The sequence below is a fragment of the Rhinopithecus roxellana genome, chromosome 8 (genome assembly GCF_007565055.1).
Source record: "Rhinopithecus roxellana isolate Shanxi Qingling chromosome 8, ASM756505v1, whole genome shotgun sequence".
NCBI classification, from domain to species: Eukaryota; Metazoa; Chordata; class Mammalia; order Primates; family Cercopithecidae; genus Rhinopithecus; species Rhinopithecus roxellana.
The window spans coordinates 86,290,102-86,406,133 of NC_044556.1; the positions used below are offsets into that span (position 1 = coordinate 86,290,102).

General features: G+C 46.5%; 1 protein-coding gene across 2 annotated transcripts; it reads right to left on the reverse strand.

The window, feature by feature from the left end:
- Positions 1-43,045: 43,045 nt before the first annotated feature.
- Positions 43,046-93,656, reverse strand: TLR5 (toll like receptor 5). Of its 2 annotated transcripts, XM_030937013.1 has the most exons (4): positions 93,623-93,656; positions 81,345-81,510; positions 55,466-56,807; positions 43,046-43,137 (listed from the first exon to the last, which is right to left on the reverse strand). In XM_030937013.1, exons 3-4 carry the CDS (start codon positions 56,801-56,803, stop codon positions 43,063-43,065), a joined length of 1,413 nt encoding a protein of 470 aa, XP_030792873.1. In that variant the 5' UTR covers positions 56,804-56,807; positions 81,345-81,510; positions 93,623-93,656; the 3' UTR covers positions 43,046-43,062. The 2 variants fall into 2 exon arrangements, with proteins under 2 accessions (XP_030792873.1, XP_030792872.1); XM_030937012.1 differs by lacking the exon at positions 43,046-43,137 and having other exon boundaries at positions 54,076-56,807.
- Between the last annotated feature and the right edge of the window lie 22,376 nt (positions 93,657-116,032).

Consider the following 116,032-nt stretch of genomic DNA (forward strand, 5'->3'; position numbering starts at 1 on the left):
ACGTGTGATTGTAACCCTCCTAGGGTTGTTGTTGTGAGGTGTGTATGATACTGGAAAGGCCCTAGCAAACCCCAAGGTGCTGTCCTGAGGTCTGAGGACCATCTGTCCCTACGCCTGGCTCATATGCCAGGAATCTGGCTCTGTCTCCATGTAGAATTAGAACAACTGGAGGCTCACCTTACAGTTGGGCCATTTTATTCCTGTTTTCACAAGGGGTTTCCAAGAACTAACGTGCTCCCCCCCTTTTTTTTTTTAGCTCCTCAGCTGCTCACTAGAGACGGCTGCTCCCCCTTTCACAAAGTGGGGAGCAACTGAGTGTGTGGCCTGGAGCCTCTCCCATCCCCACTCCAGCCATTTCCAGGTATGTAGGTTTCTCCCATGAAGGTAAATGACGATTCTGTAACTTTCAGTTGGATCATAAATGAGCCATCCCTTGGCAGTTTGAGGGCCTGGAGACAAGGTGAAGCTCTCCTTGTCATGCTATTTTAATGCTGTATCCAGATATTTCTCAGAGCAGGGGAATGATTGTTTTCATAAATTTTCAGACTCTCCCCTCAAAAGACACATTCGCTCTAACTTTCCCTGTTACTTCCCTAGACAGCCTGGTTCTTTATCCCTTTGCTCAGAGTTGGAGATAAGATTCCTTTGTGGAGTAAGCCCTGATTTTAATGTCACATATATTTGGTTTAAAAAGCCAAGGTCTGCCACTTTCCACTGGGAGGACCCAGGCAAGTTGCTTATCCTCTTTGACCCTTAATTTTCTTGTCTTTGTAATGGAGCCGTTGATTCTCACAGACTATGATTGTCCATAGAAGTAAATGTGATCATTAATGCAAACACCCAGCAAAGTGCCTGACACTTGGGGAGTTGTCATCTCTTTTTTGTTAATGTGATTATTATTGCACAGCAAAGGTTTATTGAGTAGTTGATGTGAAGATGAATAAAACATGTCCTCTGCTGTTCAGAGGCTCATGATCTTGTTGGAGAAGAAACACCAGCATTGACAATTTGAATATGAACACACGAGAAACAGGTTCTTTCTGGTTTTCCAGGTAGCAGGGCAGCTGTGGTAAAAGATCCTCATCCAGGCTGCTGCTGTGTCTTGTGTCCTAACAGGCCCAGCTGCAGGGCAACTTCTGGCAGGGGCAGTAGAACAGTAGGACCAGCTTCAGTGCCCATCCTGCTCATCTGCCCATAAAGTACCCATAAAGGGCCCGGAGGTCCCCCTAGACTTCCAGTCCCTCTCCTGATGTGCCTCTAACTCATCCTCCTGAGCTGACTGGCTGGGTTAAGACTCCATGCTGGATTGGGTGTTTTACCCCTCTGCTAGATCCTTCAAAGCTGAAACTAGATCTCTGGTTGGTTCTCAGGTCCTCCACCATAAGCTTCTGCCCCAGCTCCCTGAGTCATACCAAAGGTTAGCCTGGCCCCATCTGAACCTTGATTCAGGTAGGAACAGCAGCCCCGCTTGCCTGGGAAGGGAGTCTACAGATGATTGGCCAAATGCTGGAGCACAGTGCTGCACTCATGGTGCACAGAAGCATCTCCTAGGTTTCCATGCCATCTCCTAGGAGGCATAAGAGATCGTGGCAGGTTGTAGGTGGATGAATTCCTTAGCTTTATCTTTGTTATGTAGACACGGGTTGTTCAGTCTTGCCACTATACAACATACCATTATGAAAATAAGTGGGCCAGGAGCAGTAGCTCATGCCTATAATTCCAGCACTTTGGGAGGTCAGGCAATCGCTTGTGCCCAGAAATTTGAGACCAGCCTGGGCAACGTGGCAAAATTCCAGATCTACAAAAAATACAAAAATTAGCTGGGCAAGGTGGTGTTTGCCTGTAGTCCCAGCTACTTGGGAGACTGAGGTGGGAGGATTGCTTGACCTGGGGAGGTTGAGGCTTCTGTGAGCTGTGATCACACCACTGTACTCCCAGCCTGGGTGACAGAGAAAGATCTTGTCTTTTTTTTTTTTTTTTTTTTTAAAGAAAAAGATAAAGAAAAATAGAAAATAAGCAGCATTTTCAAGTGACCAGATGGTTCCAGGATTCAGTCTCGCCTCCTCTCTGGCATCATTTACCTCTTGAGAGAGGAGAATCTGTGATGTGGGCTTAAGTTGGACCTGGGCTGAGAGGAGAGGCAGTGGGAGGGTGGAGCTCCAAGGAAATGGGGAAGGCCTTAGAAGAAGCACTGATTTTGTATAAGAAATGGAATTTCCATAAAAGGGTGATTTTAAAAAATCACTTAAACCTAGATTCTGGCTAAGGTCCAAGCACTGGCTAAGATCAACATTAGCCCATTAATGAGTAGACTCGGAGAAACAGACAGAACATTGTGATGATCTTGAGACTGAATTAGCATCACTGGATCTCAGCACATTGTGTGTGGATGAGCCATCTCTAAGCATGGCTGCATGGAAACTCCGTACCTTCTCCTGTACCTCCTCACACTGTTTTTTTTTTTTTTTTGGCTCAGTATTTGTCTGATATTTTATTTTTTAGAATAGGTTAATTATTGTAAAACTCTCTTTCTATTGAGATAATAGAGAAGTAGAAGTAATTGAATTAAAACACTTTGTTGAGTACAAAAACAGTGAGGCTGATTAATTTAATTGTCTTGCACTCACTGTTTTCAAGTCATTGAAAGGATATTCTCCTTTTAATTAACCTTCTGGGTTTTTTTTAAAGCTCTAAATCAGGCATTTATCAGTGCTTTACTCATGAACAAACATCTATTGAGCACCTTCAGGGTTGAGGCCAGGGCCAAGCAGGTCCAATCCATCAGCGTGTGAAGGCTCTGAGGTCTGTCCATGCATATTAATGAGCATGCCCCACATGACCGTGTGTTTCCTCAGTCGTGAGACCACTGTGATCAGTTTGTGGAGGTACAAAGTGAAGAGGAGGGATGAGCTCAGGAAAGGTCCACAGGGGCCTCTTCTCAATGAATTTGATAATCCCACTTTGTACCTCTCAGCCTCATATACCAAAAAACTTGCTGTTAGCACACCAAGAATATCTCTGTCTCTTGAGGCAGACTCACATTAACCAAGCTCACAGAGGTTGATGTATAGACCAGAATGAAACCCTTAAGGATTGAAGAGTCTGAAGAGTTCTCTCTCTGTAGTCATGACAGAGGCACTCGAATGAGAGCAACTCCATCTTGAATAGGGACTGGGTAAAATAAGGCTAAGACCTGCTGTGCTGCATTCCTAGCCACTTAGGCCTTCTAAGTCACAGGATGAGATAGGAGGTCGGCACAAGATACAGGCCATAAAGACCTTGCTGATAACACAGGTTGCAGTAAAAAAGCCAGATAAATCCCACCAAAACCAAGATGGCAAGAGAGTGACCTCTGGTCATCCTCACTGCTACACTCCCACCAGCACCATGACAGTTTACAAATGTCAAGGCAATGTCAGGAAGTTACCCTATATGGTCTAAAAGGGGGAAGCATGAATACTCCACCCCTTATTTAGCATGTAATCAAGAAATAACCATAAAAATGGGCAACCAGCAGTTCTTGGGTCTGCTCTGTCTATGGAGTAGCCATTCTATATTCCTTTACTTTTCAAATAAATTTGCTTTCACTTTATGGACTTGCCCTTAATTCTTTCTTGTGTGAGATCCAAGAACCCTCTCTTAGGGTCTGGATTGGGACCCCTTTCTGGTAACAGTCAGGCTGCTTAGGAATCTGAGTGATCACTAGAAGACAGTCATTAAGCCTGGAAGCAGAGCCAGAGGGTGAACATGTGATGGCTTAATGGCATCAAGCTAGAGCTGAAAGAGGGAAAAAGCTTTGATTATTAAAGTAATGCTCAGCAGGTCTCCAGAAAGGTAAAGCCATTTTATTTATTTATTCTTCATTTCCATGGCTTTGTATATAGTAGGTGCTCAGTGAATGTTTGTTAAATCAATGAATATGTGCCAAGAAGGTGATCCTAAGGGCTAAGAAGGGAATAACCAGGCAGTCTGGGAGTGGTTAAAGTATGGAAGACAGGTTACCCCATACCCTCGTATGGTACCAGTGGTCATTGGTTTGAAATGAGGTGGTGTGACTGAGGGAAGAGGATATGAGCTCAGTTCTGAGCGACAAACATTGAATCAGCAGACACTCATTGAGAACCAGGCAATGGGAGCATTGAGGGGACAAAATCTCTGTTTATGGCAACCCATAGTCTCACTAGGTATTGTTCCGTCTGCATTGAGAAAAATCTCCCACATCTGCTGATGCCAGGCCATGTGGCACTCAATAGACCAGAAACCAAGACTGCTTATTTTGCCAACCCTGGGCTGCCCAGACTTCATTCAGCAGAAGTCTAGTTTTTATGTGTGCAATTTGATATAGAAGTTTTCTGACTGGCAAAAACAAATGTGTCTTTCTTGATTATGAAAATATTTTCTTTATCAAGTAACTAGGCACTCTGAGATTGAGCCTCAATATTTCTGTATGCTTGAAAGCAGAAAGAAAAAGGTTATTCTAAAAGTAATCCAGGCCGGGCGCGGTGGCTTATGCCTTTAATCCCAGCACTTTGAGAGGCCGAAGCAGGCAGATTATTTGAGGTCAGGAGTCCGAGACCATCCTGGCCACATGGTGAAACCCCGTCTCTATAAAAAATACAAAAATTAGCTGTGGTGGCACATGCCGGTAATCTCAGCTACTCCAAAGGCTGAGGCAAGAGAATCGCTTGAACCTGGGAGGCAGAGCTTGCAGTGAGCCAAGATGGAACCACTGCACTCCAGCCTTGGCCACAGGGTGAGACTATATCTCAAAAAAAAAAAAAAAAAAAAAAAAAAAAAAAAAGAGTAATCCAAATGTTCTTCATTTGGTTCTGAAAGTAGAAGCAGGTGACAGCTTTGGGGCTAATTCATTCCTTGCTCAGCCAGGGGGATAACTTTGTGAGTCCTTTTGTCACACCAGTGTACATTGGGTACCCGTTCATTCTTGGGACAAGTACTGGTGAAATAGACAAGTACAAAATACAAAAATTAGCCGGGTGTGGTGGCACGTGCCTGTAGTCCCAGCTTCTCAGGAGGCTGAAATAGACAAAGACAAGTCTAGATCATTATTTTTCTGTTTAATAGCGTAAAAGACTGTACATTCCAACCGACGGGTTTTTACAGTAAAGAAATTGGCCAAACATTGGCTTTTGGGTACCTCTGGAATAGAAGAGAGAAAATTGGAGAAGGGGCTCCTTTGAGGATAGGATTGCCAGGATTGGTGGTTTATTTCCCCAAAACAAGGGCATGCCACTGAGTGACTTCTTCACAAGTCTTCTCGCTTAGAATTATACACTCAGAAATTGCTTTGGAGTTCATTTTAGGTGCAGGAAACTTGTCATCTGGGAGAGCTGCTGCAGCTCTGTGTCAGGCCTGACAGTCACCTCCTTCTGGTGCATTGACAGTTATGGTCCCCTAAGCAAGATCATCTGAGATCCAAAATGCCCTCTGAGTTGTGTTTTCCCAGTGGCCTACTATATTAGTTAAGGTAATGCTAGCTGCTGTAACAGACACACCCTGAAATCCCAGGGCCTTAGCACAATGAGTACTTGTGTACTTCACAGTCCCAAGAGGATGTTCCTGGTCAGTCAGCCTTCCACATGGTCATTCAGGGACCCAAGCTCCTTCCATTGTGAGGCTGTGCCTTCTGTAAGTCCTTGGTGTTCTCTGCATTCTGCCAGTGGGTAGAGAGAGGCACCATGGGAAGAGACATCTCCATGTTACCTTTGGGCTGAAGGTGCCAGTTGTTACTTCCATGCATCTGCCACAGCTGAGAACCCTCGCATGGCCCTACTGAGGTGTAAGGGAAGCTGGGAAGTGCAGTTTCTGTGAGTGCCCTGGCAACACCTCTACATGACAGGAAAGAAACAGAAATATTTGCCACACCTTGAAACACTTGGCATGGGGTAGAAAAATAGGAAAGGTTCTCAATAAAACAGGAAAGGGGCAATCTCAGGAGGGTGTGTTGAGAAAAGACAATTCTTCTAAGAATTACTATTCTGGAGTCCAGGTTTAGTCTAACTGAAGCAATACTTCTGAGACCCTGAACAAAGGGATACATGGGCCTAGAGCTGGTTTGATTCACTCTTCAACCCACTCCTGTAATCCCAAGTGAGGGACAGTCCTCAGGGGAATGATGGCGTCTCCATTAAGGGGAAAGCCCTCTGTCTTTCTCATCTTACCCCAACCATTCATAAAGCAGGAGAAATGTCCTCATCCTGTTTCCTGAGAACAAACAATGCAGGTCTGGTGAGTGCACTGTTGCATTCATCCACACAACAGACGTTTCTCTAACATCTACCACGTCCTAGGTACTATCACACAAAGGAGAGGTGCTTTTTCTGGCCCCCTGAATTCTGGCCCTGGGCTACTTACTTTGGCATTTGGCAACTCACTCCATCTCTCCAGACCTCCCTTTCCCCATCTGTAAAGTAAAGTTATTTAAATTCTCTATAACTCAGTGGTTTTTAACCGGGGGCAGTTTTATTCCCCTGGAAGACATTTAGTGATGTCTGGAGACATTTTTTGGTTGTCACAACTGAGGGAGGAGGGTGCTTCTGGCATCTAGTAGGTAGAGGCTAGATACGCTGTCAAACATGCTGCAATGCTTAGGATGCCCTCAACATCAAAGAATGATCAAGCCCCAATGTCAATAGTGCTGAAGGTGAAAAACCTTATTCTTAGCTCTAAATTTCTATGATTCTTGCCAAGCAGAGAAGTCATTCTGAATCTGGGATGCTGGAAATACTTGATTTCTATAAACTTGGTTAGTGGTGCTTCTCCTAGCACAAAGATTCTACCATTAGACGTCCCTGAGGTTCTTGTAGGACCCCGTCAGTGGTAAACGTGTGTCACCCACACAGCAGCCCTGTTAGAGGAGTGACCATAAATTCTTCTAAATGTCTAGCTCAAGTCTCTCTTGATTCAGTTCATCCTGTCTTGACATGGCTTATGGAACGAAATCAAGCATGTGAAGATGGTGTGCTCGGAGTTTTGGTCAGTAGGAGCTAGACTTCTACCCTTAAGTCTTGGTAGAGGGGGTGCTTTGCATAGATCCATTCCCATTCTTTTCCTTACTGTCCTATGTCTGAGGACATACAGTTGTGAGATGGAGTCATAGGAGCGCTCTATGTCCACCCATGTCTTCATCCATCCATTCATTCACTCAGCATTTATTGAGCACCCACTATAAGCTTAATCCATAGTCCAGGTACTCTGTTCCTTCTGCTGGCCACAGAGCGGTGAGTTAGACAAACATCCCAGGGCCAGTGGAAACCACACACTAGTTGGGGAGTAGGTAATAAACAAGTAATCATGGTACAATTTATTTCCTTTCTTTTTTTTTTTCCTTTTTTTGGAGACCAAGTCTTGCTCTGTTGCCAAGGCCGGAGGGCAGTAGCGCGATCTCGGCTCCTGAGTAGCCGGGACCACAGGCACCCACCACCACGCCCGGCTAATTTTTTGTATGTTTAGTAGAGACGAGGTTTCACCCTGTTAGCCAGGATGGTCTCAATCTCCTGACCTTGTGATCCGCCCGCCTCGGCCTCCCAAAGTGCAGGGATTACAGGCATGAGCCACCGCGCCCGGCCGGTACAGTTTATTTCTACAGTCAAGAGCCTGTCTCTGTGGAAGGTAGTTTATTTATTTATTTATTATTTTTTTGAGAGAGAGTCTTGTTCTGTTGCCCAGGTTGGAGTGCAGTGGCACGATCTCAGCTCACTGCAACCTCTGCCTCCTGGGTTCAAGTGATTCTTCTGCCTCAGCCTCCAGAGTAGCTGGGATGACAGGTGCCTGCCACCATGCCTGGCTAATTTTTCTATTTTTAGTAGAGACGAGATTTCACCATGTTAGCCAGGCTAGTCTCGAACTCCTGACCTCAAGTGATCCACCTGCCTCAGCCTCCCAAAGTGTTGGGATTACAGGCATGAGCCACCACTCCCGGCCAAGAAGGCAGTGTATTTTGCCCTCATATTGGCTAAGGGAATCTTCCCAGATATTCTAGTCGAGGAGATTACAGACCTTACACTTTTGCTGCAGAAAATCACAAAGTTTTTAGATTCTCCCCGGAAAGCTTAGGGCTGCGGCCTTGCTCCTCCCGCCTGTCCCCTTTCTGCAGCCCGCCTGCTGCCCAAGGGTGCTGTGCATTCTGTCCTGGGGATCTGGAGGAAAAGGGGCTTTGTGGGGAGAGGAGGCAGGGATAAAGGAAAGTGCTAAGACCCAGCCAATTCCTCCCAGGCTTGTAAAATTCCAGGGCTGAGTCCAAGTTCCCAAAATAGAAGTGAAGGGAGAGCAAACTTCCTGGCTTTGGTGGAGCCCCTGGTGTGTTGAATGAAGCTGTTGGTTTGCAGGGTCTGGGAGGGTGTGTGTGGGAGATGGGGGGATCAGGGAGTGGTGGTGGTTGGGAGGTGCCTGAGTGACCAGAGGTGACCGAGATCCTGGGGGACAGACAGCACCTGGAGTGGTGACCACAGTTGCAGGAGCGGCAAGACTTCAACACCCCATGCTTGGCGGTCACTTCTTTCTTTAGAAAGAGATATTTTGCTTTCTGTGGGCTTGAGAAGGCAGCAAATGGACAGCACAGTCATGGGCTGTGCAGGGCCATTGTGACATGTTTGTCCTGTGGGGGCAGCGAGTATTTGTGGATGTGGGTGGGGGTGTGGATGCTTCGTGTCCACTGACAGCCTGCAAATGAGGAGAGTGCGCCTGGGTGAATGTCTGCTCTAAACTCCACTGCTTGTTTATTCAATGTCCTTGTTAAAAAGGCTATTGGTTCATCAGCAGTGTGTTAAAAATTTATAGTTCAACAATGAGCTTTTCGTTTAGATACATTGTTTCGCAGTTTCTTAGGTTCAGTAAACACATTTGTATGTCTTAATTGTCTCATGAAGATATCAGACACAGTTAAATAAAAACAAGTGTTAGATTAAAAAGCCATGTAACTGCCCAACAGGTTCACCTTACCCATCGCCTAAACAGAGCCGATTAATTAAGACAGGGGAATTGCAATCGAGAAAGAGTAATTTATGCAGAGCCGGCTGTGCAGGAGAATGGAACTTTACTATGACTCAAATCAGTCTCCCCAGAAACTTGGGGATCAGAGTTTTTAAGGATAATTTCGTGGGTAGGGGCAGTGAATTGGGAGTGTTGATTGGTTGGCTCCGCAATGAAATGACAGAGCCACAAAGCTGTTCTCTTCTGCTGAGTCAGTTCCCGGGCGGGGGCCACAGAACTGGTTGGCAGGTCCAGGTGGGGTCATCCAGTTGTTTGAAATGCACCTGAAAACTCGTCGCAAAAGGCCAGTCTTAGGTTCACAATAGTGATGTTACCTCCGAAAGTAATTGGGGAAGTTGCAAATCTTATGACCTCTGGAATAATGGTTGGGAATATTTAGAATTCCAGCCCTCCTCTTCCTGACTTGGTGGCTGGTGGTCTTTCATTTGTTTTATAAGAACAGTTTAGCTTTTTTGGAAGGGCTATTATTTAAACTATAAACTAAATTCCTTCCCAAAGCTGGTTCGGACTATGTCCAGGAATGAACAAGGACCGTTTAGAGGTTGGAAGCAACATGGGGTCAGTTACGTCTGATATCTTTCACTGTCATAATCTTCTCAGTTGTGATTTTTACAAAGGTGGTTTCAGCCAAGGCAACCCTGCAGAATGAATGGACAGGAGATATTCACCTGAATTAGCTGGACATTGACAAGCTCTCTAGGTTCACTCTCGGATTTGCAAATCACTTGCTGTGTCAATTTGGGGCAGTCTTCCTCCCAGTGTGCCTCAGTTTCCTTCTTTATTGGTTCATTCTATAAATATGATTTCAGTTGAAACATGCTAAAAGAATTGAAAAAAAGAAAAATAAAAAAGACTGTGCACAATCCTAACACTCAGGGGGTGCCTTCTGGTACTTAACTAGAAGTCCCTTGGGGGTACTGTTAGCTGAAATGCTAGTGAAATGACCACTCTCCACAGATAAGGAATAGCTGATACATTGTTCCTCCCAGCCAGTGCTGGATTCCCTGGGGCCATTCACATTCTCTTTTCCCCCTTCCTTTGGAATATACAGACATATGCCTAGCACGCTGCCTGGTATGGAGGCAGCTCTCAGCCAACACGTCTGAGAACCTGCATTGGGCACACACCCGCGTGGGGCGGTGTGAGGCTGGCACTGCAGGCCACCCCAGGCAGATGCCTTCCTGCTGGCACTGACTGAAGGCCTGAGGGATTCTCTGGGCAAAGCCAGGGAATCAAGTGGCCCCTATATGAGATGTTTTCTCCCATCGGAAACTAAGTCCAATTTTGACACTTGTCCCAACCTTCCTCTTCTCAGTTTTAAATACCGCTTGTGCCTTTGGCTTATGCATTTCTTTACATTGGCGCGGTGTGGCTCATAAATGTCCAAGGGTAGGGTCATATGTGTCAGGCATGCTGCTAGTTTCTCATCCCACAAAGCTCCAATATGAGCTTAGTATGACCTGCCTTTGGTATCAAGGAGGCTGAAACAGAGAAGTCGAGCAGCTAGTTCAAAGTGAAACAGCTGTCAGGAGCTGGGGTTGTGATTTGAACCTGCGCAGAGAGCAAAGCCCACACTCCTTCTGCTATTTCATGCTACTTTCTCCTTCTGCCTGAAGTCATGTTCCCCTGACCCTGAAGGTTACCCCAGGCATGCGTGTCCCTAGTCAAGCCTTCCAAATTCCACAGCTCCTCCTCTGACCACAGCAGCCCACCAACAGGTTGTGTGCCCTGGTGTGCCTGGCAGGCCCTTTGCAAACAGAACCATTTTTGATACTAGTGATGTTAACGTATCATAGGTTTATGTAATTATTATTGTTACTTTGGTCTTGATTTCCTCTTGCCAGACACGATGTCTAAACAGGAAAGACCAGCTTTCCTGTTGGGAGATCAGTGACTTCCAGAAGGAGTCGGCTTAGGGAACTCCTCCCCACGCCCCCTCCCCTTCTTGTGGTTTTCAAATATTCCTTTTCGTTCTTGAAGATGAGTGGGAAATACCAATAATAGCCCCTGGAAAAGGAAGGAACCCCACAGCAGGCCAGTTCAGGGGATGCCTCTGCAGCAAGCGATGGGCTCTGCTCCAGGAACCCTTCCCTTCCATCCTTCTGTGCGGGCCACTCCACGTCCACAGGGAGGGAGGTGGCCCGCCCAACCCTGAGTGTGCAACCTGAGGGCAGCTGGGGATGAGTGTCGCCCCTCGTGGCCATCTGTTGGTACCTGTGCCTCGCACAGGGTCTGTGGCTGAAGTTATGAATGGCAGGGCTGGGTGTGGCAAGGCCTCTGGCCTGGAGTCTAACTTCTGGGTTCTAGGCAAGGTTAAGGTCCTTCCCCATCACTCCACGCTACGAAGCTCTAATTCTTTCATTTAACTTCTCACTCATTGAACAAGTATTATATAAAAGGCATTGCCTGCAGTAGAGGCTCTGAGACACCAAAATGAATCCAGCAGTCCTCCTTGGAGGCTACAGAGGTAGACAGGGAGAGCCACACAGACACACAGCTAGGCCAGACACGAAGGCCAGGTTGCAGGGGAACAGAAGTGAGGCCAGCAGATCTCTGGGCCCAGGACTCTTGCCCTGGCCATGAGGTGGAGGGTGCAGCAGGCCTCAGCCTCAGAGGGCCACCTCACACCCCTGAGAGGCAGGGGCTGGCTAGGGCTCCAGGGGACCCTTTCTCTGGAGCCATATATGGGGATGGGTTCTACTCTGTCCTGTGAGCACCCTTGGGCTGCCTGCTCTGCCTTGCCAGGCTCTGCCTGCCTTCCTGGCGCCACACGGGGCTGGGTGTGGGGAGCAGGGGAAGAAGAGCCACTTTCCCCTCCTGTGCCAGAGACTCTTAGAGAGATGAGGTAATGTCTGTAGCTGCTCTGGGGAAGGGATGGGACATGCACAGGGAGGCGCCCATCTGACTCTCACTCCATGCTGCATAGGGGCCCTGCACTCCAGGCTGTGATGCATTCTGTTACCCTCATTTCTTCCTCCAGAAGCCCCCACAACATGCTAATCCTTCAGCAGAGCTGCAAGGGACAGGGAGGGAATGGGATAAATATTTATGAGAACTTCAGGCCTGGCATGGTGGCTCACACCTGTAATCCCAGCACTTTGGGAGGCTGAGGGTGGATCACCTGAAGAGGTGAGACCAGAGGGAGGAGGGAGGCCCCCAGCTAGGTTCCGGCCTGGGCAGTGCAGCTGGCAGAGGGGCTTAGGAGCAGCAGGCAGTGGAGTCCTGAGCAGAAGCAGGATTGTTGCAGGGCTGTGCTGGCGCCAACCGTGGTACAACCAGGACAGGGATGATGACTGAAGATGGTCAGGCAGAGGAGAGTTGAAGCTTCTACCCCACATGAGTGCTCACTGTTCAGGAGACTCATCAGCGCTGCTTTACGGTGTGGTCGCTGGCTTTCCTCACGAGAAAGAGGAAACTGCCAAGACGGCTAAAGGCTGGGCCCAGGACTGCTGCTCCTTCTATGGCTCGAGGCAGGGACAAGGGGGATAGCCTCGCCTCTTACTGGACCCGATCACGGGGGAGGAGGGGTCCAAGGCTGCCACTGGAGACCATGCATGCTACAGGAGGGTCACAGGACCCTGATGTCTGCCTTTCCACATGGGGAGGGGTGTACAGCAACTGTGGATCTCTCCTCTGCAGTCCCAGGTTTTTGGATCCTGACAATGCACAGACTCTGACAGACTCAAACATCTGCCCTCTAGCCTGGGCCATGTGCTCTGGTGATTTCCCAGGAATGAGTGTGGCAGGTGGCCTTGATCCAAGTAGCTGCCAGCTCACCCTTGCCCTTTTAAACAGCCCTTTTGCAGACAGTGGTCAGTGACGGAGACATGGGTGACCTGCTGAGTGGGAGGGGAAGGCTCCTTTCTGGAGGTTCAGAGGTGGAATTTAGATCCGCAGGCCAAAGTCTCAGAAGGCAGACTTTACACCCACGCAGGAGTGAAGAACAAACTCTTTAACACTGGAGTGTGCTGATTTCCAAAAGGGGGTGCCCTGTCCCTAGAAGTGTTCGCACAGAGGCCAGATCAGCCCTGCCTGGAGAATGAGAATGAATTCCTATACTCGCGGAGAGGCCGAACTCTTTAAACTCCCAAGATTCCTCACGCTTTTAATCATCTTCTGTTCTAATTATCCAGACCCTATTTGGTGACAATTATTACTTGCAAGTCCCAGCAATCCTCATTTTGGGGGCCAATCCCTAGTTGCTTGTGTAAGTAAGCACTGTTGAGAAACAGGGTCCAACAGCTTGAATCCTGGAAGGCCCTACCTACCTAGGCACCATGTTAATGCCCAGCTAGTCAGTTGGGTCCAGGTGGCTTTGAGTATTTCTATTTTAATATAACTGCATGAAATTCATGCACCCAGGAAAGAGCTCATGTGGGGTCACTGGACACCTTCTTTTCTTGGACCTGAGGCTGGGCTAGGGGTGGAAAGGAACCTCAGTTCAGAACCCTCCGTGAGGCCCCCAGCATCTGCTGCATCGCAGATTGGACTGTCCCCAGCCACAGGACAGGGCTCAGGCCTCCCAGTTCTCCAGGGAGCACATTCCCTGGGGTTGGCCCATAGGACTGAGCTTCTCTGTCCACATTTTCTCTTGGATTTGTGCACCACCTTGGCTGTACTGAGCAGCAGTGGTGTCAGCAACCAGGCTTGAAGGCCACGGGCTCTGACCCCAATGCCTAATGCTCCATGCTCCATGGGGACTCTCTGGGGTCTCCTGCCCTTCAGGCTCCAATACTGGCCCCAGCCTCACTCTGCCAAGGCCATGGATCCTGCCCTCACAGCCCTGGGAGGGGAGGACCAGTGCCTAGGCAGAGCTCCATGCCTGCCTTACACAGGCCCACAGGAGAGGGAGGAAAAGTCTCCCTCATGAGGAGCCAGGGTCAGGGTCCAATGAGGGCCCTTAACATGTAAAAGATGTAGCTTGACGTCAGTCAGCTTTAACCTTGTCTTTCCATTACCTCATAAAGTAGCATGGAACTCTTGACAAAAGTAGCAAAGCTCTGAGGAGACGTGTGCTTACTGGCTTTCTAGCATATTCCAAAGTTCTCTCTGCCTCCAGGTGTGTTGCTGCTGCTGGGCTGCACGTAAGCATGGGCCGGGCTGCGTCTTGGGACTCTTCCTGGGGGCCTGGGACTCTCCCTGGGAAGGGTGGCCGTGCAGCTGTTTCTAGATCAGCGAGGATTTCACCACAGGGTCCCATTCTGTGATCATGCTTCCAGGCTGACCTGTGGCATGTGTGTGCAGGGTGTGGTGCATGTGTATTGTGTGTGTGGTGGGTGTCCACTGTGTGGTGTGTGTACACTGTGTGTTTTGGTGTATGTGTATTGTGTGTGGTGGGTATGTATTGCATGGCGTGTGGTATGTAGATATGCGGGTGTGGCACGAGGTGTTGGTGTGTATGTGGGTGTGTTGTGTGTGGTGGGTAGACACTGTGCAGTGGGTGAGTGTGGTGTGAGGTGTGAGTGTATGTGGGGTGTGGTGATAGTGTGGTGGGTACGGTGTGGTGTGGAGGTATGTGGGTGTGGCATGGGTGTGAGTATGTGGGGTGTGGTGTGAATGTGGTGGGTATGTACTGTGTGGTGTGTGTGAGGGGTATATATGGTGGGTATATATTGTGTGGTGTGTGGCATGCAGATGTGTGTGGCATGGGTAGTTGTGTATGTGTGGTGTAGTGTGTGGTCTGTGGTGTGTGTGGTGGGTACATATTGTATGATGTGTCGTGTGTAGATGTGTGGGTGTGTGTATATGGGGTGTGCTGTGTGGTGTGTGTGTGGTGTGTAGATGTGTGTGTGTTGCATGTGTGTTGTGATGTATGTGGTGTATATGTGGTGTCTGTAGTGGGTATACTGTGTGGTATTGGTATGTAGACACATATGTGTGACGTATGTGTGGACTGTGTGTGGTGTGATGTATGTGGTGTGTATATGGTGTGTGTGGTGGATATGCATTGTGGTGTGGGTGTTGTGTAGATGTGTGGGTGCAGCATGTGGGTATGTCATATGTATATGGGTGTGTGTGGTGTGTGTAGTGAGTATATTGTGTAGTATGTGGTGTGTAGATGTGTGTGTATGGTGTGTTGGTGTGTGGGTGTGGTGTGTGTGTAGGCAATGTGTGTAGTGGTTATACTGTGTGGTATATGGTGTGTAGATGTGTGGTGTGTGTGGTTTGTATGTGGGGTGTGTGTAGTGTATGTAGTTGGTATACTGTACGGTATGTGGTGTGTAGACCTGTGTGTGGTGTGTGTGTGTGGTGGGTATACAGTGTGGTGTGTTTGCTGTATGTGTTGTGTGTGTTGTGTGTGTGTGTGTTGCATGGGGTGTGTGTGGTGGGTATACAGTGTGATGTGTGTGCTGTGTGTGGGAGGTGTACATGGTGTGGCGTGTGTGGTGTGTAGACGTGTGTGTGCTGCATGTGTGGGGGGTGTGGTGGGTATACAGTGTGGTGTGTGTGCTCTATGTGTGGTGTGTGTGGTGTGGCTTGTGTGCTGTGTGTGTGTGGTGTGGCATGCATACGGTGTGTGTGGTGGGTATAGAGTGTGTGCTGTGTGTGTGGTGTGTGTGCTCTGTGCGTGTGGTGTGTGGTGTGGCGTGTGTGCTGTGTGTGTGGCATGTGTGGTGTGTGCTGGGTGCGTGTATGGGGTGTATGTGGTGGTGTGGCATGTGTGCTGTGTGTGTGGCGTGTGTGGTGTGTGCTGGGTGCATGTGTGGGGTGTGTGTGGTGGGTATACAGTGTGGTGTGTGTGCTGTGTGTGGGGTGTGTATGTGTGGTGGGTAGTGTGGTGTGTGTGCTGTGTTGTGTGTGTTGTGTGTGCATGTGGTGTGTGTGTGTGGTGGGTATGCAGTGTGGTGTGTGTGTGGTGGGTATGCAGTGTGGTGTGTGTGTGGTGTGTGTGTGTGGTGTGTGTGCTGTGGCGTGTGTGCTGTGATGTGTGTGAGGTGCGTGTGTGGTAGGTATACAGTGTGGTGTGTGTGTTCTGTGTGGTGTGTGTGTGGTGGGTATACAGTGTGGTTTGCTGTGTGTGGTTGGGTGTGTGTATGTGCTGTGTGTGTGGTGTGTGTGTGGTGGGTATATAGTGTGGCGTGTGCTGTGTATGTGTGCTGTGTGTGCTGTGTGTGGTGTGTGTACTGTGTGTGGTGGGTATATAGTGTGGTGTGTGTGTTGTGTGTGGTAGGTATACAGTGTGGTGTGTGGTGTGTGTGTGTGCTGTGTGTGCTCTGTGTGTGGTGTATGTGCTGTGTGCGTGTGTGGTTTGTGTGGTGGGTATACAGTGTGGTGTGTGGTGTGTATGTGTGGTGTGTGTGTTGTGTGCTGGGTGTATGTGCGTGTGTGTGGTGGGTATACAGTGTGCTGTGTGTGTGTAGTGTGTGTGCTGTGGCGTGTGTGGGGTGTGTGTGGGTCCCCTGAGTGCTGTGGGGGAACAGGGACGGACCGCAGATGCAGGTGCTGGCAGTGGTTGTGTCACCAGCCAGATGGCTCCATCTATGAAGACTGCTTTTGTGGTTTCTGTTGGCGTTTTGTTTGTTGTGTGTTTTGTGAGCTTGCGCCTCACAGGGGTTTCTCCCCTGAGGCCGGCGCCTCTGGGTGTGGTGTTGGCGCTGTGTCTAGGGTTTCTAGAAGGGGGAGGAATGAGGGAAAGAGGCCCCTCCGGGCGCTGGGACAGGCTGAAGGGAAATAGCCCCGAGCTGGGTGTTGGCTGAGTGTGAATTCCAGCAGCCAGGCTCACAGAACCGTGCCACCTCTGACGTCAAGTGTCAGGGACACGCTAAAAGCCTTTGAGTCTATTGATTGAGATGGCTCCAGAAGGTTTTGGAGCGCTGGAAGAAGGCCAGGCCCGGAATTGACGCGTCGGCCTCTTGGTGTCTCCTCCCGCTGGAGGGAGTAAATCCAGGCAGGTCTGGAGCGGCCGGGCGGGAACCTGGGGCGGAGGAGCCTCGAGGCTGTGGTCCTGCAGCGCCATCTGGGGGCGGTGAGAAGAGTGGCCGCAGAGGCTCGGGAGGATGTCCCCTCGGGTCGAGCCGCAGCCAGCGCTCCTGGGAGGCGTCCAGGGGTCATCTCTCCTGCGCCGGCCCCAGAGTAGACTGTCCAGTTCCCTGGGAGATACTGAGAATCTGCTTCCTGTTTCCATTCGTACACAGGAAAACAAAAAGCCCGCCCCAAAGGCCTGAGCTTCCATTGGGATTACCTTGCCTGGGATCCCAGAGTGACCATAAAACACCATTTCGCACCCTCCCTGCCCCACTGGTTTGTCAGAATACCGCTTCCACTAAGAGGTACCCATCGTTTAAGATTCTTAGAATATTGAACCTAAAAGACCTGAATAGTCTCTTATTCATGTGCAGCCTTAGAATGAATATTCAGCCTGAAAGGAGATGGTTAAGTATGCCTGCCTCATAGGGAAATTGAGGCTCAGTAAGGCTCCGTGGAAGAGAGGAAACTTTACCCTCTGAGTGCTCCACAATGGAGTCTATGGAATAAGCTGGCAGCAGGCAGATTAGCGGGAGGAAGGGTGACCACATTTATTACCCACATGGATGCATCATGGGAAAGAAAAGTGAATATCCCCACACCAATGAGAGACCTAGAAGCTTATGCGCCTTACTCACTGCGGAGGCGGGAGAGGGGACGGAGGTGCCATGGGAAGAATGAACGATTTGGGGAAAGATGAATGGGCCTTTGGGGGAATGCAGGTAGCCTATGACAAAGTCGGCCTGGGCATGGCATTGACCTCCAGTCCCCTCTGCTGTGATGCGAGTCTCCCCTGGCTCATGAATTTCCCGGGGAGGGGATTCATGACAATTGAGGTCCCTTTGGAGGATCTGTCTTTAGGCAGATAAAGGCAGCCCAGAGCAAGCCTCCGCTTGCCTCCCGTGCTGCCCAGTGCCTTCAGTTCAAGTTCAAATACCGTGTTTGGGTGGCACTTCCCAAACTCCTTCAGCCCAGTCCCTTGACTCTAAGCCCAGTGCTCTTTCCACTGCCGTCCACGGTGAGTGGCCCTCCCTCCGTGCAGAGTGTGTGACTGGGCAACCGCAGAGGGACACCAGGCCACAGGGCAAACAGAGAGAGGCAGACCCAGACAATGCCAAGATGTGCACAGAGCTGAGTGCTGCGGAGGGAGCCATAGGCATGGGGTGGAGGGTATGACACCAAGAGGTACCACCCACAGGACACATTTGCTGCGAAGACACTCAGACTGAAGTCTGAGCCCCAGAGAAATGACTCTTTATAGCACCTGGAAAGGCTAACCTGCTGCCTGCAATCTCTGTGGAACAAAGAAGTAATGAATATTGCAATACATGTCACACCTAAATTCAGCATCTAGCCCTGTTTGTACTTGACCTGGCCTGGCCACCTTGTTATCATATGCTCCTCATCACAAACTCCTCTCCAGAGCCAGGCTGCTGGCCTCCCTGAATATCCTGCTTTCGTGCCTTTGCTTTGCCATTTCCCCTTCCTGGAGCACCTGCCATGTCCCCCTCACACCTTAGCATGTGAGTTGAAGCTTCCTGCACACAGCCAGAGTCTCCTGGAGGGGTGCATTAGCTTCCTACAGCAGCTGTAACAAAGTCTCACAGACTGGGAGGCTTGCATAGCAGAAACCCATGACCTCCCAATTCTGGAGGCTGCAACCCCAAGATCTAGATGTTGGCAGGTTGATTCCTTTTGTGGGCTATAAGGGAGAATCTGTTGCAGGCCCCTCTCCTTGGCTGGTAGTCGACTGTCTTTATGTGTCTTCATGCGGCGTTCTGTGTGTGTGGCTCTCTCCACATTTCTCTTTTTTATAAGGACACCATTCATTTTGGATTAGTAATGGCCTCATTTTAACTTGACTACCTTTCTAAAGCCTTATCTTCAAATGAAGTCCCATTCTGAGGAACATGGGACTTCAGCAAATGACTTTTGTAGTGGACACAATTCCACCCACCATACCTGGTTCTGGCCTGGCTAGCCACTGCTGAACCGACCTAAAGCTAAAGGGAATGGGATTCTGAAATGAAAGATGGCTTGGAAGTTTGGAGAACGCGAGGAGGAGGTCTCGGGGGTGTCGGGGGGGTGGATGAGACCGCTGCTGCGGGAGCAGAGAGGTCAGAGCTGTATAGTGGAAAGGGGTTTGGGGGAAGCTTTTGCTGTTTTGATTGTGAGAAAAACTTCCTTCCATCTCCTTGGGAAAACGTTAGCAAGGATTTCATTACTAATCCTTAGACTGGAGTGAGATCTGTGTTGGGTCAGGGGCAATGTGAGGACGCCCCGGCACTACGGAGGGGCCCAGGGGGAGCCCCAGTGGATCTAAATCGTTCTTACCCTTCCAGGACTAACTCACGTCCTTCTTCCTGGCACGTCTGAGCTTGCGTTATTCTGGCAAAAACGAAACTAAATTACAGTAAATATATCACACACATTATTTCCAGTGCCACTTCATTAGCCGGTGCTGTTTTGTAGGGCTAATTCACTGTGGCGCATATGTTTGTCTTCTCCAGTTGATGCTGGTGCACGTGTACGGTCTCAGTTTTGTTTTTCCCCAGCCCCACCCCCATGGTGCCTAATACACCACACTGTGCACAGCAGGTGCTTGGCGCATGCCTGTAAACTGAAGGCTGCTTGGGAGCCCATCGCGTTCCCTTATGCCAGCCTTAGCACAGTGTTGGGGTCGCCCACACCCAAGGCTCCCCATGTACCTGTGGAGGGGCTAGAATGGAAATGAAAGGCATGCCCCACACATTGTACTTTCTCAGTTTTGGAGAGGCTCGCCCTAAGGTCCTATGCAGATATTCCCATTCTCAACAATGTTGGCCACACCCCTGGAGGTTTTGGAAGTTACTTGAAGGGCCCCAGTTTGACAAGGCCATCTGCTGCTCTCTCTGATCTCAGGCCCTCAGGAAAGAAGGCGGAGGCATTTGGCACTGTAGTGGATGGAAACCAGGCTGCCCCGAGTGACTGTTTTCTTTCGACACCAAAGAAATGGAATTTGCCTGAGAGTCTCAGAGCGTCTCTTCCCACTTAATAAATTCTGTTTGAAATGGATGATAATGGCTTCAGGGACAATGTGTTCCAGACGGATTGTAACGGGAGATTAGGGAACAACGGGTTCACAACTCCCAGACCTGACGCCCCAGGCTTTGAGTCAGGGCCCTCCTGGGAGGACAAGCAGCTGGTCTAGGTGGAGGCAGAATTTGGAAAGAACCCAGGGCTGGAGCAGGGCCGCATAATGAACTGAGGATGTGTAGGAGATCTGAGGTCAGAAGATGTTTCAAAGATAGGGAAGGGCAGTGGGGAGAGTGCTGGGGAGGGGCCCTCTTTGAGGCTGTTCCAGGAGATCAGCTCTTGCCAGGAGCTGGACTTTGAACGTACGTGGTTCCTGTGATTACAAAATCCAGTGGGCCAGTAACAAATGATAACGATTATGTCCCCTTGCTACCTTGGGATTTGGTGCTGCTGAATGCTCTGGCCTCAGAGGGCCCCGTGACTTTGGGGTGCTGTCAAAGAAAAAATTATTCTTGATACTTGTTATAGATGGTAAGGCAGACTCTATTCACTGGGGGATCACAGTAGCCCTCGGGACCACTGCAGTGGGGTCTTGCAGTGGGGAGAGAGACTGACTCAACCGAGTCCAACAGGGACAAGTGAGGATTCATAGCCCAGGAGCAGAGTGGGTGTCCGCGGATGGAAAATTACTAAGAGGAGGCATTTTTGCTAGACTGACCACAGAATTCTTGCTGCAGGCAGGCCAGGCTGAGAAGATACCCAGGGTGATTGGCTTCCAAGGGTGGGGAGTTGTTGCTAAACTGACAATAGGATTCTTGCTCAAACTGGATTCTGCAAAGACAGAGTGAAGCCCAAAGTCATACCTAGTTGAGTAGAGGACTCAGAGGAGCTTAAAGGTTTGCTCAAATGCAAGAGTCTTTGTCAGTGCCCATATTCAAACCAGGTCAGGGGGAGCCCTGCTGTTGGCTTGCTGGGAGAGAGAACCAGCCCCCGACACACTCACATCAGTGGAAATGTGTAAATACTTACGCAATGTGGATTAATATGTGTTTTACACATTACATATTCATGTGGCATATAATGGAAGCTCCCCCAAGAACCAGCAGAGAATGCATGGGAGCACACAGGAGTGTGCTTTAGATAGAGTAGCTGTCATCATTGTCGCCATCATCATCACCCCCATTTCACAGATGAGGAAATTGAGGCCCGAAGAAGTTGGGGTCGCCTGAAACACAAGAAATAAATGGCAGAGGCAGACCCTGTGGCTCAGGTGCCTCTACTACTATTATTTTTACATGCAGGAATTGCTTATTGGACACATACTTGTGCCAGGTCTCACCACAGCCCTGCAAAGAAGAACATGAAACTGGAAGAAGTAACTTGCAATAGCAATAATTTTCAGAGCTGGATGTTGAACTTGGGTCCTGTGATTCCAAATCCCATGCTCTGTTGACTCCCTGGCCTTTTGTCTCCTCAGGGTGTGTAGCTCACTCCAAACCCTAGGCATATGGGGAAGTCTCCTCTGGCCCCACAGCTGGCATGGACCGAGCACATCCATTATAGATAAGCCAGGTCAAGTCTAACTTTTTCTTGTGAGGTTGTGGGGATCACAGTTTGTCCTTGGGGATAGCTGAGCCTTGTTTTTAGAGCTTTCCTTTGACAGGCCCGCTCTGTCGCCCAGGCTGGAGTGCAGTGGCATGATCTCGGCTCACTGCAAACTCTGCCTCCCAGGTTCAAGTGATTCTTGTGCCTCAGCCTCCTGAGTAACTGGACTACAGGTACATGCCACCACACCTGGCTAATTTTTGTATTATGATTATTTTTTGAGATAGAGTCTCACTCTGTGACCAGGTTGGAGTGCAGTGGTGTGATCTCGGCTCACTGCAACCTCTGCCTCCTGGGTTCAAGCAATTTCCCCGCCTCAGCCTCCTAAGTAGCTGGGACTACAGGTGCCCGCCACCATGCCTGGCTAATTTTTGTATTTTTAATACAGACGGGGTTTCACCATGTTGGCCAGCATGGTCTCGATCTCTTGACGTTGTGATCCAACTGCCAAGGCCTCCCAAAGTGCTGGGATTACAGGCGTGAGCCACCACGCCTGGCCTAATTTTTGTGTGTTTAGTGGAGATGAGGTTGGCCAGCCTGGTCTCGAACTCTTGGCCTCAAGTGATCCACCCACCTCAGCCTCCCAAAGTGCTAGGTTTACAGGTGTGGGCCACTGCACCTGGCAAACTGAGCCATTTTTTAATAGGAGATCTGCTGTGTTTGAATTTTAAGGTGCACTGTGGGGAATACGATCTTCTGTTCTCCTTACTCCTTTCACAGGCTTGATATTTAGCTCCCCAGTGCCTGGAATTGTACTATCTCTGTCTTCAAATGCGGATTTAAATACCCACATCAATCCTGAAAAACTCTGGCAATTGTCTCCAGAGTCAGTGAAGGTGTCTGCGGGAGCTTAGGTCTTTGAAGTCCAGGCTTAGGAGTTTGCTGATTTCTCATTGTGCTGCTGGGTGATAAATGTTGCTTTGCTTTCTGTTTCTGTTTCTTTTCTTTTTTTTTTTTTTCAGCCTTGTTTTAAATGAAAAGAAATGGCAGTTGGCAATATCCCTGAAGCTTTTTAGTGGGGCTCCTATAATGAGGTTTGCTGAAATTCCGGATAGGAAATATTTCCCTCTGTAGGCTCAGATGCAGGATTTTAAACTTTTGTGATGTCTGTGGTCTTTTTCTTTTGAGCTGGCTGGGTTTGCCTCTTCAAAGATGTCAGCCCCAGCCTTGCCAAGTTTGGAGTTTACAGCTCCACTGCTAGTGACTTGTGTGAGTGTAAAAATAGGTCAGTGGTTTTTTTCCTCCCTCTCTTTTAAAGAAGAGAGAAAAATGTGTGTGTGTGTGTGTGTGTCTGTGTTTTCCAACATCCCATCAGTCAAAAACAGTTAAAGCAATTTTAGCTCACTTTTTCCCCAAAAGATTCACTCCAAGTGTGACTCAGATCGTGGAACACTTCAAGGAAAATTTTTTCCGTGAAAGTTAAGTGCAATTAATGAGGAGAGATCTGGTGGGAGAAAGAATTCCTCAGTGTTCGCTGTAATGTCAATTACGCACTGCCTGACAAACACACATAAAACGTGTAACAGATCCACTGCCTGCTCCTGTGCCACATCAGATTATTATGAGAGTGAGCATTTCTTTCCATTACGAATCTGTATGGCTTAATTTTCCCAGCTGAAACTTCAAACAAGATGAAATTGCATGCACCCATATGCGTGCGCACGCGCACACACACACACACACTCAACAATATTCTTTGAAAATACCACTGAAGAAAGTTTCCTAAAAACACATAAAACAAGGAAGCAGTTCAGCCATGAATACGTTTTCTATATGCTAAAAGAGGGTGGGTTAGAGTCTAGATGCAAAACAGCTTAAACGGTTCTTGCTGCAACAAGGTTGTTGCCAGCTCTGTAAAGACTTGGAGTTTTATCCTATTCAGAATTGGCATGTATTTCTTCCAAGTGCAGACACATCCTTATGGCCTTGCCTATAAACACAGCCACTGGTATTTGCATAGAGGTCTGGGAGTCCCCGCCTCACGCTTCTCCTCCTTCCACCGCTCCACACTAACTTGCTGCCATATGGTCTCTGTAGTGCTCTGGAGGCTCCCTTGTCCGTGTCTGTTTTCTTACCCACCCCTAATCAGGGACCTCCTCTTTTCCCCAAGTCCTCAGCTTTCTCCTCTCTCCTTTCCGTGAGCACTTCAATGTCCTCAAGCCTCTCCCACCTTGGAACAGAAACCTCTCAACTCCATGTCTCCCTCCTAAACACCCTATAGCTCTTCTGCCCTTCACAGCCAAATTGCTTGCTGCAGCTGTCTACACTTGCTGCCTCCACCTTCATATCCACGCATTCCCCCAAAACAACTGCCTGATGCTTTCCTGACATCCTTGGGAGTTCATCAGTGACCTCCTCGTAGCCAAAGCCAAGGTCATGTTTCTCAGGCCTTCTCTCATGGGATTTTCAAGCAGCACTTGACGATGACTGTTTACCCATTCACCCACTCCTTTGCCACATGGTTATCTGAGGGGCCCTTACTTTTGGAGTCGGCCTCCTGGCTTCTGTGCTGCTGCTTTTTGCCTCCAACCCCACCTCTCCTTTGCCCACATTTCTAGCATCTCTTCTTCTACTCTCCCCTTAAATGCCATTTTTTTCCCCAGAGCTCCATCCTTAACCTCAGGTTTCTCACTCTGCAAGCTCTGCACCCGATCCCACCTCTCCCTTTGTGTTGATGGTTCTCAAACCTGCACCTGCCACTTAGGCCTCTTTCCTAAGCTCCAGAGGCCTGCTGACTTCTCATGGATCAGGGCTTTGATCTAAGTTGCCGTGTTACCTGCAGCCCACTCATGACTCTGTGTTCAGGAATGTCTCTGGAATCCTGGGGCCATCCTTGACTCCTCCCTCTCCTTCTAGTCAACTTCAGATCTCTCCCGTTCGGGCAGAGCAGTCTGATTCCCTTACCAGCTCCCCCATGCCTCTAGACCAGGGATCCCAGCACCACATACCAGAAGTCAGGGCGTTACCCAGCTCCACCTCCAACCCACCTGCCCTGACCTGCTCCCTTTCCTACTGACCCCAACTGCAGCCTCTTCTCTTTTAAATAATAACAGCAGTTAACATGTATTCAGTGCCTGTTGTGTGCCAGCTGCTGAGATAAGCGCCTCATCGCTTTCAGACCCTGGGAGCTCAGTACCCATATTATCCCATTTTATGGATGGGAAAATGGAGGCCCAGGGTGGTTTTGTTGGGTCTTTCCTGTGAACGCCTCTTGGGCTCCCCAGCCTGCTGTGGCCGCTTCACAGCTTTTGGCTGCCCCGTGCACTTTATGTCGCAACCCCGGAGCAGCCGGCACCCCCATTCCTGTGCTCAGCCCTGGCCTCAAAACGCAGCCGGGTCAGAGCCCTGGGGTCCCACTTGCTCGGGCCTCATTTCCTCTGCCCTCACCCCTTGCTCCTGAATTTCTAAATGAAAAAAAAAAAAGTCTACTAACTAATATTCTCTGCTCTCAGGTAGTATCTTTGCAACCCAACCTCCTCACTGTAGCAGGATTATTTCTTCAAAATTGCAATCCAGTCATGTCCCTTCCAGCTTAAGACACTTCCACGACATCTCATTGTTGTCCTTAGGACAAAGTTTAAACTCTTAGCTTGGAACTGATCATGGCGGTCACTCTAATGTCCGCTCTCCCGACTCCTTGGGCAGCCCCAGGGGCACAGCAGGCAGTCCAGCCTTCCTTGCTTCCTTTTCCCTCTCCTTTACAAACATTCCTGGGATGTGCCAGACAAGCACTGTGCTGATCACCGAGAATGTGGAGATGAAACAGACAAGCTAGCAGACAAAGAGCAGGGTTCCTGCAGGGGTGTGGGGAGGGTCAGCTCTCCAGAACAATCTTAGACGAGCACCACAAGTATTACGACGCAGGTGCACGGCTTCCCCGGTTCCAGGTCGATGGACTCCGGATGACTCCTTTGGCTCCGATAACCTCCCCTCATCTGGCTCTCCAGCTCCTAGTGAGTTCTAAACCCGGAAAGCTCAGCGGAGTATCTCCTCTGCTCCAGGATGCCTCCCAGGCTCCCCCTGCTGGAGGCTGGACACAGCTCAGGAACAGCCCTAGAAGATGCTGTGTTAAGATAAATGAGCCCGGCGCGGTGGCTCACGTCTGTAATCCCAGCACTTTGGGAGGCCGAGGCGGACGGATCACGAGGTCAGAAAATCGAGACCATCCTAGCTAACACGGTGAAACCTCGTCTCTACTAAAAATACAAAAAAAATAAAAAAAAAAGCCGGGCGTGGTGGCGGGCACCTGTGTTCCCAGCTACTCGGGAGGCTGAGGCAGGAGAATGGCGTGACCCCGGGAGGCGGAGCCTGCAGTGAGCCGAGATCGCGCCACTGCGCTCCAGCCTGGGTGAGAGCGAGATTCCGTCTCAAAAAATAAATAAATAAATAAATTCTGCATTTTATCCTAAAAGCAGTAAGGTCCAATTTAAAGATTGCGTGTGTGTGTGTGTGTGTGTGTGTGTGTGTGTGTGAGAGAGAGAGAGAGAGAGAGAGAGAGAGAGACAGGGTATCACTCTGTCACTCAGGCTGGAGTGCAGTGGTGCAATCATAGCCTTGACCTCCATACTCAAGTGATTCTCCCACCCCAGCCTCCCAAATAGCTGGGACCACAGGTGTGTTGCCACTACATCTGGCTAATTTTTAAATTACTTTTTAGAGATGGGGTCTCACTATATTGCCCAGGCTGGTCTTGAATTCCTGGGCTCAAGTGATTCTCCTGCCTTGGCCTCCCAAAGTGCTGGGATTATGGGCATGAGCCACCGCGCCTGACCTCATTTAAAGATTTTAGCTGGAGGGTGACGGGTGACACGGCTGAATTTGTTCTTGGAATGGTCCCTCTGGCTGCCACGTGGAAAAGGAATAAGAAGACTGGAGTAGTTCTCAGAGCACTGATGCAAAATCCCGGGGTATACTGGAGTCTCCAGGCAGTTTACAGAACCCCCAGGCCTGGGTCCCACCCTACAGATCCTATGCAATTGGTCTGGGGTATGACCTAGGCCATGGGAAGGCCACAGGATTTTTAAAAGCTCCTCATTAGAACAATGATCCTTAATCTGTTTTGCATGAGAACCACCTGGGGGAAACCTTAAACAATGCCCAGGTCCTACCTCCGGGGATCCTGATATAATTTGTATGGAGTGGGGCCTGGGTGTTGAGAGTTTTGAAAGGCTCCCTAGGTGATTCTGATGGGGACCTATATGGCTGAGAACCACTGAGTAAGAGGCTATCACAGTAATCCAGATGAGTGAGCCAGACCCTGGAGATGGCAGGAAGTAGAGTCAGAAACACTTAGGAGGTAGAACTGGCTGAGCTTGGTGATGGACTGCGTGGGCAGGTCTAAGGCAGGAGAAGAAGAAGGCCTACACAGTTCTTAGTTTCCTGACTTGGTCAAGGGGGAAATGGCGGCCACTGCAGGCTGGGGTCAATTCTCATCCTAAATCTGTTGCTGCTACCTGCAGTCCTGGCAATTGAGAAACACTCTACTTCAGTCTTGGACAATGACAATATTCCAGGTGTGCTCCGCTTTTAAGAAAATCAAGTGCTAATGTCTCTTGATAAGACCCAGTGAAACTCTGAAAGTGCTGCCCCAAGGGACGCCATCTCCCAGGGGGAGATCTAGGCTGTGGAAAACAACCTGAGGCCCCACAAGGAAGGGATTGGACCAAAACCATAGGATATGAGAGCAGAAAGGGACTTTAGAGACCTTCCCTGTCACATCAGAAGGTGGAAGGGTTGGTGTGGGGTGGAGAGGGAAACTGAGGCCCAGGGAGATCAAATGCCTCATACACAGAGAGTAGTTTTTGCTACTGCATCTCATAATTCTAAAGCGCATTTTTTCATATTTAACATTGAACAAGCGGATGTGTTATGCAATTGTCATTGTTTAAATGTCAGTGTTTTGATTTATTAGTGGTACATCAAATAAAGGAGCATCTTACAATCAATGATATCTTACATATAATGGCATTATTTTACTTTAATTTTACAACCAACTTGGAGATCCATTGAACAAGATGTTCCATTGGTCAAGTACATTGTCATGTGGCTTCACTGAGATAACACAATCATCCATCAGCTGAGCACTTCCTCTGTGAGGTTGGGCTTACCCATTTCTGATACCCTGTGACTTCAGCTCTGTTCTGACCCTCGGCAGGAGCCTGAGAACTGCAAGTGGGGACATGACCCTGAAGATGACACTGATGACTGTTCCCAGGGTTCCAGGGATGCTCACGCAGTTCTTGCTGCTTTCCCTTTTACGGCTGTGGGAACTCACATTATTTTCATGACAACTAAGGACTTGAGCTAGTTTGGTCAGTAGTGTGTGGACTTCACTGGGCAGCTGCTAGGGCTCGTCCATATTAACCATCATGGTGGTGCAGAATGTGATGCCATTGAAGGAGGCCAGGCAAATAGGTCCTGCATGCTATCTGCTAGGTATTTGCTTTAGGGGTATGTGCTATAAATGGGTTATAAACAAGTTTTAAACAGGTTATAAATGGATTGTATGAATGAGTTCAAGACAGCCCCTGTGTATTGGCCCTCATGCTGTTTACTTCTGCACCACAGCCCAGGACCGTTAACGCAAGACTGCCAGCACCAAACTAAAATTCTGGTACACCCAATTGCTTTAAATGCAGCCCAAATATTATTTGCCCATTTAAAGCCTGCCTGCTTTGATAATTTGCAAAACCACAGCCAACACCCTCTCACCATAGGTAAGAGCTAAAGACCCCAAATGGCTGCTGTTCTTTGGAGCTCTCTGACCCAGAGACTCCTCACCATGATGCTCCCCACCATGAACCCTCTTGGGTTCAAACAATCCTCCAGCCTCAGTCCCCCCCAAGTAGATGAGACTTCAAGTACGTGCCACCATGCCTGGTTAATTTTTAAATCTTTTTTTTAGGGATGGGGTTTCGCCATGCTTGCCTAGGTTGGTCTCAAACTCCTGAGCTCAGCAATCTGCCCACCTGGGCCTCACCTGCCACACCTGGGCTGGGATTACAGGTGTGAGCCACTGCACCTGGCCCCTTTTCTTTTCCTCTAAACCTGTGACATCTCCTAGACCTGTAACCTCCTCTCTGATACTCCTCTCCCCTGGGAATGTCCTTGCCCTTTTCTTCTGGTGGCCCTGCCACTGCCTCTGGAAGGCCTCCTGCCATGAGGGACTTTCCCCTTCCGTGCAGTCTGTCCGAGCCTCATCCAAATAAAGCTCTTGTGTGCTACTGCCATCTCATGGTCTGGTCTTTTCCTTGATCCTTCCCCAACATTCAAACTCATGAGAGTATAATTGTGTACATAAGCAGATAAATCTAATTTTAGACAATACCTACCAAGGGGCTTCACTGACATCTGTAATGTGAGAGTTAAGCAGCTTGGCTACTGAAACGCCACTGTTTTTACCGAAAGATATAATATATGCAGGGGTCATTCATCACAGATACAGAACATCCTAAAAAGAAAAAAAAGTGGCATCAAACACATTTTAAATTACAGACCAGGAGAGTAAACAGACTTGGCTTGTTGGTTTTGTTGCTGCCTCGTGGGGCTAAGGACCGGACCCTGGACAGTCCCAAGGGGGCAGCTCAGTTACCATCCTTAGGAAGAGGATACAACTCTCTACAGCTCTTCCCAACACCAAACACAGAGTAGCTATGCATATCTCAGGAATGGAGATGGAGCAAGAGAAAAACTAGCAATAACAGCTAGGGTTAGTTGCACTTCTAGTAGGTGCTAAACAACATGCAAGGTGTTGTGCACGCATTATCTCAGGTATTACTCACAAAATCCTATTATTAGTCCAAAGCTCAGAAGAGTTCATCAATTTGCCCAAAGTTGCAAATCTAATCCATGGTAGAATTGGGATTCAAAGCCTGGTCAATGAGACTCTAGGAAGGACAGGATTTAACTGCCTTGCCCTGTTGCAGAAATTCAACTGGCTGGCCTGAGCATTTTGCAATGTGTCATCACTTCTGATAATGGGTTGAATAAAGGATGGCAGCAACATAGGTAGGAATTGTGTCTTCTGCTGTCTCTCTCAAAGTTACAGGCCAGGGGAGGGTGGGACAGGTGTCAGCAAACAGACTCCATGGACACGCTACATTCTGGTGTCAGATTTGGGGTACTGACCTCCACTGGGGTGTGTATGGTGGAACAGGGTTCTGCCTACTCACAGCCCAGTTCCATCAGCTCAGGAACCCCATCATCCTCCCAGGCTCCTTCCTGGCCACCTGCAACAGCTGGGCCCAGGGCTGCTTCCATATTCAAGAAAGAGAGACGTCGAAGTGACAGTGATGGAATAGGATGCTGAGAGATCAAGGGAAGTTTCTAGTTATTTTCCCATCCACATCTAAACTCTCTTGTTCTCCGTTGTCAGCACAGTCAGGAACATCTCGTCACTCACCCCACCTCCATAGGAACCGACCCACTGTGGATGGTTTTCCATGGCAGCCATAACTATGTGCACAAATGGAGTGGCTTGAACCAAAGAAATGTCTTGTTTCACAGTCCTGGAAGCTGAAAGTCCAAGATCAAGGTGTAAGCAGGTTTGGTTCCTTCTGAGGGCTGTGGGGAGGGTCTGTTCCTGTCCTCTCCCTTGGCTTCTGGTGGTTTTCTGGTGATCCTTGGCTTGTAGAAGCATCACTATGATTGCTGCCTTCATCTTCATCTGGTACTTCTCCTGCGTGAGTGTCTACCTCTAAATTTCCCATTTTTACTTATTTTTTCTTTTAAAATTTAAAAAAACTTTTAATAGCAGAAAATTTTGGACATATACAAAAAAAAGAATAGTATAATGAGCCCCCATGTACCCATTACGTAGCATCGACAACGACCAGTGTATAGCCAATCTTACCTCATTTGTTCCTCCTCCCTGCACCTATCTCTACAGAAATATTTTAAAGCAAATTCTAATTATCATTATTTTATTTACATAAATGTCAGTCACATGTCTTCTAAATGATAACTTTTTTTTTTTTTTTTTTTTTTTTGGACACAGAGTCTCACTCTGTCACCCAGGCTAGAGTGCAGTGGTGATATCTTGGCTCACTGCAACCTCCACCTCCTGGGTTCAAGCGATTCTCATGCCTCAATCTCCTGAGTAACTGGGATAACAGGCACATGCCACCATGCCCAGCTAATTTTGTGTGTGTTTAGTAGAGACAGGGTTTTGCCATATTGGCCAGGCTGGTCTTGAACTCCTGATCTCAAGTGATCCACCTGCCTTGGCCTCCTGACGTGCTGGGATTACAGACATGAGCCACCGCACCCAGTCAATAACTCTTAAATACATAATCTTGGTACAATTATCTCACTATTAACTGAACAAAACAGTATTACCTGGCCAGTCATGGTGGCTGACATCTGTAATCCCAGCACTTTGGGAGGCTGAGGCAGGTAGATCACTTGAGGTCAGGAATTTGCGACCAGCCTGGCCAATATAGCGAGACCTCGTCTCTACTACAAAAATTAGCCAGGTGTGGTGGTGTGCACCTATAATCCCAGCTACGCAGGAGGCTGAGGCAGGAGAATCACTTGAACCTGCGAGGCAGAGGTTGCAGTGAGCCAACATCACACTACTGCACTCCAGCCTGAGCGACAGAGTGAAACTCTGTCTCAAAAAACAAAACCAAAACCAAAAAACCCAGTATTACCAGATAGCTACTCAGTGTTCACATTTCCCCAAAAGCCTTATTTACAGTCAATTTATTCAAGTCAAGATCTCAACAAGGTCTATGTACACATTGTGTTTGGTTGCTATGTCTTAAATTTCTTAAAATCTATAGTAGTTTCCTCTTCTCTCTTTTTTTCTTGTCATTTATTTGTTGGAAAAAATTAGTTCATTTACCTTGTAGCATTTCACACATTTTGAATTTGGCTGATTATATCCTTTTCTTTTCTTTCTTGTCTTTTCTTCTTTTTCTTTTCTTTTCTTTCTTGTTTTGTTTAGAGACAAAGTCTTGCTCTGTCAACTAGGCTAGAGTGCAGTGGCACAAACATGACTCACTGCAATCTCCACCTCCTGGGTTCAAGAGATTCTCTGGCCTCAGCCCCCCAAGTAGTTGGGACTTCAGGTACATGCCACCATGCCTGGCTAATTTTTGTATTTTTTGTAGAGATGGGGTTTCGCCATGTTGCCTAGGCTGGTCTTGAACTCCTGAGCTTAGCAATCCACCCGTGTGGGTGTCCTAAAGTGCTGGGATTATACAGGTGTGAGCCACCATGCCCAGCCCCTTTTCTTTTCTTTTTTTAAAAAACTTTAGGTTCAGGGGTACAAGGGCAGTTTTGTTATATAGGTAAACTCTTGACACTGGGGTTTGTTGTGCAGATTATTTCATCACCCAGGTACTAAGCCTAGTACCCAATAGGTACTAGGCTTTTTCTGATCCTCTCCTTCCTCCCACCTTCTACCCTCAAGTAGGCTCCAGTGTGTGCTGTTCCCCTCTATGTGTCCATGTGTTCTCATAATTTACCTTCCACTTATAAGTGAGAACATGTGGCATTTGGTTTTCTGTTCCTGCATTAGTTTGCTAAGGATGATGGCCTCTACCTCCATTCATGTTTCTGCAAAGGACATAATCTTCTCCTTTTTTATAGCTGTGAAGTATTCCATAGTGTTTACGTACCACATTTCCTTTATCCAATCTGCCCTTGATGAATTTCCCTTTTTTTTTTTTTTTTGTTTTTTTTTTGTTTGTTTGTTTTTGTTTTTGAGACGGAGTCTCGCTCTGTTGCCCAGGCTGGAGTGCAGTGGCCGGATCTCAGCTCACTGCAAGCTCCGCCTCCCGGGTTTACGCCATTCTCCTGCCTCAGCCTCCCGAGTAGCTGGGACTACAGGCGCCCGCCACCTCGCCTGGCTAGTTTTTTATATTTTTTAGTAGAGACGGGGTTTCACCAGGTTAGCCAGGATGGTCTCGATCTCCTGACCTCGTGATCCACCCGTCTCGGCCTCCCAAAGTGCTGGGATTACAGGCTTGAGCCACCGCGCCCGGCCGAATTTCCCATTTTTTAAGGACACCAGTCATATTGGATTAACCCCTTCCTACTATAGTAGAACCTTGTCTTACCTGATTCCACCTGTAGTGATCCTGTGTTAGTCTGTTCTTGCACTGCTATAAAGAAATACCTGAGGGTGGGTAACTTATCAAGGAAAGAGGTTTAATTGGCTCATGGTTCTCTGGGCTGTACAGGAAGCATGGCTATGGCATCTACTCAGCTTCTGGGGAGGCCTCAGGGAGGTTTTACTCAGGGCAGAAGGCAAGCGGAGCAGGCAGGTTTCATGGTCAAAGCAGGAGCAAGAGGGAGAAGGAGGGGCCACACACTTTCAGCCCACCTGATCTCACGAGAACTCACTCACTGTCATGAGGACAGCACCACGAGGATGGGGCTGAACCAGTCATGAGAAATTCTCCTCCACGAGCCAGTCACCTCCCACCAGGCCCCACCTTCCACACTGGGGACTACATTTCAACATGAGATTTGGGGGGACAAATAGCTAAACTCTATCAGACCCTATCTCCAAATAAAGGAAAATTCTGAGACACTAGGGGTAGGACTTCAACAAATAAATATTGGGTGTCCACAACTCAGCCCACAGCACTTCATAATTCACAAAGCCTTTTCTTTCCTGCAATAGTTTTGCTTGAGTCAACTGGCTGTTGTACCTATAAGTCCCCTCATGTCTCACACTCACAAAGCAGCTCACGATCTTCCCTGGCTGTGCGGGGAGCACAGGTTTCCACCGCCCGTATGAGATTGAGTGTATTCCCTCCCAGGTCGCAGACTCCCTAATCACAGGGTACAGCTCTCTGCAGAGCACACAGGCTCCCATCAGGGGCTGTGGGAGCGGGCCCAGGCCAGCACGGGTCCTCGAGCTGTCGTGTTCTCAGAAGTGCTGAGTATTCTCTCCTTAAGAGCCTGGTTCCGGAGACATCCATCCTGTCCTGATCTGGTCTCCATGTCACAGCGCTTACTTCTCTCACGTCGGCCTTTGCTTTGCCCTTCAGATGAGCTGCTCTCCATTGTCTTTTTGGCTAAGGCGTTGGCTCTTGCTCATGGTTGCCTTGGCCACCTTGGGGAATGTCTCTAAGGTTTGGGCTGACCCTGAATCATCCTGCCCCTGCCACTCTCCTGGGGGGACACTCCCACTCCAAGCCCCAGCTTCCTGGAAGAGGCTGAAAATGCTATTCACAGGGTGCTGACTTCCCTCGTGGGGCTGGAGCCATCCTCAGAGAGAGTGCTGGATTGTTCAAGGTAAACTTGGCGTTACCACCAACCCCTGGCCCTCCCTCAGAGCCAAAGTCCCTTCTGCAGAGAGAGGCAAAGCCAGGAACACTTCCCTGAACTCTGTCCCTGTCTGGTTCCTGGTTAGAGTTTGCAAAAGAGAAGCACACTTGAGATTAGGACAGAGGCAGGGGAAAGGTCTTTGTTCTTCAGGGGTAGTTACAGCCAGATCTGTAAGGAGTTGAGATTTGGGAACAAACATGCTTGCTGCTGCCAACAAGCATGGGACGTGTACATCTCTTTGAGCGTTTTGGGATGAGGTCTTTAGTGTCAACTTTCTTGACCTCCACTCCCCCAGGTCTTGCAATATTTCAGTATACCTTTACTTCTCTAAATTAAAACTTTGAACACCTGGAGTACATACAGTGGCTTCTGTTTTCTTGATTGAATCCTGTCTGAGATAGGGAGAAGGAGCAAACCTCCAATGAGAGGCAATATCTTATGGATCCTGTGGTGTTTTGTTAGGACGCAGTGACAGTGCTTCAGCAATGAGGAGAGAACAAGGTAAATTCCAGCAAACAGAGCAACCTCTCCGGGAGAGCCACCTTGAGGAGAAGAAAAGGGGCATTTCAGGGGTGGAGGAAGGTTAAGCAAAGAATCAGCAAAACTCAGATTGGAATCACTAGCTAGGCAAGTTGCTTCATCTTTCAAGTCAGAGTCTCAGTTTCCTGATCTGTGAAATGGGGAGGTGACCACTCTTTACATTATCTAGTTACATGAATTCAATGAGATGATTTAGGTAAATTCTCTAGCATGGAGCCTGGAAGTAGAAGGTGCCCAATTAATGCTTCTTTTTTTCTTCCTTCTTGGCAGAGACAATCCATTTGCTTAACAAAGATGCTGCCGTCAGCTATCACAGAGAGCTAGGGTACTCCTTTGCTTTCAGCTGGAGGGAACAGCTTCTTACTCTTTCTTCCCATTAAGGAAGAAGAGGGATGAGAGAGGGCGGAGAACAATATTTTCAGTGCTGTGAGTTCCTTTCTGCTGGTGTATAGTCCAAGGCTGGAACAGCTCCTTAAGGCCATACATTTAGCTTCCCTCAATTTAAACATAAAGAGCTAAAACTAGAAATCCTCTAGAAGAAAACATCTTTATGATCTTGGTGTAGGCAAATGTTCCCTAGGCAGGATACAAGAACACAAACCATAAAATAAATAGATAAATTGGACTTCATCAAAATTTAAAAGCTTTACTGATTGTTAACAAAATGAAAAGGCAAACCACAGAGTGTGAGAAAATAAGAGTGATACATATATCTGATAAAGACTTGTATCTGAATACATAAAACATGCCTACAAATAAATACTAAAAGACAAGCAACTCAGTTAAAATGAGCACAAATCTTGACCAGGCACTCCATAGAAGAAGATACATGAATGGCTAATAAGCATGTGAAGAGGTTCTCAGCATGTTAGTCATTAGGGAAATGCAAATGAAAATACTATGAGCTACTACTTCACACCCAATAGGATGGCTAAAATGCAAAAGACTGACCATATCAAGTATTAACAAGGATATGGAGCAACTGGAACCCCATACATAGCTGGGAGAAGTATAAAATGTTACCATTATTTTAGAAAACAGCTTGGCGGTTTCTTTCACAGGTGATATGGTTTGGCTGTGTCCCCATCTAGATCTCATCTTGAATTCCCATGTGTTGTGGCAGGCACCCAGTGAAAGGTAATTGAATCATGGGGGTAGGTCTTTCCCATGCTGTTCTCGCAATAGCAAATGAGTCTCATGAGATCTGATGGTATTATAAGGGGGAGTTTCCCTGAAAAGCTCTTTTCTCTTGTCTACCACCATCTAAGATGTGGCTTTCACCTTCTGCCATGATTGTGAGGCCTCCCCAGCCATGTGGAACTGTGAGTCCAAAAAACCTTTCTTTTGTAAATTGCCCAGTCTGGGTATGTCTTTATCAGCAGTGTGAAAATGGACTAATACAGTAAATTAACATCAGTAGACTGGGGTGCTACTGAACAGATACCCAAAAATGTGGAAGCAACTTTGGAACTGGGTAACGGACAGGCATTGGAAGAGTTTGGAGGGCTCAGAAGAAGACAGGAAAATGTACAAAAGTTTGGAACTTCCTAGAGACTTGTTGAATGGCTTTGCCCAAAATGCTAATAGCGATATGGACAATTAAGTCCAGGCTGAAGTGGTCCCAGATGGAAATAAGAAACTTGTTGGGAACTGGAGCAAAGGTGACTCTTTTTATATTTTAGCAAAGAGACTGGTGGCATTTTGTCCCTTCCCTAGAGATATGTGGAACTTTGAACTTGAGAAAGATGATTTAGGGTATCTGGCAGAAGAAATTTCTAACCAGCAAAGCATTCAAGAGGTGATTTGGGTGCTGCTAAAGGCATTCAGTTTTATAAGGGAAGCAGAGCATAGAAGTTCAGAAAATTTGCAGCTTGATAATGAGATAGAAAAGAAAGTCCCATTTTCTGAGGAGAAATTCAAGCTGGCTGCAGAAATTTGCATAAGTAATGAGAAGCCAAATGTTAATCCCCAAGACAATGGGAAAAATGCCTCCAGGACATATCAGAGGGCTTCACAGCAGCCCCTCCCATCACAGACTTAGAGGCCTAGAAGGAAAAAGTGGTTTCATGGGCCAGGCCCAGGTTCCCCATGCTGTGTGCAGCCTAGGGACTAGGTCCCAGCTGCTCCAGCTGTGGCTGACAGGGGACAACGTAGAGCTCAGGCTGTGGTTTCAGAAGGTGCAAGCCTCAAGCCTTGGCAGCTTCCACATGGTGTTGAGCCTGCGAGTGCACTGAAGTCAAGAATTGAGGTTTTGGGAACTTCTGCCTAGATTTCAGAGGATGTGTGGAAACACCTGGATGTCCAGGCAGAAGTTTGCTGCAGGGGTGGGGCTCTCAGGGGGAACCTCTGCTAGGGCAGTGCAGAAGGGAAATGTGGGGTCAGAGTCCCCACAGAGAGTCCCTACTGAGGTACTACCTAGTGAAGCTGTGAGAAGAGGGCCACTGTCCTCCAGACCCCAGAATGGTAGATCCACTGACAGCTTGTACTGCGTGTCTGGAAAAGCTGCAGACACTCAATGCCAGCCCATGAAAGCAGCTGGGAGAGAGGCTGTACACTGCAAAGCCACAGGGGTGGAGCTGTCCAAGACCATGGGAACCTACCTATTGCATCAGCGTGATCTGGATGTGAGACATGGAATCAAAAGACATAATTTGGGAGCTTTAAGATTTGACTGCCCTGCTGGATTTCAGACTTGTATGGGTCCTGTAACCCCTTCATTTTGGCCAATTTCTCCCATTTGGAATGGCTGTATTTACCCAAGGCCTGTACCCCCATTGTATCTAGGAAGTAACTAACTTGCTTTTGATTTTACAGGCTCATAGGCAGAAGGGACTTGCCTGGTCTCAGATGAGACATTGGACTGTGGACTTTTGAGTTAATGCTAAAATGAGTTAAGACTTTGGGGGACTGTTGGGAAGGCATGATTATCTTTGAAATGTGAGGACATGAAATTGGGGAGGGGCCAGGGGCAGAATGATATGGTTTGGCTGTGTCCCCACCCAAATCTCACCTTGAATTCCCATATGTTTTGGGAGGGACCTAGTGAAAGGTAATTGAATCATAGGGGCACATCTTTCCTGTGCTGTTCTCATGATAGCAAATGAGTCTCATGAGATCTGATGGTGTAGTAAGGGGGAGTTTCCCTGTACAAGCTCTCTTCTCTTGTCTGCTGCCATGTGAGACGTGCCTTTCACCTTCCACCATGATTGTGAGGCTTCTCCAGCCACATGGAACTGTAAGTCCAACAAACCTCTTTTTTTTTTTTTTTTTTTTTTTGAGATGAAGTCTTGCTCTGTTGCCCAGGCTGGAGTGCAGTGACACAATCTTGGCTCACTGCAACCTCTGCCTCCTGGGTTCAAGTGGTCCTCCTGCCTCAGCCCCCCTAGTAGATGGGATTATAGGCACATGCCACCATGCCTGGCTAATTTTTGTATTTTTAGTAGAGACCAGGTTTCGCCATGTTGGCCAGGCTGGTCTCAAACTCCTGACCTCAGGTGATCCACATGCCTCAGCCTCCCAAAGTGCTGGATTACAGGTTGGAACCACTGTGCTCAGCCTATAAACCTCTTTCTTTTGTAAATTGCCCGGTCTTGGGTATGCCTTTATCAACAGCATGAAAACAGACTAATACAACAGGAGACCATACACCTACCTTATGACCTGGCAATTTCACTCCTACATGTTTATCCAAGAGAAAGGAAAACATGTCCACAAAAAGATTTGTAAATGAATGGACATAGTAGCTTTATTTCTAATAGCTAAAAACTGGAAACAACCCAGGTGTCCCTCAATAGGAGACTGGATAAATAAATTGTAACATAGCCACACTGCAATAAAAAGGAAACTCACTGATATTATACTATCCTGGAAGCATCTCAAAAAATTATGTTACATAAAGGAAGACAGATGCAAAGGCTGATCGAATGAATCAATCAATGAAGTTCTAGAGCAGCCAAAATCAGTCTATGTTGATAGATTACAACAGTGGTTGTCTGAGTTGGGGCAGGGGTAAGGATTGGCAGGAAAGGGAAAGAGAGAACTTTCTGGAGCAAAGGAAACATTCTATATGCTGATGGAGGTAATGGTTACATGGGTGTAGACATTGAAATATACATTTGGAATGTATCCATTGTATTGTATGTTTAAGAAAAACCCAGTTTACTGATTTTCTTCTCAGATTTCCAGAGGTATTGCCTTGACCTCCAAAGAGATTAGATTCACCCCAGGGAAAAGGAATTGTGTCCAGACCAGTGGAACTAGAAGCAGACCTGTGGAACCCAGAGAAACCTAGATGGTCAACTTTTCCACAACATAGTTTCTGTCTCTGCACTACCAGGTGGTAATGTGCATTTATTTTGTGCTAGGAACTGTGCTAATTAGTTCCATATACCTTTTAATCCTGGGGGAAACAACAACAACAAACCAAACCCTGAAGCTCCAAGGGGTGAAACAACACACAGCTAAGACTGCAACTCCGCATTCTCATTCCAAGCCCAGAAGAAGCCAGCTGGGGAACTCCTCACCCGAGGCTCACGTTGGGGTTGTCCCTTGCCAGCCAGGAACTCCCCACACCAGCTTCTCCTTTGTTTCACACCTAAGCCTGAGTGTCTTCCTTAAATAACCAGTGGTGATCCCCAGTTCCCACTCCAAAAAGCTTCTTTTGTTTTCACAGGGACCAGTGCATGGAAACCACTGGTGACTTACTTTTGCAAATCCTTCCAGGCTTGGCACAACCTGCAGGCTTGGAAGATCCTGGCACTATAACACAGCTGCAGCTGGGGAAAGCCCTGGGAGCTCATTAATGGCCAAGAAAAAACCATGAAGGTGACCTCAAGTGTTAGGCCCCTAGGGCTAGGGCTAACACCAGACACAGGCCAGTGCAGCAGAAAAATGCCCCAGTCTCCACTCTGCCAAAGCACCTGCTTCCTGAAGGGTGGCTGAGGCCCGATGAGACATGATGTCATTGATTTTTATCGCAACCTTCTTGGGGAGGAGACAGGAAAACAGGGGCCTGAGGAGGTGAATAGCCTAAGCTGGGAAAAGAAACACAATTTCCAGTTTGTTGGATCAGATCCCTGAGTTTCAGGAATAAAGCCACCTTGTCAGACTCTCCTGGACTGTGGTGTCTAAGAGGACCATGGAAGCCTTAGTGAGTTCTTTCCATGGAATTTTTTGTGAAATAAAAATGTTTAATTTCTTAAAAGGTCTATCTAAATGGAAGTTATTGTGGCCATGAAGAAATCAAATATTTAATTGCTAAGTAAAAGAGATTAAAAGTGCCTTTAATCTTAAGAAAAATAAAATTGGGCAAAACATTATACGTAAAACATATATGTGTGTGTGTATCATTTGTATATATATTCACCTGTTGAAATAGTTTTTTTTATTGGTGGCTTAATTTTAGAATTTTGGCTAATTATTTCTAGATTCTCCGTCTTCTGCCAAGGGCAGGAGTTACTGTCTCAATTTTATGTAAGTACATATTTTTTTTTGTCTGTTTTAAGTATTATTAATGAAATGCATGCACAGAGTTAAACTTTAAATAATATCAAATACTCATAATAAAAGCTTGCAGTTCCCTGACTCCTCCAATCTCCCTAAGCTCTCCAGGATAATCACGTATGTTTTTCCTTTGGTGGGAGCAGAGCATGGAAACACATTTAGATCAGAGGCCATCCCTGACAAAAATAAGGTATCTTGGGAAAAATGTCCCAGAAGCTCTACATGAATTAGTCTGCTACATGTTTCTATTCCTTCAACCAACAAATCTGCCTAATTCATATCCCAGCACTCTGCGAGGCTGAGGTGGGTGGATCACCTGAGGTCAGGAGTTCAAGACGAGCTTGGCCAACATGGTGAAACCCTGTCTCTACTAAAAATACAAAAATTATCTGGGCCTGGTGGCACACATCTGTAATCCTAGCTACTTGGGAGGCTGAGGCAGGGGAATTGCTCCAACCCAGGAGGCAGAGGTTGCAGTGAGCCAAGATTGTGACACTGCACTCCAGCCTGGGTGACAGAGTGAGACTCCATCTCAAAAAAAAAAAAAAAAAAAAAAAAAAAAGGAAAAAATTGTTTTTTAAACGGAAAACTAGTATCTCACAGAAAAGCAAACAAATTCATCAGTGCGGATAAGATGTATTATCAAAAGTCTTGCTGTCACCCAGGTCAGGCCATAAAACATATCTAGCATCCTGGAAGTCCCCTCCAGCGCTACCCGCTCCTCCCCAGAGGTGACTACTGTCCTCATTATCACTACAGATGAGTTCTGCCTTGTTAAAATTTCTCAAATTGCAACCACTTGGTGTCTCATCATTATGCCTTGCTTCTTTGACTTAACATTTTTTTCAAGATTCACTTATGTTGTTACATGTAGCTATAATTGGCTAATTGTCATTTCTGTAAGGCTTTCAATTACCAGAATTTATTGATCCATTTTGTGGTTGATGGACATGTGGACTGTTTCCAATGTTGGCTACTACAAATAATGCTACTACCAACATCTTCGTACATGTGTTTTAGTGCATAAGTGCATGGATTTCTAGTGTGTATATACTTATGAGTAGAATTTCAGCATCACAGGGCATGTGCGGTTCAACTTTAGTAGATGACTAACTGTTCTTTAAAGTAACAGTCTCCGACTGGGCACAGATCACGCCTGTAATCCCAGCACTTTGGGAGCCCAGGCAGGCAGATGGCTTGAGGTCAGGAGTTCAAGACCAGTCTGGCCAACATGGCAAAACCCCATCTCTACTAAAAAGACAAAAAAATTAGCTGAGTGTGGTGGCACGCACCTGTAATCCCAGCTACTTGGGAGGCTGAGGCAGGAGAATTGCTTAAACCTGGGAGGTGGATGTTACAGTGAGCTGAGATTGTGCCACTGCACTCCAGCCTGTGTGACAGAGTGAGACTTCCTCTCCAAAAAAAAAAAAAAAAAAATAACAAAATAAAAAATAAAAGTAGCAGTCGTCAACCTTTTTGGCACCAGGGACCAGTTTCAGAGAAAACAATTTTTCCACCGACTGGTGGGGGATAAGGGTGGGTTGGTTTCAGAATGATTCAAACCCATTACATTTATTGTGCACTATATTTCTATTATTATTACATTGTAATATAGAATGAAATAATTATACAGCTCACCACAATGTAGAATCAGTGGGAGCCCTGAGCTTGTTCTCCTGCAACTAGATGGTCCCATCTGGGGGTGATGGAAGACAATGACGACCGTCAGGCATTAGATTCTCATAAGGGTCAAACAACCTAGATCCCTTGTACATGAATTTCGAGCTCCTATGAGAATCTAATGCCGCGGCTGATCTGACAGGAGGTGGAACTCAGGCAGTAATGCAAGCGATGAAGAGTGGCTGCAAACACAGACGAAGTTTCACTCGCTTCCCTGCTGCTCGCCTCCAGCTATATGACCCGCTTCCTATCAGGCTACAGACCAGTACGGGTCTGTGGCCCTGGGGGTTGGGGAACCCTGCTTTATAGTGTGCCAATTTACATTCTCACCAATCACGCAGGGAAGTTTCAATTGCTTCACAGCCTTGCCAATACTTGGTACTGTCAGTCTTCTTAATGTTAGCCATTCTGGTGGGTGGGTAGTGGGATTGCGATGTGGTTTCAATTTGTACATCTCTGATGACTAAAGGAGGCTGAATATCTTTTCATTTCCTTATTGGACATTGGATATCCTTTTGTGAAATTCTTAAGTGTCATGTCCATTTTTCTTTTCTGTGGTCTTTTTCTTATTGATTTGCAGAAGTTCTTTTAGATTTTGTCCTGAGTCCTTTTTGGATACGTGTATTACATATATCTCCCTCCATGCTGAAGTTTCCCTCTTCATTCACTGAGAGTCTTTCTTTGGTGAATAGATGGTCTTAATTGCAACGTAGTCATCTTTCTTGATTTCATTCTTCTCTTGCCTCTTGGCCCCATTTACTACCTTGTATCTTTCCAGTGTCTTTAAATAGATTCTAAAAAATAGTTTCTCCAGCTTTTCTAGATGCTCCTAATGGAATAATTGGGCAGAACTTCCTCAGGCAATCATCATTGATTTGTCTGGTTCTTTCTTCTGGCATTTTCATACTTCGAAATACATATATTTGGAATGCTATTTCTCGATTTAATATTGTAGACTTTTTAAAATCAATTTTATATTGTGGTACATGAGCATTTAACTGTCTTAAACTTTTACTCCACAGTCTCTTGTCTTCTTAATGTGGTTCTTTCATGATTTAAAACTTCAAACCACATTTGCTCTACATAATATCAAGACTCTCTAAAACATTCTTCACTGCAAGTGCATGTAGTTGGCAAGGGATTTTCAGAGTCAATTGTATTTGGCATGAGTGGGATTCTCTTTGAAGTTTTCAGCAGCCCTAGTCAATATTCTAGATCTTTCCAGAATAGTCACAGTTTCAACTACAGAAAGCTCTAGCTGTTCTGAGATCGAACTGTGGTAGTTTCTCACTATTTTGGAGTGACCCCAGAGGTCCATGCTATGTGGAATTTATCTATTTCCTGAGGCATGGCTTTGAATCACTGCCCCGTGGAAGACAGGGCAGTCACATAGCAACCAGCATCTCAGCAGACTCCCCAGGGCCCACTTCCCAACGTGGCTCCCTCCGTTGGGCCTTCCTTTTGTCAGGCATGCAGCAAGTCTTGTGACGTGATAAATACTTGGGAAAATGGCCTCAAAAAGAATTCCAACTGCTGGGTCTGACCATGGAAAAGAACACAAATTAAAATAATTTTAGTAAGTTTTGGATCTTTGCCAGGAAAGGGAAGTTTTGAAATAGAGTGGTATGTTGAATCCAACAGTGGCTAGGATGTAGAAGTGAACAGGTCCCCCATACACTCTATACAAAGACCACAAAAGATGCCTTTTAAATGTGTTTCATTAGGACAATTGAGTGAAAAAATACTGAATATCAGAGGTCAGAAAAGTCAGGAAACTCCCCTTAATGCTAAAATAACAAGGTTATCTGGAAAGCCCCTAGCAGGGCAAGCAGCCGTTTGTGGTTTGGTCAAAGGGCGGGAACCAAGGAACAGCTGACTAATGTTCAACTTTAAGTGTCAGCCAATTGTAAACCTACAACTGTAAAAATCCCCAGTGACTCTGTAACTTGCTGTAACTTGTTTGTGTCTGACTATAAAAGACGGCTGAACACCGAGCTCGGGGTCTCTCCCTAGGATTGGATACCTAGCTGGAGGGAACCGAGTTCGAACTTGAAATAAAGCAATCCCTGCCGCTTGGCTTTGTCTCTGGACTCTGGTGGTTGCTTTCGGGTCATCGCGGGTCTGGGTATTACATCTTGAGGGCTCGTCCGGGATTCCCCCTAAGCCCACCAGACCCCAGGCCAATGGGTCATTGCAAAAGTGAGTAAGCCGGCTCTGTTTATATGTTGTCTGGCTGCCTCTGAATAATCCCGCGGGGTCTGTACATGAGACTGATCTAGTCCTGGCAGACGCGCTATAGGACAGCCAGTGGAGGCCGGTGGGAGACGTCCTCCGGTACTCATCTGGGACTCTGTATTCTGTGGCCCATCTGCTTCTGGTCGGGTCCTAAGCCTGAGATGCACTAGCGATCAATATATCTTGGTTGTTGGAAGTTATCTGTTGCACACCCCTTACTAATTTACCTTGATTTACAGGAGCTTCGGAGCCAGTCCTGTACCAGGCACTAATATCCCTTACCACCCATCTTCTATCAACAGGACTTCCTCGGAATGGGCAACTCCCAGACCACTCCACTTTCTCTCCTTGTCAATAATTTTAAAGATGTGAGAGCAAGGGGACATGATCTCAGTATAGAACTTAAAAAGGGAAAATTAATAACCCTCTGCGCTCTGAGTGGCCCACCTTCGGTGTAGGCTGGCCAGCCGAGGGAACTTTTTGCCTCCCCATTATCCTCCAGGTAAAATCAAGGGTTTTCCTGCCAGGTCATTCGGGACACCCACATCAGATCTCCTACATTTTAGTCTGGCAAGATCTGGTGGAAAATCCGCCCCCGTGGCTAGCTCCCTTTCTGCTGACCTCTGAACCCTGTAAAACCCTAGTCGCGCAACCAACTGGGAACACCAAAAGACCAAAAACTCCAACTGCCCCCTTGCCCCCTGTGTTGCCTGACAGCCAGGACCTCGCATCCTTGGAACCCCCGCCTTATCCTCCCCCTCCCGGACCCCATGCCCAAGCCCAACCAGCCGCACTCCCAGGAAGCCATGAGGGCCGAGAAGCGGCCATGGCGCCAGGAGAAACTGAAAGTGAACATGGCTCGGGAGGGCCGGCAGGGCGAACGCGCAGGCGTGTCCAGTGTGAGGCAACTCCGCGACTTCCCGATTCCACTGTAGCGCTCCCCATAAGGGAAATAGGACCCCCCGATGACACAGGTAACCCTAGACTCCAGTATTGGCCATTCTCTACCAGTGACCTGTACAACTGGAAGACTCAGAATGCCCGGTTCTCTGATAACCCCAAGGACCTAACAGCCCTTCTAGATAGTGTCATGTTCACTCATCAGCCTACCTGGGATGACTGCCAACAGCTCCTCCACATTCTGTTCACAACGGAGGAATGGGAAAGAATCCAGCTAGAGGCTAGAAAGTTGGTTCCTGGAGATGACAGTCAACCGACTGCAAACCCCGACCTCATTAATGCAGCATTTCCCTTGACCAGGCCAGTGTGGGACTACAATACAGCAGAAGGTAGGGGAAAGCTACTCGTTTATCGCCAGACTCTAATGGCGGGTCTCCGGGCTGCAGCTCGCAAGCCCACTAATTTGGCTAAGGTATATTCTGTTTTACAGGGAAAGACAGAAAGCCCCGCTGTTTATCTAGAAAGACTAATGGAAGCCTTTAGACAGTATACACCTATAGATCCAGAGGCACCTGAAAATCAGGCAGCAGTTGTTATGTCCTTTGTCAACCAGGAGGCCCCAGATATTAAAAACAAGCTACAAAAATTAGAAGATTTGGAGGGAAAACAAGTCGAGGACCTCCTTCGCATAGCACAGAGAGTTTACAACAACAGAGATGCTCCAGAGGAAAGACAAATTAGGGCCACTGAGAAAATGACCAAAGTCCTGGCGGCGGTCATCCAAAAAGAACAACCACCGCCAGGAAGCACCCAGTCCACGCGTGCCCCTAGGCGCAATCTGAGTAAAGACCAATGTGCATACTGTAAAGAGATTGGTCACTGGATAAAAGACTGCCACAAAAAGAAACAGCGCCAGCCAGGCCAAGGGCAATGGCAGCCCAAATCTATGCCGATACTAGTTACTCAAGATACAGACTAGGGGGGACGGGATTCGGATCCCCTCCCTGAACCTAGGGTAACTTTACAAGTGGAGGGGTCCCCGGTCCAGTTCCTGGTCGATACCGGGGCACAACATTCGGTCTTAGTCAAGCCCTATGGAAAGTTATCTTCCAACTCCCCCTGGGTTCAAGGGGCCACAGGAAACAAGAAATATCCATGGACAACCCAGAGAGCAGTAAACTTGAGAACCGGGAAAGTGTCCCATAGCTTCCTGGTCATCCCTGACAGCCCTTGTCCTATGTTGGGGAGAGATCTGTTGACAAAAATGGGGGCACAAATGCATTTTCAACCAGAAGGGCCCAAAGTGACTGACTCCCAAAACAGGCCACTATCTGTTCTTACCGTAACTCTAGAGGATGAGTACCGGCTTCACCAGGAGTTAACGCCTCCTAGCCAAAATATAGACACCTAGCTCCAGAGCTTCCCAGAGGCTTGGGCAGAAACAGGAGGACTAGGGCTAGCAAAGCACTGTCCCGCCATTTTTGTTGAGCTTAAGCCCGGGAAGGACCCTGTTCGCATGCGCCAATACCCAATGGCCCTGGAAGCCAAAGAGGGAATTATACCACACATCTGCCGACTCCTAGATCATGGAGTCCTACGCCCCTGCCACTCACCATGGAACACTCCGCTGCTACCAATACAAAAACCCAACAGTAAAGAATATAGGCCGGTACAAGACTTAAGAGAAGTCAATAAAAGGGTAATGGACATACACCCGACGGTGCCAAATCCATACACCCTCCTGAGTACCTTGAGTCCTGAAAATCAATGGTATACTGTTCTAGACCTAAAAGATGCTTTTTTTAGCCTGCCTTTAGCCCCTAAAAGCCGGGAAATTTTTGCCTTTGAGTGGACAGACTCTGAGAGAGGCATAAGTGGCCAACTGACGTGGACCAGACTGCCACAAGGATTCAAAAACTCCCCAACCCTGTTTGATGAAGCCCTCCACGAAGACTTGGGTGAGTACCGACGCCAACACCCCAGTATAACTCTCTTGCAGTATGTTGATGATCTCTTAATAGCGGCAAAATCCCCAGAGGCCTGCATCCAAGGAACAAAAGACCTCCTAAAAACCTTGGGAAACCTAGGTTATCGAGCCTCAGCTAAAAAGGCCCAGATCTGCAGGTCAGAGGTAACCTACTTGGGGTATCTACTTAGAGGGTGACAGCGCTGGCTAACAAACGCTCGGAAAGAAACTGTCCTACAGATCCCCAGACCGCAGTCAACACTGACAGGTAAGAGAGTTCCTGGGATCTGCAGGGTTCTGCAGACTCTGGATACATGGCTTCGCTGAATTGGCAAAACCCCTCTATCAGGCTACCAAAGAGCAGCAGCCCTTCAATTGGACTGAAGAGGCTGAGCAAGCTTTTCAGCAAATCAAAACTGCTCTGCTCTCAGCCCCCGCGCTGGGTCTTCCGGATGTCTCTAAGCCTTTCCACTTATACGTGGACGAAAGTCGGGGCATAGCGAAAGCAGTATTAACCCAAAATTTAGGTCCCTGGCGCAGACCGGTTGCATACCTCTCAAAGAGACTGGACCCGGTAGCTGCAGGATGGCCTCCTTGGCTCCGGATGATGGCTGCAACGGCCCTGATGGTCAAAGACACTAACAAACTGGCTATGGGCCAAGAATTACAAGTCACCACCCCCCATGCTGTTGAAGGCATCCTCCGACAACCCCCTGACCGATGGCTCAGCAATGCTCGGCTTACCCATTACCAAGGGCTGTTGCTAAACCCCCTCAGAATAACATGTAAGCCCCCGACAACCCTAAACCCAGCATCATTGCTGCCAGACCCAGACTTAAGTAAGCCGCTCCACAACTGTGCTGAAATACTAGCCCAGGTACATGGAGTCAGAGAAGACCTCCAGGACCAACCGCTACCAGATGCAGACCTCACCTGGTTCACTGATGGAAGCAGTTCACCAAGGACAGAGGTATGCGGGGGCGGCGGTAACCTCAGAGACTGAAATAATTTGGGCTGAGCCTTTACCTCCAGGAACATCAGCTCAAAAGGCTGAGTTAATAGCCTTGGCACAAGCCCTAAAACTAGGCAAAGACCGTAAACTGACAGTGTATACTGACAGCCGGTACGCATTTGCCACTGCCCACATACATGGGGCTATATACAGAGAGAGGGGGCTTCTGACAGCTGAAGGAAAAGACATTAAAAATAAAGAAGAAATCTTAAATCTTCTGACTGCCCTTTGGGAACCCAGAAAGCTGGCCATTGTCCACTGTCCGGGACATCAAAAGGCCACTAACCCAGTCACTTGAGGAAACAACCTGGCTGACCAGATTGCAAAAGACGTGGCTAAAACCACTCCTCAGCTGCTGGCCCTCCAGCTGCCTGATCCCGGACCCAGAGAGTTGCCCTTTCACCCAGAATACTCAGAAGAAGACCTCCAGTGGATAAGTAAACTCCCCGGAACACAGGTCAGTAATCAGTGGTGGAAAGATTCTAACAACAATACCATTCTCCCAGACAGGTTGGGGCAGCGAGTAATAGCACAAATCCATCGAAGCACTCATCTGGGCCCGCGGCGGATGTTAGATTTGATTCAACACACTGGACTAAAAATTAAAAACGCCCCTAAAAAAATAGACGTCACGGTTAAAAACTGTGTAGTATGTCAACTCAATAACGCCAGTCACAGGACCCAGACCACGGGAAAAAGACAAAGGGGAGATAGACCTGGTATATATTGGGAAATTGACTTCACTGAAATAAAGCCAGGAAAATATGGATACAAATATTTGCTAGTTTTTATAGATACATTCTCAGGATGGGCAGAAGCTTTTCCGACAAAAAAAGAAACTGCACAGATTGTGGCCAAAAAGATTCTAGAAGAAATCCTGCCCAGGTACGGCTTTCCAGTCATGATAGGGTCAGATAATGGGCCGGCCTTCACCGCAAAGGTAAGTCAGGGACTGGCTTCCATCCTTGGGGCTAACTGGAAACTACATTGTGCTTTTTGACCCCAAAGCTCAGGTCAGGTAGAAAGAATGAATAGAACATTAAAAGAGACCCTAACTAAATTGACCATGGAGACTGGTGCTAACTGGGTAGTCCACCTCCCCTACACTCTGTTCCGGGCACGTAACTCTCCTTATAAACTAGGACTTACCCCTTATGAAATAATGTATGGCAAACCACCCCCTATCCTCCCTAACCTTAAAGACAATCTCCTCAAAGCTGACACAGATAATGGTCTTGAACTTTTGTTCTCCTTACAAGCCCTACAGAGAGTTCATGAGGAAGTCTGGCCCAAGCTAAAAGAACTATATGAAGCTGGGCCTCCACCCATTCCACATCAATACAAACCGGGAGACTGGGTCCTCGTCAAACGCCACCGACAAGAAACCCTAGAACCCCGGTGGAAAGGACCATTCCAGGTGATCCTGACTATGCCTACAGCCCTCAAAGTGGAAGGCATCACCGCCTGTATTCATCACACCCACGCCAAGCCTATAGACCCGCTCTCAGACCTTGTTACATCCTCGACGGGAGAGGCAGCAACCTGGACAGCTGACCGGACCAAAGAAAACCCTCTAAAACTTGTTCTACGCCGTCAGCAACCTAAACTGTAACTATGACACCTACTTCCTTTATAACTCTTCTACTCTTATGGATCCCTTGTGGGGAGACGCAGGTGAACCCGGCAACATCCCCTTTCGCTTGGCGTTTCTTCCTGACTGAGAACTGGACCAATTATGCTCAGACAGAACAAAAGGAGCTATGTACTTGACTTCAGGAACTACCTGGCCTAGTAGCCATCTCTTTCTCTGGCGTTCCCTTGTTCAGATCCAGACCACCCTACACGTGGCTATACAGAACCAGGAAAGGGAATTAAATGTCTAGCTTTCAACTTTAACTCCTACCCGCCCCTTTTCCTGGTTATCCCTATTAAGAGAAGGGTTAGAAATCGCAAACGCCACTGGCCTAGGCAATCTCTCTGCATGCTTCTTCTGCGCGGCTCTAGGGCGACTGCACTTAACCACAGTTCCACTTTCAGGCCCGTCTAACGCTTCTCTCAGCCTAAACCCTAACAATAGCCACGTACCACCCCCGATCCCTGACGTCCCCTTGTTCCTAAACCCTGGACAGACACAAGTCTCCTTTTGTTATTCAAATGCCAGCACTACCCTCTGTAATACAACTTCCACTCCCAACTCAACCCTCTTTGCCCCCCCTGGTTCTTTCTTCTGGTGCAATGGGACCCTATATAAGAACCTTTCCACTCAGGCCACTATAACCCTACTGTGTCTCCCTGTCACGCTAGTCCCCCAACTAACCTTGCGCACTCCTGCAGAATTTTCCAGGTGGGACTCCGCCCCTTTCCCTAGACCAAAACGAGCCATATTCCTCCCCCTAGTAGCCGGAGTCTCACTCACCACGTCCTTAGTTGCTGCAGGACTAGCCGGGGGAGCTTTAGGTCACTCCCTTATCAGCACTGCAAAACTCTCTCATCAATTCTCCATAGCTATGGAAGCTTCTGCCGAATCCCTTGCCTCATTACAGAGACAATTGGCTTCCCTTGCCCAAGTTACTTTACAAAACCGCTGTGCACTAGACCTGTTAATGGCCAAAAAAGGAGGGACCTGTCTTTTCCTCAGAGAAGATTGTTGTTTCTACATAAATGAATCTGGACTCGTAGAAACGCGAGTTCAACAACTACATAAACTCAGCCTAGAATTGCAGAAACAACAATTCACCTCTGCTGCCAACAGCTGGTGGAATTCCTCCATGTACTCCCTTCTAGTGCCCCTCATAGGACCATTCATAAGTATACTTCTCTTACTCACTATAGGACCATGTATAATAAACAGATTAACAAACTTTATAAAAGAAAGACTCAACACTGTCCAGCTTATGGTCCTGAGAGCCCAGTACCAACCTGTACTCACCGAGACTTCTGAGTCAGACATATAAGACCCAAGATTGGCTCTCAAGATACTAGAGAGAGGGGAGAATGAGGAGTGGAAAAATACTGAATATCAGAGGTCAGAAAAAGTCAGGAAATGCAAAACAACAAAGTTATCTGCAAAGTCCCTAGCAGAGCAACGGCCGTTTGTGGTTTGGTCAAAGGGCGGGAACCAATGAACAACTGACTAATGTTCAACTTTAAATGTCAGCCAATTGTAAACCTACAACTGTAAAAATCCCCAGTGACTCTGTAACTTGCTGTAACTTGTTTGTGTCTGACTGTAAAAGATGGCTGAACACCGAGCTCGGGGTCTCTTCCTAGGATCGGATACCTAGCTGGAGGGAACCGAGTTCGAACTCGAAATAAAGCGATCCCTGCCACTTGGCTTTGTCTCTGGACTCTGGTGGTTGCTTTCAGGTCATCGCGGGTCTGGGCATTACAAAATTACCTATAATTTGTGTTTTTAAATAAGAAGATTAGAAAAGGCTGTGGGATAGACTTCTTTCCTACGTTGAGAGTTATCTGTGTTTCAGCTTGTTCTTCCTGTAAATACACCTGCTCTTGTCATTTTACGTGTCCCAGGTTTGGTTTGGAAAACAGAGTCATAGCGATGGTCACCCAAACCAAGGGAAGTCCTTGTTGTAGCACTACCTCCAACCCCTAGCCAGACTAGGAAACCCCTTTCCCTAGGAGTTTCTTACAAGTTGTTCCGACCAGGAGATTACTTCAGTGTCCTGGGTGCGCCTTCCGCACTCCCTAGAGCTGGGGGAAAACCATGGCTGAACAGCAGGTGGGACAGGAGAGCATGAACCGAGGCAGAGTGGTCTTTCCAGTCTTCCTGATTTGCAGTTATGCCTGTTACTGGCACAGTATACTTTTGTTTGGTTTTACTGTATTTCTTTCTTTCTTTTTCTTTTCCTTTTTTTTTGAGTTAGGATCTCACTCTGTCACCCAGGAGTGCAATAGTGCCATCTTGGCTCACTGCAATCTCCACCTCTTGGGTTCGAGGAATTCTCCTGCCTCAGCCTCCCTAGTAGCTGGGATTACAGGCATGCACCACCATGCCCAGCTAATTTTTGTATTTTTAGTAGAGATGGGTTTTCACCATGTTGGGCAGGCTGGTCTCAAACTCCTGATCTCAAGTGATTGGCCCACCTTGGCCTCCCAAAGTGCTGGGATTACAGGCATGAGCCACCAGTGCCTGGCCCTGTTTTACTGTATTTCTTAGCACAAGGTTCCAGGAGACCTTATTCACTGCAAATTCATGTGGGTTCTGTTTTCCTCCCCACCCCTTCAGCTCTCCATTCTAGCCCCGCTCCCAGCTGCTTATCCAGGCTGCCACTGTCCGACTACCCAGGAGCCCTGTGCCACGCCTGGCCATTTGAAATGGTGTTCAGGGGTGTCTGATAGCCTGTGGTCTCCTGCCCTCTTCAGCTCACCACTCAGCACCTCCATGGATATCTTGCTCCTTCAGGCCCTCATCCTCCCTGCGCCTCCTGTGGAAAGTCTAATAACAGCAGGTGTTGACATGAGGAAAGCTGGGCTTCCCAATATACTTCATTGATCCACAAGACATTTATTAAGCACATACTGTGGGCCAGGCACCATAATGGGCCTGCGATACACAGATGAACAAGACAAGGTCCTGACTGCCGTGTCTCACAAACTAAGCTGTTCACACACATACACAAACACACTGGCGCAATGCAATGTCATGTATCTGTGACAGAAAATCTGTCACTGGGGTCGTGAGGGATGGGCAGTCGTGCTAATCAAGGAAATTCACCAGGCAGACAGGTGGTAGGATGGGGAGAAGAAATTCCATGGGGAGGAAGAAGCATGGGCAGATGTATAGGTGGGAAACTCATGAATGGTCCCAAAAACATAAGTGATCTGCTATAGCCAGTGAGGGCAGGACACAGAAGACAAGGTCTTTCCTCAGGGAACTTATCTTCTAGAGGGGTGAGTGGCCAGGCAGGCTTAGAACAAAGAAGACAGGTAGTGGTAGTAAGAGCTACTTTTAAAAGGCCAGATAAAGTGTCAAGAGTTTTCACAAAAGGGAGACAGGACTTTGGGTTGGAGGGATCCCAGGGAGCTTCATGGGCTGGATTTTGAACATGTAGGATGGATGTGCAGAGATGGGAGAAGAATCCAGAGGAAAGAGGAAGAGTGGGGCCTGCATGGTGTGCATGAAAATAATGCCATCACTGGGTGCAGGGCAAGCTCAGTCTCATTGATTTTAAGTGGCCGAAAGAAGTTGGGATGAGAATAGCGTGTGTGTGTGTGTGTGTGTGTGTGTGTGTGTATTGGAGGAGCCAGGATTGAGGGGCCCAGTGAGGGGAAGAAGGTGACAGTCTGGAGAGCTGAGGAGTGACCCGGAGTTATGCTGGACTTGGAGGAGGCAGTGTGTGAAGCTATGGGGTAATTTTGGCACAGTTTCCTTGCTTTAAATGTTCTTAGTCCTTTTGCAAAAACACATTTCTATATTAATAAACATGAAAAAAGGAACAGAATGGAAAATACACATAGATTTCATTTAAGATAAAAAAATACAACTTCAATGAAATTGCGACTGCCCCCAGAAGGCCTTCAGTGTATGTGTTCTCTTGTGGTCATTAGGGCAACGAAGGAAAAGATCTGAGAGGCCCTGACATCCTTGGCCAATTTAATTTTCACAGGAATTCCATGACATAGATGCTGTTATGTGAGAAAATGTAGGCCCACCAAGGGCATACCATGGCCAAGGTTACACAGCTAATACACAGCTGACTCAGAACTCAACCCAGGATCTGTGTGCAAAGTCCGTATTTTTCATGCAACAGCCTGAGCGGCTGATCAATGAGGTGTGCTAGGAAATAAAGCTGAAAAGATAGGTTGGTGATAAATCATGGAAGGTCTTGAAGGCCAGGCTGAAATAAAGGCAGCATGTGAAAGAAAGTTCTTGGCTCACTAGGGCGAGACCTGGAGAAGCTGAAGGTAAGAACATGAAGTGCAGTACAGCCACAAGAGAGGGAGTGACTCTCATTCATCCCAGCTTCTTTGGGGCCACCTCTTATCTACAAGACAAAGCGTGACTTGCACTTAACAGTGGCATTGTTTCTGTGGCAAAAGAAGGAAATGTGCCTCTGCTTCTGTTTGTTTTCTACTTAATGTTGTTTTGCAGAACACAGAGAACCCAGAATCATGGACCATCTCATTTTTGACCTGAATGCTAGAGAAAGCACGTCAGCCATCTGCAGCTTCTCCCAAGTGTCCTTCCCATGATTAGGGATACATTCCATAATCAACACAGCAGGACAGAACAGTATTATTGGATCTGAAAGAAAACCAATGGAGACTGGGAATCTCTAAGGGCAGCTGCAATTTTCTAGATCTATTTTTTTCCATTTGGAGGTTAGTGAGACAGAACATGGTGTTGATATGAAAATCGAGAGATTTATGTTGATTTCATAGTAGCAAAAAGAAAAAAAAAAATCTCCGGAGAGGACCCCAAAATGGTAACTTGGTGCAAATACAAAGTGAAGAGTTATTGGTGGCTTGAGATAGGTTGGAAATTGCTCCTTTGATTAGGAGATGGTTGCTATAGTTTGCAACGGAATGTTACTGTCTTTCTTCTTTTCTTTTTCTTTCTTTAGTATATGTTGAGAGAGTTTATGAAGAAACCAGCCAACATCCTGGAGATCCTCAGGCCACCTCAAGTACTGCTGTTTCTGTACAAAGCCTCTAATGGATTGATGTTTCATCAACTGGTACTGGGACAAGGACCCAACCACCACCATGATGAGAGCACTGTTAAGGTCAGATAAGCACCTGCCCTGGGCATAACTGAAGGCTTCAAGGCACCAGCCATCTCTAAGGAAGTGTCTGCTCACAAGACAAACAATCTTTCTACTGTTCCAGATGGCGTCCTGGATGTTGGCAATGTGGTTTTCTCCCGGGACAAAGTCTCTTTCTTCAAAGCACAGGTTAAATCTGTTTTGGTCACTGTATTGAGTGTCCAGGTGTTTGAGCAAAGCATTCTGCACCCATGCGAAGTCTTTGCTGCTGAAGCACAAATAGGCATCATATTTGTACATATCAGGTTCTGTGCCCTGGGGATGGTACTTGAACACTAGTCTTTGGGCTGTCTTATAACAGATAAAACAGAAGCCCCGGAACTTCATGACTATGAGGATGGTCATGAGGAACAGAGTCACAGTGACAGTACATACAATGAAAAGGGAGAACTTTAGGGACTTTAAGACTTCCTCTTCATCACAAGCTTCCGTGGAAAGAGAGAAGAGGGAAACCCCAGAGAGCGAGTCAGGGTACACGCAATGTATGTCTGCAGGAGGCCCAGCTATAGTGACATTGGTGTGATTAAGCCAAAGGATAAAAGTGCTAAGTGCACATTCACAAATGAACTTGTTATGAGTGATATCCAAGACACTAAGTGATACAAATAAATCAGGATCGGGAGCTAGGAGCTGATTCCTAGATATGTCAAGGATCTCTAAATTAGCAGGTAAATCATTGTGAGAAAGAACTGTCAGCCTGTTGGAGTTCAGGCTTAGTCCCTTTAATGCAGTCAGATGGCTAAATACTCCTGGTGGAAGGAAATTAAGATAGTTATTATTCAAATACAGAACTTGAAGATGAGAAAGTCCCTCAAAAACATCCCAACAGAGCTCAGATTCCCAGGCAAGTTGCAACATATTTTCTCCAAGGAAAAGCTGTTCTAAGCTGGGATTCTCTGAAGGGGTTTGATCTCCACTACAAGAGGATAAGCGATTTTGATTTAAAATGAGAATCTGGAGATGAGGTACCTGTAGGAGAAAGTAGAGAACATCTAGATTTTCTAGCCTGTTTTCTGATAAGTGGATGAAGTTGGCTGTAAGGTTGATCTCTGACAAAGTCACTAGTTTATTGCCACTCAAGAAGATTGTAGGTATGCTTGGAATAAAATGAATGGTTGTAAGAGCGTTGTCTCGGAGATCCAAGGTCTGTAAGTTTTCCAGGAATTTGAATGTTTGGTCTTGAATTATTCCAATGTGATTCTTTTGCAAATCAATGTAGGCTACCTTAGGTAGTCCATAGAAATTGGAACTGTAAAGTTCCCCCAGAAGGTTATACGATAAATTGAGAACTTGGAGGTTGTCAAGTCCGTAAAATGCTTCAACTGCAATCTTATTTATCTTGTTGTAGGCAAGGTTCAGAACCTGCAAATCCTGGAGTGTCTCAAAGACTCGGGAGTTCAGGGAGAAGATAAACCCATGTGAAAGGTCCAGGTGTCTCACTGAACTTCCGGCCAGGCCAGCAAATGTGTTCTGGTCAGGATCTTTGATGTTATGGAAGCCAAACCCGGCACCCATGATGTGGTGGGCAAGAATCAAAGAGAAGGCCTGGCTTTTGCTGATGGCATTGCTAAAGTTTCCTGTGATATCCACTGTCCAGCCATTTCCAGAAACATCTAGTGTCTCCAGCACCATGTTTCTGAATGGGTTCATACATTTTCCCCAGTCCACTGAGACTCTGCTATACAAGTTATTAGCTGCGAGGCTGAAAAAGGAGAGCATTTTCCCTTGGAGGGGCTCGAGCTCATGTTCACACACAAGAAATATTTGGTTGGAGGAAAAATCTATGGACTTCAAGGAATTCAGCTTCCCAAATGAAGGATGAAGGTAAAGGCTATGAATCTGATTTTTGGATAGATCCAAGCGAGTTAAAGACTTTAAATTTCTGAAATAACCATCTTTCAATACAGCATCGGAGAGACCACAGAAATACAGTCTAAGTTCAAACAGATGGAACAGTCCCTGAAAAGCATCTGGATGCAAGAAGTATATCTGACTACCTCCCAGGTCCAAGATTCTAAGGTTGGGCAGGTTACTGAAGGCCTCCTTGCCAATAGTCAAGGGGGTATACTGGTTCCCGAGCTCCAGCAGCTGCAGCTGTTCCAGAAAGGGGAAGGATGAAACAGTGACTGTCCGGATAGAGTTGAAGCTCAGCAGGAGCCTCTCAGTGGTGTTGAGGACCTGGGGGACCTGGGTGAGGTTGCAGAAACGATAAAAGGCTATTCGGCCATCAAAGGAGCAGGAAGGAAATCCAAACACAGGACTGGCCACAAGCACCACTCCTAGGAGAAGGTCCAGGTGGTCTCCCATGATCCTATGGAGAAGAAGGGAGAATGAAAACACAGGCATTTAAGCTCGAGGTATTGCACTGGGGTCTTCAGATCCTGGGGGTATTCTCTATGATGTTCCTGCTCCCTTTGACCCCTTCATTCCTCTGACTCCACAAACGTGGCTGCTGGCAGATACAGACAAAGCTATTCTTACTCTCTTTCTGCTTTTTTGAGACAGGGTCTTGCCCTGTCTCCCAGGCTGGAGGGCAGTGGCACCATCACAGCTCACTGCCACCTCCACCTCCTGCGTTCAAACCATCCTCCCATCTCAGCCTCCTGATTAGCTGGAACTACAGACATGTGCCACTGTACCTGGCTAATTTTTGCATTTTTAGTAGAAATGGGGTTTCACCACATTGCCCAGGGTGGTCTCCAACTTGTGGGCTCAAGCAACCTGCCCGCCTCAACCTCTTGAAGTGCTGGGATTATTATAGGTATGAGTCACCACACCTGGCCTATTCTTGCTCTCTTTCTATCAAACACTTATGTTGAATTCTCTATATACTAGGCACTATTCTAGGTACTTAAAAAACATTTCACTTAATCTTTTAAAAATTTTTTATTTATTATTCTAAATTAAAATTAAAAAATTGAGATGGGGGTATCACTTTGTTGCCTAGGCTGGTCTTGAACTCCTGAGCTGAAGTGATCCTCCCACCTTGGCCTCTCAATGTGCTGGGATTACAGGCATGAGCCACTGCACCCCACCTGCACTTAATCCTTATAATAATTCTACGTTTGTTCATTCATTAGTTTTTTCATTCATGATTTGCTGAGGGGAGTTGGAGAAAACAGCAGGAAGAGACACAGTGTTGCTTCACTTCAGCCAGGCACCCCATTCCTAGCCCACAGAAAGCTCGGCTGATGAGTGGAAAATAAATTCACTGTTTTTCTCCCTTAACTTGTCTAGGCTACTGGCCCATCTCTGTTTATCTGACCTTACTCCACACACAGTCCATCCCACCATGCAGAAATCAGGCACTTTCTGGCATCCCTACAAAGAGTCAGATGTGATGGGCTTAATAAAAGTGTGATAAGTGCCTAGTGCTCGCCTGGCAGCTGTGTGAGTGTGAGTGTACAACAATAAACAGAGCCTGGCCCACTTGCTTAAGTCCAGTGGGGGAGCTGACTGTCTGTCTGGGTGGGTTGAGTGTTTCCTTCATGGATGCAGCAGAAATGGTGCTCAATAAATGTGTCTGGCTTATGTTCCAAGTATTGTGCTGGGTGCTATGAAGAGAAAACACACAAGAACCCCACCTACAGAGCGCTTGGTGTCTGTTATTTGCATAGCACCTCCATCTTTGGTGCCTGCTATGCATTCCACTTGCTCTAAATGTAACGAAAGGCCTCTGTTGGAAGGTAAAGGAAGAGTTACATAGCTCAGAGGGCAGGTGAATGAGAAGAAAAATAAATGAAAGAAACAGGAAGAAGGCAATGGTTTATAAAGAGCATGAATCCTATGATCCCATGAGACAACATCACTGGCAAAGGTGTCAACACCAGAAGAGATTAAGCCTGGAGCAGTCACGGTGCTGGAGGTAGGCTATCTCTAACGAGGCTGTGCTTTGTGTTGGGGCTGATGTATGGTGGGGTTTCCACAGAAACTGTGAGGCCGTGGCACACAAGCTACAGTAAATCAGAAGTAGGCATTGATGCCTGGGTTGACTCAAAATATCAAACTCAGGCATCTGATAATTGTTAGGAAAAACTTGGTGAGAATGTTTATCACCACTCTGAATTTCTCCCTCATCTTAGTAAATGGCTTCACCATATCCATCCAGAGACTCAGGGTGACAACATAGCAGAGTCACCCTCATTCTTTTAAACATCACCCCCATATCCAATCCATCAGCAAGTCCTCTTGGTGCCACCTCCCAAGCCTATTCACTGCCCTACTGTAAGCCACCGCCATCTCTTTGTGTGGGCCAGACTGGAGACTCCTCACTGGCTCTCTTATTTCTGGTCTTCCTTTCATTTTCCAGCCAGCAGCCAGCATGATCTTTTAAAAACATAATCTAGTTGATATCATTCCTCTTTGTACAGGGCCCTTTCCTTCCTTCCCACTGTACTTGGAATAAAATCCTACGAGGACTTACATGATTCAGCTCTTGACTGTCTTGTCAACATTATCTTGAATAGTTTTTCTACTCAATAACTCACTAAAAAAAATTTGCTGAGTACCTATTATGGGTCAGGCACTGTTTTATTTATCATTTATTTATTTGAGACAGGGTCTCACTCTGTCACCCAGACTGGAGTGCAGTGGTGCTATCTCAGCTCACTGCAACCTCTGCCTCCCAGGTTCAAGTGATCCTCCCACCTCAGCCTCCTGAGTAGCTTGGATTAGAAATGTGTGCCACCACACCCGGCTAATTTTTGTATTTTCACTAGAGACGGGGTTTCAGCATGTTGGCCAGGCTGTTCTTCAACTCCTGACCTCAAGTGATCTGCCCGCCTCAGCCTCCCAAAGTGCTGGGATTACAGGCGTGAGCCAGCACACCAAGCCTTGGGCATTGTTTTAGGAGCTGGAGATACAGCTGTGAACAAAATGGACCAAGCCTGCCCTCATGGAGCTTACATTCTGGTGGACGGAAGAGGTGATAGACAACAAAAGGAAGAGGAAATATGTACTGACAGATGGAGGTAAGTGCAATGGAGGAAAGCAAAGTGGGTAAAAGGAGATGGGGTGCCAGGGCTGGGGTGGTGGCTGCTATTTATGGAGAGGAGACAGGAAAGGTGTCTCTGATGTAATGAGATTAGGGCAGGGGTCTGTAGGAAGTAAGGAAAAATGTGGAGAGGCCCAGTGTTTGAGGGAGAGGAGCGGCCAGCACCAAGGTCCTAGGGTGGAAGTTCCAGCCATCCTGGAATACACATGTGGTCCGTCATTCCAAACTCTTTCCAGTCTCAGGATCTTGGCACGTGCTGCCTCCTCCATGTGAACCCTCTTCTCTCTGCTCTTACTGCGACTGGATCTCACACCAGTGTTTCCTCAGAGCCTTCTCCTGCACACACCATTTGAAATAACTCCCCCTCCCTGTTACTCTTTCAAAAAACCATCTTATTTCCATCAAAGCAATGATCACAGCCCTTAATTGTCTTGTCTATTTGGTTGCTTATTTATCATACTTAACATCTCTGTCCCCTGGTAGACTATATTCTCCACACATCAAACAGTTAGAAAGAAGCATGGTGCTCCCAAAAACAAAGGAAAGAGTATGTTGAATATGTTGAATGAACAACACTGCCATCAACAGAAAGATAAAGGGATTGGATCTGTTCAAGGACCTTTGCCTCAGTGCATTTTATCTGTAACACTCTCTAAAAGCAGTGGCTTCTGATGGGGACAGCTGCCTTCTAGGAAGCTGTAAATTTGCAGGCTTGCTTTTTGGTTGTCGCAGTAACAGGGGTGGGTATCCCCCCTGTAATCAGGATGGCATAATAATGTATGTCAATGAAAAGAGCCAAACTGCAAAATATTTGAAGAGATTTATTCTGAGTCAAATACGAGGGCCATGGCCCATGACACAGCCTTCAGGAGACCCTGAGAATGTGTGCCCAAGGTGGTCAGGATGCAGCTTGGTTTTATATATTTTTGGGAGACATGAGACATCAGTCAAATACATTTAAGATACACATTGGTCTGGTCCAGAAGCACGAGACAACTTGAGGGGCGGGGAGGAGCTTTCAATTTATAGGTAGACTTAAAATTATTTTTCTAATTGGCAATTGGTTGAAAGAGTTATCAATAGAGGCCAGGTGTGGTGGCTCATGCCTGTAATCCCAGCACTTTGGGAGGCTGAGGCAGGCAGATTGCTTGAGGTCAGTGTTGGAGACCAGCCTGGCCAACATGGCAAAACCCCATCTCTACTAAAAATACAAAAATTAGCTAGGCATGGTGGTGTGTGCCTGAAATCCTAGCTACTCAGGAGGCTGAGGCAGGAGAGTTGCTTGAACCCAGGAGGCAGAGGTTGCAGTGAGCTGAGCTTGTGCCATTGCACTCCAGCCTGGGTGATACAGCGAGACTCCATCTCAAAAAAAAAAAAAAAAAAAAAAAAAAAAAGAGTTCTCAAAAGGAAAGAATGTCTGGGTTGGGATAGGAGGTTGTGGAGTCCAAAGTTTGATCATGCAGATGAAGCCTCCAGGTAGCCAGCTACAGAGAACAGAATGTAAATGCCTCTCATCAGACCTAAGGTCTGTGTTGATGTTAATGTTGGCGGGTATAATGAGGCATTTTCAGCCCCCACTTCCATCATGGCCTAAACCAGACTTTTAAGTTAAATTTTTGAGTGCCCTGACCTAGAAGGAAGTCCATTCAGATGGGCCGGGCACAGTGGCTCTCTCCTGTAATCCCAGCACTTTGGGAGGCTGAGGCAGGCGGATCACCTGACCAGGAGGCAGAGTTGCAGTGAGCTGAGCTTGTGCCATTGCACTCCAGCCTGGGTGACACGAGAGACTCCATCTCAAAAAGAAAGAAAGAAAGAAAGAAAGAAAGAAAGAAAGAAAGAAAGAAAGAAAGAAAGAAAGAAAGAAAGAAAGAAAGAAAGAAAGAAAGAAAGAAAGAAAGAAAGAAAGAAAGAAAGAAAGAAAGAAAGAAAGAAAGAAAGAAAGAAAGAAAGAAAGAAAGAAAGAAAGAAAGAAAGAAAGAAAGAAAGAAAGAAAGAAAGAAAGAAAGAAAAAGAAAGTCCATTCAGATGGTTGTGGGGCCTTTGAATTTAATTTTTGGTTTACATGTGCATGACAGTCCTGTACCATGCAGAATCGGCCAGCATCCACACAGCTGTAGGATGTCCTGCCCAAAGTCCCTAAGGGTCAAAAACTTGCTCAAAATTACCTCAGAATGTAACTTTGTGTTATATGCTAAAAAAAAAAAAAAAAAAAAAAAAAAAAAAAAAAAAAAAATAGTTTTTGCACTGTTTTAATATATACTGAACTTTTCAGGAATGCAACTACTATGTCAGTCTAGGTAATTGTCAATCTAGGAAAGACTGTACCTTGTTTAGTTTGGACCTTTATAAAGTGTTATAAACCAAAAATAAAATTCTAAGCTCCCCAACTGACTGATGGACCCCTCTCTTGGCCAAGAGAAGGGGCCTGAAAAACTAGTTCAGGCCATGATGAGAAAGGTGAGGGAGTCAGACACGCCTCATTATACCCTCCTCCCTTTGGAATTCAGGAACAACTGACCAGTATTAACATTAAAACAGACATCTTCAGACTGATAGAACAGACTCTTTGTAGCAATAAGATACCAACACAATAGGCCTGGCACAGTGGTTCATACCTGTAATCCCAGCACTTTGGGAGGTCAAGGTGGGTGGATCAGCTAAGGTCAGGAGTTCAAGACCAGCTTGGCTGACATGGTGGAACCCCGTCTCTACTAAAAATATAAAAAATTAGCTGGGCCGGGTGGTGGCATCTGTATTTGGGAGGTTGAAGCATGAGAATCACTTGAACCCAGGAGGTAGAAGTTGCAGAGATCATGCCACTGCACTCCAGCCTGGGCAACAGAGTGAGACTGTCTCAAAAATAAAATAAAATAAAATAAAATAAAATAAAATAAAATAAAATAAAATACACAACAGATAGCAGGATCTGGAATAAATTTAAGTATTTTACCCCAAAATAGAATATTTCTTTGACATATTTTGAAAGGGCCCTGCACAGCTGTCTCTTGTGGGAAAATCTACATCTGTAGAGAATCCCCTTCCCTTTCCAGGTCTTTTCCTGATCCAGGAGAGATTTAATTAAGAGTCTGGCACCTTTTCAGTTCTCATGAAAGAGACATTTACCATCTATTCTCTCTAAAGCCTGCTACCTGGAGGCTTCATCTGCATAAGAACCTTTCTTCACAACCCCTTGGTTCCAGGACTTCAGATAAAAACTTAATTCTTTCAGCGAATTGCCAACCAGAAAGTCTTTTAATCCATCTATGACTTGGAAGCCCCAGGCTTTGAGTTATCCTCCCTTTCAGACCAAACCAATGCATACCCCACATAGATTGATTGATGTCTTGTGTCTCTCTACAATATATAAAACCAAGCTGTAGCCCCAACACCTTAGGCACATGTCCTCAGGACTTTCTGGGGCTGTCACAGGTTGTGGTCCTCACATTTGGCTTGGAATAAACCTCTTGAAATATTTCACAGAGTCTGACTCTTTTTTGTTGACAGTGTTATTCAGCATTTCAGAAAATCACTTCATGGTGGCCAGTGCCTCTGTGGAGAGTCAAACAATGTCACACACTGTACCCGTCTGCACCATATGGTGACAGCATTTATGTGTGAGCAAATTTACTTAGTCCTCATTTCAAAATGTCAAGTGTAATACAAAAGTTTGAGAAGAGGCAGGGTGTGGAGGTTCACTCCAGTGATCCCAGTACTTGGGGAGGCCAAGGCGGGTAGATCACTTGATCCCAGAAGTTTAAGACCAGCCTGGACAACATGGCAAAAACCCATATCTACAAAAAAATGCAAAAATTAGCTGGGCATGGTGGTGCATACCTGTAGTCTCAGCTACTCGGGAGGCTGAGGTGAGAGGATAGCTGAGGCCTGGGAGTTTGAGGCTGCAGTAAGCTGTGTTTGTGCCACTGCACTGCAGCCTGGGCAACAGAGTAAGACCCTGCCTTGGAAAAAAATGTTTAAGAAGTGTCAGTTGAATATTATCTTACTTCTCTTAAATCCAAGCATCTTCTTTATAAGTAGGTGTGAGTGTTTAACTCATTTCATCTTCTAGTTGCACATAAGCATTCACATGCTGAGACATGCACCAACTCATTATAAATTACTTCCCCTTTTATTTCTTTTTTATATCCCAGTTAGGACAGTATATTGATTTCTATAAAATTATGCATGTAGGTGGATTATGTTACATCTATGAATGTCATTTCAAAATAATAAAGAGGTCATTTCAAATATTTGTTATAAAACGGAGGCCTGGGTCTGACAGTTCTGCAGTGCCGAGAGGTAAAGCTTCCAGGTCTTTTTCCACATTCCTTACAGGCACTCTGATGATGAAAGCCAGGAATTCTGTGAATCCTATGTATTCTTTCCACCTACATAGTCTGTGATTATTTTGTTTTGTTTGAGACAGGGTCTCACTCTGCTGTCCAGGCTGGAGTGCAGTGGCGTGATTACAGCTCACTGCAGCCTCAATTTCCTGGGCTCAAGTGATCCTCCCACCTCAGCCTCCGGAGTAGCTGGGACCACAGGTACATACCACCATGCCAGCTAATGTTTGCACTTTTTTTGTAGAGACAGGGTTTTGCCATATTGTCCAGACAGGTCTCGAACTCCTGGGCTCAAGCAATCAGCCCACCTCCACCTCCCAAAGTGCTGGGATTACAGACATGTGCCTGGCCAGTGTTTGTTTCTTTTGTAGGTGATGAGATTGAGTAATGCAAACTAAAAACTGGTCAGGAGTTGGAGACCAGTCTGGACAACACGGTGAAATGCAACTCTACTAAAAATTCAAAAATTAGCTGTGTGCGGTGGTGGGCGCCTGTAATTCCAGCTACTTGGGAGGCTGAATCAGGAGAAACCCTTGAACTCAGGTGATGGAGGTTGTAGTGAGCCAAAATCATGCCACTGCAGTCCAGCCTGGGTGACAAGACCAAGACTCTAAAAAAAAAAAAAAGAAAGAAGAAGAAAGGATTGGAACCCCCCTTATGGTAGCACAGTTTTAGCCAAGTTAAATGCTTAAAAATGCATAATAAATACAGCACTTGACTTTGAAAATGACCTGCAGTTTGCTTGTGGAAGTGGGCATTTGAAGGGTTGCAGCTTGTGAGTTATCTTATTTTTATTTTTTGAGATGAAGTCTCGATCTGTCACTCAGGCTGGAATGCAATCCAGCTTACTGCAGCCTCCGCCTCCCAGGCTCAAGTGATTCTCCTGTCTCAGCCTCCTGAGTAGCTGGGATTACAGGTGTGTACCACTATGCCCAGCTAATTTTTGTATTTTTAGTAGAGATGGTGTTTCACCAAGTTGCCCAGGGTGGTCTCGATCTTCTGACCTCAGGCGATCCACCCACCGTCATGCGTGTCCATGTGAAGAGACCACCAAACAGGTTTTGTGTGAGCAACATGGCTGTTTATTTCACCTGGGTGCAGGCAGGCTGAGTCCGAAAAGAGAGTCAGAGAAGGGAGATAAGGGTGGGGCCATTTTATAGGATTTGGGTAGGTAAAGGAAAATTACAGTCAAAGGGGGGTTGTTCTCTGGCAGGCAGGAGTGGGGGTTACAAGGTGCTCAGTGGGGGAGCTTTTTGAGCCAGGATGAGCCAGGAAAAGGAATTTCACAAGATGATATCATCGCTTAAGGCAAGGACCGGCCATTTTCAGTTCTTTTGTGGTGGAATGTCATCGGTTAAGGTGAGGCAGGGCATTTGCATTTCTTTTGTGATTCTTCAGTTACTTCAGAACATCTGGGCGTACACGTGCAAGTCACAGGGCATCCTGTGATGGCTTGGCTTGGGCTCAGAAGCCTGACATCCACCTCGGCCTTCCAAATTGCTGGGATTACAGGCGTGAGCCACAGCACCCAGCCAGTGAGTTATTGTGAATGGGGGAAGAAGGGTTATTTGATATCAGAGGGGAAGTTACAGTAACAGATGTGGGTGCATGTGGCTTAAATCACACATGGAGAATGAGGTAGCTGACTAATATTGGAGGTGTATTTTGCATATTTGAGAAGTGGAAAAATACTGAATATCAGAGGTCAGAAAAAGTCAGGAAATGCAAAACAACAAAGTTATCTGCAAAGTCCCTAGCAGAGCAACGGCCGTTTGTGGTTTGGTCAAAGGGCGGGAACAAATGAACAACTGACTAATGTTCAACTTTAAATGTCAGCCAATTGTAAACCTACAACTGTAAAAATCCCCAGTGACTCTGTAACTTGCTGTAACTTGTTTGTGTCTGACTATAAAAGACGGCAGAGCACCGAGCTCGGGGCCTCTCCCTAGGACCTGACGCCTGGACGGAGAGGTCCAAGTTCGAACTCGAAATAAAGCGATCCCTGCCGCTTGGCTTTGTCTCTGGACTCTGGTGGTTGCTTTTGGGTCGTCGCGGGTCTGGGCATTACATTTGGGGGCTCGTCCGGGATGGCCCCTAAGCCCACCAGACCCCAGGCCAACGGGTCATCGCAAAAGTAAGCCGGCTCTGTCTATATGTTGTCTGTCTGCCTCTGAATAATCCCGCGGGGTCTGTATATGAGACTGATCTAGTCCTGGCAGACACGCTATAGGAGAGTCAGTGGAGGCTGGTAGGAGACGTCCTCCGGTACTCATCTGGGGCTCTGTATTCTGTGGCCCATCTGCTTCTGGTCGGGTCCTAAGCCCGAGACGTGCTAGCGATCAACATATCTTGGTTGTTGGAAGTTATCTGTCGCGCGCCTCTTACTAATTTACCTTGATTTACAGAAGCTTCGGAGCCAGTCCTGTACCAGGCACTAATATCCCTTACCACCCATCTTCTATCAACAGGACTTCCTCGGAATGGGCACCTCCCAGACCACGCCACTTTCTCTCCTTGTCAATAATTTTAAAGATGTGAGAGCAAGGGGACATGATCTCAGTATAGAACTTAAAAAAGGAAAATTAATAACCCTCTGCCACTCTGAGTGGCCCACCTTCGGCGTAGGCTGGCCAGCCGAGAGAACCTTTTGCCTCCCCATTATCCTCCAGGTAAAATCAAGGGTTTTCCTGCCAGCTCGTTCGGGACACCCAGATCAGATCCCCTATGTTTTGGTCTGGCAAGATCTGGTGGAAAATCCATCCCCGTGGCCAGCTCCCTTTCTGCTGACTTCTGAACCTTAGTCGCGCAGCCAAATGGGACCACCAAAAGACCAAAAACTCCAACTGCCCCCTTGCCCCCTGTATTGCCTGACAGCCAGGACCTCGTATCCTTGGAACCCCCGCCTTATCATCCCCCTCCTGGACCCCATGCCCAAGCCCAACCGGCCGCACTCCCAGGAAGCCATGAGGGCCGAGAAGCGGCAGCAGTGCCAGGGGAAACTGAAAGTGAGCATGGCTCAGGAGGGCCAGTGGGACGAACACGTGGGCGTGTCCAGTGCGAGGCAACTCCGCGACTTCCCGATTCCACTGTAGCACTCCCCTTAAGGGAAATAGGACCCCCCGATGACACAGGTAACCCTAGACTCCAGTATTGGCCATTCTCTACCAGTGACCTGTACAACTGGAAAACTCAGAATGCCTGGTTCTCTGATAACCCCAAGGATTTAACAGCCCTTCTAGACAGTGTCATGTTCACTCATCAGCCTACCTGGGATGACTGCCAACAGCTCCTCCGCATTCTGTTCACAACGGAGGAACGGGAAAGAATCCAGGTAGAGGCTAGAAAGTTGGTTCCTGGAGATGACGGTCAACCGACTGCAAACCCTGACCTCATTAATGCAGCATTTCCTTTGACCAGGCCAACGTGGGACTACAATACAGCAGAAGGTAGGGGAAAGTTACTCATTTATCGCCAGACTCTAATGGTGGGTCTCCGGGCTGCAGCTCGCAAGCCCACTAATTTGGCTAAGGTATATTCTGTTTTACAGGGAAAGACAGAAAGCCACACTGTTTACCTAGAAAGACTAATGGAAGCCTTTAGACAGTATACACCTATAGATCCAGAGGCACCTGAAAATCAGGCAGCAGTTGTTATGTCCTTTGTCAACCAGGCGGCCCCAGATATTAAGAAGAAGCTACAAAAATTAGAAGACTTGGAGGGAAAACAGGTCCAGGACCTCCTTCGCATAGCACAGAGAGTTTATAACAACAGAGATGCTCCGAAGGAAAGACAAATTAGGGCCACTGAGAAAATGACCAAAGTCCTGGCGGCGGTCATCCAAAAAGAACGACCACCGCCAGGAAGCACCCAGTCCACGCGTGCCCCTAGGCGCAATCTGAGTAAAGACCAATGTGCATACTGTAAAGAGATTGGTCACTGGATAAAAGACTGCCACAAAAAGAAACAGCGCCAGCCAGGCCAAGGGCAATGGCAGCCCAAATCTATGCCGATACTAGTTACTCAAGATACAGACTAGGGGGGACAGGGTTCGGATCCCCTCCCTGAACCTAGGGTAACTTTACAAGTGGAGGGGTCCCCGGTCCAGTTCCTGGTCGATACCGGGGCACAACATTCGGTCTTAGTCAAGCCCTATGGAAAGTTATCTTCCAACTCCCCCTGGGTTCAAGGGGCCACAGGAAACAAGAAATATCCATGGACAACCCAGAGAGCAGTAAACTTGAGAACCGGGAAAGTGTCCCATAGCTTCCTGGTCATCCCTGACAGCCCTTGTCCTCTGTTGGGGAGAGATCTGTTGACAAAAATGGGGGCACAAATGCATTTTCAACCAGAAGGGCCCAAAGTGACTGACTCCCAAAACAGGCCACTATCTGTTCTTACCGTAACTCTAGAGGATGAGTACCGGCTTCACCAGGAGTTAACGCCTCCTAGCCAAAATATAGACACCTGGCTCCAGAGCTTCCCAGAGGCTTGGGCAGAAACAGGAGGACTAGGGCTAGCAAAGCACTGTCCCGCCATTTTTGTTGAGCTTAAGCCCGGGAAGGACCCTGTTCGCATGCGCCAATACCCAATGGCCCTGGAAGCCAAAGAGGGAATTATACCACACATCCGCCGACTCCTAGATCATGGAGTCCTACGCCCCTGCCACTCACCATGGAACACTCCGCTGCTACCAATACAAAAACCCAACAGTAAAGAATATAGGCCGGTACGAGACTTAAGAGAAGTCAATAAAAGGGTAATGGACATACACCCGACGGTGCCAAATCCATACACCCTCCTGAGTACCTTGAGTCCTGAAAATCAATGGTATACTGTTCTAGACCTAAAAGATGCTTTTTTTAGCCTGCCTTTAGCCCCTAAAAGCCAGGAAATTTTTGCCTTTGAGTGGACAGACTCTGAAAGAGGCATAAGTGGCCAACTGACGTGGACCAGACTGCCACAAGGATTCAAAAACTCCCCAACCCTGTTTGATGAAGCCCTCCACGAAGACTTGGGTGAGTACCAATGCCAACACCCCAGTATAACTCTCTTGCAGTATGTTGATGATCTCTTAATAGCGGCAAAATCCCCAGAGGCCTGCATCCAAGGAACAAAAGACCTCCTAAAAACCTTGGGAAACCTAGGTTATTGAGCCTCAGCTAAAAAGGCCCAGATCTGCAGGCCAGAGGTAACCTACTTGGGGTATCTACTTAGAGGGTGACAGCGCTGGCTAACAAACGCTCGGAAAGAAACTGTCCTACAGATCCCCAGACCGCAGTCAACACGACAGGTAAGAGAGTTCCTGGGATCTGCAGGGTTTTGCAGACTCTGGATACATGGCTTCGCTGAATTGGCAAAACCCCTCTATCAGGCTACCAAAGAGCAGCAGCCCTTCAATTGGACTGAAGAGGCTGAGCAAGCTTTTCAGCAAATCAAAACTGCTCTGCTCTCAGCCCCCGCGCTGGGTCTTCCGGATGTCTCTAAGCCTTTCCACTTATACGTGGACGGAAGTCGGGGCATAGCGAAAGCAGTATTAACCCAAAATTTAGGTCCCTGGTGCAGACCGGTTGCACACCTCTCAAAGAGACTGGACCCAGTAGCTGCAGGATTGCAGGATGGCCTCCTTGCCTCCGGATGATGGCTGCAACGGCCCTGATGGTCAAAGACACTAACAAACTGGCTATGGGCCAAGAATTACAAGTCACCACCCCCCATGCTGTCGAAGGCATCCTCCGACAACCCCCTGACCGATGGCTCAGCAATGCTCGGCTTACCCATTACCAAGGGCTGTTGCTAAACCCCCTCAGAATAACATTTAAGCCCCCGACAACCCTAAACCCAGCATCATTGCTGCCAGACCCAGACTTAAGTAAGCCGCTCCACAACTGTGCTGAAATACTAGCCCAGGTACATGGAGTCAGAGAAGACCTCCAGGACCGACCGCTACCAGATGCAGACCTCACCTGGTTCACTGATGGAAGCAGTTCACCAAGGACAGAGGTATGCGGGGGTGGCGGTAACCTCAGAGACTGAAATAATTTGGGCTGAGCCTTTACCTCCAGGAACATCGGCTCAAAAGGCTGAGTTAATAGCCTTGGCACAAGCCTTAAAACTAGGCAAAGACCGTAAACTGACAGTGTATACTGACAGCCGGTACGCATTTGCCACTGCCCACATACATGGGGCTATATACAGAGAGAGGGGGCTTCTGACAGCTGAAGGAAAAGACATTAAAAATAAAGAAGAAATCTTAAATCTTCTGACTGCCCTTTGGGAACCCAGAAAGCTGGCCATTGTCCACTGTCCGGGACATCCAAAGGGCACTAACCCAGTCACTTGAGGAAACAACCTGGCTGACCAGATTGCAAAAGACGTGGCTAAAACCACTCCTCAGCTGCTGGCCCTCCAGCTGCCTGATCCCGGACCCAGAGAGTTGCCCTTTCACCCAGAATACTCAGAAGAAGACCTCCAGTGGATAAGTAAACTCCCCGGAACACAGGTCAGTAATCAGTGGTGGAAAGATTCTAACAACAATACCATTCTCCCGGACAGGTTGGGGCAGCGAGTAATAGCACAAATCCATCGAAGCACTCATCTGGGCCCGCGGCGGATGTTAGATTTGATTCAACACACTGGACTAAAAATTAAAAACGCCCTTAAAAAAATAGACGTCACGGTTAAAAACTGTGTAGTATGTCAACTCAATAACGCCAGTCACGGGACCCAGACCTCGGGAAAAAGACAAAGGGGAGATAGACCTGGTATATATTGGGAAATTGACTTCACTGAAATAAAGCCAGGAAAATATGGATACAAATATTTGCTAGTTTTTAATAGATACATTTTCAGGATGGGCAGAAGCTTTCCCGACAAAGAAAGAAACTGCACAGATTGTAGCTAAAAAGATTCTGGAAGAAATCCTGCCCAGGTACGGCTTTCCAGTCATGATAGGGTCAGATAATGGGCCGGCCTTCACTGCAAAGGTAAGTCAGGAACTGGCTTCCATCCTTGGGGCTATTTGGAAACTGCACTGTGCTTATCGACCCCAAAGTTCAGGTCAGGTAGAAAGAATGAATAGAACATTAAAAGAGACCCTAACTAAATTGACCATGGAGACTGGCGCTAACTGGGTAGTCCTCCTCCCCTACGCTCTCTTCCGGGCACGTAACTCTCCTTATAAACTAGGACTTACCCCTTATGAAATAATGTATGGCAAACCACCCCCTATCCTCCCTAACCTTAAAGACAATCTCCTCAAAGCTGACACAGATAATGGTCTTGAACTTTTGTTCTCCTTACAAGCCCTACAGAGAGTTCATGAGGAAGTCTGGCCCAAGCTAAAAGAACTATATGAAGCTGGGCCTCCACCCATTCCACATCAATACAAACCGGGAGACTGGGTCCTCGTCAAACGCCACCGACAAGAAACCCTAGAACCCCGGTGGAAAGGACCATTCCAGGTGATCCTGACTATGCCTACGGCCCTCAACGTGGAAGGCATCGCCGCGTGGATTCATCACACCCACGCCAAGCCTATAGACCCGCTCTCAGACCTTGTTACATCCTCGACGGGAGAGACAACAACCTGGACAGTTGACTGGACCAAAGAAAACCCTCTAAAACTTGTTCTACGCCGTCAGCAACCTAAACTGTAACTATGACACCTACCTCCTCCTTTATAACTCTTCTACTCTTATGGATCCCCTGTGGGGAGACCCAGGCAAACCCGTCAACATCCCCTTTCGCTTGGCATTTTTTCCTGACTGAGAACTGGACCAATTATGCTCAGACAGAACAAAAGGGCTCTGTATTAGGCACTGCTGATTGTCCCCCTGGGGGTTGTAGCACTCCCATGTATCTAAATTTCACTGATTTTGTACACCAGCCAAAAAAGGCGGCACCCGCAATTTGTCTTCTCTTTGACCAATCACTCTCTTATTGTAATAACTCATGGGTAGAACAAAGTGTCGGCTGTCCATATCGGTCCTGCAAAATCCACACCGTTAAAATCCTGAAAACTTCTGAGTCCCTGTCCAGTCAAACGTGGCGGTCACACAATTTTTTTAAAACTACATCAGGCTACACCTGGGTTATCTGGGACCCCTGGAACCCCCGCTGGACTTCTCAACCCAAAGGGGCCATGTACATGACTTCAGGAACTACCTGGCCTAGTAGCCGTCTTTTTCTCTGGCGTTCCCTTGTTCAGATCCAGACCACCCTACATGCGGCTATACAGAACCAGGAAAGGGAATTAAATGTCTAGCTTTCAACTTTAACTCCTACCCGCCCCTTTTCCTGGTTATCCCTATTAAGAGAAGGGTTAGAGATCGCAAACGCCACTGGCCTAGGCAATCTCTCTGCATGCTTCTTCTGCGCGGCTCTAGGGCGACTGCACTTAACCGCAGTTCCACTTCCAGGCCCGTCTAACGCTTCTTTCAGCCTAAGCCCTAACAATAGCCACGTACCACCCCCGATCCCTGATGTCCCCTTGTTCCTAAACCCTGGACAGACACAAGTCTCCTTTTGTTATTCCAATGCCAGCACTACCCTCTGTAATACAACTTCCACTCCCAACTCAACCCTCTTTGCCCACCCTGGTTCTTTCTTCTGGTGCAATGGGACCCTATATAAGAACCTTTCCACTCAGGCCACTATAACCCTACTGTGTCTCCCTGTCACGCTAGTTCCCCAACTGACCTTACGCACCCCCGCAGAATTTTCCAGGTGGGACCCCGCCCCTTTCCCTAGACCAAAACGAGCCATATTCCTCCCCTTAGTAGCCGGAGTCTCACTCACCACGTCCCTAGTTGCTGCAGGACTAGCCGGAGGAGCTTTAGGTCACTCCCTTATCAGCACTGCAAAACTCTCTCACCAATTCTCCATAGCTATGGAAGCTTCTGCCGAATCCCTTGCCTCATTACAGAGACAATTGACTTCCCTTGCCCAAGTTACTTTACAAAACCGCCGTGCGCTAGACCTGTTAACGGCCGAGAAAGGAGGGACCTGTCTTTTCCTCAGAGAAGATTGTTGTTTCTACATAAATGAATCTGGACTCTAGAAACGCGAGTCCAACAGCTACATAAACTTAGCCTAGAATTGCAGAAACAACAATTCACCTCTGCTGCCAACAGCTGGTGGAATTCCTCCATGTACTCCCTTCTAGTGCCCCTCATAGGACCATTCATAAGTATACTTCTCTTACTCACTATAGGACCATGTATAATAAACAGATTAACAAACTTTATAAAAGAAAGACTCAACACTGTCCAGCTTATGGTCCTGAGAGCCCAGTACCAACCTGTACTCACCGAGCCTTCTGAGTCAGACGTATAAGACCCAAGATTGGCTCTCCAGGTACTAGAGAGAGGGGGAAATGAGAAGTGGAAAAATACTGAATATCAGAGGTCAGAAAAAGTCAGGAAATGCAAAACAACAAAGTTATCTGCAAAGTCCCTAGCAGAGCAACGGCCGTTTGTGGTTTGGTCAAAGGGCGGGAACCAATGAACAACTGACTAATGTTCAACTTTAAATGTCAGCCAATTGTAAACCTACAACTGTAAAAATCCCTAGTGACTCTGTAACTTGCTGTAACTTGTTTGTGTCTGACTATAAAAGACGGCAGAGCACCGAGCTCGGGGCCTCTCCCTAGGACCTGACGCCTGGCCGGAGAGGTCCGAGTTCGAACTCGAAATAAAGCGATCCCTGCCGCTTGGCTTTGTCTCTGGACTCTGGTGGTTGCTTTTGGGTCGTCGCGGGTCTGGGCATTTCATATTCTTTTGTGTTTTGGCACAGCTGGGTGCAGTTTTCTGCCTTTACATGCAAGAAATTACACATAAGCAAATGTGAAATTCACATTCTTGAATATGTTAATATTATTCTCTAGCATATCAATAATCTTCCCAACACATTAATATTGTTCCCTAATACATCAATCATGTTAGAAACAAGTTTACATTCCAAAACAAGCCTTATAGCAGCACTGACTATACTCTAATTCAAGGATTACAGTTCAAATTAAGAGTAGAAAAGATGCAGGTTCTATATATGATTCTACCCCCTGCACCTGCGAGGCAGAGTATGGAGATCCTGTGGGACTGTCTTGAAAATCAGCCCTGGGAATGAGTGCAGACTCAGACCCTAATGAGCTCAGGGACTTGGGCAGAGCGCGTCACTCCTCACAGTCTCAGTGTTCTCATGTTTCATTGAAAGACTGAACAAGATTAGTAGCTCTCAGCCTTGGCTGCAGATTAGAATCACCTGAGAAGTCTTCAGACCCAGGAAGCCCAGACTGACCACAGATGCATTAAACGAGCCTCTTTGGGGTTGGTGGTGGTGGTGGTGGTGGTGGTGGTGGTGGGCGGGGGGGAGGAGGTGGTGTGCTCTCTCAGGAATCTGTGTATCTCTCAGGAATCTGTATCTGTGAATTTTATACACACTCAAATTTGAGGATCACTGATGGAAACCAATGGTTCTCAAAGTTGACTACACACTGGAATCACCAGGGGACTTTAAAAAAATGCAAGTGTGTGGGTCCCATCTGAGAAAGGCTGATTTAGTTGGTGTGGAGTGTGGTTTGGGCATCTGGGGTTGTTCAGAGTCTTCAGGTGATTCCACCAGCAGAGAGTCTGATCACCTGGTCTTCTGGTTGCAACCCTGACTGCGCCTCAGAACCACGTGGGCTGCTTAAAAACAGTACTGACTCAAAAAATGAAACACAGAACTAATTGCTGCATGACCCAGCAATTCCACTTCTAGGTGTACACCCAAAAGAATTGGAAGCAGAAGCTCAACGATATTTGCACACCAATATTCATAGCAGTATCACTCACAATAGCCAAAGGGTGGAAACAACCCACATGTCCACCAATGAATGAATAAATGAACAAAATCTGTTGTCTATATAATAGGATATTTTTTCAGCCTTAAAAAGGAATGGAATTCTGACACATGGTGTAAGATGGATGAACTTTGAAGACATTATACTGAGTAAGCCAGTCACAAAAGAACAAATATTGCAAGAATCCACTTATAAGAGATATCTACCCTAGAACTTAAAGTATAAAAAAAAAAAGATATCTAGAACAGATAAATTCAAAGAGACAGAAAGCAGAGCAGAAGTTACCAGGGGCTAGGAGAAGGGAAGGATGGGGAGTTAGTGTTTAATGGGCAGAGTTTCAATCTGAGATGATGAAAACGTCTGGAGACGAACAGAGGTGAATGTACTTAATGTCACTGAACTGTCTGCTTAAAAATTACTAAAATGGACATTTTTTATATAATGAAAATTATATGTCTATTTTTCCACAATTTAAAAAATTAAATTAAACCCAAAAACCCACTACAAATACCCAAACCTGACTTCCCAATATTCCAGTTCCACAGGCCTCTGAGGCCTGGAAAGTGCATTTTATATCCGTATCCCAGTTACTTTGATGTTAGTGGTCTCAGGCCATGCTTTGAGAAGTATTGGTCTAACGGATCGCCTTCAACTCAGAAACCAAGTGATTCTCTTAGATGAAGGAGGGCTGGTAAGAAAATCTGAGGGCTGTTGAGTATTGGGTTTTTATTATTAAGGCTGATTTAACTTGTATCTAGGGCTTTGAGGGGGAAAAACAGAAACAGAACAATCAATGCAGGCTTCAATACTCCTGCCAAGCACTGTTAATTAAGATAATGAGACCAGAGGGAGAAGGGTCAGTATCCCTTTCATTTGAGCTGAATTCATTTAGCTTTAATCCCAGCCATTAGCTGGGCTGGTTCCCTTTCTTGACTTAATTGCCTGGACAGCAGAGCTGCTCACCTACGCCTGGGGAGTTATGGGCCATGGTGTCTCTGCAGCAAACACACAGCCTGCATTTCAGGGGTGCCTCTGCTCCTGGGGCACCACAGCATGCGGATGCCTCCAGCTGCACCAGGGCTGCTGCTGTGCCAAGTTAATGCTTGATCCCTAACAGATAATTCCAGTCACAGGCTCACTGGCAGACCTGGGGTTCTGAGTGGGGCTTGGGTTAGCTGTGGTCAGGTGGAAGCTACAGAGGGGATGCTTCTCCTGGTAGGTGCTGGGCCCAAACCTGGAGGGCCATTGGAACAGCAAGCATGGAGGACTCACTGTCTGAGAAAAACACTAATTCACTTCCAAATGGGTGTCTGAGAGAGTTTCTCCAAATTCACACATGTATAAACTTCCTGGACCAACTCCAAATGTGGGTACAGAATGTGGGTTTAGCCTTGGGTAAAGGCTCGAGGGCAGTGGACAAAGTGAACTCTTCCAGGACAAATACATTCTCTAGATGCATAATATAGCATCCCACTGGAATCATGCCCACCAAATGGGCATTGTCAAGTCCAAAACATTGTTAGGGCCACAGTCCCTCCAGGCCAGCATTCTGCTTCTGACAACAGTTCCAATAAAACAGACAGGGGATTGCACTGCCATTAACCTCAGCACTTGCTCCCCAGGTGCAACTCTAACTTCCTTTATAAACCACCATGACTTTAAAGCTTTGCTGGAGTGATCGCTTTTTCATTCAGCACTACCTCTTCTTGCACTGTATCTGGAATTTTTGTTTGTCCTAGAGTTACTCCCACTATGTGCCCGTCTCTCCGCAACAGCAGTCCCTGCTGGGGCTCTACAGACTCCAGAGCAGTGGTGCCCTCACTGCAGTCTCCGAACCACCACCAGCAGCAGCAGCAGCACCTGGGCTTAGCGAGCAATGCAAATTACTGGGCCTTATCCCAGCCCCACTGAATCAGAAGCTCTGGGGCTCAGACCTGGCAGTGTTTTTAATGCATCTGAGTCATTCTGATGCATACCCATGTCTGAGAACCACGAGGCTAGAGTCTGGAGGGAGGACAGAAATAGACACAAATCCCTATAATACCATATGGTGGGTTACCCTCGCCTGTACACTCCTCCCCGCACAGCTGGGAGCTCCCTCCCTTCGCTCATCTTCCCAGTCTTTTGTAGGTACTATTACTGGGTACTATTACTGTAGGTACCATTTTACGGATGAGGAAACTGAAGCCCTGAGAAGTTAAGTAACTTAAGGCCAAGCAGCTCTGTCTAATGCATGTTAGCCTCTAAACCTAGCATCTCTGGGCATGGCTGCATGTGTTGTTCAGGACCGGACCACGGTCCCGTTCCAGTACATCTCTCAGCCATCATCTGCTGATCTGTGGTCACTTTCCCTCAATCATAAAGGGCTTTGGCCCTGGGTCCCAGTGGCAGGTTAGCCTCTCAGCCTCTCCTCCCCTTCTACCTTCATCTTCATCTGGAGGTCCACCTTACCCCCAGAGTCGTTTATTCCTGACAATGGAACGATGTGGGAGTGAGGCAGAATAGGGTCTGGAAGCAGGGAACCTAAGGCTGTTTCACGCTGACGTCCTAGAACTAAACTGAAAGGAAAACCCAAACTTTCCACACCTAAGTAACAAAAGGACCAGACGCTACTCCCTTTGTCCTTTTCTGCGCAGCAGATGGGAAATTGGCTGTCTGCAACCAATCAGACTGATTGCAGGTTGAGTTTTCATTTACAACTTTGTAACTTCACTCTAGCCTCTGAATGGCTGCTGTCCACAACCAATCAGACTGATTCCCTGCCGAGTCTTCATTTGCATAGAAGAATAACTGTAACTTCTTCCTAGCCTCTGATTGGTTGCTTTTTGCAACCAATCAGGTATTTGCACAGGAGCCTGGCCTTTGTAACTTCACTTCAGCCTCTGGTCGGCTGCTTTCTGCAACCAATCAGCCTGATTGCGGGCCACCACTTCATTTACATAAGGTGAGCATGAAGTGGCCAATGGGAAACCTCTAGCAGGTATTTGGACCCAAGAAGATTCTGCATCCAGGCCCCTGAGCCGGCCGTTGCTTGGCTCTGCTCCCACACTATGGAGTGTACTTTCGTTTTCAATAAATCCCTGCTTTTATTCTTTTGTTGCTTCACTCTGCTTTGCTGGGCGTTTTGTCCCATTCTTTGTTCAAAACCCCAAGAACCTGGACACCTTGCAGTCACGACCCTTTACCGGTGAAAGGAGGGCCTTCTCTCCGACCCTCCTCACAACCGCCCCCTCCAGCTGTTGTGCACGCTCACTTCTCCACACCATTCCCTGATGGCCTTGAAAGTGCCCTTGAGCCGTCCCTGCCTTTCACGGTGTCAGCCTCTTCACCATTCCAGGCACTCCGGGCTTTCTCTTCAAACCCTCTTTCGACACCTCCAACTGCTGCGCCTCCTTGCTCTTCTAACTCATCTGCCAGCCTCCTGCATGTTTACACCTGACGGCAGGGATCCGGTCGCGTGTACGCGCCAGGCACATTGGGGCCCACATAAATGTGCAGTGTTCAACACGCCAATGTGGTCAGCACCACTTCTCCACGTCTCCTCTTTCTCTTCCTCCTGCAGTGATCCCACTCCTTCACCAGGTTGCCCTTGCCCCTAGCCCACCAGGCCAGGTCCCTCAGCAGCGGACCTGCAGCCAGTCTGACAAGGAAGGCCCTGCTCGGGACCCGGAGCGCGCTGCTGCCCTCTACCGGTCATCCGTGCGGCCGGACACCATGTCAGGAGCGGCGCCCGCGAGGAGGGATCTGCCGTAGTCCCGGGGAGCAGCATACAGCAGCGCCACTGGGAGGGGAAGCTGGGGTCAGGCAGGTGTGACTGGGCCCTAGGCAGCTCACACTCAGGCTAACGAGGTGAGGGAGGGAGGGCAGCTCACTCGTGCAAACGTGAGTGCAAAATGCACTCCACGGCCAGGAACAGGCAGTCCGTTCATGTGAGCAAAATGGAAAGCGAGCTCCTACCTAGGTTTCTCCTCAGACCCATCACATGCCTAAGCAGCAACAGTCATTAGCATCAGGGATTAACACAGCGGGGTGTAAGTCTGACTACTGTTATCTAAAGAGGACTCAGAGAATCAGCACACGAGGCTTCTGTGCACTGCAGAATGGTTGATTTATTTACTGATGCCTGGTGGTCTCATTAGGGTCTGTTTGCCTCTCTAGGTCTTTATGATTCCGTAATGCAAAGCACATCTATTAAGTGTAGCCTAAATTTCCCTTTCATGTGCACTTTTATGTGCAGCCTTTGTTCCATTAGCAATGGGTGGGGGTTGGGGGGTACCCTGAGAGACTGTCAAATGCCCTGCCAAATTCCTAGAGTTGCTAGAAAAGGGTAACCCTGTCAGAATGGAAACGAGCTGAGTTCTCTGTGACTCACCATTCAGAAACACAGGCTGACATACAGGGATCCCCACACCATTCTACAGAGCTGCAGACCACCTACTAAACCTCCTAGAAATTTGTCCACAGTTGCTGTCAAGCTCGCTGGGTTGTAGTTTAAAAGCCCACCTGTGTCCCATTTTGTGAATCAGAATTTTGTTCCAGAGGCCAGGTATTGCTTGGTTCTCTTTGGCTCACCGTGTTGCCAGCACCTAGAATGTAGTATGTTGGCAAGTATCTGCTGAATGAATGAATTTGCTCACATCCTGCCTGGTGCCTCCTTCCCTCTTCGTGGCCCTGCAGAAAAGGCTGCTAGGTGCAGAGAGCTCCTCTGCCAGTTCTCTGGGTTCCTTGGATGGGCTGGTCTGAGAAGGACTTGGGCAGATTCAGAACAGCCACACGTCACTTGCTTGCTTCTTTCTCTCCTACATGGGCCATCACTTCTCTCCTGTCAGGGAGTGGTTATCTGCTAGTATTACACCATTGCACCATCTGCTTCTCAGAGTGAGCTTGTTGCTTCTTCCTTATCTGAACAGAGCTTGAAAAATCATTTTGCATATTTGTAGCATTTCCCCCAAATTCAGAGCATTTAGGGCTATGGCCTTTCTGAGACCCTTCTCACTGGTCAGACACTGCCTCATACTCATCTTTGCTCATGGATCCTTATTTCTGTCTTTAGTGTACATACCCTTAAAATCTAACCAGGAGGGTGAGGTCATTCTGGTTTCCTTCATTCCCAGCTGGAGGAAGCCTCAAGCAGGGCATCAATGCTGTTGGCGGCCAGTTCTGTGAATTTCACATCAGGATGCCTCCAGCATCCATTCCCCTTCTTCCAATTCTACAGCCACTGCTCGGCTGCAAGGCTCCACTGCCTCCTCTCTAGATATGGGAGACACCACCTTGCTAGGCTCCCAGAGTAAGCCTGACCCTGACACACACACCCCTTGCTATCTGAGGGGGCTTCCTAGGGCATGACCCTGAGTAGAAGTCTTCACTGATTCCTCATGCCCATATTACTCAAACTCTTCAGGATGACCTCAGGGTCCCCACCACAGACTCTAAGTAAATGCTGGAATGGCTGACAGGAGAGGCCCTCAGTGCTTGAACCCTTTCATTTCACAGAGGGGGAAACTCCAGCCACCCTGCCTTCCTGGCTGTATCTACACTGGCGTCCCATCACTGCCTTGTGCTCGATGTCTAACTTGCCATTCTCAGAGTCTGCCCTCCACCTGATCTCTCAGCTTAGGCTGGTCCCAGGGCTTAGAATGCTCGTGCACATCTCATCTGCTCATCCCACTCCAACTGCCCCATTGAAGGCCACCTCAGAGGCCACCTCTGCCATGAGACTTCTACGTGCACTTCTCATACTTCTACGTGCACTAGTTTCTTTTGTTCTGAGGCAAGGTCTTGCTCTGTTACCCAGGCTGGAGTACAGTGGTGCAATCAGGGCTTACTGCAGCCACAACCCTCTGGGCTCAAGTGATGCTCCCACCTCAGCTTCCCAGGTAGTTGGGACTACAGGCTTGAACCACCATGCCCAGCTAATTTTGTTGTTGTTGTTGTTGTTTTTATTTTGTAGAGACAGGGTTCCACCATGTTGCCCAGGCTGGTCTCGAACTCCTGGGATCCAGCGATTCATCTGCCTCAGCCTCCCAAGTGTTGGGATTACAGGCATGAGCCACCATGCCCAGCCTACATACACTCTTCATCTCCCTCCCCTGGTATTGTGGGTACATCTCCATCATGGCACGTTTATTACATTATGCCTTCTCCACTAGATTATAGGTCTTGAGGAGCAGGCACTCAGTTTTATTCACACAGGATCCTCCTGTAGTACTTGGCACAACTTAAGTACCCCAGCAATATTTTTTCCTATTAATATTTTGAAGATAGGACTGGGCATGGTGACTCATGCTTGTAATTCCAGCACTTTCGGAGGCCAAGATGGGAGGATTGCTTGAGCCCAGGAGTTCCATACCATCCTGGGCCACATAGTGAGACCTTATCTCTACAAAAAATAGAAAAATTAGCCAGGCGTGCTGGTGTGCACCTGTGGTCTGAGCTCTTTGGGAGACTGAGGCAGGAGGATCCGTTGAGCCTAAGAGTTTGAGGCTGCAATGAACTATGATCACACTGCTATATTCCAGCCTGGTCAACAGAGAGACCCTATCTCAAATATACATATGTACGTATATTTGTACATATGTATATAAATGTACAAATATGTATAAATTTGTATATGTATCTCACACACACACACACACAGACACACACACATGATACACTTTTACCAGAAGCACTTACCTCCTTGTCCTAGCAGAAGGGACTTCTAATATGTTCTTATTCTAGGGGCAGAGGGTCCCCTGGTTGTTTAAAGACTTCAGTTCCTGAGACTATAGGAATCTCATCACAGTGATGGCAGTCAGTCTTTTATTTTTTGGTGAATCAGGAGAAAGGGCTTTTTGTTTTCCTAAGGAAGAACAAGAAAGCTAATTGAGAAGAAGAAACCAAAAAAATTACGTAGATATTTTTCTATGCCATACAGCAGTTTTCTTGTGGAAGAATTGCAAACTTTCTGTGTATCTCTACTAAATGGAATTTTAATTGGAAAAGATCAAGACTACTTTGTAAATCAAGGTGTACAGAACACCAAGGTTGAAGGGATCTTGAAAAATCTCTGGCCCAACCTCTTGTTCAGAAGGTGGATGCCTAAGCCATTCAGTTCCTCTGGGACCTAAAAATCTCTTCCATGACATTTCTGGGGTCATTTGGTTTCTAAAGACTCAAGAACAAGGATGAGGACAATTCCACTGTCCCTATTGTCCAGTGAGTAGAGAACCTCCAGACAAAACGGTCTGGTGGCTCTCCAGGGACAAACAGAACTAAGGTCACCATCAGAGTGAGACTTCTAAGCAGTGCCAGGGTCCAGCCCTAGCGTGTCCAAGGTACCCCAAAGGGGAGAGGCAAGGTGGCGAGAGACAATAAAGACACCAGACACAACATACAAGAAGACACAGACAAGACTGCAGCCCAGCAAAGGGCTGACAGCCCCGAATGATTTTTACTACAAGCTTATATAGTATCTTATAGAACAATTGTCAATTAGTAGAGCATCAGGCGATTACATAATTATAGAACAATTGTCAATCAGCAGAGCATCAGGTGATTACATAATTATATATAGATTATTAGGATAGTCTCAGAAGTTTATTAAGAACAGTTCTCTTCATGGATGGTCAGTTTGTTCTTCTTTCCTTGGTTACCCTTTTGGGGAATAAGCAAGCTTAATGGTTAATATAACAAAGTCTTATATTAGACTTGGTGGCTCTTGCGGTTACAGGTGCTAGAAGGGACTATTGTGTGGTCTTTGAGGAAATGGTCATAGGGACAATTATAGTAGCACAATTGGTTATAGGCTTAGAACTGGCACAGCAGTCTCTATTAAGTGCAAGGTTATACTTTAACATTGATTATATAACTATGTACAACAATTTTTCTTTTTTTTAAGCTTAGTATTTTACTTTTATTTTTGTTTAGGGCACCAAATTAATATTAATATCCTTGTCGTCTTACTGTGTCCCACAAACTTAAATCTTTTTACAGAATTAACCTCCCATCTATCCACACCATTTTTTTTACCATTTATATAATCCCCAGAATATGAAATAAGTTAGGAACTTAACCATGACAAATTTTGCATAGAATTTTTGCCTTTAGGGAAATGCTATATTTCCTTTTTTCCCTTATGTGTTCCCATCACATACCCCCACTGGCCATTAACCCATATTGTAGGGACAGGCCCAGGGCCAAATTTTCCGAGGGTAATGTGGTAAGATTTTTCTTCTATCTTTCCAGCTCATGGGTATTGCCCCATTTTCCAAGATCTGGAGTGGGGGTGGGCAGTACTATTACCGAATGAGTAACACTCCCCAGACCTCACCGTGAATCCCCTCCAATAGTTGTCTGCATATATATGATCAACCAAATGCAAAGCAAAATAGCATAGCTTATTCCAGCGATACAGAAGAGCCCACCAGCGCCACCTGCTGCACAGGCCTTGGAAGTGGCCTTGCCAACATCCAGAGGGCTCTGAGCCTTGCTCGAGAGCAGCCTTATGCGATCAGGGTCCGGGTCGTCTCTCTCCTGCATGGCCTGCGCCAAAGCAGTACATCTAGGTAAATTATGGCTATGTTAGAAGACAGTGCACAGTTATTGGATTTCGGGTTTCGGGTGAACAATGTCCTGAAAGTTGAAGAGTTGACTTATACTGCTTTTCATTATTTTATAGATGATTAACGCAGAGAGGTTAAGCACTTGTCTAAGATCTCATATTTATTACATTGTGGAGCTCGGATTTGAATCCAGCTGCAAACTTAGTTGTCACTGTGACCTTTAAACAGAATCAAAATTCAATATGCTGCAAAACATCCACAGGGTCTCAAAGCGAGCTCGGAACCTGAAACGGCCCGAGACCTCCTTGAAACGGTGATTCTGATTCATCAGGGCTGTGGCTGCGGGACCTGAAAGTCTGCATTTCTAACGAGCTCCCAGGTGATGCTGCTGCTGGTCCACTGACCACACTGTTAGCGGTGAGAACCTAAGAGCCTGTAATCCACCTCCCTGCTCATTATCCCCATGCCCTTGTGAGCTGCCTCATTCTTCCAGGATGAGGCATGACTAAGATGCTGCACGACTGGTTTTGAGAAGGGGTTATACTAATACATTCACTCCCCCCTCCCCATTTTTCTCAGCGCTGAAGAGTGAAGCATCAGAGAGTGCCTCAAAGAAGACTCCTGTGAGGCTTTGAGGGGGAGGGGATGGATGGGTCATATCGCTTTACTAGAAGCTAAGGAAACAGGACAGCTTGGGTGCTACTTCTCTGGTTTCAGGAGAGGCGCTTTCCCTGGAGACCAGCAGAGGGCGCACAAGGGGCACGGACCGAGGGGGAGGAGCCCGCGGAGACGCTGGGGGAGAGTCGAGCGGGGCGGGGAGGAGCTGCAAGCCTCCCTGAGCTGAGCTCCGCTGGGAAGTTCCTATCGCTTGCGCAACAGAGTGCATCTAGACATTTCAATGACAACTAAGTTTGTAGCTAGATTCAAATCCTAGCTCCACAGATTAGTAGGTGTGTGAGCTTGGGCAAGTGCTGAACCTCTCTGAGCATTAGTTTACTGCCTATAAAATCACAGCAGTAATAGTTTCTACCTCCCACTCCTGCCGCCCCCTACCCTGGCAGCAACAGCCTGCTTCCGGCTTGGAAGGATCCTCCAGTGCCCAAACCAGAGGATCCAGTTACCCATGCTTAATACTCCCAACAGTTCTTGCTTGCTGAAGTAGGCAGCCATCATTTACGCAACTACCCCTCACCAGAAACGCCTTCCCTTTAGAACACCACTGATGTGGAAAGTGAGAAGGAAAGGAAATTTCTGAAGGCACTGCGGTGATTTTGTGTTTCTTTAGCATGAGTGGGAAATTACGGGAAAGCTTCCTCTGTTTTCTTTACTGTCTTTAGGTGGTGATTCCCAGCATCAGAAAACAACAAAAACAGCAGCAACAAAGGCGCTGATACTCTGAAAATAGCTATGTTGAAAACCCACATGGTTTAGGTACAGAATGGCTTCCCTGTTGTCAGCACATTATAACTCTTGATTACACAATTTTAAAGCATCTGATTGAAAGACATCATTTTGTCTGAGTGATATTAAAAACGAACAACTAGCATAACATTTAAAATCGTCGGGAAAAGGTAGCTCGTCCACAAAGTGAACATCCCTACCTGTCTCCAGGTTCAGACAGCGCCAATATTCTCAATTAGAAAATTAACATCTGAGGCTCCGACATTCTCCCTGGATGCTACTCAGCTAAATCCTGTGTATTGATGAGCAAAGTCAATTGCCAGGAAAGCTGGGCAACTGTAAGGTCAGGGAGCTGGAGCAGATGAGAGTAGGGAAGTCCAATATAGCATCCCTGAAAGTAATGACACAGACAATCTGCTAAGCGCTGCAAAAATCATTTGGATTGTGATGTAAATTGGAAACAGTTGTGGTGGGGATGGTGACCCGGGACTAGGAACCCTATTAAACTGATCGGTTAGACACGGAATAGGAATGTGAAGAGAGAGTATCAAACACTTGAGAACTGTTCTGAGAGGGATGTGTAGTCTGTGCTGGGCTAGCAAAGGCATCAAGAGAAAGTTTTCCAGGCAGATAAAATCCAACGCACCATGCAGCTGCTGGAAACACCCCCTGATGCAAGATGAACCCTTAAGAGGCTGAGAAGGAAAGGTGGGGGGCACTCAGGCCAGGATGAAGATGCCCTGAGAGGAAGTGATTTCACTGGTGTTGCCTGAGGGACTGTAAGCAGGGACAGGTGAGGCTGGGGAGTGTACCCCTGCTGGAAGCACAGGTCCCCACCCTGTGCCCAGTGTCCTGGGACCCAAAGGAGGTTTACTGCATGTGGAATCTGCCTGGGCAGGCTGCCCTGGGTGGCTGTGCTCCATTGAGTCAGGGCAGGGAGTCAGCTAGTTGATTTGGCTCCAACTTGCTAGTGGTGGTTACTTCCAAGATAAATGAGACCATGGCAAAAGTGCCGGGCTGGGAGAGGGTAAATCTCAGTTCTAATCCTCCTTCAGCTACAGTCTGGGTATCCTAGACAAGTCTAACTTTCATTGTCCTCAGTTTCCGCATATGTATAACGGTGAGTCTGAAATGGAAGCATTTTTACATCCTTGTTAACTCTAAAGTTATCTAAGGAAACTTGCTCAGTATCATCATGACAGCAATCACAGACCAGAGCCAATCCTCCCTGGAGCAGAACATTCCTTCTTCATTCTGGCAAATTTACAAGCCTGTTACACCAGATCTTGAAGACACATAGTGGAAAATGATGTTATTAATGTACCAATGAAAAAAATGCATCCATATATATCCTAGCTTTAAATAGCAACTTTTTCCCCCCTCAAGAAATTACCCTCAGAGGATATTGTGTCTGTGGCTAGATATTTTGAGATTAGACAACTTTTTTTTCCCCTCTCCTTGTATTTCTACTTTCCTAGGCTCACCTCCACCTCTGTAGCCAGCTCCCTAGTCATTGGCCCAGGGCAGGTACATGTCAGAACCCTACCAGGAATAGCTTGTAGGTTCTTCTGGCTTCGATTTCCCAAACAGGGCCTTAGGTTGGGACACAAGGCTTTGCCAAGTTGGGGCAAGAGGGGTGGGGGGTGCTGATGGGTAGAAGCAGAGAGGCATGCTTCTAGAAACAGGAAGACAGGAAGGGAAGAGGCCTGTGGGTCCCAGGAAGACAGGACTCTGGCAGGACCCCAGTGTTAGCTATGTGGTCTGGAAGCAGTGGGGACTTGCTAGGCAAGACAGGCACAAGAGTGCATTCAGTAGTAACCCGAGTGGACCAGATGGGGGAGCAGAAGACACCTGCACCCATGCCCCTGGGATCTTGGCAATGCATAAAAGATCTGAAATTGTGACACAGTGACACAACCTGGGGTGGTTTCTATGGTTGTCAGCCAGATGAGATGAAGGCTCTAAACCCATATTAATATCTAGAAAATAGAGGAGAGGTAGTATTTTTCGCACATCTGTGCATACTAGAGATTCATACTCACTACCCTTTTGGTTCACAGGTTGGGAAAGAAAATAAAAGGTAGTCTTGAAACTTCCCGAACCTAGTTATGTCGCTGACCAAGATGAGGAGGAATCTCAGACCCCAGAAACTCAGGACTAAAAGTGGCTTTCGATTTTGCCTTATTATGGTCTTCTGAGTTCAAATCCAGAGAGTTTCCCTGACTATAAAATGGGATGGTTATGAAGAGTAAATGAGATGGGACACATAGCTTATATTTTTTGGTCCCTTGCAATGCTTTACATGTGGCAGATTACTTGTTGACTATCAAATTATTTACTATTTTTTTAATTTCTTTTTTTTTTTTTTGAGACAGAGTCTCACTCTGTCACCCAAGTTAGAGTGCGGTGGCGTGATCATGGTGCAGCCTCAAACTCCCCCAGCTCAGGTGATCCTCCCACCTCAGCTTCCCAAGTAGCTGGGGCTACAGGCACATGCTACCATGACCAGCTAATTTTTCTATTTTCTGTAGAAGCAGGTCTCGCCATGTTGCCCAGGCTGGTCTCAAACTCCTGGGATCAAGAGATTTGGCCGTCTCAGCATCCCAAAGTGCTGGGATTACAAGCGTGTGCCACTGTCCCTGGCCTTATTGACTATTAAAGCTAGTCCAACCCACAGTGAACCTGGGTCCAGAGAGATGCCTGGTTTGGTGACTGTGGACAAGCCACGTTATCAGTAGCATCAGGACTACGAATGTTGTAGTAGTGTCAGAAACATGAACATCAATCTATGGTAAAATACAAACTTATTTATCTTGAATTTAGCATAGTGCTTTAAGTGCATGGACCCTGAAGACAGATATGTTGAGTTTGAATACTGGTTCACCATTTACTCCTCATAGGTACTCAGAATAGTCTCTAGCTCAGAGTTAAGTGCTATCTATGCATTTGCTGTTAGTGCTGGTGTTATTAATTTGTGCAAAGTAAAACAGAAAATGCCTGACTAGCACTATTAGGAAGGAAAGTTGTCTGGAGGCGTTTGAGAGAAGCTTATTACAGGCCAGTGAGGTGAGAACAAATCATTTCAGTGTTGCAACACCCTGTCACTGGATTTAGCAATACCATGACTTTGGCAATTCCCCAGAAAGAAAGTTCTATGGGACACTTGCAGGGGAGAGGAAAGCAGGATAGGAAGGTTTAAATGAAATATAACCAATGTGAGGCCAGGCGCGGTGGCTCAAGCCTGTAATCCCAGCACTTTGGGAGGCCGAGACGGGCGGATCACGAGGTCAGGAGTTCGAGACCATCCTGGCTAACATAGTGAAACCCCGTCTCTACTAAAAAATACAAAAAACTAGCCGGGCGAGGTGGCTGGCGCCTGTAGTCCCAGCTACTCGGGAGGCTGAGGCAGGAGAATGGCGTAAACCCGGGAGGCGGAGCTTGCAGTGAGCTGAGATCTGGCCACTGCACTCCAGCCCGGGCGACAGAGCGAGACTCTGTCTCAAAAAAAAAAAAATTAAAAAAAAAATAACCAATGTGAACAATATAAATATTTATCCATATTCCTTTAGCATAAATGAGCTCCTTCCCTAGTGTGATCAAAGGCAGGCAGATCTCTCTCACCATAAAACAAACAGAATGTCTTCTCTTGAGCAGATTATTCCTTCCTTCTTTCTTTTACGGCCAAATTCCTCAGACAAGAAGTATAAAAACTCCACCCAACATTTCCACTGCCCAGTAACTCAGTAACTAGCCTCTCTTTAACCTCCTCAGGTCTGGCTTTTTTTTTTTTTTTTTTTTTTTTTTGAGACCAGGTCTCATTGCATCACCCAGACTGGAGTGAGGTGGTACGATCGGAGCTCACTGCAGCCTTGAACTCCTGGGTTCAAGTGATCCTCCCACCTCAGCTTCTGGAATAGCTGGGGCTATAGGCATGCGCCACCATGCTCAGACAATTTGTGTGTGTGTGTAGGGGGCTGTCTCACTATGCTGCCCAGACTGGTCTTGAACTCTTGGTTTCAAACAATCCTCCTGCCTTGGCCTCCCAAGGTATTACAGGCATGAACCACTGTACCTAGCCTCTTTTCCTTTTTGAATCTCCTAGTGGTGTGTGTGTGTGTGTGTGTGTGTGTGTGTGTGTGTGTGGTTTGGTGTTTTGTTTTTTGTTTTTTGTTTTTAGCATTGGGCAGTTTTGGCCACCTATTTCTTCTTGAAATATCTCTTCCTTTGGCTTCCTTGATTTTTTCCCTATCTTTCTGTCATTCTATTTTCCAACAGATCCTTTTCTTTTTCCCACTCCCATGGCTTCCAGGTTTCCCCAAGACCTTGTTCTCTGCTTTAGGCTTCTTCCCTCAGTGACCACATTTGCTTTCACAAGTTAAACTGTCACCACTAACCTCCCAAAATCTTTCTCTAGGCTCGACCTCACCTGTACTCAAAGGTGTTTCAGTTGACTCTAGAACATTTCCATTTTGTCATCAGACTCAACATGTCTCAAAGTGACTTAATATTTTGAATTTTGAAAATCCTCCAGGAAACAAAAACATTTTTGCATAGTACTCAGAGACATATAAGTGGACCTCTCCCCAGGCCAGGGAATCCTACCCCTGTAGGACACCATCTCCACCTGCCTCATAGGTTTTAAGGAACCTTGTCCCTTACTCTTTGATATGGTTTGGCTGTGTCCCCACCCAAATCTCATCTTGAATTGTAGCTCCCATAATTCCCACGTGTTGTGGGAGGAATTCAGTGCGAGGTAATTGAATCATGGGGGCAGGTCTTTCCCGTGCTGTTCTTGTGATAATGAATAAGTCTCAAGAGATTTGATGGTTTTATAAATGGGAGTTCCCCTGCACATGCTGTCTTGGCTGCTGCCATGTAAGATGTGACTTTGCTCCTCCTTGCCTTCCACAATGATTGTGAGGCCTCCCTAACCATGTGGAACTATGAGTCAATTAAACTTCTTTCCTTTATAAATCACTCAGACTCAGGTATATCTTTATTAGCAGTCTGAGAACAGACTAATACACTCTTTTTATATAACTAATCACCAAATTCTAGTTTTCCCCTTCCAGATGTCTCTAGATTTGTCCTTCTTTTGATATTTTTATCACCCTGTTTCAGCCTGCCATCCAGTGCACACTTATTGGACACCATCTCCTAGGAACAACATTAGCTGATGGGGGATATATCAAGGATTAACCCAATCCCTGCCTTCAGGGAGCTAACCAGCAGGGAGATGGTCAAGTAAACAGCAGCCATAAGAGGGTGTGGTAAATGCTGTTAGAGGCTGTGCAGGGTGCTATGGAGCACAGAGAACTTGAAAACCTAGCCTGAGGGGCCTCTGCACATAGAGGATTCAGATCTGGAGTCTTAATGATCAGGAATTAGCTGGGGAGAGCAGTAGGCATTCCTGGTCAAGGCTGCCAAACAGCATGGACAAAGGAAAAGAGACAGCCCAGGCCTGGGGAGCTACCTGGGGCTGGAGTGGCTCAGAAGGTAGATTTGTGGACTCAAGGTGGGAGCTGGTGGAAGATGAGGCTGAAGAGGATATGCTGAGGGCAGAATTCTACAGTGAAGGCAATGGGGGTGCTATGAGTTTTGAGCACCATCACTGCATTGCACTCAGACTCCTCAAGGCCTCTGGGAATTGGCTCCATCTAATTTATCCAGTCTGAGACTCTCTATAACACATAACCCATGCCTTCTACTCCAAGTTGGTGGGGCACTTCTCTGTTACCTATAAGGACTTGAATTTCAATCAAGAATCATTTATCAAGTGCTTCTTATGTACCAGACACCAAATTTGGCTCAGGGGAGCCCTAGGTAAGTGAGACACAGCTCTGCTTCAGTGAGTGGGTCAAAGACCCCTTAACTCCTATGGACAATACAGAGCTTCAACAGAGGTCTATGCAAGGACTAATGGAGGACAAAAGAGAAACCCTCCAATTCTTCTCAAAAACTCGGATAGGGGCCTGCCAGGGAAGTCTTCACTGGAGAAGGTGCCATTTGAGCTGCTTCTTAAAAACTGTAGAGGATTGCTCAGCAGAGCATTTTGAGCATAGGAGGGTAAGCATAAAGTGAAGGAGGCACACAAAAAAGGCATGATCAGGCTGGGCGTGGTGGCTCATGCCTGTAATCCCAGCACTTTGGGAGGCCAAGGCAGAGGGATCACCTGAGGTCAGGAGTTCAAGACCAGACTGGCCAACATGGTGAAATCCCGTCTCTACTAAAAATACAAAAATTAGCTGGGCATGGTGGTACATGACTGTAGTCCCAGCTACTCAGGAGGCTGAGGCAGGAGAATTACTTGAACCCAGGAGGCAGAAGTTGCAGTGAGCCAAGATCACAGGAATGCACTCCAGCCTGGGTGACAGAGTGAGACTCTATCTCAGAAAAAAAAAAAAAAAAAAAAAAAGCCATGGTTAGAATGCTATAAGAAGGACAGTATGACTGGGTGCAGGAAGAGACTGGCAGGACCCACAGCCAGAATTCCTGGAAGGCAGCAATTTGGATTGGCTCTGGGCAGCAAGTGCCTTTGGTTATTGTGAGTTTCATATATCCTCATGCTTCCTTTCCTGGGCCTGGCCCAGCCCTTGATGGTCATTCTTAAGTCAAGCTGAACACCAGCTGGCTCTGTGAAGCTCTCTCTTCCTTTCCCAGTCAGTCCACACTAGCTGTCTTCTTTGAGCTAGCAGATGCTGCCACATACTTTCACACTTAATTGCTCTCTAATTGTTTCACAGGTGCTGGTTTTGTCGTCCCACTTAGACCTAGGAACTTCTGGACAGCAGGGACTGTGCCTCAAACTTGGGTTTGTCCCAGAGACACTATACGCTGAAGACACTATATGCTGTGGCTCACACATTAAAGGACCAAGGCTGGGAATCACTCAAGCTTCAGAAATGTGATTGAAGCTTTGGATCTGCCTTCTGCATTCTTTCCCACAATGTTAAGAGTGAAACAAACACATCTGGGTGCAGTAACTGGACATTGCAGTGCTGTCTGCTGTCTAAATCTGTCAGCATACAGAAACAAACAAACAGGAGAGTTTTGCTTTCAACACTCAGCAGAGCCAAACTTCCTGATGCACAGGAATGAACAACAGAGGCACTGTTCTGGAAACACCTTCCTCCGGAGAGGTGCTTCCTCCTCAGAAACAACATCAAAAACCTGGCAGGGCTGATTTCACATTCAGCCAATGGCACCTCCATGCTTTTTGCTTTGCTCAGAGCTGTAAATGTCCAAAGAGGTTATCCTCTGCCATCATTTTGAAAGGAAGAATCAGTCAGACTGATAATTAGGCCCATATGCACAGACATAGTCATACTGACTGTTGAAATTTAGATTATTTTTGGCCCAGTGCAGTGGCTCACACCTGTAATCCCAGCACTTTGGGAGGCTAAGGCAGGCGGATCACCTGAGGTCAGCAGTTGGAGATCAGCCTGACCAACATGGTGAAACCCCATTTCTACTAAAAATACAAAAATTAGCCAGGCATGGTGGTAGGCATCTGTAATCTCAGTTACTTGGGAGGCTGAGGCAAGAGAATCGCTTGAACCCAGGAGGCAGTGGTTTCTGTGAGCTGAGATTGTGTGACTGCACTCCAGCCTGGGCAGCAGAGCGAGACTCTGTCTAAAAAAAAAAAAAAAAAAAAAAAAAAAAAAAAAAAAAAAAAAGTGCGTGTATATATATATATAATTTTTGTATTGCTTGGTAATTAGCTTTAGCCCAGTCCCTCCTCTGGGACCTCCCCTGGAATTTCCTCACAATCCAGTAACTGAATAATTAGCATCTAGCTCCACAGAACATTTCCCAGGGCTCTGCTTCCCTTCTGACTGGCTGTGCATGGCACACTGGGAATTGTTTTCTGCCCACAGGAACAAGGGTGAAGTGAGTCACGGAGTTCAAGAGATCTTGGACACACTTTTCAGAATTCAGAGGGGATGGGTAAATGCAGGAGAAAGCTGATGAAATCACACAGGCCCTACAAGAGCCTGACTGCTCCAGCAGGGTAGCTACCCCTAGCATTAGCCGGGAGTCACCAATGCCTCTTCCAGGCACTGAGCAAGAGGGCAGCATTACAGATGTACCTGCTGTCCAAACAGAGCATCTCATTGATTAGGTCACTGCTTAGCAACAGTATCTGAAGGACACTGGGGTTACTCTGCTTGTTGGCAATTTACGGTGCTGGACGGATGTGCTCCTAACACTAGGTAACAACACCGCTCTCCCTCCTCCCAGAGAAAGCCGCAGCTATCGATTCCCACCCAACAGGGCCTCAGCGCCTTCCCGGGGCAGCACTCTCACTACTGCGACCATCAATCACCCAAGCCACAGCATGGTCCCAGACCCACCCTCGCCCCTTAGGACGTAGTTTTCCAATTGTGTTTTCACAGGAGCGTGGCAACTGGGCGATGATCTTCATAGGCAGGCTTTTTTTTCCCCCCTCTCAACATAAAGGCAGCAATATTTACCACGGAGTCTTGGCCAGGGTGCACTGCCTGGTGCTGTGGGGTGGGGTGTTTAGGGCCTTTTGTTGAGCAGCTCAGTGACTTTCTGGGATTTCCACGGCCCTGCTGGAGGTGGCCCTCTGTCTTCCTTTTCCAAGGAAGAAAGTGACTGGGGACAAGCCACCTGCCTCTTCCACAGGGTAGAGGCGAGAGTGACAGCGAGACAGCACAAGTGGGACCCGCTCTGTTTCAAGGAGAGGATGTGAGTGACTTCGTCACTGCCGAGGTCTCCTCGTCTCCAACCTGTCGGGCACAGGGCACCCACATGACACCCTCACGCCGTCCCTGGGCCGACGGACCCCACGTCTCGCGGGTGCCGCGGGGCAGAGAGCGCTGCCTAGTGAGGCGGCGCGAGTTGGACATAGATTGGAAAATAAACCGGGACAGACCAGGGGGAGGGCGGAGAGGCGTCCGACCGCCGCAGGCAGCCGCGTCCCCGCCCCGCGCCGCCTACGACTTAGGGCCCCCGGCCCGTCCCCTGCCGCTGCAGGGCTCTCACCTCTGGGACGCCTCCCCGCGCAGCCAGCGCCTCGTCTGGCTACTCCCGGCCGCAGAAGCTGCGCCCTTGCTCGGGCTCCGGAAAGCCCCACGGCCCCGCCCACAGAAGGGCCCGCCCACCGGCCAGGCCACGCCCCGTCTCGGCCACGCCCCAGCCCAGGGAAGGATTTTCTCCGAGGGCTGTGAGAGGCGAGGCCCGGGGAGAGGAGGCAGAGGTTTTGCTTCGATCTCTGCAGACTCCCACAATGTCCATCGAGATCACACAGGCCAGCATTGCCCCTTCCTATCCTCTCCTCATCGTGCAGAGAAGGAAACTCAGGCCGAAGACCTGAAGTGTTGTCCAAAAGCACAGCCAGGCCAAAGAGAAGCACCATCCCATGTTCTCCGACTGCCAATCCGGTGCTTCTTCAGCTAGGCTAAACTTCAGGCTAAAATGTGAAGATCGCAGTGACACATTCTTGCCAGCAGAATCTACTGCATATGTTTGGGAGCTGGGGTGTTTGGAAGCTCCGATTTTGTGTGGAGGACCCAAGAGAGAAGACAGACCCCTTCCTGTCCTATAAGAACAGTGCTCCTTTTGCCCTAACTTCTCTTTTCCTTTTTCACACCCCCTCTGCCTATGGGGTTTGCTGAAACTTTCAGGAAAAGGAACGTGTCAAAAGAAAGAAATGGAAACCCCAGAGGCCCTGCAACCATAGGGTTAAAAGGAGGTAGCCTTATGAGAAAGCGGTGGAGTGACTTTCTCGGGTGAAATCCAGTTCAAGGACAGAAATACACTGTCTTAAGACTAGTGGTGGGGGAAATCTGGGGGTGTGGTGCAGACTGCAGACGGAGGAGCTCCCTGCCACCTGCCACTTGGGGTGTAATCACAGAGCTGCTGACACTCCCCACTCACTGCCTGGAGGAGCTTGGCGGTGGAATCGGGCAAGGCGGGAAAGATAGGTGTAAAACAAAGCCTGGCACTTAATTACAGCACAAAGATCTCATTATAGAGTCTTCTCAGCTCCCCTCCTCGGCTGGCAGCTTGAAGCCTGAGTGACAAATTGCCTAAGTAGGTCTCCAAGGGCTGCATGTAGAGGGATGAAACCACCTCCCCGCCCACCCGAACCCCACTGCGGGGGCTGTGGAGAGGGAGGGGGTGTTCACACTCTGGCGTATGCAGGGGGCAGTGGGGAGGTCTGTAAGGGCACCTTGAAAGCAGTAAGAGCTGGGAGCCACGGTGGCCCTAGCCTAACATAAATAACACCTTGCTGGGGCAAGCCCAGCAAAGTTCCCTCTTTTGGTAGTGGAACTGAGGACAAGGTTGGAGACAGCTTGACGGGTGGCACTGTTTACTCTGCATCATAGGGGGACGCTGCAAGACCAGCAGGGGCCTGGCTCATCATGGAGCTTTGCGAATATGTGGGAGAGAGGAGCCTTCCAGGCGGTGTTATGGCCTCCCAGGAACTTCCAAAGCCCTCCTTCCCAGGGTGGCATCTGGCTTTGGACACTGTTTTCTGTCACTGAGCTCCAGGGACTCATGTCACACCTGGAAGAACTTTTAGATTCTGTCTGCCTGGCCATGTGTTCCAATAGCCGAAATCATTGAGGAAGATGACAACTTCTACCTGAACAGCCAGGACAGCTTAGGATCTTCTCACATGCGGCCCTTGAAATGCACTTCCATTATTTTTCTCCAGTATATTCAGGGAAAGGGGGCTGGTGATCAAAGCTTTTGTTGAGCAGGGACAGAAGGGTTGTCACTTGCTTTTTTCTCCACTGAAACCTAGAGTAGCGCACACATCCTCAGAGTGCTACGTGATGCTCACAGAGCCCTGCTAGAGGTTCCTGTCATTCCCATATGTTAAACCTTCAATGTCTTACCTATGAACTACAAACGAAATTTATAGTCTAGGTCAAAACCCCATTGTCTAGCCCCTGACAACTTCTCTAGGTTTGTCTGCTGCCGGTCCCCAACTCCCAGGTCCCAGCCTCAGCAGCTGCCTTCCACTTGCCTAAGGTCTTCACGCATACTGTTTCTTCTGCCTGGAATGCTCTTTCTCCATGACTTTGTGTGGCTTGCTCCTACCCACCTTTTAGTGTTCCCTCTAATGTAACTTCTTCAAAGAGAACTTCCCTAAGTCTTCTATCTAAATTAGGTCCCTCCCATTATTCTTCCTCTTTATAACCTGTTGTTTTCCTTCACAACTCTCATTTCAATTTATGATTTTACATGGACCTGTTTATTGGTTCAAGGTCAGTCTGTCCTTCATACTTAATAGATTTAATAGACTGTAAGCCTCATGAGGGTAGGGGCCATGTCTGATTTGTTCACTTCAAATCAGTATCTGACAAATGTCTCCCGATAAATATTTATTGATGAATGAATGAATGAATGAATGAATTATATTAGCAATTTTTATCTTAAAGGATAAAATTAGAACCCAATAAACTTGTAAACATAAGCAGTAGTGACTATTTCTATTAAGAAAGGTAGCAGCCAAAACAAGTATTTAAGGAAATACAGTTACCAAGGTTTATAAGGTACTTCTTAAAACTAACCATCCATTCAGCAAATTGATATTAAGTTTCCATAGCCCTTGTGCTTCTTGCCAGAAATACAAATCTAAATGCGATCTGGCTCTCAGGAGCTTGCCGCCTGGGACAGTGGGGGTGGACATGTAAATAAATGGTTACAGTGTAATTTGATAAATGCTGCAATAATACATGTATCTAACTCTGCCTGGAAGTGCCTACATCTGGGACTTGGCAAAAAAGAAAAAGATGACTTTGTCACCTGGACAGGACAGAGGGAGGGCATTTTGGGCAGGAGAGGAATAAAGGAATGTGACTCATTTGGGGAACTGCCAGTGGTTTGGTAAATGGAGTGCAGGTTGTGTGAAGGATGGAGGTGTGTAAAGAGATAGGTAATTGCCAGATCACATGTTCATGCACATGTGTTCTATTGAGGAGTTTGGACTATGCTCTGGCTCCCCATGGGGCTTGGGGATCCACTGCATGGTGTTAAACAATGGAGTGGTACCACACCTTCATGTTTATATACAAGAAGTTATAACCTTAATGGCCGTGTGTAGAATGAATGGAGAAGGGAATGGGATGGTTAGCAGAAAGTAAGCCCGGTTAGGAGGCTACTGCAATTGTCTAAGCAAAGATAATAAGAGTCTAAATTAGAGGAGTGGCATTCATTCATTTCTGTTGATATATATTATTTGATGCTTAGTTGTTTGATGATAAATATTTTTTGATGCTTAAAATATATTTTGATGCTTAATATTATACCCTACCCCATGATAGGCGGTAGGGTATAGTATTAATAGTCAATATTTATTGAGTGCTTACCATGTGCCCTGTTCTTTTCTAAGTACTATACATGCATGAACTGATTCAACCCTTACCACAACCCTATGAATAAGTACTATCATCATCCCCCATTTTACCAATGGGGAAACTGAGGGAGAAGAGGTCATGTAACTTCCACTTCCTTAGATAGCTAATAATTGATGGAGTCAGGATTTGAATCAGGTAATTGGGCTCCAAAATTCATGCTGTTAAGCACTATCCCCTACTGATATTGTGGTAATGAACAAGCTGGACAAGGTCCCTGGTCTCATGGAACTTACATTCTGACACTGGAGATGTAGAGGAGAAGACAGAGTAGGGCAAGGTTTAGATCGTAGAATCAGAAAAACTGGATCCTTATAAGAGAAAGAGCAGTCAGGACAAATTCACAAGACACTGGCTTTGTGATTGGTGGATAGTTGTGTCAGTCATGGAGTTAGGAAATACAAGTTAGGGGTGGTAGTGTGGCGGGAGGTGAACTTGGAGGGATGAGTTCAGTTTGGGGTAAATTGGTGTTGGACTGACTGTGGGATATGGAGGTGGAGCCATCAAGTGAGCAGTTGAAGTCATGTGTCCAGAGCATAGAAAAGATGTTATATGGAGACAATAGCAGGGGATCAAGAGGGGTGGACAGTTGGAGACATAGGTGGAAAACAATAGCCAGAAGACAGGCTTAGTCGAAGAGTTCATAAAGGAAAAGATTGATAAATTCAACTGCCTTAAAATGAAGACCTTGTGTTCATCAAAAGACATATTTAAAAGAATAAAAAGACAGGAAACAAAACCAGAGAAGACGCTTGCAACACATGTAACTACCTCAGCCCAAGCATCCAGATTATCTTCAGAACTCATACAAATCAGAAAGAAAAGTTAATAGAAAAATGGACAAAAGATTCAGGCAGATACTTCATAAAAGAGGAAATACAAGATGACCAATAAATAAATGAAAAAGTGCCAAACCTCACTAGTAATCTTAGAAATGCAAATTAAAGCTATAATACATCACATATTACATAAATCATATTGGCCAAAAATAAAATGTCTGATAATAAAAAGTGTTGGTGATGATATGGAGCAAACAGAATTCTCACTTGTTGCTAGTGGGAATGTGAATTTGTGTAACCACTTGGGAAAAGTTTGGCATTGTCATGGAAAGTTGAGGGTTCACATGCCCTAAGACCTAGAAACTCCATGCCTAGGTGCATAACCTGATATGCGTATATCACAATATACATACAAAAATCTGTAAGGCAGCATTGTTTGTTATATCCTTTGTACTAGACAGCTTCTATGATGGCTCCGTAAGATTTCTTATTCCTGGTATTCATGCCTTTCTGTAATCTTCTCTCCTTAAGTGTGAACTGGACCTAGGGACTTCTTCTAACAAATAGAGCATGACAAAATTGATGGGATATCACTTCTGAGATTAGATTACAAAAGCATGTGACTTCTGCCTTGCTCACACTCTCTCTCTGGCCCTCTTGCTTGCTTGCTGTCATGAAGCTGGCTGCCACATTGTCAGCTGCCCTATAGAAGGACCCATATGGCAAGGACTCAAGGGAGGCCTCCTGCAAACAACTGGCGTGGGACTGAAGCCATCAGTCTAACAGCCGGTGAGAAAATGGTTCTTGCCAACAACCACTCAATCACTTGAGTGAATTTAGCATTGACTCACCCCCTGCTCAAGCCTTAAGATGAGACCATAGCCCCAGCTAACACCTTGATTACAGTCTTGTGAGAGACCAGAGCCAGAGGACCCAGCCAGGCCATGCCTGGAGTCTCAATCTACAGAAACTGTCACATAACGCATGGTGTTTTAATCCACTATGTTTTGGCATGATTTGCCACACAGCAATAGATAACTTATACAAATCACCAAACTAGAGATCCCTCAAATGTCCATCAAAAGTAGAATGGATAAGCTGGGTTGGGCTCAGTGTTACAGGCTTGAGCCCAGGAGTTCAAGATTGTAGTGTGCAATGATCACACCTAGGAATAGCCACTTCACTCCAGCCTGGGCAGCATAGTGAGAGCCAAACTCTAAAAAATAAAAAATAAAAATAAAAAAATTTCAAGTAGAATGGATAAATAAATTCCTGATCAATAATGGTCATATAATGGAGCATTAGACATTGTAAAGGCTATCCAGCAACATGGATGAAACATACAAACATATGTTCAGCAAAAGAATGAAGGCTCAAAAGAATAGGTAAATGTTACTTTATTTATATAAAATTCAGAAACAGGTGAAGCTAAATTATATTGTTTAGGCACACATAAATAGGTGATGAAACAATTTTAAAAGATCAAGAAAATGATTATTGCAGAAGTCAGGGTGGCCAAAGGGAGGAAGCATTATCGGGAAAAAGGCCCAGGGGTCTTTTCAGGGCGGGGGAATGTTCTGTTTCTTGGCCTAGGGAATGGTTACATAAGGGTTTGCTTTATGATTGTTCATGACAATGTGCAGTTATATTTGATGCACTTTTATATATGTGTAATATATTTCACATTTGAAAAATTACAAAACAGAGAGAAAAAGAACAAAGAATGTAGAAAGAAAAAAACAGGAAAAAATCAAAAGAGAGGAACTAGGAGTCATTGAATGAATTTCAAGGTGGGAGTGGTCAACCGTGCCAACTCTTCTAGAGTCAAATACCAAAAAGAATGAAGTTTCCCCATTGGATGCGACAAGTTGCTGGTTTGCAGACATGATTCTGAGATGGCCCTCAAGATTCCCGTCTTTGGCACCCCTCTCCATTTTTGTGGGTGGGATCTGTGACTGTAATGGGATCATTGCTCTCTTGATTAGGTGCTGTTATGTAAGACTCCATTCGAGCAGGCTGTCTAGCAATTCACGGCTGGCCTCAAAGAAGCAAATGGCCATGTTATGAACCACTTACTTCAGGTCCTCAAAGAAGCAAATGGCCATGTTATGAACTACTTACTTCAGGTCCTGGCCACGTGGCCCCCTTCAAAGGCTAAGAGTGACTCTCACCCAGCAGCAGTGATCAAATAGGATGTCATTTCTACAGCTACAAGGAACTGGTTTCTGCCAACAACCCCAAGCTCCAGAAGAAATTCAGCCCAGCAAACACCCTGATTTCAACCTGTAAGACTGTGAACAGAGACTCCAGCTACACTATGCCTGGATTCCTGACCCCTTGTAACTGTGAGATAATAAATGGCTATTGTTTTATGTCAATAAATTTCTTGTATTTTGTTATGCAATAGGAGAAAATAAATATAGCAGGTCATCAATGACCTAAAGGTAGAGTGGGTGACAGAGATCGTGTGAAGACTTTAAAATAGGATTATGACATACCTTCCCTAACCCGTTGTCCTTCTGCCTGGATTTAATAAAGCCTCCTTCACTTTGTTACCTGGCACATGTGGCTCAAATCAATCTCGACTTCCACCCTGTGCTGCCGTAGCACCTCATTCATGTCATTGGCTATGCTTTTCACCTTGAATCTAAATTCGATCCTGTTCACTGTCCCTGCCAGGCTGTGAGCTCCAAGAAAGCAGGACTCTTTCCAGAGTTTTCTTTCCTTCCTTCTTTCCTTCCTTCCTTCCTTCCTTCCTTCCTTCCTTCCCTTCCCTCCTTCCCTCCTTCCCTCCTTCCCTCCTTCCCTCCTTCCCTCCTTCCCTCCTTCCCTCCTTCCCTCCTTCCCTCCTTCCCTCCTTCCCTCCTTCCCTCCTTCCCTCCTTCCCTCCTTCCCTCCTTCCCTCCTTCCCTCCTTCCCTCCTTCCCTCCTTCCCTCCTTCCCTTCCTTCCTTCCTTCCTTCCTTCCTTCCTTCCTTCCTTCCTTCCTTCCTTCCTTCCTTCCTTCCTTCCTTCCTTCCTTTCTTTCTTTCTTTCTTTCTTTCTTTCTTTCTTTCTTTCTTTCTTTCTTTCTTTCTTTCTTTCTTTCTTTCTTTCTTTCTTTCTATCCCTGGCTCTGGATATGACACATGATGAATGCTCAATAAGTGTTGACCAAAGGACAGACCCAAAGAAGAGCGAAGGCTCCTGGCTCTTCATCATGCCCATGGGAACTATGCTTTGGGGATGTGAGGAGTGGACATTCTTTGTGGCAGCTTCAGGCTTCTGGGGTTGTGTGGTGCCACTGATAAGTCATGTAATTTGAAAGCCCTGGAAGTCACCTGTGGGTGACTGTGGTTGTCCCCCCTCCAGGGCCAGTTGGCCGTACTCCATGGAAAAGGAGCCCACAGAGAGGACAGCTGGGATGGTCTTGTCTACCGCTGGCCTCAGATCTGAGGAGTGAATGTTTCTAATAGCCTCTTGGCATGGTTATTTTAGAGCTCCTCAGGACTGTCAATTACTTGAGAGTGTGAAACAGTTGGAGGACTCAGGTATATAACAAAAGCAGTGTAATTCCAGTTTTATAACTGAATCTCAGAAGAATCCTTTGGCCAGTACTCTAGGTTAGGAAAGAAAATAGCTGCTTGGCTTTGCTCACTCTCCACTTAGGTGAATTGATGTCCATTTTGTTCAGGGCTAGATTTCAACATTCTGTTACTGTGGAAATATCCGCTGTTGGATGTCAATTGCTTCCTTCTTTTCTTCCTTCTCTTTTCCCATCCTCCACCTCTTTTTTCTCTCCTTTTAAAAAAAATTTCTTTTTTTACCAAAGCAAAGATTTTCACTTCCTGGAAACTGATCTGGTTGCTTCTTTCTGGTGGATATATGTATATATGATAAGATCTCAAGCCATCCTTCTTCTTCACTCAGCCTCCCAAGTAGCTGGGACTGCAGGCAAGCACTACCATGCTCAGCTAATTTTTTTTAATTTTTAGTAGAGACAAGGTCTCGCTATGTTGCCAAGGCTGCTCTTGAACTCCTAAACGCAAGCAATCTGCCCGCATCAGCCTCCCCAAATACTGGGATTATAGGCTACGTATGAGCCACTGTTTGCCCTTCCTGGACATTTTTGTTTCCACTCTCCCTACCCCTCCTCCTCCGTAGCCCCCGTCAAGGTGGAGTGCCTTTTACATTGTTCATGAGTGCCCAGCTGTTGAAGCCATGTAAGTCCACCTGTCTGTGAGCCATGTATCTGAAATCACAGTTGCAGGCATAGCTGCAGCACTGCCAAGATACCATTACAGGGTTGTGCATTCTTCAGACTTTCTAGGGGGCCAGGGGCTCTGGTCCCAAGGGAGGTGTGTGATGGCAGAAGGTACAGGCACTTTTCTACTAGCAATGCTTCATTGTGCTGCCTGACAACTCCAATAGTCAGAAAGTGAGTGATTCTCTTTTTCGCTTTTCCTCCACTTATGCCATGAGCATGAATTGTTTTCTTCTCTCTCCATTTTCATCTTCTGTCAAGTTGTTGCTGCATTTGAGTGGGGGAACATGTCTCTGAAAAATCATGAAGGGGGCCTGGTGAGACCTATATGTCACACATTTTCTACCAACTCTCATGGTCTCCCCATGGGGTGCTTATAAGGTTAAAACATAGCTCCCTGCAGGGCAATGTCCAAGAATAGAAAACCATATAATTGGAGTGCAGTTATGTTCTGGTGGCGTGTTGGAGGGTGGCTCCCCTATTAGATGAGCTACCATCTGTCTCAGGAGCCTTCAGGTGCCTGGGTCTTGGGGGAAATCTGCCTCATGGTTTTGTGCCATCTCCTCCCTGTGGCTGTTAGGAGGAGGGCGGATGGGGTGGAAATGGGCTCCATGACCTCACTTCACTCAGACTTGATGCCCTTTTAAGTAATCAAGTTGCAAAATAACCTTAGGTGGTATTGCAATTTGGGTTCCTCAGAAACCACACTGTAATAAAAAACGTTTTTGTTTTTAATCCACTTGACCTGGAAAGAGTTTGACCAAGTGGATGGCCATCTCCTCTAAGCTATCTTCTCCCTTTGTTCCTGACCTTTTTTATCACAGCTTTTCAGGAGATCCAGAAATATCATTTTCTCTCTGAAATTAGCTCCCTACCCACTTCCATGACCTGGAGGTCCCTGTGTGCTTTCAGTCTTAAGGTGGGGCCATGTTGAGGCTGTCTTGAATGACTGCTCACCGCCCACAGTTAATAGATACAAAGGTTTATCCAGACTTTCCTTTGAGCTTTCTCCTGTAGCCAGTTCTTTATTTCTAGTCTCATCCACCATGCCCTAGTCCAGGTCCTTATCTCTTCATTTGTTCACTTAACACCTGTTTATTGATGCCCTGCTCAATAGTGACCTGAGCTTGAGAGCCTGCTAGACCCGCATTCAAAGCCCATGCTCTTTTACTTCCTATCTGTGTGACGTTGATGAATTTTTCATTGTCTCTAAACCTCAGTTTTTGATCTGTAAAGTGGAAAGAATAATACTCATATGGTTTGGATATTTGTCTCCACCCAAATCTCATGCTGAATTGTAATCTACAAATCTGGAGGTGGGGCCTGGTGAAAGATGTTTGGGTCATGGGGGCTGATCTCTCACGGCGCATTGCTGTCCTCATGATAGTGAGTGAATTCTTCTGAGATCTGGTTGTTGTCAAGTGTGGCACCTCCTCTCTACTCTCGCTCTTGCTCCTGCTTTCGCCATGTGAGGAACCTGCTCCTGCTTCGCCTTCTGCCATGAGTAAAAGCTCTCGGAGGCTTTCCCCAGAAGCTGAGCAGATGCTGGTGCTATGTTTGTACAGCTTGCAGAAGTGGGAGCCAATTAAACCTTTTCTCTATAAGTTATCCAGTCTCAAGTATTTCTTTATAGCAATGCAAGAATGGCCTAATAAAGAAAATTGGTGCTAAGGAGTGGGCCATTGCTATAAAAATACCCAAAAAAGTGGAAACCACTTTGTAACTGGGTAACAGGCCAAGATTGGAAGAGTTTGGAGGTCTCAGAAGAAGAGAGATGAGGGAAAGTTTGGAACTTCTTAGAAACTGGTTAAATGGTTGTGACCAAAATGCTGATAGTGATAAGGACAGGGAAGTCCAGGCTGCTGAGGTCTCAGATGAAACAAGGAACTTATCAGGAAGTGGAGCAGAGGCCGGTGCCATGCTTCCTGTATGGTTGCAGAACTGTGAGCCAATTAAACTTCTTTTCTTTATAAATTACACAGCCTCAGGTATTTCTTTATAGCAATGCAAGAATGGCCTAATACAAATACCTACCTATCAGACTGTTAACAGGATTAAAATAATGCAATAAATGTGTATTAGTCAGGGTTCTCCAGAGAAACAGAAATAATAGGATAAACAGAGAGATCGAGATAGAGAGATAGATAGTTATACAGATGAGAGAGAGTTTATTAGGGGAACTGCCTCACACAATTATGGAGGCTGAGAAGTCCCCACAATATGCTGTCTGCAAGCTGGAGCCCCAGAGAAGCCCAAAGAGCTGAGAACCTGGGGAGGCAATAGTCTAACTCTCAGTCTCAGGCCAAAGGCCTGAGAACCTGGAGGGCTGCGGGTGCAATTCTTAGAGCCTGATGTCCAAGGGCAGGAGAAGAAGGGCATCCCAGCTCCAGAAGAGAGAAAGGAAGAATTTGCCTTCCTCTGCCTTTTTGTTCTATCCAGGCCCTCAGTGGATTGGATGGTGCCTTGTCACACTGGGTGAGGGCAGATCTTCCTCACTCAGCCCGTGGATTCAAATGCCAATCTCGTCCAGAAACACCCTCACAGACACACCCGGAAATAATGCTTTGCCAGCTATCTGGGTATCCCTTAACCCAGTTAAGTTGATACGTAAAATAAACCATCACAGTATGTACATTGCTTAGTGGGAGTCTGGCAGGTTATAGGCACTCAATACCCTAGTTGTTGCTTATCGCTAAAGGCAAGCTGCTGTGCTAGGCACCAGTTAGAAGTTTAAGAAGACTGACTGTTTATAAGGATGAGATGGACATGCCCACAGTGAGTGCTATACAGTGCTACAGTTGCAATAGGAGGTGATCCCTGGTGTCACAAAGCCCCCTGGGAAGGGTCAGGAAAAGCCTCAGGGAGGAGGCAACTGCTGGACACGTTCTTGAAAGACAGGAAGCTGAGTCACATTTTCCAGAGCCTGCCATAGTCAAGACTCATCATCTGTCACCAGCAATCATGCTGACCTCCTAACTGGTCTCTGCAGAACTTCTCTTCCTCCTCTGTAACTCATTCTCCACGAGCAGTCAGAGTGACCTTTTAAAGCATAATTCAGATTGTGTCATTCCATTATTAAAACCTCCCAGTGGCTTCTACTTGCACTTGGAATACAATACGGACCCCTTTGCATGGCCTGAAAGACCATATGTGACTGGCTCCTGCTCAATTCCCATATCCCTCTTATCCTTTCTATTCCTTCTTCCCAGCCTGTGTCCCTGCAGTGCCTACTGCCTGGAATGCCTGGGCAACTCCTTCTTATCCTTTAGGCTTCAGCTAAAACCTTAATTCCCTGTGCCCCTTATCTAAAGCAAAACCCTCCTTCGCCAGTGCCCCAATACCTATTTTCTGGTCAGTGTCATATTTATTCCCCTTCACATCCTGTACCATCATCTGAAATTAGCTGTGTAGTCATTGGTTTACTTGTTTAGTGCTTATCTTCCCCACACAATCTAAACTCCTCCTTGTTGTGCCTGGCCCATGGTTGGCCCAGGGCTGTTGTTCAATAATCATTTGTTGAATACATCAGTAAGCCGTGGATATCCTGTTGTGGCTGGAAAGCTGACAAGGCTGAAAGGGGGGGACCTTTGGTATTCCAATCATTGGCTTCTCGTCTTGTTCTGGTCAATTCTGGTACCATCAGAGAAAGTTTTCTAAAACCCACTGTCTTCATGCCACTTCACTTTGATAATGTCCCATTGCTCATTGCATCTAAAATTATCCTTGATTTTATTTAAAATTATGGGTTTTTTTTTTCATTTCAAAATTGGAATCTGGTCATTATAAAAAGATTAGAAAATTTAGTAAAGAAAGGAAAGAAAGAAATCACCCTTAGTTTTTCCATCTAGTTATAACCATCGCTTATATTTTTATGAGTTTTGTTCCAGGCTATTTGCTATGAACATTTTAAATGCACTCATCATATGGCAAATACAAAATTCAATATATTTATTTTTAAGAAATAATTTTTTTCTGATTGTAAAAGTATACATTCAGCCATAGAATATTACAGAAAATCAAAATGCAAAGGAGAAAAAATTACACAGATTCAACTGCATTCTTACATTCTGTTTGTACACATATACACATACACACACACTCCCCATACTTGGCATTTCACTGTAACCCACAAAACAAATTCAACTTTAGAACACATGAAGGACACCTGAATTTTTTATAAAAGATTTTATTGCAAGACATGAAAGAGAATCCACATCACATCCTATCCATCAGAAACGTATCCACATTCTCCTCACTCTTTTACCCCTAGCTCTGATGGCTGTGAGCACAGATTCATGTGCCAGAATTGCTGGGTTTGATCCCCAAGTTCTGCTACTTAATAGCTGTCAGACTTTGGATGAGCGACTTAACTTCTCTGGGTCTCAGTTTCCTCATCTGTCAAGTGGGGATAATAATGGCATCTACCTTGCAGAATTGTTAGTACTTAAACAATGCTTACGGTAGTGTCTGGCATATAAGGTATATTAGCTATGGTAATATTATTCTCCTTTTTTGCCTCCCCAATCCTTTCTATGCTTTGGAGCAATTTAACTGCCACCTCATGTTGTATCCCCCACTCAGCAAAACAAAAGCCACATGGCTGGAAAAATCACAACTACCAATTGCACTGTCACTGTTCACCCTAAGGCTCATCAAGATAAACTTCTAGCAAGAGGAAATATTTCCCGAGAGAGAATTTCTGCTGCTTGGAACATAAGACTCATGCTTGTCTCACTTTCTCAAGCTCCCTTTATTAACATACAGGCATTAGTATGTGTATGTATAAATTACATAGTCAAGATAACATAACATATATTCTTTTTAAAGAATAATTAATGGGCCAGGTGCAGTGGCTCACGCCTGTAATCCCAGCACTTTGAGAGGCCAAGGCAGGCAGATCGCCTGAGGTCAGGAGTTCAAGACCAGCCTGGCCAACATGGTGAAACGCTGTCTCTACTTCATACAAAAAATTAGCCGGGTATGGTGGTGTGCACCTGTAATTCCAGCTACTCTGGAGGCTGAGACAAGAGAATTATTTGAACCTGGGAGGTGGAGGTTACAGTGAGCAGAGATCACACCATTGCACTGCAGCCTGGAGACAAGAGTGAAACTCTGTCTAAAAAAAAAAAAAAAAAAAAAAAGGCATAATTAATGTAAGAATGTACACATGTTTTAGATGGAAGATTATATTAACAGAGGCTAATGACATCATAATTTCTTCTTAGCATTTTATTGCTTTTTAAAAATCAAAAACAGCCAGGCGCAGGGGCTCATGCCTGTAATCCCAACACCTTGGGAGGCTGAGGTGGGTGAATCACTTGAGCTCAGGAGTTTGAGAACAGCCTGGGCAACACGGCAAAACCCCATCTTTACAAAAAATACAAAAATTAGCCGGGCATGGTTGTGTAGGTCTGTAGTCCCAGCTACTTGGGAGGCTGAGGTGGGAGGATCGCCTAAATCCGGGAAGTGGAGGTTGCAGTGAGCCGTGATCATGCCGCTGCACTCCAGCCTGGCAACAGAGGAGGACTCCGTCTCAAATAAATAAATAAATAAAAATAAAAAACACAAACAAAAATTTTATACCACTCAAGATGTATAAAAATCACCATTCAAGTTCCTTATTATTATGTGGCCCATTAATGGAAGATCAAAAAAAAAAAGAAAAAAGAAAAAAAAAGGATGCTGAGTTCAGTAATTCTCCTGGCATAACATTGCATATGTTAATCATTTTCTATTGTTTGCATCTGCTGGAACAGAACAGCAGCAGTCATTGTTCTTGCTGCTTATCAAGGATGACAAGGGATACCATCACAATTATGGGGTGATACATACGGCTCAAAACCATACCTCCTAGTTCTGGAAAAGGCACATTAGCAGAAGAGAAAGTGGTGAGATGACGGCATGGTTGCTCACGGTAGACACATAATTGGACTGAGTTACTATGATTGGGATCTAAATCCAGCAAGAAAGGATCCACAAATACTTTCAGATGTGATTTCGCCAGTTTTGTGTTTTAAATTTATCACTTGGTTGAATGGAACATATGTTCATGTAATTTTCTTCTGTAAAAGTTATGTTTTCCATGCCCATATATAAGAATATCTTTATGCTGCCTCCACATATTACAAATAATTTGGCCAGGAATAAAATTATTGAATCCTTACTTTCTTCACTCAAAATGCTCTGAGTGTGACTTTTAAAAAATATTTAGCATTTCTGAGAAGTCTGCAACATAAAATCTGTTCCTTTGCTTATAATGCAAATAAAAAAATTTTCCTTGCATGAATGCTTATAGTACTTTCTTGCATTCCTTATAATTAGAAGCTATTTTCAAAAGGTTTCTAGAAATGAGTCAAATAATTGATTTTGCCTGAAATCCAGACCATGTTTTTATTCTTACTCGGGCCTATTATCATTTCTACAACATGTTCTTTAATTATGCCAAATTATTTCCTCTGTCTGTTCTAACGCATCCTTTAGGAACATTCATAATTCCTTCTCTTCCATTTCTGTTGCTTGGAAAATAAGATTCATTTTTGTCTCCCTTGCTCATTCACACTCTCCCAAGCTTTCTTGATGTTTGTCTACATATCTGTCACCTTCTTTCTCATCGTTTTTACCTCTTTGTTCTTTTCTTCTGCTTCCTGGGAGTGCTTCTTGAGTTTGTTTTCTACATGACAGACAGACTGCTCTACTAACAGCAGTGGGTCCCCAAACTTTTGGGCACCAGGGACCGGTTTCATGGAAGAAAATTTTTCCATGGACAAGGGGGCCCGGGATGGAGTGATTTTGGGATGAAACTGTTCATCAGGATTCTCGTTAGGAGCATGCAAGCTAAATCCCTCTCATGTGCTGTTCCAACAGGGTGCGTGCTCCTATAAGAATCTAAAGCCACCACTGATAAGACAGTGGCTGTAAATACAGGTGAAGCTTCCCTCACCTGCTGCTCACCTGCTGTGTGGCCTGGTTCCTAACAGGCCATGGTAGGGGTCTGTGGCCAGAGGGTTGGGGACCGCTGTAGTAGAGCACAGTTAGTTCTGCTCTTTACTAATGCCCTGTGATTTTACCCCAACTTTTCACTGTGAAAAACTGTCAAGCAAAAAAGTTGAGAGAATAAGGATCATCACATAATTTCAATAACTGAGAGTGTTCCACCATCTGTTATTCATTTATATATACGGACTTGTTTAAGGGCTAAGCCATTTGAAAATAAGTTGCAAATATTATAACATGTCTCCTTTAAGTACTTCAGTATGTATCTCTTAAAAGTAAGGACACTCTTGTTTTATAACCTCAATACCATGATCACACCTAAGAAACTTAATTCCTTGATATTAAATCCAGACCATACTCAGGTTGCCTCAACTGTCCTCAAAATGTCTTCCTGCCCCAGATTCCGTATACCATCAAGGTTAATCTGTTGCTTTTTGTTGTTTTGCCTCTTTAGTCTGTTAACCTAGAATGATCTTCCTCACCCCTGCTTTATTCCTTTATTAATTTTAGACTCTCCCACATTCTGGATTAGTCTGATTGTTTCCATTTGGTATATTTAGTTTGTTACTCCATCCTTGTATGTGCTATAAAGTAGAAGCTAGGTTTGAAGGTGTGATTAGATTCTGCTTAACATTTTTAGCAAGAATAGTTCATAGTGCAACTTTATTTTTTATCAGTCATCCCATGTCCTATCATTAAGGCTGCTCAGTTTGATTGTGTGGTTAAGGTAGTAGTGATCACGGCTTTCTGTTGTCAAGCTCTAATTTTCTTTTGGAAATTAGTAGGTAGGTGATCTGTGGGGTGATATTTGGCACCAGTGTGGATTTTAAATCTGCTAGTGCAAGTTTCGCTTCCCTGTAATATTTTCTTATCTTCCTCTTCCTACAATAATACCTGCTGTCTTTTCATCACAGATCATGAAAATCCTATCTTTTAGTATCCTTTAGAGACTGCCAAGTCCTGTACTCAATTTCCCCTTCGGTTTCTGTAAAAAAATCACTTCCAGAGCTGGGGATGTCATCTAGGTCTTCGTGATGATGGTTCCCCTCCCATATTAGATAGGAGTCCTTCATGGGTCCTGTCTTGGATTTTGGTTACCCCTCTTCCCGGCAGTAGGGACTCCCCAGGCCTCGTGTACATCCACAGATGGGTGTGTGGCTCACTGTGGCAATTCTGTCTTTGTCCACTCAGCTACTTGCCAAATTCCCCATCCAGATCCATCTCTGGACAAGCCAGGGAGCAGAGCTCCCAGCCCAATCCCCTTATCTCCCCACCAGAGGCAACTGGACCAATGGCCTCTTCTCCAGCCCCTCTTACCTTGTTCTCTGATATACCAAAGTCAGTCTTCTAAGTTCACTGGCACCAGGGCCCTTCCCGGAGGTGCCCCCTCTTTCTCCCTCCTCTCACTGTCTGCCTCACTGGATTTGGAAATGGATGCATAAAGAGAAGTGCCAGTGAGGGGCAAGGGAAGGAGGGAGGGAGGAGAAGGCACAGTCTTTGTTTCCTTCTGTAAGAAGCTGCTCTGTGGTCTGACTGCCTGGTTTTCTGGTCCATACAGATTTTGTGTTTTGGAATCAAGATCAGGCAGTGGGGGAAGAGATGAGGGTCCTATCTATGTTGAAGTAGACTTCTTCATGTCTGCTCTGATTGGGCTTCTCAAACGTGGCAGCCAGTAACTGGCATCAGAGTGCACAGATTACCTCCATCTGACTCTGAAGGCCCCTGGGATTCCAGCCCTGTTTCTCATCTACTTTATTTCCACTACACCTAGGCCCTTCCACTCCAGTCAGGGTAAGATGGTCATTGCATTACAAACACCAGGCTCATCCCTCGTTCCTGCTGTTGGTGCCTCTCCCCCAGAATCCTTTTTCCTCCACCAGACTTAATCCTTAAGAAATCCCTCCCTTTCTCCAGAATGTTTCCTTGAGTGTTTACTCCCTCACGGGTCTCTCTTTCTTCTGAATTCATGGAACACGTTTTGTCTGCGCCACACATTTCAGCCCCTGTTCTGGGCCCACTTTGCCTTTTTGCTTCATAGTGTCAGCTCTGTCGCCTAAACTAGCCGAAACTCCTTGAGGGCAAGGACTGGGCTCTTCTCTTCAAGTCCTCCTGGAACCTCTGGAGCAGGAAGGAGGCTGCAAACCCAGAAGGATGGAGTGTTTGTGCCTGAGTGCCTGGGAGGGGGAAACAGCAATGATTCACTGAACGTAAGACAGGGGTGGGTCCTGCATGCTAATGATGCTCCTTCTGTGACCCACATGCTGTCCCCAACAGCCACCACTTACATTGTGTTCCTGCTTTCCTGCCCAGCTGCCCAAAACACCCTCCTCAGGCACACAGCTGAGAGCCAGGCAAGGCTCTGTTTTCTCCTTTCTTTCTCTCCTTCTCCCTTTCTCTCCTTCTTTCTTTCTTTTCTTTTTCAGGCTCCAACTCCTAGGCTCAAGCAATCCTCCCACCTCAGCCTCCTGAACACCTGGGACTACAGGCACATGCCAGCATGCCCAACTAGTCAAAAATAGTGGGTTTTTTTTCGTTTTTTTTTTTTTGTTGTTGTTGTTGTTGTTGGTAGAAAGGAGGTCTCACTATGTTGCCCAGGCTGGACTCAAACTCCTGGCCTCAAGCGATCCTCCCACATTGGCGTCCCAAAGTGCTGGGGTTACAAGTGTGATCCACTGTGTCTGAAGGTTCTATTTATTAAAGTTTTAATTTAATTATCTGAAAAGCAAAAAGAATGATGCCTCTCTGCCCAAAGTTGATGGGAGCATTAAATGAGTAAGGCATGTGGATGTTTCACTCAGTGCCTCACACATACGAGGCTCTTGGAAGTATTTGAAGCTAAATTGACATTAATATCAACTAATGTATTGTCTGTCCTGGAATTAGCTACATAAACTGCCCTTTGCTTTCTCTTACTTTTGTATCCTGTCTTTTTTCCACCTTCATGCTCCCCCTATTCTTATACTTTCTTCCTCTTTTTTTTTTTTTTTTTGTTATTTCAGATATTCTATATTGCGGAACTGAAATGGCATATATTTTGGCTCCCACGGACTGTTTCTTTGACATTCTGAACAGTTGAAGTCTATAAAATAATTCTAGTGTTTTGGTATTCACTGCTGCTGAGTGCCTTCCTGTCGACAGTCTTTTCCTTTGTCCTCATTCATTCAATCATTTGAGCATTTACTAATTCATTCATTTACTTGGTCATTTACTCACACATCCGTCCTTCTGAACACCCATTCGCTTATTTTTAGCAACTTTATAAATGAAAATGAATAGCTTGGAGCGTGTGTGTGTGTGTGTGTGTGTATGCGCATACACACATGTATGTGTACATATAAGTACTACAGCCACCCACTGGTTACTATGACAAGCTACAGGATAAAGATGGGAAAAGAAGGATGAGGAAGGGAAGCCAGGGCTGCCATGGGCACTCCCACGCAAAAACAACAGACACAGTTACACATTACAAAAATACACTCTTATTATATTAAACTGTGTTCTTAGTTCTGGGGAAGGTGGGGTGTTGCCAGGTAGGAGCAGATGAGAGGTGAGACTGTTGCATCCCTGGGGAAATAATGACCCCAGCAGTCTGCTAAATGCAGCAAATAACCGTTTGAGTTGTGATGTAAATTAGAAAAAGTTTGATGGGAGAGAAGGCTTAGGAAGAGAAAGCCTAAAGCTGTTATGGTTTACACACAGAAGGTGAGACTGTTAGGAGAGACCGGAAAGCAGCAAAGAACTGTCCTTGGAGGGGGGTGGCAAGCCCATGCTAGGGGCAAAAGGCACCCAAAGACTGTCTTCACACAGCCCAAGATTCCAGTCTGCTAAGCTGCTGATTGAGCTTGCCCTGGTGGTGGAGACGGGGAGGTGACACAGCTCCGAAGCTGTAGGTGCCAGGTGACTTCAGGACAGAAGCTGCACATAAGAGAAAGAAAGAAAATCTCATTAGAGGCACCTCAGAGAGTGAGTGAGCAGAGGTGATGATTTGAAGAAAATCGCCCTCCAGATGTAAGCTCAGCACATCATTCTTTATTGCACCCTGTTCTAGGGACAGCTTATCCCTGCAGCCATCACAGCTCATCAGCTCTGCATCCACAAAGCCACCTGGGTCTCCTTGGGTCCCTTCTTACCTGGACGGACCCAGGACCTGTCCAGTCTCAGCCGTCTCACTCCCCAAACCTCTCAGATGTAGGCCATGGGAAGACAATCCCCAGTGCAGATGTGCTATGATCTGAATGTGGCCCCAAATCCATATGTTGGAATCAACAATGCAATAGTGTTAGCATTAGTATTAAGAGGTGGTGCCTTTGGGAGGTGATTAGCTCATAAGGGATCTGCCCTAATGAATGAGATTATTGCCTTATAAAAGAGGCTTGAGGGAGACTTTTTTTTTTTTTTTTTTTTTTTTTGCCTTTCTACCATGTGACAGCTCAGCAAAAAGGCACTGTTGATGGGGAACAGCTCCTCACCAAACAGGATCTTTTGGCACCTCTATCTTGGACTTCCCAGCATCAAGAACTGTGAGCAATACATTTCATTTGTTTATAAATTACCCAGTTTATTTTGTTATAGCAGTCTGAAAAACAAAAAAAGAGCCATCTTGAGTTAAGATTCAGAGTGTGCCCCTAACATGTCCAGACCTTCTTTTGTGGGCAGTCCTCACCATGCTCCACTGGAATCCTTGGACTTCCTGTCTTGGGAGGTTCCTCTCTGCCGAAGTCCAGAAGCGTTCCCTGGCCTGTTGGTTGTTGCGGCTGGAGGAGCTCCGTTTTCCCAGGGCCCAGGGCCACCACCTGAGAGTCTCAGAAGTTGCATGCAGGTTCTGAGCCTAGTGGAACCCTAGAAGGTTTTGCTGGTCAGGACTAGCTGGGCTGTGGAGGCTGGCAGTCCTTCAGCTCTCTGTCTTCCTTTCCTTCCATGCCCCCACCTTGTCATTAGGTTGGTGCTCTAAACTTTCATATCTCTCCTTGGGATATAACCCAGGCGGTTTGGTACATACATATCCTGAAACTCTTGCTACTCCCAGACTACAAGATAGCAAAGAATTTCTCAAATAAGATGCAAAAACCATGAACTTTAAAGGGGAGAATCAATAAAGGATTTGATGACATTAAAAATCTTCAGTTTTCATATATTTCTATTTCATTTTAAATAAGTGAAAACACAACTCAAAGACTGGAAGAATATATTAGCAATGTATATTGCTGACACAAGTATGGGATTCACAATATATAAATAATGCCCACAAGCCTGTAAGATAAAGACAAATAATGCAATAGAAAAACAGGCAAATAATATGAATATTCAATGGAGAGAAAGCATCAATGGCCATTAACTCATGAAAACTTGCTCAATCTCAGTAGTAATCAGAGAAATGCAACTAAAAACAATGAGTTGCCATTTCATAGTGGCTAGAAGAAAACTGTTTCTTCCCTACTCCTGATGTTTTCCTCAGGAAAGGAGATTTCCCCTGACTCATGACTTCTCTCTCGTCTTACCCTTTCTCCTCCTCATGGAGATGGGACAAATTCCCTGGTTAGGGGGCTTTTGACTTACATTTTTCTCCTGGGTGGAACTTATCTGAAAAAGATCCTGGATGCAAGGGGTTTGGTCTGTTTCTCCCTCTCCACCTCGACCAGCATGATCCAGCCACCCAGGCAAGTGTGATTTTGCTCCAGATTCAGTCTTCCCATGAGTGGGCTGTTCCAAGGTCGAGCAAGGCCTTTCTGGCTCTCGCATTAATCCAACTTTATCGCTGGTAAAGGTGATGCTTGGTTCTCCATCTCTTAAGTCTTCTGTCTATTTCCCAATTGGCTCAAAACTTGGGCAAGGAAAGGTATCCTGCTGGTTGGGTTTCCCCAAAGCATACTCACCAATGGACAAAAATGGAAAAAAAAAATCGAATAATGCCAAGTGTTCTCAAGAAATTAGAGCAAAAAGTCCTTTTAGTGCTGCTGATGCAAGTGTAAACCAACTTACTATTTTGGAGAGTAACTGAGCACTACTGAACTTGAAGATGTGGGTTCCCTAGGGTCCGGGAAGATACCCTCACCCACATAAACACGAGTGTTCAGTCAGCACTGTTTACAAAAATGGAAAATTGAAAACATCCTAGACGTCCATCAACAGGCAATATGAATAAATAATTCATGATAAAGTCAGACAGTGGAGTGCCACACAGTTACATTTATTGATAGGAAAAAATTTAAGAAAGTACTGAGTGAATAAAAACAAGTTGCCAAAGGAAGCATTTTGTATAAACATTTGAATAAAAGTTGAAAATCATATAGGTCCATACTGTATAAAGACACACGGTGAGAGTGGTGTTATGTGGTTTGTATGTGTAATGAAGAGTCATAATCCTCATCCTAAACCCTGCGGGCCAGGCATGTTTTGATATTTGGAGTTGTTCACATTTCAGAAAGGTCATATGGGGCTGCAGAGAACATCACTAACAGGATATGAGGCAGCTACCTAGGTTCAAATACATCAGTATTTCTTCAGTGAAATCTATGTACAACCACTTAAAACGAGCCATATAAAGTCCATAAATAACTACATGTCAGTTCAAGTTTTACTGCCAAATGAGTTTGTCACAAATTTACAAAAAAAACTGTTTCTTGCAGCTTTTCAGATTTCAGAATTGTGGATAAGGGAGGATAGATCTGAGTATGAAAACATTCATGGGAATAAAAAACAACGAATTCAGGTTATGCTTGCCTTCAGGAAGGGAAGGAGGGGACAGGGATTAGTTGCTCATCCGTAATGACACCTACTCCATAGTATTCTGGGGCTGATGACACAGAAGAATGTCCACACAGTGACTGACATTATGAAATACATTTGTAACGTCTCTTTTTAAGGAAGCAAATATGGTAAAAGATGCTGAGATTGGATAAAGCCTCATGTGAGCACATGAGTACATATTATTCTCTTTTTTCTTTTTTTTTCTCAGACGGAGTCATGCTCTGTTGCCCAGGCTGGAGTGCAGTGGCCCAGTCTCGGCTCACTGA

What these genes read in the sequence shown, in the direction of transcription:
- TLR5 (XM_030937012.1), bottom strand. Translation starts at nt 56,803, where the DNA reads ATGGGAGACCACCTGGACCTTCTCCTAGGAGTGGTGCTTGTGGCCAGT.